This window comes from Delphinapterus leucas, chromosome 16 (assembly GCF_059928025.1).
Source record: "Delphinapterus leucas isolate spDelLeu-1000000601 "Yukka" chromosome 16, BTC_Dleu_Yukka2, whole genome shotgun sequence".
Lineage (NCBI taxonomy): Eukaryota > Metazoa > Chordata > Mammalia > Artiodactyla > Monodontidae > Delphinapterus > Delphinapterus leucas.
The window spans coordinates 86,759,069-86,898,064 of NC_143144.1; the positions used below are offsets into that span (position 1 = coordinate 86,759,069).

The 138,996-nt window shown below is 59.5% G+C and overlaps 3 protein-coding genes across 3 annotated transcripts; all 3 read left to right on the forward strand.

Annotated features, from left to right (window-relative positions):
- Nucleotides 1-17,208: 17,208 nt before the first annotated feature.
- Nucleotides 17,209-36,177, forward strand: ADGRA1 (adhesion G protein-coupled receptor A1). The gene is made up of 3 exons (XM_022568389.2): nt 17,209-17,339; nt 33,873-33,971; nt 34,956-36,177. The coding sequence occupies exons 1-3, from the start codon at nt 17,230-17,232 to the stop codon at nt 36,175-36,177; spliced, it is 1,431 nt and encodes a 476-aa protein (XP_022424097.2). The 5' UTR covers nt 17,209-17,229.
- Nucleotides 36,178-52,704: 16,527 nt separating this feature from the next.
- On the forward strand, nt 52,705-111,141 carry KNDC1 (kinase non-catalytic C-lobe domain containing 1). Its single transcript, XM_089898388.1, has 29 exons — nt 52,705-52,895; nt 59,143-59,341; nt 59,572-59,630; nt 73,517-73,663; nt 73,993-74,110; nt 75,329-76,011; nt 77,895-78,009; nt 78,841-78,912; nt 79,005-79,066; nt 85,727-85,885; nt 86,445-86,522; nt 87,106-87,199; nt 87,818-87,980; nt 88,050-89,162; nt 90,051-90,151; nt 90,917-91,266; nt 98,803-98,896; nt 98,966-99,063; nt 99,248-99,468; nt 101,093-101,206; nt 101,856-102,003; nt 102,077-102,256; nt 102,767-102,973; nt 103,419-103,501; nt 103,715-103,865; nt 106,720-106,842; nt 106,927-106,986; nt 107,753-107,910; nt 108,960-111,141. Exons 1-29 carry the CDS (start codon nt 52,794-52,796, stop codon nt 109,189-109,191), a joined length of 5,484 nt encoding a protein of 1,827 aa, XP_089754514.1. The 5' UTR covers nt 52,705-52,793; the 3' UTR covers nt 109,192-111,141.
- Nucleotides 111,142-114,339: 3,198 nt separating this feature from the next.
- On the forward strand, nt 114,340-115,501 carry UTF1 (undifferentiated embryonic cell transcription factor 1). The gene is made up of 2 exons (XM_022569499.1): nt 114,340-114,895; nt 115,008-115,501. The coding sequence occupies exons 1-2, from the start codon at nt 114,340-114,342 to the stop codon at nt 115,499-115,501; spliced, it is 1,050 nt and encodes a 349-aa protein (XP_022425207.1).
- The last annotated feature ends 23,495 nt before the right edge of the window (nt 115,502-138,996 follow it).

A 138,996-nucleotide genomic window follows, 5' to 3' on the forward strand; every position in this document is an offset into this window, starting at 1 on the left:
AGAAGACACACGTTTGGGGCATTAGAGACCATAAAGGGCGGGGATCCACTGAACCTGGCTCCACGGTCGCTGAAAATTCTAGAAAGCAGGGCCTCCACTCCTGGACAGCAGAGAAGCTCAGGGCACAGGGCAGAAGGTGGCCTGAGGCCCCAGGAGTAAACGAGGGCACGTCCCGAACACTAAGCATGGCACCCATGACTTCGGGGACGCGGACCCGTCCACACGGGTCCCTCTGGGTCCTCCGCGTGGAGGCCGTCGTGATAGGGAACAGGCCTGAGGCTCCTGCAGTGTCAGTGGCCGCGGGCACAGGGCCGGCCGACAGCGCCCTGCTCTCCCCGCCCTGGCTTTGCCCCTCTGACCTGGTGGCCAGCAAGGCAGCCAACAGCCTCGGTTTCCCCATCTCGCAGGTGTGCTGCTCTGCGACGCGTACAGAGCCCGGTCACCGTGCAGGGCTGTGTGAGGGCATCGCCGGGCCGCGTCCCCTCTGTGGGCAGCCCTGCGCCAGCTCCTGGGCACTGGGTAGCCAAGCCCGAGGAAGGGCTGGTGCAGCAGCACTGAGGGTGTCCCAGCTCCCCACTGATGGTCACAAAGCCCGAGGCCCGCAGCCGTGGCTCCCAGGACGGCCTCTTCCTGAGGGACGTCCCGCCTCCAACCCTCACCCAGGCTAACACTGGGATTCGGGGGCCAGCACCCAGGGGGTCAGGATGTAGCAGCCCGACAGGCCTCTCTGTCTGACTTGCCCCCTCGGAGGACCTCCCAAAGCACCCAAGAACCTTCCGTGCACCCCACCCAGCCCCCAGTGCCCCCCAAAGCACCCAGGGACCCTCCATGTGCCCCACCTGGACCCCTGGTGAGTCTGAAGCTTGATTAGCCTTTGCCTTTAGAGCCCGTGGGCCCCAGCCCTGGGCATACAGGGTGGGACTAAGGCCTGGGCTAGGAGGGGCTCCTCCAGGCCACCCCAAGCCAGGCCAGTGCCCCCCAACCCTGCCATCCCTCTGCATTCCTACAGCATCTCCTGTAAGTTCTCCCAGAAGCCACCTCTGGTCCCGGCCCCCACCAGCTCTGAGGCCAGGGCGGGTCCCTATTCTCCGGCCAGGGCACAGGGACAGCGCAGGAGACAGGGCACAGGACAGAGGGACAGCCCCCCACAGGGCCTCTTCCTTGTGCCCTCCTGCCACATAGGCACCTGGGCCCCGTGATGGGTTGTTCACACCTGCCTTTCTGTCACCTCTGGTCTGGGAGCCCCTGACCCGTGTTCACCTGTGCCCCTTCCCCGGACAGTCTGTGGAGGCAGCTGCAGCTGGGCACAAGCCCCGTGGGGACCACCGCAGCCTGGGGGAGTCTGAGCAAAAGGCCCCCCGATCCAGGGAGGGCCTTCCCACCTCCTCCACTGCCCCACTTGTCCAGGATCATCAACCCGGGCCCCCAGGGAGCTCCACGGTGCCCTCCAGCCCTGAGGGAGCCACCCCAGGATGCCAGATGGGCCGGGCCTGGGCGTGAGGGCCTCCACTCAGCTCTGACACCAGTCACTGGGCGACTGGAAAACCCCTTCACCCCTTGGGGTTTCCTGTCCCTCAGCTGAGGTTCAGGACCCATCACAGCGTCCCACAGCGGTGCAACGGGGATGCCGGGAGCGATGCAGACAGGATGCTGGGAATATTGGTGGGATGAGGGCCGGGGGCATGGGAAGGGCCCACCCAGAGGCCTGCTGGCCAGGCAGTGGCCCACACGCCCCGCAGGCAGGGTCCCGCTGTGCGCCATCCTCCTGTCCTCCCTCCTCTCCAAACACGTGCCTTCCTTCCTGTGCCCTGTCATCTCCAGCTCTAACGCCCGGGCTGGGGGCTGGGACCCTGGGCTGGGCAGGGGTGTGCGGGCCTCTTTCTGCATGGCTGAGGCCTGTCTACACTGGCAGGATCACACTGCTGACTCATGCTGGCGTGGACTCGTGGGTTCACCACGGTGTGGCCATATTTGGATTTGAGAATATTTTAATATGAGGACCGTGAAAATTCCTCCAAAATCAATTTCCTTGTCTGTATTTCTGTTCTCAGAGCCCCGGTGGACAGGGGTTCCCGTAATAAAAGAATAACATCGCGCTGTCCTCCTTCTGCCTCTTCAGGGAGACGTTTTGCTGAGAGTTGTCCGATTCTCTTGGAAGAGAAGGCAAAACCGCCGGTTGTCTCTTTAAATCGGCTCTGCGGTGTGATGGGGCCCGCGGTCTGGCTGGGAAGAACCATTCCCACCCTGCAGCAGGGAGCTGGCCGCAGCCATCAGCGCCTCCCCCATCCCCATGGTTACGGCTCCTGCTTCCCGACCGTCCCTGGTCCCTGGCTGTCGCCCGCCCGAGGGAGCAGGCACTCCCCACCGGAGACGGGAAGCCGCCTGCTGAGAACGGCAGTGACTGCCTGCCCCTCCGGCTCTGACACCCTCCCCGGTGCAGAGCTCTGGCCGTCGCCGGGCTGCAGCCTTGCAATCTGTTGATAACTCCACTCACGAGCTCCAGCGCTGCCCCTGGGGTGGAAAACTGCTCCCGGACCCGGGAACTCACCGCCTCTCGCCCACAAGGAAGCGCAGGACCGCTGCCACTCCTGCTGTTTTTGCCAAAATAGGTGAGAAGTTGGGCTGCGTTTCTCCAGGGTCCGCGCGGCAGGTGGGCCCCCGGGCGAGGAGGCAGTGGGACTTGGGGGGGAGGCGAGGTCGGAGCCCGGTGGCCACAGCGTACACTGCCCCGGCCGCTTCCTGGGCATCAGTGCCCACCAGGAGTGAGCAGTTCCTGCTCTTCCAAATGCAGCTTCTCAGCAACTTTGCGTTACACAGACGGCACGGAGCCACCAGATAAACTGATGCGTGTGGGAGACGCCAGCCCATGAGGTCTGGCCACGTCCGGAGCGGAAGCTTCGCCCTCCCAGGTCTGGCTGTCCGTTGGGGGTTATTGGAGTCTCTTGACTTAAACTGACAGACATGCTGTACGTGTCTTCTGCAGCCTGAGGTTGGGCTGAGTGTCTCGCGCTGGGATGGCGAGCGGAGGTTGGTTTTTAAATATGGATAAGGAAGTGCTCCCCGGGGGCACCGTCCCTCTAAGGCTCTGAGGCCCCAGGTCGTCCCCGGAGCCTCTGCCTGACTCCGGTACCTCAAGCCAGACACTCCAACAGGCTGGCTGGGTCGAAGGGAGATGAGATGGGGGCAGACTTCGGAAACAGCTGCTGCCGGCTGCAGCCGGGGGGCTGCCCTGTGGGTGGGGTGCTAGATGCAGGTGGCAGGGAGGACCCCCACCCGCCCTGACCTGCCCTGTCTTCACAGATGGGGGCGGCCTCTCCACCCTCACCCGCCCCATCACGGTCACCCAGGGCTGTACCCCGTGGCCGCTGCCTGGGACCTTGACCTTCTGGAAGGCCATGGAGGCCGGCGGGGAGAACGGTGCGACGTAATCGGCTGTGCGGTTGGCACCACCTCCATCCCCTGCTCACACTTCAGGAACTTCGCTGTGCTCATGGTGAGTACGCGCGGGGGCCGGTGGGGGGGGCGGGCAGGCTGAGGCCGCCACCGCCACTCACGGATCCCCAGGCAGGGAGAGTAAGCTGCCTTGTGGTCAGCCGGGGGTGGTGGGCGCATGCTGGCCCTGCGGCCAGGGGCCCTGGGGGCGGGGCCGGGGCGGGAGGGGGGCCTCGGGCTGCCTGCTCCATTGCTCGTCAGCGGCTGCTCGGCGTAGATCATACTAATTAGTGGCAGACGTGCTGCAGTGTTGAATCACTGAATCAGTGGAAGAGACAGTGTCCCACCACCACCCAGGCTCAACCCGTGACCTGTGAAAACCTCTCTGACCCCGGGCTGGGGCCCTCCCTCTCCCGGCCCCAGGCCCCGCACACGGCCCTCCCGCTGCAACCCTGCCGGCCCCCTTCCCGTCAGAAAGTTGGCCGAATGGCAGGGGATGCGGGTGGGCTTCAGCGGCACGTTCGGCAAGCACAGAGAACGCCTCTCTCACCAGAAAAGGGGGTGCGGCTGGCTGTGTGGGGCTCGGCCTGCAGGCTCGGGGCGCTTCCCTGTGGTTCCTGCTGGTTTGGATTCCGGAAAGGGTGATGCTGAGTAAATAATGCATTGTGCATGCTTGTGAGGGACAGCGGCCGAGCACACGCAGAGAACGCCGATGGCCGAGGACAGCGCGGCCACAGTGGCCGAGGCTAGGACACTGTCAGTGGGTCGTCAGTGCAGACCTGACTCTTCACAAGCAGGGGTGTGTCTGAGTCACTTGCTCATTTTCTTCCTGTTGGATTCAAAATGTCCAAACAAGAGAGATGCTTTTTGCCAAAGGTCGGCATCATCTCGCAGAGCTGCCGTGCCACCTGCCTCTCAGGCGTCTGAGGGTGTGTGCTCCAGGCGCAGCCGGGCCCGCACCTCAGCTCTGAGCCGTCACCTGTTGCCACCACCCCCCAACAAGCCAGGGCCTCCGGGTTGGCCGTGTTTGAAGCTTTGCATCCTCGAATTTATATCCTCATTTGAAAAATGGGTCCTGTCATTGGCAGATGAAGGGGGAAGGGGGGCAGCACCGCCCCGGGGGCGCCACCGCACGTGATCCAGATGCCCCAGCGTCACGCCCCATCTTCGCCTCCGTCTCTGACTCTCCAGCCCTTCTGTGCAAATCTGCAGGGCCGCCCAGGCCGCCCAGCACCCTCCTTCCTTCCTCCAAGTCCATCCACACCCTCCCCCCAGCCCCAGCCAGCTCCACGCCGGCCAGTCCAGGACTCTGGGAACCAGCTGGATTTCCCTTGCCTGGAGAGCTTGGAATCTCAGCAGTTTGTTGGGGTTTTATTGCTAACAAATAACATTTACACCGGAGAGAGCTTCTGAGAGGAACAGAGATGCCAACCTAACGTGTGGTGCTGCAGTTCTGCTGCAAGCACTTTCCTGCCTGTGTCTGGGAGCCTGTGGGTGAGACGCCTGCGGCCCCTGGGGGCTGTGGGGAGGACAGCCAGCGGGGGCAGCTCCGGCCCCGTGCCCCAGGATGCCACGCTCCGGCCACCTGCTCGGGCCTGGCCCTGGCAGTCAGCTGCCCAACCAGCTCCTGAGTGTAACGGCACCGAGGTGTCCTGGAGGCACCTGGAGGTGTCGAGGTGCCCACGACCCCGGTTTGAACCGTGCTGAGCCCTGAGCATCTTCGGGCACCTGTGCCTCCTTCTGAGCGAGTTGCCTGTGTGCCCTTGGCACCAACAGGTTGGTGAACACCCAGGCGCTCCCCTGGGGGCTGAGGGGCTGGGGGACCTGCACCCTGCCGCCTGGTCTCCAGCAGGTAAAGCCCAGGCCCCACACCTGCCCGGCGCTAACCCTCATCAGAGTGTAAAGCAGGACCTGACTGCACGGCTGCCTCTGCGATGGTGCTGTTGATACTCGAATTCAAGAAGGTCCCCAAGCGCGTGCGGCTCTGCCCTCGTGCTCCTCTCTGATCCTCACCGTTAGCGCAGAGAGCAGCGCTCTCCAAGGGAGCAAAGTGACGGGTCTGGAACTGGAGTGGAAACCGTCCAAGCCCGGGCACTCTTTCCTTCCTGAGTGTGGCATCCGGCGGTCCCGCGGGCGGTGCTGGCCCCGCCGCTGCTCTCCGGCCATACCTGTCGCGGGGGATTAGCTGGGAGGCAGGACTGGTGTACATGGCCTCCCCGCAGCCCCTGTGGCCTCAAGTGGGGCCCAGAGGGTGAGCCCACCCGCTCACCGATGTGGTGGCCTGAGTGCCACGGAGACCTGCTCGGCGATGGCTCTTCAGCGTGGCCTGGGCCCAGGAGGCGGCCGCGGTGGCAGCCCCGCTGGCTTCGAGTCGGGGTGACCTTTGCCAGGTCCTGCAGGGCCTGGAGCCGGGACAGGGTGAGAGGCCAGGCCATCCCAAGGGCAGACGCCACGCAGGACGCCCCGGTCCACACAGAAGCACCCGCGTTCCAACAAGAAGGGTGGAAGTAAAGCCCCAGAGAGACCAGGGTGGATGCAGGGCGGGGCCCGGGAAGCCGGTGTATCAGCAGGAGGCGGGAGCCCGCAGGGCGCCCATGGGCTCCCTCTGAGCCCGTGGAACCCGGGCCACACCTGTGGGTGGGTTCCCACTCCGACCCGCCCGCTGCCCGCCTGCGATGCTCCAGCCTCAGAGCTTCAGTGAGTTCCTCCAGTTCGCTGCTTTCGATTCAGTCCAATATTTAAATTTCTAACTCAGAAAACCTGCCTTAGGCTCACAGAGTTTGTCGCCCACCTCAGGCCTCCCCTTACTGTTGACAGTTTTAAGCAAGTAACCCCAGTCCTGAAGGAAAGCCCGTCGTATTTCTCAAGGTCTTTTCTCCAAAGTTCTTCATAATTAGACCAGCCCACGCACCCTCAAAGGAAGATGCTACAAACCACACAAATGCCCAGTCGGGCCAACCTGTGCTCCGAATGCAGAGATGGCTCATCTGCGTCCGCCTCTCCCCCGGGACTCTCTCAGGGAAGGCTGACAGATCAGCAGGGTCGCCACTAAAAAGCAGACGAGGGGCCGCAGGCTCCACAGAGCTCAGTCTTGGTCGGGACAAGCCCAGGTGGAAGGACTTGCCCACCCTAGACCCCTAAAGGCCCAGCCTTGATGCCTGGCCATGCGGGAGGGACACCCGTACACGGTCTGCACCGCGGCCCGGAGAGGTCCATTTGCCGCTTTTGATCAGACAAGCGACCCCTGACCTGACCTCTTCCCTCCTTTCTTCTTGTCTTGCTTAACATCCCGATTTGTTTGATTGCAAAACATACCAAAAAGGACACATCCAACTAAAATCATGATGAGGTGTAAAGGAAAAGGGGAAATACAAACCAGGCACGGGGACTGCCGCCCCAGGACCACTGCTCAGAGCCTGCAGGCTCCATGGGGAAGCAGGAGCCCGGGGTCCCCAGAGGAGACACACTTTAGCTGTAGCTTCCACCGCAGCCCCGCCGGTCGTCCTACAGGCACAGACGTGAGCGGGAATTGCGGGCTTCAGCCCCGCAGCTGGGCGGCTCCCGGCACGCGGTGTGTGGCCACGTCCTCTGGGCATTGCCTTCGCCTCCCCTCTTCCTCCATGGGTTCTCTGGACCTCTCTCCAGCCTCTCTGCTCTGAGGTCAATGCTCCATCCACTGTCGCTGGTCCCCAGAGCACCGCTGGGTCCACGGCCTCTGAGGGACTTGCCCATCCAATGCTGTCTGACCACATACTGGACCATCATAAGGGTTTTGCCCGTGGAACGCTCGCAGAGTAGCTTATTCCAAGAGGAACGTGTACATGTGTGAACTTTAAAATATAAATTCCAGCGCCATTTTGCATTACTTACTTTGAATTTTAAATGTCACCTCTAAAAATGTAGAAAGCACTGTTGATAACTCTGATTTGGAGAAAGGAAGAAAAATAGGAGGCCAAGTGGAATTAAATCTCTGTTCCTCCTAAATCATATACTGTGGATGTAGGTGCTGCGGGCTCGGAGACCCCCCTCACCACTGTGAGAAGCCTCAAAACCGGGCCCTCGGACGAGAGGGAAGGGGTCCAAAAGCAGGTGGCCTCCGGGCTGGTCCAACGACAGGCTGGGCGTCGTCCTCAGGAAATGCCTCTGGGTCTTGAACGGATGCTCTGAGATGTTTTCCTGCTGCAGGAAAACCAGTTCTGGCTCTCACTAGGCTTAACATAAAGGGGGTTTGCGTGTGTGAATAGAAACTGGCAGATAAGATGATTTTGGAGGTAAGCTCTCCACCGCAGGTCCGGGAGCTGCATGGGCTCCCCCGTCGTGGGTCAGATGCACCTGTGGCCCTCGGACCTAGGGCATCAGGCCGTTGCTGTGGACGCTGCATCAGGAAGCATGTGCTTGCTTTGTTCACCCCCCTCCTCCGCCATCCCTCCCCCAACCCCAGAAAGAGTCAGGGGTCTGACCTCAGTCTTTAGGGGCAGCAGTGCAGGTGACAGCACCCAGAAAAGGTGGGGAAGGGGTTTGTAAGCCCCCCAGAGGGGGTGGACCCGCCCCGGGTCCTTCAGCTCCAGGAGAGACACCAGGACACACGGGTCCCGATTGAGTCAGTGAGAGAACCTGACGGGCCAGACCCGGAGCGGCTCTTACCTGTGGACATGAAACCAGTAACAGAGGCCCAGGTGCACTTTTGTGAAGGGTCAGGGGGTCTCAGCCCCGGCTGATGTCACAGGAGGGACACACCATCGTCTCCCATGAAAAGGACGACACACACAGGCCCAGGGACGCCGCCAGTGCCCGGTCAGACCTGAATCCAACACTCCCGGCTGATGACTCTCAATGAAAAGATCATCCAATATCAGGACTTGCCCAGGAAAACCTGCCTTTCCTCGACGTTTGCAGTGAGTTGCATCTGGCAGGAGGCTGGTGCCCGCGGAGCCTGACAAATGCAGAAACACCCTGGGACTACTGGGCCTCATGAGCCCCCTTCCCGCCATCGCCTGACACCAAATGCTTCAGAATTCAGGATGCGTGAGGGCCCCTGGCAGGCGGGACGCTAGTGGGAGCTGAACGCCCCCGGGAAGCAAGAACGGCAGGCTGCTCTCTCTCTCTCGTGAAACATCTATTCTCCACCAGGAGACCATCCTGCCCCTCATCACAGAGGCCCATCCTCGCCCAGACGGAGGCTCCTGGCTGCAGGACAGAGGGCCCAGTAGCCTTCGTGCTCCACTGGGTGTGGTGGGAGCCCTGCCAGGATTTGACCACAGACCCTCCCCTGTGCCAAGCCTTCCCAGGCATCTTGAGTGGGCGGCACCTCCAGGTCTCCCCTGGGGACGTGCAGCCTCTGCGTCCCAGTTACCTCGAGGCTGGCGTCTGTTGGCTGCCTTTCCTCCTGAGCTCGTGGATTTGGGCTGTGAGTGCAGCGTGCATCCTGCTGACACCCTGGGTGTCCAGACGGGAGCTGTTGGTGTTCCGTGCACGTCTACACCTGCGCTTCAGACTTCCTGGCCCGTGGACAGTCAGGACTGCAGCATGAGGGCAGCCGCGGTGTCCGGCCTGCGGTCTGCCAAGCGGCACGGCGCCCTTCCCCGACCGCCTGCTTATTCTGGGCAGGGCGCTATTTCTGGCTTCACTGGACAGCGGGGCCCCTGGGCAGCCAGACGCTGAGGCCCCCTTTGCATCCAGGTCACTCGGTGCCTCTTCCCGGGTCACCAAATTCAATCAGCTGTTGCCACGACAACAGCAACCTCCTCACCAAAGTCCCTGCGTCGGAGCAAAGTCGGGGTGCAGAGGCCCCAGCTGGGCCCAGGGTGGCTCCTCTGAGCACGTCCTCTGGCTGGCCGGGCCTCCAGGAATGTCCACGAGGAGAGAAGCCACCTGAGCCCGGACGCGCTGGCTTCCTGACTCCCGCCGTGACAGGCCAAGGCCTTCTCGGCGTGCCTCTCTGCTCCCCACGACTCCATCCTGGAGGAGCCGCCAGCCACCTCTGCTGTCCTCACAGCCCAGGGAGGCACCAGTTGGAGCTGCTCTGGGCCTGGGGCGGGGCCGTCAGCCATGGACACCCCTGTGGTCTGCGGGAATGGGGCCAGGACGACGGCAGACCCCTAGCTCTGACCACCAGCCCCGTGGTCACAGCTGGCACAGCTCAGGTGGTCCCACAGGGGACACCAGGCAGCCCTCCACAGGCCCAGCTCAGCCTGTGGGCACTGGCCCCCAGCCTGCTCCCCAGAGCCCAGCGTGTCCCCCAGGGCTGTGGGAGCAGAGTAGGCCATTCAGGCTGGGGCGTCGAGCAAGGGCTCCGCCCTCTGACCTGAGCAGTGGGAACCAGAGCACCGCTCGGCTTGTCCCCTGGGGCGGCCGTGACAAAGTCCCGCAGAGCAGGCGGCTTAAACCACAGTCCAGGAGGCTGGACGTCCAAGGTTCAGGCGCCTGCAGGCTGGCTCCTCCTGAGGCCTCTCCTTGCAGTGTAGACAGCCCCTCCCGCCGTGTGCTGGTGCCGGCCCCTTCTTACAGGGACTCTGGTCCCTTTGGTCAGGGCCACCCGGGGACCCTACCCAACCTGAGCCACATCCCTAAAAGCCATCCCCTCCGGATGGTGGGGACAACTCAGTCCACAGCGGGCTTCTCGTGTGACTCGACGACTTGTACCACACGAAGCATCCAGAGCAGGGCTCGGTGCGGGCAGAGGGTCGGAGGTCAGAGGTGGGTGCCGCAGGCTCTAGCCCCTACCTCCCAGCCTGGTGTGCCCCGAGCCCCTCCGGGTCCTCCACCGGCCCTGGGGGTGCCCCTGGCGGGTGTGCCCGGCCTCGCCCTGGGAACGCAGCTCCGACGCAGGGCACTTCCGGGGCTGCTTCGGGGGTTGGCCTCAGAGCCCCAGCGCCTGATGCAGGGGGCCTCGCTTACCTGATGAATAAAAAGACAGAACCTCCCTCAGCTCTGAATGTCCAGCCCGGGGCATTCTGCCCTCAGTCTTACATCCTCCAGGGAAAATGGATATCCTTTGAACCCTGACCTTCAGCCCTTTACCTGGGCTGTGACCAACAGTGAAGGTTGTACACCTGGGGTTCTCGAGCCTGTTCACACCTGCTGCTCTTCCCCCACTGACCTGAGTCACCTCTGGGCAGACTTACTGAAATGATACAAATTCTCCTGGGAGACCACGAAAAGCAGCATTGCAGTGGGTGTGAGGCCCAGAGTGGACTTGGGGGTAATCTGACACGAGCCTCATGGGAGCAAGTTGTGCCGTCATACAAGGGCATTTGACAGAAGCAGGAGCCGGGTGGTCCACCAGCCCCCCCGGGAGGGCGAGGAGTCTGGAGGCCAACAGACAGCACAGCAGGAGGCTGCCCTCGGGGAGCTGGCCGTCAGAGCCCCCAGAGGCGCCCGCAGCTGGTGGGGGGCCCACGAGGCCACACGCCGCCTGCCCTGAGCGCTCCGCAGGTTGGGGGCCCTCCCCTGCCCCAGGCCGACCATTTCTGCTGAGACCTGCGAACCTCCACCCGATCCAGGAAATGCTTCCAGCCCCTCGCCGGGCGGAGGCTGAACCTAGGGACAGCCCGGCCACCTTGGTCACACGGGTGTGCTCCGTGTCCTTTCCAGGATTTGAGGACTGTCCTGTCCCTGCCCCAGTCCCCAGGGGAGTTCCTGCACCCTGTCGTGTACGCCTGCACTGCCGTCATGCTGTTGTGTCTGCTGGCCTCCGCCATCACCTATGTCGTGCACCAGAGGTAAGGCCCACCCTGCCCCTCGCCTTCGAGGGCAAGCTCTCTCTTGCCCTCACGTAGCAAGGAGTCCAGGAAGGTGCTTCACAGGCAGCCGGCCAGCTTGAGGCTGCCCAGTGCCCAGACAGCGCTGGCAGCCGAGGGTGGCCAAGTGCTGGGCGACACCCTCACCTTCCATCCCGGGCCCCCCCGTGCTCATCAATTCAGGTGACACGCGCTCTTTCTCCAATGGCACCGTGTCTGTTCAGGGGCCCCTACAGCCCATGGCCTGAGGAAGTTAGAGTAGCTGCAGAAACTTCAAGCAGCCTTGCCCTCTGCTTTTCATCTACAGGGGAGTCCAACTGGTTTCCTACAGAGCTGGTTTCCTGGCCACGTCTGCCTGGAGGGGCTGGGGCATCACTTGAAGATGCGCTGGGTAATGTGAGGAGGGGTCCCGGCCACCCATCAGGGTCAAGTCCACAATCAAAGTCATGGGCAAAGCCCAGGCCACGGTCATAACCATGGTCATGGGAAGAGGCTTGGGCGTGTCCAAGGCCAGGGTCATGGGAAGAGGCTTGGGCGTGTCCAATGCCAGGGTCAGGGGAAGAGGCTTGGGCGTGTCCAAGGCCAGGGTCAGGGGAAGAGGCTTGGGCGTGTCCAAGGCCAGGGTCATAGGTAGAGGCTTGGGCGTGTCCAAGGCCAGGGTCACAGGTAGAGACTTGGGCATGTCCAAGGCCAGGGCCAGGGGAAGAGGCTTGGGCGTGTCCAAGGCCAGGGTCAGGGGAAGAGGCTTGGGCGTGTCCAAGGCCAGGGTCATAGGTAGAGGCTTGGGCGTGTCCAAGGCCAGGGTCATAGGTAGAGGCTTGGGCGTGTCCAAGGCCAGGGTCATAGGTAGAGGGTTGGGCGTGTCCAAGGCCAGGGTCACAGGTAGAGGCTTGGGCGTGTCCAAGGCCAGGGTCATAGGTAGAGGGTTGGGCGTGTCCAAGGCCAGGGTCACAGGTAGAGGCTTGGGCGTGTCCAAGGCCATGGTCATAGGTAGAGGCCTGGGTGTGTTCAAGGCCACAGAGAAGCTGTGGTCATAATCACAGCTGCAGGCATAGGCTAAGAAATTTCATTTTGTCCATCGCCAGGGCTGGGGACTGGTCATGGGTATGTTCACAGCCACAGGCAGCATCCTATCCAGGTACAGGCCCGGCTACAGGGGATCATGTCAGAGACAGTCAATCACAGCCTCCTCCTAAGGTACAGCCTCTGCTCAGAGAGGGAAGAACTCTGTCTGGGGAACCAGGAGGCGGGACTGGGTTTCTTCCCCATCCTCCCTCTGGGAGACTGGACAAATCATAGAGTCCCAGGGCCTCAAGGTCCTCGTCTGTCCAATGACCAGAGACCTCCCAGTCACAGTATTCCAGGGCGATTTTCCAACAAACCACCCAAGGCCACATGCTAAGGTGGATTCAGCGTGTCCATCCATCTTTCCCCGGCCTGGTCTCTCTGGCGTGCTTTTCCCTGCCCGTCTTCGTCCCGCTCCGAGGTCTTCAGCCCATTCCCCGCGTGGACGGGACGTGGCATTTGGAGAAAAGCGTTCACTTCTACGCTCTGCCCTGAGAGGCCGGTTCCTGACCTGAAATCTCCGTTCCCGCAGCGCCATCCGGATCAGCCGGAAAGGCCGGCACACGCTCCTGAACTTCTGCTTCCACGCGGCCCTGACCTTCTCCGTGTTTGCTGGCGGTATCAGCCGTACCAAGTACCCTGCCCTGTGCCAGACGGTGAGTGCTTTGGGTCGTCATCTTGCTACAAACTCTGAAGTGCTTGTCGACTCTCCTTCCAAAGGGGAAATTCGTGAAAACCGTCTTGTGTGTGAAACCACACTCAAGCGCTCGCTCAGGCTTCTCGTGAAGGGAGCAGTTAAGCATCCAGTGTGCCTACACCTCTCCCGCGTGAGTCTGACCGATTTGCTCGGCATTTGATCATGTCATTTAGTTTATTTTCCAATCGGACCAGTTTTCTCCAAGGCCTATGGTGACATGTTAATGAGACATTCATAGTCCGGGGCTCATCACAGAAACAGGGATGCGACCTGCCTCTCCTGCAGAGACAGGTGGGGTAGGAGCACAGGGGTGGGACCCCCTGCTCCCTCGGCCCAGGTAAGAGTCCATGGATGTAGGTGAGAGAGTGCCATCGCTGGTGGGTCGCCGGGTTTTCGGGGACATGGAAGAGACACGCGGGCCCCACCCTCCAAGTGAGACTCAGCGGTCTTGTGCTGGGGAGGTCTGGCCCTCTCAGGTGAAAGGGGAGCACAGAGAAGACACAGAGGGGTCTTCTTCCCACCCCACAGCCCCTCCTGACCTTCCTTAAAAGGGGGGAAAGGGACTTCCCTGGCAGTCCAGTGGTTAAGACTCCGCACTTCCACTGCAGGGGGCCCAGGTTTGATCCCTGGTCAGGGAACTAAGATCCCACCTGCCACACAGCGCGGCCAAAAGAAGGCGGGATGGGTAGTACGAACTACCCTCCGGTCCTGACAGAGCCCAGAAAGAGGCCCTTCCGTCAACTGTGAGTCAAGGACAGAAGGCCCAGGTGCCTTTGCAACTGGATATCGAGGCCCCTCGTGCTCTCCCCCTCCAGCCTCTCACCAGCCCGCCTACTCCTGGCCTCAGCTCAGCCCAGTGGACAGTGCCCTCCAGGCGGGCAGACCCCTCCAGGTGGGCAGACCCCTCCAGCACCCAGGCGGGGGCCAGGTGGGGCTTCCCCATGGACCACAGGGCATCTCACCAAGGATTCATTTGGTGTGTGTCCATCTGCTTGGACCACGTGGAGGGAGCGTCTCTGCCGGCACCCACCAGGACGTCACATGCACCCCTCGCAGCCTTGGTTGTGTGAATTCAACAACAGTTTATTGACAGCCGTGAGGGCTGCTGCAGCCCAGTTACCTGGCCTCCACGCCCCCTGTCCACACGAAAAATGACTCGTCCTCCTGCACAGACGGCGGCAGCTGGGCGGCTCCTGGGTGTCAGGGGCAAGAGGCTGCTCCCACAGGGGCACCTTGGGGAGGAGTCAGGCTGTGAGCTCCCCCCCCGATCCTTGGGGAGGAGTCAGGCTGTGAGCTCCCCCCCGATGCCCTCCCCCCTGCAAACAGGGTGCCAGACCCATGAGACAGGACCCGGGGGCCCTGTGGCCCAGTCTCCCCACGCTCCTCTACACGGAAGAGAGGTCACTTTTCCGCAAATCCATGTTAGGGCCAACCATCCCATTGGGAAGACGATTCTGCCACCTGTTCCTGGACCCCAGCAGAAAAGTCACCAGCACATCCCTGAAAACCATGCAGAGGGGCAGACACGCTTCCGGAAGCCTCTCGATAGCGTGGAAACACCCCCTGGGAGAGCCCCGGGAAATCCAATTTACCGTCCGCCTGTGAACACCTCCTGAGACGTGGAGCCGTCTGGAAGCAGTGATATGGATTGTTATCTTTATTCCACACTTTGCCACCAACGTTCCGCACGCCGGGACCCTGCAGTGGGAGCCCTGGGACCTGGCGGTGCAGCCAGCCCCTCAGGTCATCACGGCCCTTACAGGCCTGGGAGCCCCGCCTCCCCCAACAGGGAGCCCACCCCAAGACTGCCAGCCCAGACAGAGGCTCTGGGGGCCAGGCGTCCTCGTGGCAGCCGAGGCCTGGCTGGTGCAGCCGGGTGGACCCCGAAGTGTGTGGTGGATGGGGGCGGACAGGCCTGGGGGGTCTGGAGAGGCAGGATCTGCAGAGGTCCTGCTGGTGTGAGACACGCTCGGTCCCCTCGTAGTGACAACCTCATGGCCCTGTCGGGGAGCAACCTCGGTTCTGGAGTCCGTGCTGGCCTGGCTTCCCGACCACGTTTCCAGAAGGAATCAGGAACTCGCTTTCTCTCACAGACGAGCAGTAGGCCAGGTCTGGGGCAGTGAGAACAAGATTCCAGCAGGACAGCCGGCCGCACGCAGGCTGAACATCACCCACCGAGCGCCCAGAGGAGAGAGAGCAGGTGCGGGGCTGGGTGGCCACAGCCATGGGGCCGTCACTCGCTGGAGGAGAGAGAGCCCAGGGGACATGGCCCAGGACCAGGACGGTTGGAAGGTGTGAAGGTTGACATTCTGTGTCGAGCCGAACGGCCATGGTGCAAACATCTTTTTGGTCAAACCTCTTTCTGCGCCCGTCTGTGAGCGTGTTTCTGCGTGAGGTGAACATTCGAGCCGTGGCCGGAGGAAAGCAGACTGTCCTCCCCAACACTGGCCTCATCCAGTCCACGCGGGCCTGGACAGAAGAGAAGTCTGAGTAAGAGAGACCCCTGTGTGTCCTGGGGCTGGGACCTCAGTCTCTCTCCTTTGGATCCGGGCTCAGACCGAAACCGCACAGTCGGCTGTCCCGCCAGCTGCAAATTCTGGGTGTCTCAGCCTCCGTGATCACACAAGCCGAGTTATTAGCATAAATGTGGATTTGCTCCGGCCGGCGGCCAGCCTGCCCTCTCCGCGACAGCGACAGCTCACCACCACCCGAGGCCTGACACAGACCCTGCAGCCAACCCTCCTCATCCAGGTGTCACAGAGAAATGTGTTACAGAGACATGAGGAACGAGAGTGGCTCAGGATGGCTGGAGGGAACAGACGGTTGTTATGGCGACGAAACCATGGCTGCGAGCCTCACTGAAGGGCTCCCTGACATCATGGGCATGGGCGGCCGCCGCGGGCCCCACTAATCCCTGTGCGTCAGCGCCAGCCCTGGGTCCGGAAGCACGGGCGGTGGCCAGCATGGCAGAGGGGCCGTCTGGACGCCAGGGTAACGACCCTGCGACCACTCCACGTGTCCAGCCTGAAGCTGGTGTCTGGCAGACGGAGTCCTGCCATTTACACCTTCTCATCACCCACAAACTTTCACAGTCCGGGCGACGCTCGGGACAGACGGGTGAAGGGCAGACCTGGCTCTGCTGCCTCCCTGCCCCCACTCTGGGTTCCGGGTCCTCTTCCCGGCCTGGGACCAGCTCCAGAGGCCGAGGGTGGCGTTCCTTCTAAGGACGTGTCTCTGACTGTTTCTACTCACACGTGACGAGAGCCACTCTGCTGTCCTGCAGTCAAGGGCCAGGCCCACATGGTCCCCTTTCCTCCTGTTTCTGGTGCGGGGAGTTCTAGCCCCTCAGGTCCTCATGCCTCCTCTCGGCCAGGCTGGGGTGAGGCCATGAGCTCAAGGCCCCAGGCGCACACGGCCCCACCACGAGGCCCAAGTCAGGCGGAGGGAAAGGCTGGGCTCTCCCCGCTGCAGGGAGCCATCTGAAACCGTAAACACAGCCCAGGGAGTTTCCCACCACCCCACGGCGTTCTCACCCATTATTACGGAGCCTTCTCATAAGTAAACACTGAACCCTGGAGTTGATAAATCATTATAATGGTGCGATGTTACCTTTATTCCCAGAATCTCTGTATCCCTTAAACGTTGACATCCTTACAATTACAGCCATGTTTTACTTGTCATTGCGAAATGTCAGGTTATTACTTCAAAGGTAACTCATTTTACAGATCGGATGGAGATGACGGGGTGTGGAATACGTAATCAGCTAAGGCAGGTTATTGCCATAGTAATGAGCGACTCCGACTGGCAGGGAGTGAACTCAGCCTCTGACCCCAAAGCGCTGTATCTCACCCGCGAGCCGCAAACACCGGAATCCCGGGAGACCCCGCTGCGCCGTCGCCCCTCCCTTCCTTTGGTGGGCGCCGCTGGGGCTGAGCCATGCCAACCACACAGACGTGTGCACCCGGCCCACGTGCGGGAGGATGTGCTCGCCACTAGGACCGTGCCCAGGGTGTCGCTCACACACCTCCCTGCAGGATGGCCATGCTGACCGTTCAAGGGTCCTGGCAGCCCACGCGACTCCCTTGAGCTCCAGCCCCTGTGAAGTGTGGCATCTGCCCCGAGGACCCCAGTGCCCCCTGCCAGTCCCACTTCCTGTCACCACCTCCTGAGGATGCAAGGGGGAGGGGCTCGGACTTGGGGGAACGTGCGCTGGCGGAGGCAGGGCTGTGGGGGGTTGGCTCACTCGCTCTCTCCCCCCAGGTGGGCATCGTGCTGCATTACTCCACACTCTCCACCATGCTGTGGATTGGAGTGGCCGCCAGGAACATCTACAAGCAGGTGACCAAGAAGGCCCCGCTGTGCCCGGGGGCAGACCAGCCACCGCACCCCAAGCAGCCCTTGCTCAGGTACTGAGTGCACCTGGCCGCCCCACCACCAGGCTCCAAGAGACCCCGGCCCTGGGGCTCTTGGCCACAAGGGCACTTGGGGCCTGAGGATGATCCGATGGCACAGGTGGCCAGGGGCAGGGTGGGGCTCCGGTGCTGGGGTGACTGCCCTCTGGTGCTGCTGAGTTCCCACGGGGAGAACCCCAGCACCCATGTTGGGTGGGCGCGGGGAGAGATGGCTCCGTGGTGGGTCCGTGGCCTGGTCTTGGCTTTGGTTTATTCACGGGTCTCAGAGAGCTAAGAGGGGGGCCTGGTCTCAAGGTGACTGCGAGGCTCGGCCACGAGTTCGGAGGCCCCCTCCAGCCAGTTGTCCCCGTTGCCTCCTTGGGCCGCGCAGGCTCGAGGTGGACGTGGTCGGAGCAGGCCTGGGGCCGATGGGAGCCCAGACCCCCTGCCAGCATCTGAGCCAGGGAGACGCTGTGGCACCAGCCTGCCGGGGCCACGGCAGGAGTGCATCTCATTTCACGCCAAGGAGCGATCTCGGCTCCTTTAGGCAAGGACATACCTGCCCCGGCACTGGGCAGCCATCTGTGCCAATCACTGTTTTGCTGGGCTCTGCCCTTCAATTTTCTGAGCCAAGACTGAACCCAAATCGGCCGTCGGCAAGAGCCAGGCTCAGATCGGCCTACGTGGCCCTGAGCCTGGGCACCAGCTGCCCAAAGCCATCCGGCTGCCACCATCTCCAGGACGTCACCTGAGCTCGGAGAGCATAAGCCTTGGCTGCCCACTGAGCTTCCCCAGGGTGCCCACTGGTGGTGATGTGCAGCTCGGCCAGAGGTCGCCCTGGACACTGGGGCTGGGGGGGGAGGGGGACCCTTGGCGTTTGGGAGCCTTTTGCCTGGGATTCCTGAGACGATCCCAGCCAGGTGGTCCCTGGGAAAGGCAGCTGCTGCCGCTGTGAGGTTGCGGCCCACGCGGGGGGCACCAGGGACACCCGGCCCCTCGGACCGAGCTCTGTCTGGCTTTGCATTTGGAGGGATGTGGACCAGCGCTCAGTAAGCCCACAGACCGGCAGAGCGGCCATTCTGAGGCAGATTAAAAAGCGCCCTGTGTTATTTAAGTGGATAGCGACCCCCTGCAACACCACCCCGTCCCCACCCCCAGGCTTCCGACACTGTTTGATTTTCAGGTGGAGCAGACGCGTTGCCATGTGGCAACCAGGGGCAGTGGCGCTTTCACAGTGACTTCGGCCAGGGAAGCGGGATTTTAACATCTCGTCTCCTGCCAGGGAGGCCCCAGGTCCCCTGGGTTTAAAAATCACTCTCAAAATGCATTTGTGGGTCTGAAAGTGATTGAAGCGCTGCCTGGTTGCTTGAAGACTGGGGTGGAGCTGTGGAGCTCGCTCTGTTTTTCTTTGACAGCTTCAAAATGCACGTGACCCGGCTGGGCACCCAGCACCGCGGGGCTCCGTGACCTGGGGCCTGGGGTGGGGACTGCCCCAGCCGCACTGTCACACCCGCAGGTCACTCGGGGAAACTGGCCGCTCCTGGTGCTGGCCGGAGGCCACTGCCACACCCCCGCCCCAGCGTCCATTTCCTTTAGTACGAAGGGCCTTGACACTGGGGCGTCCACGTAGCGCTGTGACCCCAGTAGCTCCCTCGGTTACCGGCCTGCCTGTCGCCACCCCGTCCCGGCACGCACGCACATCCGCCACGGGTGCAGATGTCGGAGGGCGGGGGCGTCTGCTTCCGGCTCCCCCCATCACCAGCACAGTCTGCTCTCTCGGCCCGGCCTGGCCGGGGGCTGGCGGCGAATGTGATGGGCCTGGGCCTTCTCCAGAGAGACCAGAGGCTGATCGTGGGGACCCCAAAGGCTGAGGGGAGCCGTCAGGGACCAGAGACTTTCGTCCCAGGCCCCCAGGGCTCACATTCTGCCCTCCACGCTCCAGACCCTGCAGCTTCTGCCCTCAGCCTCCTCAACCAGAAGCACCCTCACCAGTGGGGACCTTCCAACCGGCCCCGCAACAGGCGTCCTTTTACTGCATCCTTGACCCCACTCCCAAGACTGGAAAGTCGCCTGGGCTTTACCAACAGCAACAGGAAGTTAGCTCCTGGGACTCCCTGAGAGGGAAGCGCCCCAAAAGGCCACGTGCTGCCAGGGCGTGCTGCGTAAGCTGTGAGAACAGAGCGCACCATGTCTTGCTGGACCCTCGGGGAGGGCTGGGCGGCACGGGCAGTGGCCAGAGACCCTGTGTCCTCCCAGCCCGGCTCTGCAGTTTTCCACTGAGAAATAAAAAGAAAACAGTTGTGAAATCCCACACAAATATTAAAATAGTTTTCTCCATTTCTGCAAAAATGGCCATTGGACTTTGGATAGAGATTGCATTGAATCTGGAGAGCACGTTAAGCTGTGTTACCATTTTACCATTATTAGCAGCATCCAATCTGTAAACGCAGGATATCTTTCCATTCTTCTTTCATTCCTCCCGGGAATGTTTTACGGTTTTCAGTGCACATATCGTGTGCTCTGTGGTTGAATTTTTCCCTAAGTATTTTTTTATGCTATTGTAAATGGGATTGTTTCCTTAGCTTTATATTCAGGCTGTTCATTGCGTATGTACAGAAATACAACTGATTCCTTGTGTTGATCTTGTGTCCTGCAACTTGGCTGAAATTGCTTACTAGCTCCAGCAACTTTCCGTGGATCCTTTGGGGTCTTATCTACCTCATGTTATCTGCATGGAGGGAGTATTACTTCTTTGTTTCCAATTTGAGTGCTTTTCTTTCTTTTCTTGCCTAATCACTCTGGCTAGGACTTCCAGGACTGTGTTAGTCCTCTCTCTTTTTCTCTTAGTCTAGCTAATAGTTAGCCAGTTTTGTCAATCTTTTTGAAGAACTAACTTTGATCTCATCCATTTTCTCTATTTTTTAATTTTTCTTTTTTGAAATAGGCGACATTTGTTGAGCACATACTCTGTCACGCTCTATGCTAAAGGGCAGGCACGTGTTTTACGATTATTCACAGTTTGTTTAGAACAGAAAATGTGTCTGACGTAAAGTAAGTTTAATAATACCTCATAGTTTACACAGTACTTTCACACACATTAGAGGGAGCATGACTATTTCTATTTTACAAAATAAGGAAACTGAGGCATAAAGAGATTCGAGAGTTGTCCCAGTTCATACATCAGCAGCTAATTAGTGATCGCCTCTATTGTATTTATCTCTGCTCTAGTGTCTATTATTCCCTTCCTTCTGCTGATTTGAATTCAGTTTGCTCTTCTTTGTCCCACTTCCTTACAGTATAAAGTCAGATTCCTGATTTGAGATCTTTCTGTTTTGACTCTAGAACTTATGGCTATGAATTTCCCTCTGGGCAATGCTTTTGCTGATCCCAGAGGTTGTGGTGTGTTGTGGGGTTTATTCATTCATCTCAAGGTCTTTTCTGATTGTCCTTGTGATTTTCTCTTCTACCCACTGGTTATTTATGAATGTGTTGTTTATTTTCCACAGATCATTCAGTTTTCAGGGGGTGGGGTGAATCTCTCTAGAATTGTGCTGAAAGTCTTAGAGACAGCTGAGTGAGGGAATTCCAGATTGACTGAAGGGCCACGTGGCTGAGGGGAGAGAACTTGACTCCAATGATGGGAAACATACTATTTCATTCCTTCCGGTGTTTGGAAAGCTCTGAGGTCAGGGTCAGGAGCCGGGGAGGGCCTGGGGTGGAGGTGGGTTACTTTGCAGGTTCTGCTGGGGGGCTGCATGGCCAGGTTAGCTGTCTGCTTTCTCTATGTGAGGAATGGAATGGGTGTGGAGTGTGGGCTCTAGGGGAGCACCTCGATTCAGGCCCCGGGCCAGGCCCAAGGGTCACCGAGCAGAGTCAAGGCCTTTATGGGTCTCTCATGGCTGTGAGCTGAGTGTGAATTGGGTCCCTGGCCCGTCAGTCCTGCCTCAGGGCTTCTTGCTGGGGTATCACCACTTGGAACAAAAGGGTGTACATTTAGACAAGGAGGTCCTACCCCTCAGCTTTGGGGGTGGGAGTCTGGGGATGGGCCAGACTCAGAGCCTCAGCTGGGCCCAGGATGTCAGCACCAGGACCTTCTGGTTTTCTTGGGGTGGGGGTGGGGGGTAGGCCTTGGGGAACCAGCACATGGGCAGCGCAGGAAGCATTGTGAAGGGCTAGGGGGAAAGCGGAGGTGGGAAAGAACAGCAGGAGGTGAGAGAGGACCATATGCCCCACAGGGGAGCTGCCCAGTGAGGGGGCAGGACTGGAGCATGGACCCGGCCAGGAGCCCAGTCCAGCTCCCAAGGGCCCACCCAGCCCAGCCTCCACCACCAGGCCCCCTGATCCAGGACACAGCGCTGCGCACCCATGACAGGGTCTCCTCACACCAAGATGCCTGGAGGGACTCAAGGCAGAGCTCCCCACTCCAGCCACCACCGCCCAGTGTCCATGCAGCCCTGGTGCAGCCTTCGGTCCCCAAGGTGCCAATGCTGTTTCTCAGAGGTCCCAACACAACTAATGTGTCCACGAGGGACACAAAACCACACCCACACTCCTGTGTGTCCACATGGACCCGAGCACACACCCAGCACCCTGGTGTGTCCACATGGACCCAAGCCCACACCCAGCGCCCTGGTGTGTCCATGTGGACCTGAGCCCACGCCCAGCGCCCTGGTGTGTCCGTGTGGACCTGAGCCCACACCCAGTGCCCTGGGGTGTCCACATGGACCTGAGCGCATGCCCAGCACCACCACACACAGCAGGCGGCTCAGTAAGGCACTGGCACCATCACCCCCACGCCAGTGTCAGGAAGCTGGACGTTGCTCCATGTTGTTCTCATCCCCTCCCCACGTCAGGAGGAGCCCCTGTGTTCCCAGGCTCCCCTCCTCTGTCACCCTGGCCCCCCTCAGCCACTGTACTCCCTTCAGACTGCTCTCCGTCCCCCAGGCCTCCCACCCTCAGTGCCCTTCCGTCCAACCCCCATCCCTCCAGAGTCCCCTCCTAACGTGGAAGCACGCAGGGCCCCGACGCCACTGATGCCGGTCCCCAGCCTGAGCCCCCGCCTTCCCCCAGCAGCCCCTGCTAGGACGCCTGCTTCCACCATGTGGTGATGGCCCCTCCCCACGCCTGCCACTCCCTTTGCTCCTGCAGGACCGTATCCCTGGATCCCACAGAATGCTGTTGGCAGCCATCCCAGTACATCTAACAGGGGCTTTGCTGTGTCCTCCCCCTGGACTGAGGGAAAGGACTGCCTCTGCCCCTTTGTTTCCTCTGAACCAGGCTCACAGCTCTTCCTCATTAAATGTCGAAACCACATGCAGATAAATGATAGTGATTCAGTAAATATTTTTTAATTTGGCCTTGAATGCATAACCTCAGTGCTAATCTGAGCTGGGCTCTGGAGGAAAGCAGTCTGATCAAAACTCTGTTCTGACGTGAGGACCAGAGGCTCAGCTATCATCACAGGACTCCCGGGGTCCCCCCCTCCACTGCTCAGCATGGAGGTGGTGGCTGCTTGGCTGTGGTTCCACAGAGGGACCCACACGGGGCCGCAGTGGGAGGAGACCCTTCAAGCTGAGTCTGGGAGAATCTGCACAGGCTAGCACGCTGGGGAGGGGTTTCTGGGAATGTAGACGCTGGGTGAGGGGTGATAAAGCACAGCTCCGGGAAGAAACGCAGACGAGGCCTCGAAGGGGGCTCGTTGTACTCACAGAGGGGGCCACAGAGCCACGCCAGGCACACAAGGCACAGCCAAGGTGCTCGACCCAGAGGTGCGGACCTGGCTGGGGCCCGGGGTGCACTGGGGCACTGGCACCGGGGAATTCCACTGGGTGGTCTGAAAGCAAAACCAAGCAGCAGGAACAGGCAGAAGACCGAGTCCAGGGCTGGGTCTGCCACGCGGGCTCAGCTGGTCGGGGTGTGATTTGCAGCGTGTGGCTGAGAAGGTGCTGAAGCTCCAAGCAAGAAGCCAGGTGGAGGATTCTTCGCACGGGAGCGTCCTCCAGGAGCAGAATGCACGCAGGGTTCTGCCCAGGGAAGCCGGCTGCGGGCACATTCAGATCTGCCCTGGGGACCGGCTGCACAGGCGCCCCTGCAGCCTGAGCGCCACAGCTGGTGACCTCCAGACCTGCCATTGGCACAAGTGTCCGGGCCGACCCGGCACATGGAACACCCTCATCAGTCAGTGATATGGGGAACCACCAAGACCCCAGTCCCCAGCCGCCAGCCTTGGGGAGCAGAGCCGGCCTGCTGGTCAGCACTTCCGAGTGTCAGTGGGGAGGAGAGGGAGAAAGCTGGGGAGGGAGAGCCTGGCTGAGAGACACAAACAGAGAAAATGAGGCAGGTGTCCACGCTGAGGGCCAGGGGGCCATGGCTCGGCCACTGCTGAGAGGCCACCACCATGAGGAGGGCTCGGCACCCAAACTTCACGACTGTTTGTCTCTTTAGCCTTGTTCAGGCCCTTCTCTGTCCACGTCTCTACCTTCCCTGCCTGTGTCATCCCCACGGAAGGTGCCGCGTGTAACCTGGTGATCGTGAGTCTCCAAACCCAGCCGCTCGTGGGCCGTTCAGCCAGCACCGGGGGAGCCACTGGAACAGCTGTGCAGGGCACCGTCCGCAGCCTCTGTGGATGGATGGGCGGCCAAGGCCCCTCCGCCAGGGTCTCTGGGTGGACAGACCTCTCCACCTCTCCCGCTCCCTTAGCCTCAGTCCATTCGGGTGACGAAAACAAAACTCCACAGGCCGGCGGCTTAAACAACAGACACTTGTTTCCCACGGTCTGGAGGCCAGCCGTCCAGCACAAAGGCACCAGCAGCTTCGGTGTCTCGTGAGGACCAGCTTCCTGGCTCCTAGGTGTCCGTCTTCTCGCTGTGACCCGACATGGCAGAAGGGGCTGGGAGCTCTCTGGGGTCTCTCATACGGCGCTAATCCCATTTGTGAGGGCTCCACTCGCATGACCAAGGCCCCTCCTAATACCACCACTTGGGTTTAGGATTTCAACATGGGAACGGGGGACATTCAGTCCACAGCAGTCGGCCAAAGAGAGTCGACCTCACAATCAAACGAAGCTTCTTGCTGTGGTTTTACTGAAGCTCGGGGGCTAATTCCCAATTCAGCTGCATGTAATTACATCCTAATTTTGCAATCTGTTCTGCCCTTAGTGCACCTAGGTAGTTTCCTATTACTTAAGGTCAGCTGGTGGTTTTCTTATCTGGAAACTGCAGTTGGCGCTGGTGCTGAGGTGCCTACACCCTGGATGACAGGCGCCTGCAGTTCGTCCATTAGCCCACATGCAGTCGGCCCCGACCCTGGACGGTCCTGCCTGGTGGAGGGATAGTTCCCTGGGGCTCTCTCTGCCAGGAACCCCTTCTCGCAGCAGTGATTAAAGACGGCCAGGGGCTTGGGACATGCTCGGCAAGCGCTGGGCCAGCCGGAACCACACAACCCCCCGGCACGGCCACGGGGGCAGAGGGCTCCGGGGCCGTCGGTGAACCAAGCAGGACCCTCCAAGCCTGACCCCCGGGGCCCCGTGAGGCCACACCTGGGATCACGTCCTGGCTCACAGACCCGGCCCAGGAACACAGGGCTCCTTCTAGGTGAAAGCAACCACGCGGCCCCACATGCTGGCACATCACTGAGAGAATCATGGCAATTGGGGTGCGGTTTCATGCTGGTCATCGTAAAGTGCCCTGGCTACATGTTAAACGCAGGGCACACTCTGAACAGGAGATGGTCTTGGAGCATCTGCATGGCATAGTCAGGGCTTGGACAGGCGTACCTCACTGTGTGGCCTTGAGGCCTTCAGCCACCAGCTTTTCTCCAGGCCTCAGATCATCAAGGATTATCATCTTCCTGTCCACCACGGTCAGTGCAAGCTGGACGTGAGGGTCTGCATCTCAGAGGCACATCGGTGGCTCTAAAAGCCACATACCTGGGCAATGGATGTGGACACCTCTCTCCCCTGAGCTGAAATCATCAACCTGACCTCTCGCGTTTCAGAAGTCCTGAGCAACACAAGGAGCGCTAACTGCACCAGGAGATGACGGACACCGGGTCTGAAGGGCGGTGCCTGGGCAGGTTCACAGGTCATCCTCACTCCAGCTTCCACCCCGCCCCCCCCAACTGCATCTCCCTGGCTCAAGGATACAGGGAGGGCCTGGCAGCAGTGACCCCCGTGAGAGTCGTTCATATCCGCTCTTCATGTCAGCGCGTCTCGTCCACAAAGACCCAGGCTCCACGAGGGCGCGGACCAGCCAGGGTCTGTCGGCTGACGGCGGTTCCTCAGGCTGTCCTGGGGGAGGGTGCCTTTAGCACGTCTGGCGCCGGACAGTGGACCGACTGTCCAGCGGGGCGAGGGGGACTCATGGCCCTCACCCCGCGGTCAGGACCCTCATCACAGCCTGACGCGGCTTCTCCCAGGTCCTTTCTGGGAGCTCCTTCACCCACTGGTCCCTTCTGGTGGCCGAGCCGCAGAGGGAGAAACTGGCCTCTGCTGGCCTCCATCCTCTCTTGTGGCCCTTTGGACTCTCGGGGAAGCGTTGCTCCCCCTTGACCTGGAAAGAGGGTCCTCCGCTCAGCTCAGCTAACACAGGAAGGGCACTGGGGAGGCCGCGGGGATTTCAAAGTCAGGTTTCCCTGCAGTCCTGGAGGCTTGCGGATTACTAGCCTAAAAGCGGAAAGAGGGGACTCGTAAACAAAAGCCCATTTAAAATACTGAAGCTCAAGTAGATGGGACCTGCGCTGCTGAAGCCAGAAACCCCAGTGGCCTGAGCTCACTGTGTGCCCGTCACTGACACCACACCCTCGAGGGCAGCTGGGCCTGCCTGGAGCTGGGGACAGGCACATGCAGGGGCTCCTCACCCAGCCCCACAGCTGCCCGCCCAGGACCCGAGCGGCTTCGGCAGGGACAGCGCCCTCCATCTGGGCCCTGCGCCGGCTGTCCAGCGTTCTCTGTCCCGGGAGCTGGTTTATTCTGACTGACGCGGGCTCCAGCCAGGCGAGTGTGCAGGGCAGGGCCCAGGCTCAGCTCAGAGGACAGGACGGGGGACAGTCAGGGGCCCGGGCAGGCAGGTGGCAGGGTCAGAGCCGCCGGAGCCCACACTGTCCAGGCTCTGTGGCACCCCAGGCTCAGGGAGAGGGCTGGTCCTTTCACTTTCTTTTCCTTTTTTTTTAACTTTTTTTTTTTTTTTTTGAGAAATAGAACATTTACACCCCAAATAAGTCTAAAGTATCAGCACAGGTTTATGACATTTTCGTGTGCCCTTCAGGGGCCGCGGAAACCTCAGCCGTGCCCACGCCCAGCCCCCTCTCTGTCCTCACTCATGACTTCTATTGCCTTTTTTAACAGTTTTACCACCCCTAAACACCAGTTTTGTCTGCACTGACTTTGAGCCGTATCCACATGGAATCGCTCATTTCATATTTTTATCTGGTTTTTCACCGCATAGCGTGTTTTTCAGACCCGTCTCTGTAACTGTGTCACCATGTGGCCGTGTGATGTGGACAAATGACCAGCTCTCCTGTAGTCACGCTGCTCCTGGTGGCGCCGGAGGGGGGGTGTGACCCCACCAAACCCCTCAGCCCTTGCCCCTTTCCCTGGGGGGGACCTCTTGGGGGTCCCATCTGCCGTCCCCTGCTGAGCACCCAGCCTCCTCCCATCCTCCCTCTAGGCCGTGCGTCCGTCCATCCGTCTGTCCTTTGCCGTAGGACAGCGCACACCCCCTGCATCACCTGGGGCTGCTGGCGTTACAAACGGCTGTCCCGACTCCTACCAGCTGGAAAGCACCTTCTGAAGCAGGAGTCTGGGGCATGAATGCTGCGTCCGGTTAACAAACCCGTCCTTCTCTACAGGTGCCTCGTACACTTAGCTCTGTGATTCCACTGCCACTTACACTCCTGACTTCCGCCCAGGACGGGAATTTCTGGGCGGTGTAAGCTGGGGGACCAGGTTCGTTTCCTGCTCCTGTTGGAAAACATCACCACAAATTCAGGGGCTTAAAACTACACAGATTTATCATCACAGCCCTGGGGTCAGATGTCTTAACCAGCCCCCCTGGGCTAAATCCACGTGTGGACAGGGCTGGCCCTTCCAGACGCTCCAGGGTCGAATCCGTTTTCGTGCTTTTGCTCGCTTCTAGTGGTGGCTGCACCCTCGGCTCGCGGCCCCTCCAGCGCTGGGGTCACGACCTCACGGAGAGGCTGCGGCTGTACTGGAGTTGGCTGGTTGGGGTGGGGAGTGGAGGCTGCTGCAGGAAGGTCCATGCGGGGCTGGGGAGCCGGGGCAGGTGGGGGCGGAGCATCCCCACCGCAGAGCATCCCCACCGCAGAGCATCCCCACCGCAGAGCATCCCCACCGCCGAGCGCCCGGCAGCCGCAGCGAGAAAAGCCGCCCTGGCCGAGGGGCCGGAGGCGGCCTCCAGCGCCCTCTGCTGACCGAGCCTGCACGGCGCCCCGCGACCTGTACTCGGTATGGCCCCCTGGCATGTGGGGACTTGGAGCCTGAACAGCCCAGGCAAAGGCCGGGCGAAGCTCCCTGCAGAGGAAGAGGCGCCCGGGGGCTGGAGGGGGCCTGGCCGGAGGCAGCAGAGAGGCCGTGACCGCTCACCCTGCAGGACTCCAGGGCCAGGGCACAGGCTGGCTCCGGCTGCAGCCTCGCCGTGGGGGAGAGGGCGGTGCCAGCTGCGTGGACCCCGACTGTACACCGCGGGCGGGGCAGAGCCAACCTACTGGCTCCAGGGCCCCGGCTGCCTCTCGGCCTCCAGGGAAGAGAGAGGCGTCGGCAGCACTGAATTGACCCAGGCTGAGACCCGCAGCAGGGTCTCTGGGCAAGCTGTCCCCCCGCTGGCTGTGGCTTAGCCATGTTGCCGGTTTCTCCATCCACCCAGACACCAGAGAAGAGACCACCCTGGGCCCCCCGCTGCAGGGCTTCTCGGGGGCTCCCTGAGCCATGGGGCCGCGGGGGGCGGTGCAGGCTTGAGCAGGGGTCCCTTCCATGCGTGTCACATCCCGTGGGGCCGCCTGCCGATGCACCTCATCGTGTGCTCAAGGTGTCTCCTGATCCAACCCCGGGTTTCTCTCCGAGCAGCCCCGTCAGCAGTGGGAGCAGAGCGGCTGCAACACGGGGGCGTGGAGGCCTGCAGGCCAGACCCCTTTGCTGCGTGGCTGGAGCAGGACCCTCAGGCCGGGTCCCCAAGCACTCGCTCCCCTGGGAAGATTTCCCCAGCTCACTGAGGCAGTCGCGCCATCGTCCCTGCAGTTTTATCTGGCCCGGCCGCTGCCCCACCTCGCGCTGAGCTGGAATCCCGGAGGCTGGCTCACTGCGCCTGCAGGGTGTGCAGGCGCAGCTCCTTTCCCTCGGCCCCTCCACGCAGGCGGCAGCACCCCCAGCCTCTGGCCCTCAGGCTGCCCTCACTCAGGCGTCGGGCCGCACTGGCCTGCGACAGCATCCTGCGAATCTGGCCAGTTTCTGGGCGCGTCGCTTCCCTTTTCCTTCTGCTCTGGGCTGGCCACGCGGGCCGCGTGCTCACTCCTGGAGCCCCAGGGAAGGCACTCAGAGCTCATGCCCTGAGGGGCCTGGACGAGTGCAGGGGCCTGCCCCACCATGCCCGCTTTCACCTACAAATAGTGGACATCCTACGAGAACAGAGACTCGGCACCACTCTTCAGAGGAACGTGCTGTGCTGGCAGCAGCTCGAGGGGAACGGGGTGGGCGAGGCCCCCGCCTTCATGGAGAACATGCAGGTGACCCGGGCGTGCAGGGAACAAAGCAGACAGCGTGGCAGGCACAGAGGAGGTGAGCCTGGAGCCGCAGGACGGATGGAGCAGCGGGAGGGCCCGGGGTCCTGGCAGAGACAGAAAGGGGAGGCCCAGGCAGGAGTGAGCCTGGAGGGGCTGCAGGCAGCGATGGGGGTGTGGCCCACGGAGGTGCTTGGAGGGGCCCAGTCACCTGTCACTGGCCGTCATCAGGCCGAAAGTGCTGCTGCGCTGGCCCCGCCTCCCAGAAAGAGCCCTGGCAGATTCTCTTCAAGTGCGGAGCCCCCAGCCTCACCCCAGGAAGGGAGGCCCTGGTGGAGGGGCCGTGCTCAGCTGTTCTCTCCATGGGGAGACCCCTAGCCAGCCCGGATGGGACAGAGCCAAGTGTCCCTGTCCACTGTCAGGCTTCCCTCCGGGACCACACGGTCCTGATGCTGGGGCTTCGTAGTCTATCCTGCAGTCCGTGTTGTTTTCAGGATGGCCTTCGATAGTCCAGACCCTTTACATTTCCATATAAATTTTAGAATAAATTATCCACTTAAAAGAAAGAATCTGCTGGGATTCTGGTTTGATGTCATTGTAAACAGCATTTTTATCTTCCAATGGTTTCCTGCTCGTGTACAGAGTATAACTGATTTTTTGTGTGATAAGCTCGTAACCTCTAAACGCTCTCGTTAGTCCCAGCAGTTGTCTTGGAGACGCCACAGCATCTTTCAGGTATCGAGTCAGGTCACCTGCAAACAGAACCGTACTTCCTTCATTCTCACTGGTGCCTTTACTTCTTTGCTGCCTCCTCAGGGTGCCGGGGTGCCCAGGACAGGGTTCGCAGGGGCTGGGGGGAGGGGCACCTTGTCTGTTCCCGATCTTGGGAACCTCCACCATCTCACCGTCAAGGATGACACCGGCTACCAGTTTTCATAGACGCCTCCCAGTAGGTTGAGGAGATTCATCGATTCCTAGTTTGCTGAGATTTTTTTACGATGAATGCATCTTAAATTTTCTAAAATGTTTTTGCTACACCTATTAAGCAATCACATGGCTTCTCCTTGAGTTTATATGATGAACTGCATTGATCGATGTTTATGAATAACAGGCTCATTCGCATTTCTGTGATCATTCTTACTTGATCATGATGCTTTGTCCTTTTCATAAAGTCCTAGATTTCATTTGCTGACACACTGTTGGAGATGTTTGTGTCTGTGCTCGTGAGGGTTGCTGTGTGTAATCAACTCTTTTTTAAATGTCTCCATCTGAGCTGGGTATCAGCTCATGCTGGCCTCATAAATTGAGTCCGGAGGTGTCCCCTGCTCCTTTATTTTCCGGAAGAGCCCATATCAGATTGGTGTCCTCTCTTCCTCAGATGTGTGTTCTGATTCACTGGGGACACTCGCAGAGCCTGGAGTTTCTCTGCGAGATGTTTGTGGTTATTGAAGTCAGTGCTCTCACTTGAAAGAGAGTATCCAGATTTTCTAATGCTTCTCCTTTCAGTTTTGGTAGCTTGTATTTTTCTCCAGGAATTTATCCATTTCATCTCAGTTGCTAATAGCTGGCGTGCAGTTGTTTACAATATATGCGCATTTTCTCAATGCCTGTGGGTGGACGATTGTTTACAGCATATGCGCATTTTCTCAGTGCCTGTGGGTGGACGATGCTGGCCCCTCTTTCCTGATGCTGCCAATTTGTGCTCTCTCTCTTTACCCCGATCAATCCACCTATGAGTGTATCGTTTTGTTGACTTTTTTTTTTCCGGAAATCAATTTTGGCATGATAATTTTCACTATTTTTTGTGGGGTTTTTTTTCATTTATTTCTGTCCCTGTTTTTGTCATCTTCTTCCTCCTGGTTACTTTGAGTCTGCTTTGCTCTTTTGTTTTTCTGCCCAGTTGAGGTGGAATCTTCGGTCACTGAACTTTAGACCTTTCTTTTTTTCCTCATAGAAATACTCACGGCTGAGTGTCCCTCTAAGCCCTGCATCCCAGAAATATTATACTGCATTTTTTCTCATTCTGATTAAAATATTTTCTAAATTCCCTTATGATTTCTTCTTTGATCCACGAATTATTTAGAAGCATGTCATTTCATTTTTCAGATATTTGTGGTTTTCCTAGTTAGTTTATTGCTATTAGTTTCTAACTTAATCTCACTTTGATCAGAGAATAAACTGTAGGATTTCGATACTTTTACGCTTATCAGCACTTGTTTTACGGAGCATCACGTCACCTGCGATGGTAAATGGTGTGCACTTGAAAAGAGTGAGTGCTATGCAATTACTGGGTGTGATGTTCTAGAAAGAGCAATTAGGGAAAAGATTAATGTTCTTGTTCAGATCTTCTATTTCTTTACTAATTTTTTGCCTACTTGTTCTAGCAATTGCTAAGAGAAGGGAATTCAACACATCAGCTATGACTTTGGAATTGTTTGTTTCTCCCTTTAACTTTGCCCATGTTTGCTTCACATGTTTTGAATCTTCCCTTTGGCTCCCACGCATTTACAGTTGAATGTCTTCCTGTGAACTCACGTTGACATCGTTATGAAATGCCTCTCTTTCTCTCTTCTCTTAAAAGTTTATTTTGTCTGGTATTAATGCAGTCACGCCGGCCTTCTTGGACTCAGTTAGTGTGGATAGCTATTTCCATCCATTCATTTTCAACTTCTCTGTGTCTTTTTACTTAAAATGTCTCCTCCTATTGTAGACAGTATACACCGGGTCTTGCCTTTTTGCTGTTGTTAATCGATTCTGATTATCTCTGGCTTTGACCTAGAATGTTTATTCCATTAAAATTTAATGAGAGTTTTGATTTGGTCTCCATTTCATTATTTGTTTTCTGTTTTTGCTTCTTTTTTCTCTTTTTTTTTCTGTCCTCCCTTTTCCTTTTTTATTTTCTTCTCTGAGTATTTTAATATTTTGTAACTTTTCATTTTAGTGTATCTATTAACTTTTTGCCTATTAGCTGTTCATGGTTGCTTTAGGGATTAAAATCCACAGCCTTTCCACAGTCTTTTTAGTTTGACACTTACACTATTTCATGTAAAATACATTAAAAACTTGGCAACTGCATGGGACCATCTCTCCTCCCACCCTCTTTATGCTACAGACACTATAGATGGTGCCCCTACCTATACTGTAAACTCCTCAAGGCAGTGTTAAAATTCTTTCTTTAAACACCAATATATATTTTAAAGAAATTAGGAGGAAACAAAACCTTTTATATTTACCCAGATGTTCAGTATTTCTGATGACCTTCACTCCTCCAAGCTTCTGTCTGGTAGAGCATCCTATCATCCTGAAGGAGTTTATTTGGCGTTTATTTAACTGCAGGTCAGGGGACAACGAATGTTTTATTTTTGTTAGAATGTGTCTTTCTTTCTCCTTCGTTCTGGAGGACGTGCCCTCTGGATACAGAATTCCGGGAGGAAAAGAGTCTGCAGCCGTCACCGGGTGTGACCATGTGCAGGGTCACCACTTCCACCCGCAGGCCTGGAGTCCGTGCCACTCCCCTCGCTGGGGACCTGGTGCCTCCCGTCATCCACTTCCACCCGCGGGCCTGGAGTCCGTGTCACCCCCTCGCTGGGGACCTGGTGCCTCCCGTCATCCACTTCCACCCGCGGGCCTGGAGGCCGTGCCACCCCCTCGCTGAGGACCTGGTGCCTCCCGTCATCCACTTCCACCCACGGGCCTGGAGGCCGTGCCACTCCCCTCGCTGGGGACCTGGTGCCTCCCGTCATCCACTTCCACCCGCGGGCCTGGAGGCCGTGTCACCCCCTCGCTGGGGACCTGGTGCCTCCCATTGATTTGGGCATTTGTGGCGTCCTGTGAATGACACCCTCTTATGGGGAATCGCCCCGAGCTGGCCCCTTGCTCTCCCCACCAGAGGCACCACCCATCGCCGTGTGTGACAACCAGCACGCTCCATGGCCAGGTGCCCGTGGCACGGGTGCTTGGCAGTCCCCAGCCCTCGCGCTCCCCAGGATACCGCTCCAACACTCTTGGGTGGAGCTGTTGGCTGCGGCCCCACAGATGGGACAGTCAGCTCAAGGGGGGCGGGGGGGCAGGCAACTCCCTTCCAGGCGAACCCCTGTCCTCCCAGGGAGGGGTCAAATGCCAGAACTTGGCCCCAAGCAGCTGAGAAACTGGGCTGCCAGGCAGCACACAAAGGCACGAGGAACGGCCCCTGTGAGCTTCTCACCCTGAGGTTATTAGGCCAACTGGCCTGAGCACTCACGGCTAGTCGCTGACGCCAGCCACCTGCTGGAACAGGCGTTACCTGGGCTCGGGCCGAGAGGCCCCAGCGCCGGCGGCATGAGCAGCTCCGCCTGAAGGGGGCCAGGCGGCTGACTGTAGTGTCCACCGCAGCCCCGTACTGTCCCCCATGGAGCATGCAGCCCCCTCCACCCTGTCCACTGTGGTCCCCCCTCCACTCAGGGGCTTCACGTTCTCCCCGTTATTTCTGCCGCGTGAACCAGGGCACCACATGTCCCCAGATGCACGTGCTGGGCCCAGCCAGGGTCACCTCTGCACAGGTGTAGCAGCGGGGGGGAGGGACACATGGAGGAGACGTGGGGCGACCCAGGGGGTGGGGGGATGTGGGGGAACGTGGGGGGCAATGCAGGGGGTGGGGAATGTGGGGTGCAGGGTTCGTGGGGGAGGGGGCGCGGGGGAGGCCAGGTCGGGTAGGGCGCTGGAAGCGGCTCCGCCACCAGGGTGGACAGCTGCTCGGCCAGGACGCCCGAGGAAGGCGAAGGGGGGCTGCCCTGGGGCTGCAGGGGGACTTGGAGCACAGTGAGCGGCCCCCTCCCGCAGGTTCTACCTCATCAGCGGAGGGGCCCCTTTCGTCATCTGCGGCATCACGGCCGCCGCGAACATCAGGAACTACGGGATGGAGGACGAGGACGCCGCGTAGTGAGTACCCGGCGCCGCGCGGTGGGGGCGGCGTGGCCCTGCCCAGGAGCGCCGTCCTCCCCACACGCGGGCTTCCCTGCCTCCCATCCCCCACCCCCCGTCCCCCACTCCCGTCCCCCCGGCACCGTGGGCTGGAAGGAGGGGTGGAGGGGGGTGCCCGCGGCAACAGTGCCGCCGCGCCCAGGACTGCAGAGCATGGACCCGGCTGAGCGTAGGAGCTGAGACAGACCCCGCCCCGTCGGCGCCCCGCCCGCCGACCCCCTCGCTCTCGGCGCCCCCGCCCTAGCTCTGCCGCCTCCAGCGCCCCCCGCGGCCGGCAGGTGGGCTGGGGCCCTCGGCCTCGCTGGCCCTGCCCAGGCCGCTCCCGCCGTAAGGCCACTGGTCGGTTGCACCCGGCAGTGGCTACTGTGGGCTTCTCAGGCTCCGGGGCTGCAGGGTCCCCACTGGGCTCTCCCCAAAGCCGCCCCCCCTGCCCTCCTGGGGAGGCCGGTCTGGCCCCCTCGCTCACAGGAGCCAGCGCCAGCCCCGCGTCGCAGCACAGCCCCCACCTGACCCTCGGCGCTGGAACCATGCCCCCACCCTCACACTCCTCCCCCAGTTGCCCCCCCAGGGCAAAGCCCCGCAGGACACGCAGGCCCTGTTCCCCCGGGGCTCACCCCTTCCTGGGCCTGGCACTGCGGCCCCACCAGGCCCGGATGAAGCTGGGAGGAAAGGCAGCTGCCCGAGAAAAGCAGCAGCACCAGAGAGGCGGCCCGAGGCTCGGAGCCCTGGCCTTGCTGCCGCCTGCAGGCCACCACCACCGCCGGCACCCCCAAATTCCCACCACGCTGTCTGGTGGCGGCAGGAGGGGCGGCCCTGTCCCGATTTCATGTGTCTCCTTCTCTCACGATTGCCCTTCCGCGAGCTCAGGGAAGCGGTGACCCCTGGTCCCACCCGCTGCCCTGCCTGGTGCGACCCCCTCGCTGACTTGCTTTCCTCCCACAGCTGCTGGATGGCCTGGGAGCCCAGCCTGGGCGCCTTCTACGGGCCCGCGACCTTCATCGCCCTGGTCACCTGCGTGTACTTCCTCGGCACCTACATCCAGCTGCAGCGCCACCCAGAGCGCAGGTACGAGCTCAGGGAGCGTGCAGAGGAGTGGCAGCGGCTGGCAGGGTCAGAGGCCGGCCAGAGCCCCGGGGCCCCACGGGCCACGCCGCCCGCCCGCGATGCCCTGCTCACCTCGCTGCTGCAGAACGAGCACTCGTTCAAGGCCCAGCTGCGGGCCGCCGCCTTCACGCTGTTCCTGTTCGTGGCCACGTGGACCTTCGGGGCGCTGGCCGTGTCCCAGGGCCACTTTCTGCACACGATCTTCAGTTGCCTGTACGGCGCCTTCTGCGTGACCCTGGGGCTCTTCGTGCTCATCCACCACTGCGCCAAGCGGGAAGATGTGTGGCACTGCTGGTGGTCCTGCTGCCCCTCCCGTGGGGACCCCCACGCTGCGAAGCTCGGCGCCCGCCCCATGCTCGACGCCAACGGGGATGTGATGAGCCACGCAGCCTGCCTGCAGGACTCACCGCGTCCCGGCAAGACGCTGGGCTTCGGCCACCCGCCAGCCGGCCACTGCAAGATGACAGACCTGCAGGCCACCCAAAGCCACGTCAGCTGCCTGTCACCAGCCACACCCTGCTGTGCCAAGATGCAGTGCGAGCAGTTGATGGAGGACGCAGCCCACGTCCACGTGCACGAGGAGGACGCCTTCGGGCATGACCCGCACCGGCACAGGTGCATCCAGGGCAGAACTAAGCCTCACTACTTCAGCCGGCACCGGGAAGCCACGGCCGAGCGGGAGTACGCCTACCACATCCCGTCCAGCCTGGACGGCAGCCCCCATAGCTCGCGCACGGACAGCCCCGCCAGCTCGCTCGAGGGCCCAGTGGGGCCACACTCGCTGGCCTGCTGTGCCCAGGGTGACCCCTTCCCCTTGGTCAGCCAGCCCGAGGGCGGCGACGCCAGCCCCGTGCTCTATGGCTGTCCCCCACGGCCCGGCGGGGAGGCAGCCCACGGCCCGGCCCACTTGGAGATGCTCCGGAGGACACAGTCCCTGCCCTTTGGCGGCCCCAGCCAGAACGGGCTGGTTAAGGGTGATGCACGGGACGCTGCACCCTTTGGCTCTGACAGCACGGGTAACATCCGCACGGGGCCCTGGAGGAACGAGACGACCGTGTAGCAGGCGGGGCTCTGTCACCGTCGCCCACACGGCCTGGACGTGCTTCAGAGCAGAGCCAGGCCCTCGGCCACATGAGGTGGGCAGGGGATCACCACGTGACCCAGCCTTGGCGGCACCGCCACTGACCCCTTCGTTGGAGGACATAAGCGGGAAGACGCTTTGGGCTACGTCGGCCTCCACAAGCCCCAAAGGCAGCCGGGAGGTCCACGTCCACAGTCACCTGCTTTCATCCCGTAGTGCCCAGTCCCCGGCAGCCCAGAGCAGAAGCCCACCCTCAGTGCCCAGCGTGTATCCCATCTGCCCCGCCACCTGCCTTGCTAGGCCTGGCCGCGGCAGGTGGCGCCCCCTATATTTCCTAGTGTTTAATGTGTGTTTTCTGTTTAGGTTTGTTCTTCGGGACCAGCAGGCAGCCTGCCTGTCAGTCCAGAGCACTCTGGGCAGCTGCCCCAGGCCCCTCCAGTCTCAGGGGGACTCGAGTCAGCACCTCTGCCCAGTGCCGGCTCCACCTTCACCCCCGCCCCACAGGCCTCAGAGCATCACAGACGCTGGGGCAGCAGCCGTACTCTGGGAGCACAAGGGCAGCGGGACTGTCGGTGACCCTAGGCTTTCCACGGGCCAGTGGGGTCTCTGAGGGGCCTGTGCCTTTGGAAATGCCCACACGCCCTTTAATGTAGACTCAACTTCCGAAGCCAGGCGCTGTCAGGGCTGGGTCCCGCCCACACCATGAACGTTTGGGAACAATAAAGTCCCCTGCCACAAAAAGAGAGGGTCTGGCATTTCCATGAACATCTGGGCACAAAGCCATGACTCAGAGGACAGATGTCGGTGACAGATATCCTTCTGTGACAGCAAGTGGCACGTCCCATGGGAAGGGGTCCACGGGTCCCCGTGGAGAAGCTGAGACACCCAAAGGGATGTGTATGTGGGCCTCTGCAGTCTTTGCTCCCTCCCTCCATCCCCCGGGGTCTGTAACACATGTGCACCCACACACACGTGCACGTGTTGGTGCATGTACCACATACATGTGTGAACGTGCCGCGTGCATGCACATGTGCATCACGTGCACGGTACATCATACCTGCACAAGAGTGCACACACATGCACTGCACACAGCATACGTCACACATGCCACCCGTGCACACACGTCTACTGCGCACAGACATGCACACAACACGTTACGCGCACACAGGATAGAGTGTTTTCCAGCCGTCCGAGCGCCGAGCTCTCCTTGCCCTGTGCAGCCTCATCACCAGGACTTGTCAGCGTCTGTGTCTTGGGCGGGGACTCCAGCAGGAGCAGATCCTTCCTCACACCCACCTGGGTTGGGGGGGTGTCCCGTGTCCCAGGCGAGATGCCCAGTATCTGAGCACAGGAGCCCCACTTCCTGGAATTCCTGTAAACCTAACAGTGACGTTGTAACAGACCAAGGTGGCCGGTACCTGCCCCGAGCCCCATATATCCTCACACGTCGACCAGACGGGCAACCGATGACCACTGGGTGGCTCCTGTCTCCACCGCCGACCAGCCTGCTTGCCCGCTCCTGCGGCTGACAGGACCAGCACCCTGGGGCTGTGCTGGGCACATGCTGCAGGTGCAGAACCGTTGACGAAATACAGTGTTGTCCTTGTTGGCACTTTGGGAGGCTGGTTCATAGCATCCACAAGCATCTCTCTCCCTATAGGGGGGCAGGCCCACTGTGGTGCCCGGGGCTGGGAGAGGCCGGAGAGCCACAAGGCTGCCCTTTCCGGCCCCTCCAGAGGGCGTCCCCCATCCTTCCTGACCCGGTGCCCCTGACAGACCAGAGAGAGCAGCTCATCATTCAGACCAAAGAGATTCGACCTTAAATATTAAACATCGTGTGTTTCAATATTGGTTCAGCCTCCTGAGTCCACTTGGAGACAGGGTTGTGACACCTTCCGTTTGCAGGTAATGTTTTCCAGGAATAAAAATCCACGGCACGACCGCATCTGGGAGCGCCCCACGCGGACGATGCCTCCAAAAGGATGCAGGGCAGGAGGTCACAGCCACAGCCCATCATCTGAGGTCTAACGCTGTGTGTCACCCCTTCCTTTTTGCTATGTATGTGCATACACGCGGGGTGTGTGTGTATGTGAGAGTGTGCTTCCTGCGTGTGTGGGGGGGAGTGTGCCCATGTGCTGAGTGCACTGTGCATTCTGTGTTCAAGTTGGTTTGTGCACATGTGTGAGTGTGTGCATGTCACACATTAGTCTGTCACGTGTGTGTGCATTGTGGGTGCACGTGCAAGGGTGGGACTGTGCTGTGTTGAGTTGGGTGGGTGGGTGCCTTGTGAGTGTGCATGCGTGTGTGTAGTGTGAGAGCACGTGACAGTGCACACGTGTGAGCGCTTACGTGTGCGTGTGCATTGTGTTTGGGTCACATGGCTGCGTAGAGGTGTGAGTGTGCATGCGTGTGTGTAGTGTGAGAGCACGTGACAGTGCGCACGTGTGAGCGCTTACGTGTGCGTGTGCATTGTGTTTGGGTCACATGGCTGCGTAGAGGTGTGAGTGTGGGGACGAGTGTGCGTGTGTGAGCATGTGGGTGCCTGAGCTGTACGTGTGAGCGCAGGAGGAGCACACGTGTGTGTGCGTGTGTGTACATGCCCTTCACAGAGAGCCCCCTGGCTGCTGTGGGCTCCTGTCTGACTACCAGGGTGCAGGCCTGGCGGCCTCACAGGGTCACTGTGACAGCCTCAGCCAGCCCGGAGGACTCGGGGAACTTGGCAGCCCTCTCCTGAGTGGTTCAGCCGGGGACGCGTTACAGTCCCTCCTGAGCGCTGGTGTGGCGTCATCTGCTGGGGACCTGGAAAGCGCTCAACCGCGGGTCTGGCCAGCACTGCTGTCTGCAGGGAGCGTTGGTGCTCAGTTAAGGGCACCTCCACCGACCCCCTCCCCGATTTCTCCAAGAAGCCCCTTGAGCCACCTCTGAGCAAGCCACCCCTGGGAGCCCCTCCGGGTCTGTGGCGTTACCTCAGCTGGGTCTGCAGGAAGGGGCTGGACCAGAATTTGGTGGGGGGGGGCACCCACTCTGTCTCTCATCCTGCTGGCCCTCTGGGCTCTTTAAGGCGCAGACAGTCGAGGAGAGCCTTGGGGCCCAGGAGCGGCCTCTGGGGGGTGGGGTCACAGGGCATGAATCACGGCTGCAAAGGCAGCTGTCCAGGGGCTGGCGCATCGTGCTGGGCCTCCTGGGGGGCTGGGGTGGCAGCAGCAGTGTTCGCCGCTTCGGGAGGCCTGTCCTCTGCCAAGCTGGGGACGTTGGCAGGAGTGGCTCGCTCTCAGCTCCTGGGGCCCTGGGCAGGGGCGCAGCCAGCCATGCGAACGGCCACACGCAGACGTGGTCATTGCAGCAGGGCCACATCTGCCCTACGGGCACCCAGGTTGCCCCTGTAGTCCTGCCACCCGCCCCGAGACCCGCGGTGTTGCCCAGGTGGGGAGGGGGGACTGGCGGGCCTCAGGCATTGGTGTCACCAGCAGCTGGACACAGGCTGACCGGCCAAGATTGGCCTGAGTCCAGGGCAGCAGGTGTGCATGTTCTGCCCCTGAGGATGGCCGCCAACCCTGCCCTGGCTTGCACACCCCCGGGTTCGTCTCTGAGCTGAGGCTTCAGCAGCAGCTTTTACTACATGATTGATTATCAAACAGGCCCCTCGGGGCATAAAGTTGCCTGTTGGATCCAACATCAAAGAACATTCTGGGGCCTGCAAGCTGGGGAGGGGTTACCTCTGGTCCTGATAGAGGCCAGCTCTGCATCCTCCCAAAAGGTGGGACAGAGGGACAGGGTAAGAGCCCTGTGAGGACACAGGGAGCAGTGCTGCGGCAGCCATGCCAGCTGCAGGGTGGAGGGCGTGGCCCTGGTGGGCGCGGCCCTGGTGGGCGCCTGGGGAGGCCAGTGGGGGAGGAGAGCAAAAAGGCCACGTTGGAAGGTCTTGAGGACCAAATCGGAGAGCTTCGGCCATTCAGGAGGACAGGCGTGGTAGGAAGGGGCACACGGGAGACCCCTTGGCACGAGTGAGAAGGGCTCCCCCAGACATGACCCAGGGCCCTGTGCGGCCACTTCTGGGAGGTGGGCATCCCCTCACGGCAGGCGGCTCAGCCTGCAGGCGTGGGGCTGGTGGCAGGACGGCTCCGCGGGCCCCACTCCGGTGGGCTGGGAGGGAGGGGTTGTTGGTTGGGGCCGGAGTGCACGTGGCCAAGTCCCATGGCCCACTGGCCACCTGCCTGGGCCTCCCATGAACCGCAGAGCCGGCGCCCTGAGCACAGACTTGCCACCCAAGGGACAGTCCTCCAAGGGCACCGGACAGCAGATCCAAAGGCGCTGGCCTGGCGTCGGAGGTGGACCAGAAACCCTGGTGCCCAGGAGGGAGGGTGGCTGGGAGGCATGGGGGACAGGGCTCTCTGGATCCCCCCACCGGGTCACGGCTCCACCGTCCTCTCCGCTGCCCTCACATCCAGCCTCCTGGGCACCACACGCCAGCGGCCTCGGCTCTGCTCTTTCCTGCTTGGAGGCCCATGCGGGCACTGGCCACGGACGGCCTCCCCCTCGCCCAGGGGGACCCGGGCCCTCCCGCCGCCCTGGGTGGGTGCACTGAGAGTGACGCTGGCTTACGTCCACTCCCTGTGCACGGACATCGAGGCTTGCCTGTCCCTGGCAGCAGGTTACTTCCCACACACACAGCTCTGGCAACACCCCCGGGTGGCCCCTTTCAGGGATAACCCGGCAACTCAGACGCGTGTTACCGGGGTCCTGGAGCGCAGGTCCCTCCCAGGAGCCGGTGTCCGTGGCCTGGTCCCAGGGTCGAGTCTCAGTCACTCAGATCCAGGAGAAATGTGTCTGTGTTGGGGCAAGTCTGGGGCCGAGGACAGACGATCCGCATCTCTTACGAAAGCCCGTGAGACTGAAACGCCGTCTCTGGGGTGCACGGACCTGCGTGGCGCCGCTGGCCACCAGGGAGGCCTCCCCCCCCCACCGAGGGTGGAGAGGGGGCCGCAGGGCTGAGCTCGGGGCGGGGGGAGCAGGGGGCAGCAGGGGATGGACATGGTGGGAGCAGGGGGCTGGGGCCGCAGTAGATGCAAGAAGTAAGATTTGGGAAGGAGGTCCCAGGTCATGGGGGCCGACTGGACGTGGAGTTGGGGTCTCAGGTGGGAGACCAGGGCCGTGTGGTCAGTCAGGGTGGGGCAGGCACAGGCCTCAGCGGTGCTCCGGCGGAGAAACCGGGGGGCAGAACAGCCCAGGAGTCAGTGGCTCAGCAGCCCTGGGGACGGTGGGCGGGGTCCCTGCACAGGCCACAGCCTCAGAGGGCAGGGGAGGCCGCAGACACACACAGGTACACGGGTGCACTCGGACGCACCCACAGGCTCTGCGCAGGGACGTGCCCAGATAAGCACACGCGTGTCCTCACACACACAGGAGTGAAAGGAAGCACATGAGAGACATGCCGGCCTGTGTACACACACATGTGCACACTCAGGCTTCTTTCACCCCAGCCCTCTCCCCCCAGAAGCAGGTCCTGTTCCCCACCCGGGTTCTTCTTTTTTTTTTTTTTTTCTGTACGCGTGCCTCTCACTGTTGTGGCCTCTCCCGTTGCGGAGCACAGGCTCAGGACGCGCAGGCTCAGTGGCCATGGCTCATGGGCCCAGCCGCTCTGCGGCATGTGGGATCTTCCCGGACCGGGGCACGAACCCACGTCCCCTGCATCCGCAGGCGGACTCCCAACCACTGCGCCACCAGGGAAGCCCCCACCCGGGTTCTTGGCCTTCCCCAATCAATTGAAATTGATCAGAGGCCAGACAAGAAATTCAGGCAAGGCTGTACTGGGGCCCCTGCTGTGGCAGTGGGGAGTGAGAACAAACAACAGGCTCCCTTGCTTGCTGGCTCCCTGGTGGGCGGGGAAGAGAGGGCGCGAGCTGGCTCCTTATATGGGGTGAGGGTAGGAGCGTGTCCAGGGGCCAGGCCGGAAGGGTGGCGCCCGTGGTCTGTCCACCCCTTAGGTGATGTTGTGTGCAGGGAGCAGGGGCAGTGCCCTGCTTTTGCTCCAGGCTCTTCGAAAGTGGAAGGTGGGCTTTTTGGTCTCTTTGTGTCTTTTGGGTCCAGAATTTGTGCCAACTGCGCATGCACACAGTTATTTTTATTTTTTTTAATTTTATGTATTTATGTATTTTTAAAATATTTATTTTTTTAATTTACTTTGGCTGCTCCGGGTCTTAGTTGCGACACGCAGGATCTTTTTTTAGTTGAGGCATGCGGGCTTCTTCTTTGTGGCATTCAGACTCTTAGTTGCAGCAAATATGCGGGATCTAGTTCCCCGACCAGGGATCGAACCCAGGCTCCCTGCATTGGGAGTGTGGAGTCTTACCCACTAGACCCCCAGGGAAGTCCCCACGCAGGTCTTTTTAATCCCGCAGTTTCTTTGTATTTTGTTGCTCCGGGAGACGTGTGTCCAGGTGCAGGTGCGCAGCGCTGCCACAAACGGTCCCAGGTCCCAGCCTTTCTCAGTCCCACTGAGGCTCTGACCTCCCTCCCACCTGGCCTGGCAGCCCCTGTCTGCTGTGAGCCCTTCCTCTCTGGGAACCCTGGGAAAGGAGCCCAGGTCCCTCCAGGGGGTCCCCAGCCGTGCCTCCAGGGGCCCCAATATCCCAGAGGTTGAGTGGAAAGTGGGTGGCAGGATCTTTTCGTGCCCCCATGGGGAGGCAATGGGACACCAAGAACTTCCCTCCATGGAACCTGGGCTGCTGGGGAGCCGATGCACATCCTACAGACCCTCCAGTCTGCAAGGACTGGTCCCTGGAGACCCAGCAGAAAAGACAGTCTGGGAGCTGGGCCCTGCCCTCGGGGGCTGACACCCCAGCTCGCCACACGGGCTATGAGATGCGTGGTCACAAATAAGGAGCAGACTGTCGCCGGCCCCAGGAGCCAGGAACAGACCCTCGGGGCCCCTGCGTGGGGGGTTCCTGAGGAAACACACGTGCGTGAGGGATACCAGGGCCCCCAAAACAGCTGGTGCCGTGCAGCTTCTACACACGTCACCCCATGCCAACGTCTCCAAACGGGGGTGGGGAGGGGGGAGGCAGACCGCCCCCACCGCCAGGTGGTCGCAGTGCAGCTGGGGCTTGGCTGATGAACAGCGGGCTCCGTGTGGCCTGCGGGCAGCCAGTCTGTGCCATCGCCGCTGCAGGATGGATCCTGGACAAATGTTGGGGGGCCCGCAAAGGCAGGAGGACCCCCGTGGCTGGTCAGACGCTGAGACTGCTTCTCAGGAGCATCGGCAGAGGAAGGGGAGGCCTGGGGACCAGGGCACAGGGCACAGTGCTTGAAGGGTCTGGGTGGGGGCCGGGAGCCCAGAGTCCCGGGGGGCGAGACTGCGGGGTCCGGCGGGAAGCACAGGCCGGAAGCTGTCAGCTCCTCGAGGGGTCGGGCGGGTGAGATGCTCAGAGCAAGATTTAAGGGGCCCGAAAACTCAGTAATAAAGCAAGTAATGTTGTGACACAATATTTTAAAAAACCAAAATTGATACCAAAAAATCCACGGTGACCGGCATCAAAATCTTAAATGGAGACAGAATCAGTGTTACTGGTGGTCCCCCAGTGGCCCCAGTGTGGGTGTCGGGGATGCTGAACTGACACACAACTCAGAGGAGAGTCCACGCCCAGCATCTGCCGGGTCCTCACCAGAGCCAGCGACCAAGGCCATTACAGGGCACAGGGATAGAACAGCCCAAAACCAGGTGAAGAAATGAGCCCAAACCAGGCAAAGCGGGCAGAGAGGTGCTGGACATGCCAGAATCAATTTGCAGACAGAGCAGCAGCCACCTTATCTCTCGTGCTGGAGACACACAGGCTATAAAAGTGGAAACGCTGAAGCTTGAGATGGGGCAGCCGAAGTGCCCGTCATCCTTGCCCCACGGCCGGGCCAAGAGGTCCAGGACTGCGAAGTGCCCGTCATCCTTGCCCCACGGCCGGGCCAAGAGGTCCAGGAGTGTGCACCTCACTTCACAGTTTACAAAGAGCTGCCACCTCTGAGCTGGGGCAGGGGGCGAGGCCCTGGGGGAGGAGGGGGCCCACGGCGGGTGTACAGTCCCTTCAGCCCCGCGGCGCTGGGTCCAGGAACCCTTGCAGGGTGCAGGGAAGTCGGGGTTCACAGCAGACGGCGGCGCTACCCGTGGCAGTGCTCCCGCCCACAACCTGCCAGCAGCTCACAGCGACAGGATGTGGTCAGAACCCCCACCTCCCCTCATCTTGTCCTCCCCACACTCCCAACTCAGCACCACCCGGGGAAAGCGAGCTCCCAGCCTCCTTCAGGGCACAGCTGGGAGCCTCCACCCACAGCCTCCGCTCCCACCTGCCCTCCGCTCACTGCCAAACCCAAGTGCCCAAGCGGGCCCGGCCAGGTGCCTTTCACACGTCACCCGTCAAATGCTCACATCCAGCCTCGTGAGCAGGCTCAGAGAGGTGGAGCAAATTGCCCAGCGTCACACAGTCAGGAAGGGCAGAGCCACAGCATCCGTGACCAGCTCCCCCGGCGGCTCCAGGGAAGCAGCGCAGAGGCCACGTTCACCGGGCCCCAGCCTGCCTCCTGCACTGCACCAGATGAGGGGCAGATGGGGGTCGTCCATCAGCCAGGGACCCTCCGTCTTCACACAACAAGCCAGTGGCAGGCTCGGCTGTCTGTCTGCAGCCCACAACCCACGTCTCTTCCCCGCTTGGTCCACGTCCTCACAGCTTGAGAGCAGTTGGGAAGTTCTGGGGATGCTGGTAGCCTCTGTGTGGGCTGGGAACCCAGAGCGGGTCGGGGGGGGCCCTTCGGAGCCACCTTCGCAGGAGGATGTGGAGGGGCCCCTCCTGAACCAGGGAAGTGGCATCGATGGATGGATGGAGCTCTCCAGGTGAAGCCTCCTTCAAGGCCTCAGACTGAGCTCATAGGATAAAGATGATGGACAAGTAAAGAAACAATTCTCTCATTTCCTACAAATGCTCCAAAAACTGTGGCAGGTAAGTGCAAATGCCTGGGAGGAGCACCTTCTGGAATGTCCGTGAACACGTGGAATTCGCTCCATGAGCTGCATGGAAACATCCTTCACAGAAAGTGTTGGCCTCGGGTTCCTGGGGAGAGCAACCCCCTGCCCGCAGAGATGCATCATAAGAGGAGGGTCACAGCCAGCAGGGCTTGCAAGCCCCACCCAGGGAAGAGCCAACCGGGGTTTGGGGATGAAGGATAGAACTGAACACCTGGTAAAAAACGAAAAAGCCCATTCAAAAGTCAGACGGTGAGAAACACTGACGGGTGGTGGCCGAGGGACCCCTGAGAAGGCCTAGGAGTTCAGCCCGTGTCCCCAGCTCCGTGGAAAAGTCTCCAAAGCTGTGTCCTGCAGAGACTTTGGGAAGAGGATGCTGGGAAGAGGCAGGGCATCCCCAAAGGGAAGAAACCTCAGGGAGTTTGGAGCAAAGGGGAGACAGAGACCCAGGACAACAGGTAACTCCTGTGCCCTGCTCCCCCTGTGGCCCAACGGTCCTTGGGTTCAGTATGTCAAGCAACAGATAAAAGAGGAGAAATATAACCGTGTATCTGAGTCTCAAATCTTTTCACCTTTTCTTGAGAAACGTACCCCACTGAAGTGAATTAAAGGGAGTTTCCGCTATTTTTCAAGAAACGTAAGACATCACCATCCAGGAAAGATGGTGGCATTTCAACATTTTGCTTACAGGGACCCACGGTATTAAACCAATTCTGATTTTCATACATAGGGCTAAGAGCCAATAAGCTCCACGTCTTGGCAATGTCTTGTTTAAACTGGGTTTAATTGAATTTATTCTGGAATTTTGTTTTTAAAGATCAACATTTGCTTTATGAAGGATCAGTGCTAGTCTAGGGGCCAAGAAAGTCTCAGCCGGCCCTGCCTGTCAAACGAACGGACCCCCTTCACATTACAAAGGGACTATTGCCCCTCCACTGGGGGCAGGGGTACCAATCACAGCAAAAACCCTTTCTGAAATTGGTTCCATGAACAGAAACAAAGGAAAAGAATGCTAGTGCCCGTGAGAGGCGTTGCTATACTTACAGACCCAGGACGGGTGCGCCCACCTCAGGGAAGGGCTAAGCCTTTGCCGGGACCCTCCGAACTTACCCGAAATCCATGCCAAGCTTTTCATTACAGAGAATCCAGAGCAGTGGAGGGAGCGGAAGAGATGCCTCAGGCGCCCCCACCTCCGGCATCACGGGGCGGCAGTCAGGACTCCGCCCTCGAAGGACCACAGCGTGAGGGCAGCAGGACCGAGATGCAGGAGATGATGTGTCACAGTTGGGTGGATTTGCTCCCAGACTACAAAATTAGTCTACCTTAGACGTTAGCACACTCACGGAATAAAGGAGAAGATCAAACCATCACCTTAATCGACACAGAAAAAGCATTTGATACAATTCAACATCTATTTGTGATTTTAAAAGAACATTTGGCAAATTAGCAATAGAAGGGAACTTCATTAACCTACAAAAACCTACAGCAAAATTATCCCTGACGGTGAAGAAGCAAAGCCCAGCTGCTCACCTTGGGAACTCAGCCAAGAGGACCGTCTCACCACGTCTGCTCGGCGCTGCTGCTCGGCGCTGCGCTAGGGTCCCATGGGGCAGTGAGGGCAGGGAGAGGCGTGGTGAGGATGAGAAATGGAGAAGCGGGACTTATTCCCAGCGAGTGTGATTGCTCCCACAGCAAATCTAAGTCCGTGTCCAGGTCAGAACCACTCAGTTAGTGGTTAGCACATTGCTGGACACAACGTCATCGGACAAAAGCCAATTTGAAACTGATTCACTTCGCTATACAGCAGAAACTAACACAACGTTGTAAACCAACTATACTCCCATAAAAATTAATTTTTTAAAAAGAGCCCATTTGACTCCTGTAGGCCAGCACTAAACAGGAAACAAAAATTCTACAAAGATACAATTTACGATAGTACCAAAATACGCCCAATATTCATGATAAATACAATAAAAGAAACGCAAGTCCTCCTCACAGAAAACCACAAAGGATTATCAAGAGACAGGAAGGGAGCCTGATTCTAAGGGGAAAGACCCACACTCGGGGTTAGAACGCTTGCTGCTTCTCAGGCTCGTGTGCAAGCACACGCCACACCACGCCACTCACACCCAACAGGGTCGTGACGGCTCGCAGCAGGCGGGCTCTCACGGGGCCAAGAAGAGCCCAGACGTTCTTGGAGGAAAAGGAGGAGGAGGGGGCGGGGGGGTGGGAGACTCGGAGCATGGGGACTTCTGCAAGGCTGAGCACAGACCAATGGACAGACTCACACATGTGCACACTCGGTGTCTTTCCGGCAGACTGAGGCCGGTCAATGGACGCACGTGTGGACTTGAACACGAGCATCACCTCTGACCCGGCAAGAACACGTGCAGGTGCACAACGTGAGCAAAATACGTGCCAGGTGACACCCCAGACCTAGAGTATGTCTGGACGCCCAGACATCTGTCAGTGGTGGATTCGTGCATCTAACATCACTCAGCAAAAGCAATGAGCAGATTCCCGCTCCCAGGACAGCTCTGAGTGAGAGAAGCCAGACAAAAAAAGAAAACGCACACAGTGTGATTCCATTTATACAAATTACCAAAAAAGAAAAAAATGAGCAAAACTAAACTATTTCTTTAACGACATATGCTTAGTGGTAAAACTATATGAAAAAAGAGAGTAGAGGAGTCTCTTCTGCAAGGGCAGGACAGTGACTGCCCTCGGGGTGCAGGGGGTGGATTGGGGGGACATTGCCTGCTACTCTGTCTGATAGATCAGGAGGGTGCCCCTCTCTCCCTGGATGTCCTGATTTGCAATTTACAATAAGTTTCCCAGCGGCCCTTCTCTGGCACCCCCAGGACCTGCCCTCCACGGGCTGTGACTCCCCCTTGCTTGGGGCTGGCTCCCCCAGGGGCTGGCAGCTTTATCTTTGGCCCAACAGAAGGCAGGCTCACTGCCGTCACCTGATGCCGGACAGGTGTCCACACCGGAGCCAAGGAGCTGCGAGGTGGAGCCCCAGCCCTCCAGCCCAGCTCTGAGCTCTGGGGCCAAGACGCCACCTGGGTGTTCGCAGGGGCAGCAAAGACCAGCGGTGTGGTGGGGGCATGGGACATAACGGCCAGGGTGAGAGAGACGGGCGGTTTAGCCCAGGGAGCTCGCATGTGACGGCATCAGAATCACACGGTGTTGGGGGGGAAGGGTTAGAGACGCAGCTTCCTGACCAGGGTCCCCCCGTCACTCTGCCCACCTCTGATGGGGGCCCTGCCAGCTCCATCCATGAGGGGACCCCAGTCTCTCTCAAGCTCCCCAGGTGTGAGAAATTGCATCTGGGGTCTTTGAATGCTCCCAGTCGGGCATGTTCCCTAGCAGGACAGCTGGACCGGCGACCTTTGTGGGTAGCGACCTCACCCCATCCGCCACACTGTGAAGCACTGCAGCACGCTTCGAGAGGTGAGGAACTTGGCCCGGGGCGTGGGCAGCGCGTGCCGGGAGATACGAGCCCGGTTTGCGCCCCCTCCTGGGAACCGTGAGCTCCCTCACGCGCTGAGCCCGTGACTCGGCTGCACATTTGCGTGACTAAGGACATGGAGGCGGCCGATCCACACGACATCCGTGAGTAAAAGGAACTGGTCTGGACCTGTGGGCGGTGCAGCCGCGCCACTCACTTCCACAGAGAGCGTGTGCACGGGAAGCAGGTGCTGGAAGGCATGAGGGGCACGAGGGTCCTTGGGGACAGTACCTTCAGGAGGGGCTTCCACGCCTGGGGGCAGGGCTGTTAGATCCTGGGGCCCAGACCTCTGGGGAGGGTGCCCCATGGGTGCTGGGGTCCCTGGGGTACCCCATTCCGCCCCCCCTGCCCGGGAAGAGGAGTGGGGCAGGGGCTGCCCTCAGCTGTTCAGGGAGGTGGCAGCACGGGGACGAGCCAGAGCGTGCAGAGACCAAGTGACAGACACGGAGTGACGGCCACCAAGTGACAGGACGGCACAGGCTGCCCCAGCAGCAGGTGGGCGGTCTAGGTCCTGTCGCCAGGAGGAACATGGTCAGAATATTTCGATACTGTAAAATGAATCTCATGGTCACTGGAAACAAAAATGTTAAAAATTTTTACTTAATAAGTATTCAATTTATTAAAACTTACATGCATTTTTGTTGCAAAGTATTATGGAGAATCTACAGAAATTTTCAAGCATAAAAATATATCACAGTAGGATAAAATTCTGGCTGAAGTTAGATAACAATAACGAGTTTAAGGAAAATGTTATGATGAAGATTTCCGACTATGAAAAAAAATGTTTATGTGTTTTTTTCTAAATGATTGATAGTGGGTATCAAAACCACTTTGGTTTTTAGGTCCTTGGATATATTTACAGGAGTGACTAACAGCTTTATTTCAAAATGTCAATAATTATACCACGCCAGAAATTACATTCTTCGCAATTACTTACATTTCTTAATTTTTCAAAAATGTAGATGTCGACTTCAAAATGTACACGTGGTGTGACAGCTTCTCAAAATCTTTCAGGGAAAACAGGAGCTTTGAAAACCCATCCTGCACCACTCCCTCCCACCCCACATTCGGCCTGATCTACTGACAGCCGCTGACTGCACCGCGGAAGCCAGGAGAGAGCGTGCCTGGGGACACGTGTGGCGAGGGCCCAGCCTAGCCTGGAGTACAGCCTCCCTGGTCACTGAGGGCGGCCGGGGGAGGGCTGAGGCCTGAGGCTCGGGGGTGGGCAGGGAGGGCGCTTGGGCTAGGACCTGCTTGGAGACAGAGGGAGGGTCTTGGAGGAGATGGGGGTGGAGGAGAGTGAGTCGACGGGTCAGGGAAGAGCAGTGAGGAGACGGGACTCCGCCTGGTCGCGGCCTTGGCCGTGGAGCTGACCGTGCGTCCAGGAAGCCTCTGCAGGATTCTGGCAGCACCTAAGAGTCCCAGGAAGCAGACTTGCTCACTGGGCATGTGCTGGACGTGCGGGTGGTGGGGAGAGGCTGGTGCAGAGGCCGGGGTGAGCGGCCCTCACGGCAGTTTGCTCGTGAGGACTCAGCCTGTTTGGAGCTGAGCTTCAAATTAGCTTTGAGTGGCGCCCAGGACTGCCTGGACGTCCTTGTCCCATTTGCTCTGGGAAGGTTGGGGGTGCCTGATCTAGACTTGGTCTGATCTCGAAAGTAATGTCACAGTCATGTACCAACACTGACGAGCACCCACCACGCCCGAGGCACCAGGACACAGGGTGCCACGCCCTTCCAGGGAGCAGAGCTTGCCATAAACGCGGGCAAGTGTGCAAACACACAGTGAGACTCACAACACACCCAGCAGAAGCTTCCGGTCACTCCACTGAACAAAGAAGACCAGTGACCACAAACACTTTGGGGAAGCAGGCGGGTAGAAGAAGGAAGGGCAATGCGGCCCCTGCCAGGTGCCTCCCTAGGGCTCCCGCCGGCCCCTCCCCACTGGCCCAGGCCCCCTGGTCCCTGCTTGACCGAGGAGATGGGACACGCCCACTAAGTGCTTTGAGGCTGTAACAGCCAAAGCTGACTCAGCCGGCATCTATAGCCCATTTGTTCTGTATTTTACCCAAATTGGATGCACCTTTTCCCAAAGTAGACAATGCCATTAGGCCCGGAACCATTGGCGATGACACTGCTCCTTCAGTCAAGGGGTTTGCATGCCACCCCCCAATTCAGTCCTCAGCCCAGACCCCGGGCCCGGTTGCAGGGAGACCTGAGAACCAGGTGATAAAGTTGGCATCTTCCCTTTGGGCCCACAACAGCTGAGACCCCCGGAGGGTGTTTAGGCTGGATGGCGGGTGAGGGGTGTCAAGGCCACACGCAGGCTTCAACAGCCTTCGACGCCAGCCTGGGACAGAGGGAAGGGGCAGCCCCCCGCCCCTGCAGCACAGGGACCCTGCAGGCAGGGCGCTCGGTTCCGTGGACGCAGGGTCCGAGTACAGGATGCAGCTGGAGCCCCAGGGCTCTGGAGCAGGGCCTGCCTCCCTCTGAGACCGGGTGGTGCCCACCGACAGCCCAGGCACTCATCCTGAGACGGATCTTCTCCAACTGCTGCTGTCCTCACCTACCCACCAGCCCGCCCTGGCTACTGCTCCCAGCTCCCAGACAGCCAGACCCACTTCTCTCAGGTGCCTTGGGTGGGCTGTACACAGTGGGGCTGCCGGCACCCCGGCCGCCAGACTGAGGCCTCGCTGCCCACGTTTCTCCCCTGACCGGGTGCTCCTCGCCCACCTGGGGTCACATCACAGGGCCCCCGGGGCCACGAGACCTGAGCCGGGATAGAATTAGTCCCCTGCATCCTCGGACCTGGCAGGCCCTGCCGCGAGTCAGCTTCCTTCGCCGAGGAGCATTTACACTGTGGCTGCTGTAAGCCTGGCCGCAGTGCCCACCGTCTTGTGGGAGCTCTGACCCCCTGCTCTGCGCCAGGGGAGGGGGCCCACCCGTCACCCTCCTGCAGAAGACGTGGAGGCTGTGCTGTCTGGCTCTTTGCTTCACTGTGAGGGGGCACCCTCCCTGGATCTCTGCCAGGCGGGGGTAGGGGTGTCCTGCTCTCTGCCCAGCCACAGGCCCTGGCTTGGGGCAAGGCTCGTCCCTGTGCTGAGGAAACCCGGTGAAGGGGTTAGTCACGAACCAGCAGGACTGCCAAACTGAGGGAGAGCTTGTCTGTTCTTTTGGTTCCCTTTCCACACCGAGGAGGCAGGCTGGCAAGGTCTGGATGAAGCTCTAATTATTGGTCCCCCATCCATGGGACCCTAACTCAAGAAAGGGGCAGGCCAGACCCCAACCGCTCAGACGGGTCTACTCCCTGGACTCTACCCCATTCCGCCCCCCCTGCCCGGCCCCCCCAGCCCTGCCTGGCCCTCCTGGGCACCTCTGCAGCCGCCCCTCCCCACCTCCCCGCGTGGACTGCGGCAGCCCCGCCCCTACCGGCGGGGGCAGGGAGCGAGGGTGACAGGGCGGAGGGCGGCCCAGCCGCCCGGCACTCTCCACGGGCTGGGCCGCGGCCCTCCATCCGTGCGCCCACAGAGCCCGCGGCTGCCCGCGACGCACCGCTCAGGAACACCGGCCACAAGGCTGGCCGCGCCCCCAAACGGTGCCTACCGCGCACAGGCCTCCACCCCTCCCCACCCCCCCGCAGTGCATCCCCCAGGAGAGCGGCCAACGTCCCCGAGGGCCAAAGTCCCCAGAACGCCCTCGGAAGCCCCAGGCGCCCCCAATTGCCCGGCAAAGTGAGCACGGCCCTGCGACCGCCCCGACCCCCAGTCCCGCGCCCAGGTGCCCCCACCCCCGTCCCCGCTCTGGTGACACTGCGGCAGCGCGCGGGCGGGGCGCACCGGGGGCGGGGCCGGCGTGGGCCGCGGCGGGCGGCGCGGGGGGCGTTACCATGGCGGCCCTGCGCGCGTAGCCTTCCCGGCTCGCAGAGCCAGAGCCTGTGCGCGGAGCCGGAGGCCGGGGCGCCAAGGCTGCTGGGGGGCGAGGCCAGGCGGGGGGCGCCGGCCTCGCGTAGATCTCGGGCGGCGGGTGCGCGCGGCGGCTCAGGCAGTGAGTGAGAGAGTACGGCGCCGCCGGCGGCGCACGGAGGATGCAGGCCATGGACCCTGCTGCGGCCGATTTTTACCAGGAGGACGGCAAAGACTTAGACTTCTACGACTTCGAGCCGCTCCCCACTCTGCCGGAGGACGAGGTGAGCCCCCGACCCGCGCTGGGACCCCCACCGTTCCCCACGGAGGGGTTCGCGGAGAGTTCCCCAGGCCCCCTGCCCCCGGGCCAGGTTCTGACAGCGGGGGGATACCAAAGCCCTTCTCACCAGCAGCACCAGCCTTCAACGTTTTCCCCCAGAGGGTACAGGACCGGGGGATGCTACCTGGGACAGCAGCGGGTGGGCTGTCACTGAAGAAGTTGGCGCCCTGCGGGGGTGGGCTCCGGATTACAGATGTCGGGGGGATGAGCGTGGGGGGCGCTTAGCGGCAGGGCCCGAGCACTGTATTCCTCCTTGCGGAGACCCTAGGAGGTCAGCGGAAGGCGCCAGCAGCAGAGCCCGGTCAGGCCAGACTGCTCAGGAGCTGGGGGCGGGGGAGGCCTCCATGACTGAGGGCTGATTCCTGCTCATAGAGGACAAAAGTGGCCTTCAGTCAGGAGCCCAAGTCCTGAGCCCCCAGCCAGGGTGCAGAGGGGCCAGGGTCTCTGTCACATGGGGCTTCTGGCCATTAACTGGGCCACTCTGCCCGCGACTCTGTCAGAGACGCCTCCGCACCCGCCTGGGTTTGCCCCTGTAGCTCTGGCTTCCCCGTAGTGCCCCACAGACCGCGGGTTGGGGTCAAATGAATAAACTCCGTGGCCCTTGAACAAGCCAGTCCCCGCCACACGAGAGGTGGCCCCCAGAGGACACAGCTGCTCCCAAGAAGACCCTCTAGTCTCCCAAGGCTGGGGGTCTGTGCAGATGCCCTCCTAGCCCCTAGCAGGTACAGGCACCCATCCGTGGGGTCTGCTGGCGCTGTTGCAGTGTTGCCCTCTAAATGACAAGACCCTCCACGTGCCCATCTGGCCAGGCCCACCAGCGAGACAGACCCGGCCAGCCCCTCCTGGGCTAGAGGGGGTTCATAACAGCTAAAGCTGCGGTCTCCAGGTCCCTCGCCCTCAGCTGGCCCCTGCCCACTTCCCCAGCAGAGCTGGTTCTGAGGACAGAGGGGCTCATGCCCTAGAAGCAGTCTTTCTGGTGGCAGAGTCCCGAGGCAGTGCCCCGGGTTGGGGGGGTGTGCTGCCTCAACACCCCCCCCACCCCCGTGGCCTGGATTCGGCGTGAGAGAAGGCTGCGGAGAGGAAAGGCAAGGGAATAAAGAACCGTGTGGATATCTCCGTGGCTTTGATGGAGCAAGAAAGGGTGCTCCCAGCCGTCAGCCTTCAAACGCTCCCCCCGGGAGGACGCATTTCCAAAGTGTCTGTTGGGAGACTCACGTCCCCCCAGATCACTCTCCAGGGCAGACGCACAGTATGTGCTTCTCCACGTGGGGCCTCTGCACTGGCTGCCCCCCACTTCCAGGGCCTCCTCCGTGCCTGGCACACCGAGCCGGTGACTGATGCCAAATAAACAGGACAGGCAGAGCCGGGATTTGGACCCAAAGCCTCAATCCTGAGCCCACCGTCTGTCCTGCGGCCGTGCCCTGTGGCCTCCTCCTGGTAACAGTGTCCCCAGCGCCCCTCGGGGCTGGAGCGGCCCCCAGCCGTGCACAGTGCATGGGGCCGGGGGTCCCCATCACCCTGTGGCCGTCACCTCCAGGTGAAGTGGGACGCCGCCTTTGTAGTAGCATCCAGCCGGGAAGCTCGGGGCTCCTCAAACTCCTCGCACCCTCCCTGGCGAGAGAGGCATTGCCTTTGGGTGTGTTCTCGTGAAACAGGAGGAATGTCCCTGATTCCTGCACACGTTGGGTGCGGTTGGTGTTGAAGGTTTTAAATCCCCGCCAGGGACATGTGACCGCCTGGTACAGCGTTGTGTAGTCAGGTTGTATCCGAAAAGCCATCCTGCGTGAGAGGGAGGAGGGCCATGCGGAGGAGCCCCCGGAGGGAACCGTGGCCAAGGACAGCGGGCAGCTTCCAGGGAGGGACGGTGGGTGCCAGACCCAGGACTGTACAAGCCACATGAGACACAGGCATTTGCTGGTTATACAGCTAATTATATCAACTGACCACGGTGAGCTCAGGAAATAGAACCCTGTGGACCCCACCCCACAGGAGCCCCTGGAACGTCCATGCCCTGTTGTGACCCCAGAGAAAATCCAAATTGCTGGTGGACACATGAGAAAATGTTTGACTTCATTATTATCAGGCAACACAAAATACACCCGCTGCGAAAACCTTCCCACAAGCGCCAGGTTGGCGAGAACCAGAATGCTGGACGGTGGCCCGAGCTGGCGGGGAACGGGTAGCGGCCCTGCCCCTCTGCCAGGGTGTAGGGGGGATGGAGTGGACCAGCCTCTTTGGAAAACAGTTTGGCATCCGATAGTGGGTGGGGATGCCTGCACTTGTGTCCCAGCAACTTCAGTCTGGGCACCTGCCCCAGAGACACATGACCCATGGGCGACGCATGAGCACGAGAACTCAGGGCCAGAGACCACCCGGGGGGCGTGCTGAGGGGGCCGGCACCGCCCAGCAAGGTCCTGGAGGTCACTGCCCGCCGGTCCCTGGCCACCTGCAGGCAGCACCACTGCATCGGTACAAGCTAAGGCCGGGGTGTGGATCCGGCAGACCCCAGGGCATCGGAAGGCAGGCAGTGCCACTGGCCTGCAGGGTCCTTCGGGGGGCAGGGCATCTGCCAAGCCCCAGACTCCCCCAAGGGGTAATGAGTCCAGCGGGGCATCTCCCCAGCATCTGTGGGCCGGGAGCTGGGCTGGGCCTGGGGATCTGAAAGCAGGTGGGGAGCATTTGAAATGCAGAATGACCCCTGGGTCCTGCGGCCCCACGTGGCCCTGGCTCGCAGTCTGTGTCTGCGGGGCAGGAGCTCCCGCATGGCTGGCGTGTTGCCGTCACTGGACAGCAGCCCGTGGCAGGAAACCAGCACTGCCCTGTAGGACCCAGACTGGCGACGGGCTGCCTTGGGAAGCCGCGTCCTCTTGCCTCCCAAGCCCCCCTCCCAGCCAGGATGGGGGTTGAGTCTGTGCCCACACAATTGCAAGGGGGGCCCTCTTTCCTGCCCTGGGTGGTCTCCCCCTCAGATCTCCCCCCAGAGCCCACCCAGGCAGCGCCTTGCTGGGCAGTAGTGAGGGGTGAGGTGCGAGCTCCAGTAGGCTTTCTGGGTCTGCCCGGAAGGCTGGCTCTATACCCAGGAGATGGAGCTGGCCGGCAATGACCAGGTCAGGCCACATGGGCAGTGGCAGGAGGGAAGTCTCCCCAAGCCTGCCACATCCCCTGGTGGGTGCCCAGAGGCGAGGCTGGAGCACAGGCGTCTGGAGGAGCCTCGCTGGCTTTTCTGTGTGTAGCACGTCACTCCGCACACACACACACACACACACACACACACACACACACACACACAAAAAGTCTGTCTCGGCCTGTGAAGCCCCTGCTAGCCTCCAGGCACCGTCCACTTGAGTGTGGATCGGGGCCTCATGGCGTGAGGCTGAGGGCCCATGGGGTAATGAGCTGCCCCTCTGGGAAGAGCACAGGCTCCCATCTATCAGGGCTGGAATTTTGGGGCGGGTGGTGGACTGAGGGGTCCTAAATGGCCAACACCTGCTTCCCGGTCTCTCCATCTCCTTGTCTTTGGCCCATTAGCCAAGGCGGCCCAGCACCCCCGCCTGCCCTACTTGGGCCGTGGATTCAGGCAAGGAAGGGTCATTCTTCCTGCCTGGGCCAGAGCAGGATGGACCAGGGGGGTGGGCTGCGGGTCCCAGAGGGAGGTGACCGTGAGCACAGTGTCCGGGATCCGTCATCATGTGGCAAGACCTGCCCTGGGTGTGTTGGGAGCCTGCAGCGTCCCTCGGTGCTGTCCTGGAACTTGCTTCAGCTGAATCCCACCTTCCCGTTGTAACAGTGGGGTTTCAGAGGAGCTAAGACCAGTGAATGGAGGCATTAGCCACACGGAAGCAGTGACTCAGGACCCATGGAAGTTACCCCATAGAGTCACGCAGAGAGTCCCCCCAGCAGGAGCTCCCCCCAGTAGGTGCTTTCCCCAGCGGGTGCTCCCCGTGAATGGGTGCAGGTCTCCAGCTTCCCCGAGGAGCTTCCACCTCACCAGGTCATCTTTCCGCTGGGCAGGGGCAGCAGAGGCCTGGGCCTGAGCAGGAAGCCGTGCCATGGTTCTGCCCTGGGCTCCCAGCTCCTGGCTGCACAGCTGCGTGCCAACAGCCAGTGGAGAGTCAGCGAGGCCGCTGTAGGGGGACTGGCTCACTCACCCTCCTAAATAACCAAGCCACGGGGTCCTCAGGCTGTTCACTGTGCAGGCGTCTGTGTGTACGTGTGCGTGTGTGTGCACACGGTGCCCAGGTGTCTCTCTAACCAGGCCTCGCGGGCATCCCTGGGAGCCTCGGGCTCTCCTGAGTCGTGGGGGTCCTGGGTGGGGCAGAGAGGCCCCCAGGTGGAGCAAACCCGGGGAACCAGCCGGGAGATTTGGAAGCTGAGATTTCTGGTTCACGAGCCTCTCAGCCGCCCCAGTCTAATCGTGTGCTCTGCTTTCTGCTATGCCCCGTCCACCCTCCTCCCACGGTCGGTACAACACGGGAGCCCAGCAAGGGCTCTCTGCTCTCAGAGCTGCCTTTTCCTCATCCATCTTAACCACCCCCCCCCCAAGAGAAAGAGTTGGGAGGGCCCAGGAGGATGTCATTGAGCCCCTCCCTGAACTGAGAAGGAACAGACGTGGGATGAGCCTAGTCACACGGGAGGACCTGCCGCATCCCCCTCCTGTAGCCCCCCCCCCCCGCCGCCCCGCATACCACACGCTGCTTGGCCAGACACACACACGGCGGCTCCTCACACTGCTGCTTTCTTTCTGGGTTTAAACCCTTCATCTCCTTTGCTGTGGTCAAGGCCCCCGTGCAGTACAGGTGGGAGAATTTCAAGGGCAGGAGATGGTAGGCTCCTTTTAGGACCCAGCAGCTTGGCTACACGTGAGAACATCCTGTGTGCTGGAAGGATGGAGCAAGGAGGCTGGAGGGAGAGCTAGGTAGGGGGGCGGAAGCAGGGGCACCTCTCTTCTGTAGCACCCCCAACTCACCCCAACCCTCCAACCCAACTCACCCCGACCTCCACCCCCAACTCACCCCGACCTCCACCCCCAACTCACCCCGACCCTCCTCCCTCTCACCCCGACCTCCACCCCCATCTCACCCCGACCTCCACCCCCAACTCACCCCGACCCTCCACCCACACCTCTCCCTGAGTCTCCGCCCTGCCCTCTGAGTCGGGTGTCCAGGACCTTTCCTGACCCTCCGGCCTGCTCCCCCAGGCCCCAGCTCCCAGCCTGGCTCCCTCAGTCCCCTCCCCTCCTTAGGCTGGTGGTGCGTGAACACGCAAATACCCGGAGCTAACCAGGGTGCCAAACAATGGCCCAGAAAAGGGCTGTGAGGTACAGGGTGTCTGATGTGTGAGCCTGTGTATTGTGTGCACCCATTGATGAATATGTTTGTGCATATGTGACTCACGTGAATACATGTGGGCACGTGTGTGGATGTGTGGGTTTTGCATGCCTGTGCATCAAAGTTAGTAAATGTGTGAGAGCTGTGTGCATGCTGGCGTGGGTCCGTCTGTGCACACACACTTGACAGATTGTGTTAGCACGCTCTGTGCACACACGTGTGTGTGAGTGAGTGTGGGTGGCACAACCACAGCTGAGTCAGACCAGGAGGTGGAGCCCGCTGTGTGGGCGCCTCAGAGTCTAGCTGTGCAGGAGCCAGGCGACTGTGTCCTCCACGTGCACCGCCCGGGGCCGTTGTCCAGGCGGCTCTGCAGCCGCGGTGTCATGAGCATGTTCTTGCGTGTCCCGTGACTGTCGTAGGCTCACGTCACGTTCATGGGCTGGCGGCTCCCCGCGCACGGCTGTGCCTTCGTGGCAACAGCTCCATCTTCCCTCACCTGCTCGCAAGCTGGAAAGGTGAGGCTCCCTGCGTGCCCACCGAGGTCTGTGTGCTGAGCCCGTGGGGCCGGGCCAACGGCGGGGGGCCGCACAGTCGGGCGAAGGGCAGACTGCAAACACCTGCTCCAGCGCCAGCTGATGGTACAGCACATGCTCTGCGGCTCCTGACGTCCGGGAACCGTGGCATGTCGTCTGGTGGGGTTTTTTAAGACATTGCCGAAAACCTCGTTCCCGACATAGAATGAAACGTTGCGGCGTGGCGTCTGCTTCCCGGGAGCTGTCTGGACGTTGGGGGCTGCGGGGGCCTGTCGGCAGGCCCGCGGCCCCTCTGCCGGCGCCCGCAGCTCAGCCCAGGCCTGTCTTGCAGGAGAACGTGTCCCTGGCCGACATCCTCTCCCTGCGGGACAGCGGTCTCAGCGAGCGGGAGGCCTGGGCCGTGTGCCTGGAGTGCAGCCTGTCCATGAGGAGCGTCGCGCACTCGGCCATCTTCCAGACCCTGTGCATCACGCCCGACACCCTGGCCTTCAACACCAGCGGGAATGTGTGCTTCATGGAGCAGCTCAGCGGTGAGGCCTGGGCGGGCACCCGCAGGGGAACGTGAGCGCAGAGTCCAGCGGACGCGGGCCCTCCCGGGGCCGATGGTCCGGGAGCCGGGTTTCCATGGTAACCTGCTGGTACCCCCGCCCCTCCCCACCGTTGTGAGGCTCGGGATGCGCTGGTTCTCGCAGCTCCCCGTCCCGGGAGAGCCTGGAGGCCTGTCTCCCCAGTGACCCGGCGCCTTATCTTCCCTTCCCAGACGACCCTGAGGGAGCCTTTGTCCCCCCGGAGTTCGATGTGACTGGGAACACCTTTGAGGTAAGTGGCAGCAGGTGGGCCAGTGCCCGGCCCCCCTCCTACCGTCACCTGGCGGCAGTGAGCGCCTGCGGTCGGCGCGCCCACCTCTGTCCCCTCAGGTCCCCAGCGACTTGGCCGCAGCGATAGCCCGCGTCCGGCCACACGCTTCTCACTACAGCGCGTAGCATGTTGTCTGAGTGCGAATTTACTATATTTAAGATGCTAAAAGTGCCTGAAATTACCGGTGGTGACTGACGGGGGTCACAGCTCCTCTGAGGGACTGGCAGGGGCAGCTCACGGCCCCAGAGAATCACCCACGAGAGTGAGAGGCAGCCACGCCTAGGACAAGGCCAAGGTCACCGAGGCCTCCGGGGCCCCTGGGCACCACCAGTGCAGCGAGGTGGGCAGGGGACCTAGAGAAGGGAGGGGGCCCGCTCATGCTGCTTTCACTTTCTAAAAAGAGTCTCCTGCTGTGTCTTAGCTTCTGGAACTTCCTTTTATGTGATTTCCCTAGACTCTTCCACACTGGGTGTCATGGCCTTCGTGGGGGGAGGCCTGGTGGGGTCAGCGCTGCTCCCCGTGGCCTCCGTGTGTCCAGTGAGAGCTCCCAGCGGGCTGGCGGGGTCGCTTGCAGAGCAGGGCAACTCTTTCCTGCGGGGCTGCCTGAGGTGCGCTCCCACCACCGCCCAGAGACCCCTCACACCCCCTCCTGCGGGATCGGTTCCGCTGGGATTGCCAGGGGTTGCGTTCCTGTCGGTCAGGTGGTGGGGTGGGGACCCCCTCTGTGGGAGAGCCCATTTCCATCCAGTTGCTCAGCTTTTCTCCCTGTATTTTCGTCCGTTTTGTCAGGACTGCAAATGCCATGTCCACCGTGTGTCTCACTTCCTTGAAGGCAGCGGTTCTCAAACTTTTTGGTTCTTGGAACCCTTTACACTCCTAAAAATCACTGAGTGCCCAAAGAGCTTTGTTTGTGTGAGTTATATCTGCCAGTACTCACTGTATTACAGGCTAAAACGGAGAAATGCATGAAAAGTCTACCTATTAATTAATTCAGTGACAACCGTAAACCCATTGCATGGTAGCACATATAAAATACTTCCGTGAGAAATGACAGTATCCCCTCCAAAAACACAGTGAGGAGAGTGGCATCGCTTTACGTGTTTGTAAATCTCTTGAATGCCCGGCTCAGCAGAGGCCTGGGTTCTCACAGCCACGTCTGCGTCCAGTCTGCTGTGACAGCACAGGCCCGCGGCCCTGGCAGCCTCCACGGCCTGTTGCTGGGAAATTGTTTGGCCTCTGGAACCCCGCTTTGAGAAAAGCTGCCTGAAGCCCTCCCCTGATGGAAAAAAATGTTTCTCATTTCTAATATAGTCCAATTATTGGTGTTTTCTTTCGCTGTGTTTTTTTGTGCCTTAAGAAACCTTGCCAGCCACAAGATCCAACGGGTATTTACTGACATTTTCTACCAAGAGTTTTAAAGTTTTGTTCTTCATATTTAATCCGCCTGAGGCTGATTTCTTTTTAATATTTATTTATTTATTTGGCTGCAGCAGGTCTTTTAGTTGCAGGATCTTTAGTTGCAGCATGTGGGATCTAGTTCCCTAAGCAGGGATCGAATCAAACCCGGGCCCCCGGCATTGGGAGCGTGGAGTCTTAACCACTGGACCTGCAGGCAGTCCTGAGGTGGATTTGTAATGTATGTGAGGCAGGGACCCAGGTTCCTTGTTTTATGTGGATATAACCAGTGCATGTGAGGCAGGGACCCAGGTTCCTTGTTTTTATGTGGACATAACCGGTGCTCCCAGCATTGGGAGCGTGGAGTCTTAACCACTGGACCTGCAGGCAGTCCCGAGGTGGATTTGTAATGTATGTGAGGCAGGGACCCAGGTGCATTGTTTTATGTGGATGTAACCGGTGTATGTGAGGCAGGGACCCAGGTTCATTGTTTTTATGTGGATATAACCGTTGCTCCCAGTTGTTAGTTGGTTGGCCCCGGTGCACGTCACCTAAGCCATATACACCCCAGTTTCAGACAAAAATGGGTCTGCTTCCCGGGCCTCTGCCCTAGTCCATGGCGGTCTGCCCACCGCTGCACTGAAGCTGCATTTATTGACCACAGCTCCGCCACGAGCCCAGCATCTCACAGCGAACGTGCCCGGTCCCTGTTCTTTTCAGAAGCGTTCTGACTATGCTTAGCTCTTTATTCTTCCACATCAATTTGAGAATTAGTATCAAGTTCCAGGAAAAGCTCTGTTGGCATTTTGACTAGAATGGCTCTGAATGTGTGGATGAGTTTGGGGAGAATTCATGCGCCTATGGTATGTTATACGTGTTATACCTCTCCATTTATTTAGCTCTCAGGTACCGTCTCAGTAACGTTTGAAAGCCTTTATTGTAAGTTTTACTTGGACGCCCTTTACTAGTTTATCCTCAGGAATGAGATATTTTCTGACTCTATTCTAAATGGTGGTCATCTTTCTAATCACAGTTTTTTGCTTTTGGGGCAAGTCTACAGAAATGCAGTTTGCTTTACCATCTTAATCGTACATCAGCCATCTTGGTAAATTCTTTTATTCTTCCTGCTAACTTACAGTCTTTTAGCTTCTCACTTAACTGATCAGATCGCCAGCAGAAGGTGGTAGGCAGTGTTGATACCACTGTCCAAGGGCTTTTGCTGCCAGGTTCCCCTTCCAAGTGTCCTGAGCGGGCCTGGAGCATTGCCGTGACGGGGTCAGTGATGTCTCCACGATTCTAAGAGAGTCTTTCCACCTCCCCACCCTGGATGACATTTGCAGCGGCCCCCTGAAGTCCCCAGTGTGCCAGAGGGATGGAATTCTATCAGGAAACGCTTCTGCATACTTTGAAATGATCATTAAGATGTTAATATCTCCCTTTTTTATTTTCTAGCATTAAATCAACCTTTCCTGCTTAGAGAAACCTAAGCTGGCTGTGTCCTATTTTTTCTTTACGCCGTTGCATTTGATTGACTAATGCCTGCTTTGGGTCTCTGTGTATTTTTCTCGAGTGGACTGGTAGTTTTCCATTCTGTTGATGTTTTTTGTTTGTTTGTTTGTTTTGCGGTTCGCGGGCCTCTCAGTGTTGCGGCCTCTTCCGTTGCGGAGCACAGGCTCCGGACACGCAGGCTCAGCGGCCATGGCTCACAGGCCCAGCCGCAACGCAGCATATGGGATCTTCCCAGGCCGGGGCACGAACCCGTGTCCCCTTCATCGGCAGGCGTACTCCCAACCACTGCACCACCAGGGAAGCCCTCTGTTGACGTTTTTGACTCGTGTGAGCCCTCAGGACTATGCTGGCTGTATGTAAGTGCCCCCGCTTCCTTTGCCGTGTAATAGTTTATGTAAGAATGGGATGGTCTGTTCCTTCAAAGTCTGGTCAAACTTACTTATGAAGCCATCTGTTTCCTTGGAGCAAAGATTTTTAATTGCTGCTCTATTTTTAATAATTATAGGATTTATCTGTTTGTATTTCTTATTGAGTCAGCTTCTTGGTAAACCATATGTTTCTAAAAATTTACCCATTGTTACCTGTGTTTTTAAAGTTGCAGGTGAGGTCCTTTCTGAATCACTGCGTCATCGTAGGTGCCCTGTTCCACTCCTTGGATAATTTATTTGTACTTTCTCTTGCCAGCCTTGCCGAGGGGGTGGGGTTATATATTTTCTTAGTTTTGTCAACAGACATAATCAATAACAATTCATAACAGGAAAGGAAGGAGTGTTATGTGAGCCAAACTGAGGACTACAGCCTGAGAGACACAGGTTCAAGAGGCACTTGAACCATGTTCCGCAGGCTACAAAATGGGGAAGGCTTGTAAAGGCCAAATCCACAGAATTCCTGAAGTTGTTTGTCAGGAATCAGGATTGGAGCTGCAAGAAGTAAGGGTGCTGGCTCAGCACGATTGGCTGGGGTCTGAAATGGTAGCGTAGTTACCAGGAGAGACTTGAGACCTAAGGCTGTGGGTGGCCGCTGCTGGCAAATACTGTTTTGAGAGCGGCCAGTGGCGTCATTGAGTCTGATAGGGTCCCGAACTCAAGTTCTCAGGGATGCAGGAATGTGTCTAAAACCACATCCACAGCAGCCACCCCGGCTCCATCCTGGATGCCTGAACCACAGTTACTCCATTTTGATTTTTAAATATATCCTTTTCTTTAACGTTAAAGCAGTTGCACAATGTGTGTTCAGCAGGCCTTAAGACAGGCTGCTCTAGATGAATGGATGGAGAAGATGAGATATATATGCATATGTGATATATGTATATATGTGATACACACACACACACAATGGAATACTACTCAGCCATAAAAAAGAATAAAATAATGTCCTTTGCAGCAACATGGATGGACCTAGAGATTATCATGCTAAATGAAGTACATCAGAAAGAGAAAGACAAATACTATATGATATCACTTATATGTGAAATCTAAAATATGACACAAATGAACTTTACAAAACAGAAACAGACACACAGACATAGAAAACAGACTTGGGGTTGCCAAAGGGGAGGCGGGTAAGGGAGGGGTGGATTGGGTTTGGGATTAACAGATGCAAACTATTATATACAGGATGGATAAACAACAAGGTCCTACTGTAGAGCACAGGGAGCTATATTCAATATCCTGTGATAAACCATCATGGAAAGAATACGAGAAAGAATATACATATGTATAACTGAGTCTCTTTGCTGTACAGCAGACATTAACACGACAATATAAATCAACTGTACTTCAATAAAATACAACTTTTAGAAAGACAGGCTGCACGCGAGTGCGGCTAACACAGCAGCAGCGAGCACACAATGATTTGCCCCCAGAAGGACTTGCTGGGCCTCCCCTCTGCACCAGTCAAGTCCACCACCTTCCAGAAGCCTTCCCAACCAGTGGATCCCGTGGGGATTTCTCACTCTCTGATGTCCCGTAGCCCTGATCTCCTTAGCAGCCCTTCGTGTAGTGGGTGCTGAGTGAATGTCAATAATGAGTGTCATTACTGTTATTAATATTATTAAATGACGGTTATTCCCTTTGCCCTCCTGGAGCACAGGGACATGTATCTTAAAACAAAACAAAACAAAAAAAAGACGGGCTGCTCTGACCAGCACAAAGTTCAAGCCAAATCACATACGAGCCAAAGCGACTTCCCCAAACCTCCATACGTGGAAGTTTCTTCCAACAGCTTTTCAAAGAGCCCACCTTGTATGGTGTGAGGTCTCCTGTCCTGTCTTGGTTTCTTCTTCTCCATCAATTCTGCTCTTATGTTCCAGTCTCTTTCTTCTTTTACTTGTTTCGAGTTTAGTGAGTTTTCCTAACTTGAGTTGGACACACAGCTAATCAGTCTGAGCTTTTCTTCTTTCCTAATATTAGGGTCAACACCTAAAGCTAAGAATTTCCCTCCGAACACGAGTTTTGCCACTCGGCATATGCGGTATCATTCACTTCTAGGTGTTTCTTTATTTTGTTAAAAAAAGACTTTTTGATGTGGACCATTTTTAAAGTCTTTATTGAATTTGTTACAATATTGCTTCTGTTTTATGTTTTGGTTTTTTCGCTGCGAGGCATGTGGGATCCTAGCTCCCAACCAGGGATCAAACCCACACCCGCTGTGTTGGAAGGCGAAGTCTTAACCACTGGACCACCAGGGAAGTCCCTCTACGTGTTTCTTTATTTCCATTGGGATTTCTTCTGAAAGAATGGGTTGGGTTTTTCTTATTTTTTATTGTGATACAGGCAGACCTCACTTTATTGTGTTTTGCAGATACTGCATTTTTTACAAACTGAAGGTTTGTGGCCGCCCTGCCTTGAGCACGTCTGTCGGTGCTGTTTTCCCAGCTGCATTTGTTCACTTCGTATCTCGTCACGTTTGGGGACTTTTCACGATATGTCAAGCGTTATAATTATTAGCTTTGTCCTGGTTGTCCGTGATCCGCCATCCGTGATCCGTGATCTTTAACGTTGCTATCGTGATTGTTCCGCAGCGCAGTTCACTGACCGACGCGGTGTGCGTTCTCACTGCTCCACTCACTGCCCTCCCCAGTCCCTTCCTTGGCCTCCCTGATCCTCGAGACACAACAGTATTGAAATCAGGCCAATCAGTAACCCTGCAATGGCCTCTAAGGGTTCAGGTGAAAGGCAGAGCCACAGGTCCCTCCCCGCGCGTTGGGCCATTCGGGTCTTCTGTCGCTTTGTCGCTTTTCCTCTTTTGCCGAGTTGTCTGCTCCTTACTCTGAGGTGTAGACGGCACTGTACCCCTCCCTTTGCAGAGAAAGCGAGTCCAGCAACGGAAGGGAGCTGCCATCCACTCTCCAAGTGACAGAGCTCCCTGGGTGGAGGGGCTTTCCCGGGGCAGGGACCCCACCTGCTGCAGGGTGTAGGGACAGGCAGGCCCACGACAGGGAGGGAGGAGTGATGGTGGTCCACGCTCAGGGGGCAGGGAGAGACTGTCCTTAGCGGTAGGGAAAGGGGGCTCCCCCTTCCTTTTTAATGCTTCCTGTCCCCGGAATCTTCCTATCATGACGATTTTTCTTCTCTGAGTCGCCGTAATTCCTAGCGGGTGGTTGGTGACTTTCCCTGTTGCTCCTCCCATGGGGCAAGCAGGTCCTTCTCGCCTCACACCTGTGTCAGCACAGGCGCCCCGATCCCGGTGTTGGCACCGCCCATGATTCTGGGGTCCCCGCTCGGTGTTCAGATGGCAGCAGAGCAGGTGGGATCCTGCCTCATGGGCCGTGGTCCACGGGGGCACGGACTTGATGCGAGTACGGTTCACAGGATCACCACTAGGGGGCTTCCAAGACAGGAATTAAAGGCGGAAAGACCTCGAGGGCCAAAAACGCTGGTGCTGGCCAGTGTGTAGTGGACAGTGTCATCTGACAGCCAATGAGAAGTTTGTTTGCTGAGTTATTTTCAAACTAAAAGAGATGGATGGATAGATGAAGGTGGACAGAGACAGAAAGATATAGATACAGATACAAAGAAAAGTAGGAAGGAAGGGAGGGAGGGAGGAAAAGTAAATGTGGGTGGCAGATGGAGAGGGGATGGACAGATGGATGGATGGATGCACGTGTGGGAGGGTAGACGGGCACCAGTGTTCCTGGAGGGACGACAGGGCGTGGACGGCAGGAGCAGGTACCCTGGGCAGAGCCACGTCTCACCCTCAGGGCTGTGACTTGCTGGGGACCTCACTGCTGCGGCCTAGCCTGGGCTAGTAGGATCTGCCTTTCCTTCCACCCGCAGCACCCAGCAGGGCTCCCAAACCAAGGCGTCTGCCTGAGTCTGTGCAGCAGCTTGACCTACTTTTGGCCCCTTCAGGAAGCCCTGGGTGCTGGCCCCGTGGGGACCCAGATGGAGGCCCTGGGTGCGGAGGGCGAGGTCAGCGTGTGAGGTGGGGAGCGGGCTGCCGTCCACCTGGGGACCAGGGCGGGGGTGCCGGTGTCTCCCGTGAGAGGCTGGCGGCGGCCCAGGGGCCCGGCCTCGTGCACAGGGAGAGCGGACAGACTCCAGGCCATCAGGGTGGGCACCAGCCGTGTTCACAGGGCCCCGAGCGGGTAGCCGGCCACCCTCCTGAGCAGGCTGGCGTTGTCTGTAGGTGACGAGATTGTGGGCCTGAGAGGTCAGGGGCTTCAGTGGGAAATGGTAGAATAAAAGACTGCAGAGGTCAGCGGAAGGCAAGGTACATCCCCCAAAGTACGTAGCTTTCCTTTGTGTTGGTAGTTACCAGTTCGAGAGGAAATGGAAAATGTCCCACGTATAACAGCCACGACCACAGAGAGCCCGGGAGTGAACATGGCAGGAAGGGTTGAAAGTGCACAGCAAGCCAGTTTTCTAAAGATGAAAAAACAAGGCACGAGAAAATGAGGAGATGGACCCTGTCCCGACACTAAGTATTTTTTCCAGCTTTACTGCAACAAAACTGACATTCAATGTTGTGTAAGTTCAGGGCCTACAGCCTAATGATTTGATACACTTAACATATTTCAAAACTATTTCCCCGTAGGGTTAGTCAACACCTAACACCTCCACCACTAATTACCATTCGTTTTGGTGGTGAGAACGTTAAAGGTCTACTCTCTTAGGAACTTTGAAGTACACAGTACAGTATTGTTGACTGGAGCCACCGGGCTGTGCATTAGATGCCAAGAACGTATTCGTCTTATAACTGGAAGTTTGTGCCCTTTGACCAGTGTCTTCTCATTCCCTGCCGCCCACAGGCCCCTGGCAACCTCCATTCTACTCTCTGTTTCTATGAGTTCAGTTTTTTAGATTCTGCGTGTAAGTGAGATCATACAGTATGTCTTTCTCTGTCTGACTTATTTCACTTAGCATAATGCCCTCAACGACCATCCTTGTTTCTTGCAGCTGAATAATATTCCATTGTGTATATAGACCACATTCTCTTTATCCATTCACCCAAAGACACGTAGATTGTTTCCATGTCTTGGCTTTTGTGAATAATGCTGCAGTGAACATGGGGCTGCAGATATCTCTTCGAGAGCCTGATTTCATTTCCTTTGGACATACACACAGAAGTGGGATTGCTGGATCATATGGTGGTTCTATTTTTATTTTTTTGAGGAACCTCCACGTTGTTTTCCACAGTGACCGCACCAATTTACATTCCCACCAGCAGTGCACAAGGGTTCCCTTTTCTCCACATTCTCACCAACACTTGTTATCTCTTGTCTTTTTGATAACAGCCATTCTAACAGGTGTGAGATGACAGCTCATTTTAATTTTGATTTGCATTTCCCTGATGATTAGTGACGTTGAGCAACTTTTCATGTACCAGTTAGTTATTTGTATGTCTTCCTGGGAAAATGTTTATTCAGTTGCTCTGCCCATTTTTTTAAAATAGCATCTTTTTTAAAAAAATTATTTATTTATTTGGCTGTGCCGGGTCTTAGTTGCAGCACACGGGATCTTTAGTTGCAGCATGCGGGATCTTTTAGTTGTGGCATGCGAAATCTTAGTCGCAGCACGTAGGATCTGACCATTAGGAGCATGGAGTCTTAGCCACTGGGCCACCAGGGAAATCTCCCTCTGCCCATTTTTTTTTTTTAAATAAATTTATTTATTTACTTATTTTTGGCTGCATTGGGTCTTCGCTGCTGCACACGGGCTTTCTCTAGCTGTGGCGAGTGGGGGCTACTCTTCGTTGCGGTGCGTGGGCTTCTCGCTGTGGTGGCTTCTCTTGTTGCAGAGCACGGGCTTTAGGCTCACGGGCTCAGTAGTTGCGGCACGTGGGCTTAGTTGCTCTGCAGCATGTGGGATCTTCCCAGACCAGGGCTCAAACCAGTGTCCCCTGCATTGGCAGGTGGATTCTTAACCACTGCGCCACCAGGGAAGTCCCTCTGCCCATTTTTTAATCAGATTATTTTGTTGCTCTTGAGTTGTGTGAGTTCTTTATCTACTTCAGATATTAACCCCCTATGAACCACCTATGAGGTAAATGGTTTGCAAATATTTTCTCCCATAGGTTGCCTTTTCACGTTGTTAATTGTTTCTTATGCAGAAGCTTTTTAGTTTGATGTAGTTCCATTTATTTGTTTTTTCTTTTGGTGCTTGTGCTTGTGGTGTTATGTCCAAAAAAATCATTGCCAAGACCAATGTCAGGGAGCTTTCCCCCTATGTTTTCTTCTATGATTTCTATGGTTTTCAGGTCTTATGTTTAATTCTTTAATCCATTATGAGTTAGTTTTTGTGTGTGGTGTAACATACAGGTCCGGTTTCATTCTTTTGCATGTGGCTGTCCAGTTTTCCCAATATCATTTATTGTAGACACTGCCCTTTCGCAGTAAGGGTTCTTTGCTCCCTTGTCAAATACTAGTTGACTGTATAGGCGTGGTTTTATTTCTGGGCTCTCAGTTCTGTTCCATGTGATGGTTTTTATGCCAGTACCATACTGGTTTGATTACTAGAGCTGTGTAATACACACACCAGGAAGTGTGATGCCTCCAGCTTTGCTCTTTCTCAGGATTGCTTTGGCTATTTGCAGTCTTTTGTGGTTCCATACAAACTTTTTGATTTTTTTTTTCTACTTCTATGAAAATGCCATAGGAATATTGATAGAAATTGCATTCAGTCTATAGATGGCTTTGGGTAGGATGGACATTTTAACAATATTAATCCTTCTGATCCATGAACACAGGATATCATTCCAGTTATTTGTGTCTTCAGCTTCTTTCATCAAAGTCTTATTCTTTGCAATATACAGATCTTTCACCTACTTGGTTATATTTATTCCTAAATATTTTATTGTTTTTCCTAAATATTCTATTGTTTTTGATGCTATTGTGAGTGTGATTATTTTCTTTATTTCTTTTTTAGATATTTCATTGTTAGTGTATAAAAATGTAACTGATTTATGCATGCTGATTTTGTATCCTGAAATTTTACTGAATTTGTTGTTACTAAAAGATTTTTGGTGGCATCTAAGATTTTCTATATATAAGATCATATCATGTGCAAATAGAGACAATTTTATTTCTTCCCTTCTAGTTTGGTTGCCTTTTATTTATTTTTCTTGCCTAATTGCTCTGGCTAGAACTTCCAGTGTGCTGAAAAGGAATGATGAGAGTGGGCATCCTTGTCTTGTTCTGATCTTAAAGGAAAAGATTTCAACCTTTCACCATTGAGTATGATATTAGCTGTGAGCTTGTAATATGTTGCCTTTGTTATGTTGAGGTACATCCCTTCTATACCCAGTTCATTGAGAGTTTTTACCATGAAAGGATGCTGAATTTTGCCAAATGCTTTTTTCTGCTTCTGTTGAGATGATCATATGATTTTTATGTTTTATTCTATTAATATGGTGACTCACAGTTACTGATTTGTGTATATTGACCCATTTTTCATCTTAGGGACAAATCCCCCTTGACCATGGTATATGATCCTTTTAATTACTTTTGAATTTAGTTTGCTAATACTTTGTTGAGGATTTTCACATCTATATTCATCAGGGATATTGGTCTATAGTTTTCTTGTACTGTTCTTATCTGGTTTTGATGTCAGGGTAATGCTGGCCTCATAAAATGAGTTTGGGAGTGTTCCCTCTTCTTCAATTTTTGGAAGAATTTAGGAAGGATTGGTATTAATTCTTTAAATAAATGTTAGTAGAATTCACCAGTGAAATCATCTAGTCCTGGGCTTTTCTTTGTTGGGAGGTTTTTGATTACTGATTCGATCTCCTTACTAGTAATAGTTTGTTCAGATTATCTATTTCTTCGTGATTCAGTTTTGGTAGGTTGTAGGTTTCTAGGAATTCATCTATTTTTTTCTAGGCTATCCAAGTTGTTGGCATATAAATAGTGGTCTCTTATGATCCTTTGTGTTTCTGTGGTATCAGGTGTAATGTCTCGTCCCTTATTTCTGATTTTATTTATTTGAGTCCTCTCTTTTTTTCCCTAGTTAGTCTAGCTAAAGGATCCACAACCAGGACAGAGGTTTGTCTGCCTCTCACCTGACACACAGCTGGGCAAGACTCCTGCCAGGTCCCTTGGCATATGTTGCTGGATCCCACAGCTCCCACAAAGGAAATTTTGTCCGCAGATGGATGCCAAATTGTTGTTGAGGGGGATACAATCTAGGGACAGCCATCTTGCTGGCATCCAAGTATTTCATCTGGTATGACGTCGGTCCTTCCCAAATTCTGCCACGTCAGTGCTGTTACAATAAAATTCTAACCTTTTGGTTTTTTTTTTTTTTAATGGGAATGGGGGAACCTATATATATCTTTTTTTAAACCTGACAAATGTGAAAATAATCAAACATTTTTGGGAAAGAAATGGAGGACCATTTGTCCACCAGGTATGAAAATGCACTCTGGGGAATTCCCTGGCAGTCCAGTGGTTAAGGCTTGGCGCTTTCACTCCGATCCCAAGTTGGGGAACTAAGGTCCCACAAGCCACACGGCTCAGCAAAACAGAAAGAAAGAAAGAAAGAAAGAAAGAAAGAAAGAAAAAGAAAATGCACTCTGAAGCCACCATAATTAAAATAGTACAGTAGCACAGTCTGGACAGAGGGAGAGATACAGAGTAAGAGGAGGGGAGGCCAGCCGAGCCTGGAGCCCCGGGGAGCTGAGGGCAGCAGGACGAGGGTTCAGGGTGGACAGAGGGTGGGCTCTTCTTTAACAGTGTGGGAGATGGAGGTGGCTCTCCATCAGGAAGGAGCCAAAACCAGATCCCTGCAGCGTGCCAGCTCACAGGTACAATCCACAGGGATTAGAGCTAGATGCTTTCAAATTATAGAAGTATTGGAAAAAGCAGAAGTAAGCTGTTTTTATTGTCGTGGGCTAGGGAAGGTCCTCTTAAGAAGGCAATAAAAAAATTATCCAGTTTCACAAATTAAACATTAGAATTTTTGAATGTCAAAAGACACATGAAAAAGTTGAAACATAAGTGACAGAATATACGTGTGACACACAGACCAGGGATCAGCCCCTTCGTGTGCCAAGAGTGCACTCAAAACAGGCAACAGCTCAGCAGACAAATTAGCAAAGTCCACGAATGGGCATAAAGAGGAAAATTTTAAACAGTGAATAGAGTTGAACAGATGCTTGGTCTCATTCACGGTCACAGAAACGCAGGTTAGCCCGAGACACTGAGCTTGGGGAAGCTGCAGAGGCCGCGAGCTGGAAGGGGGAGGCGGTCTGACCCACACACGCACGCACAGACGCACGCACACGGCTGGGCCGGTGACTCACAAGGGAAGCTCCTCAGCAGCTCCGAAAACTGCAAATGGAACGGATGTAGCCCAGACTGTAGCCCCACTTGCGGGGCCTGAGGCCTCGTGAACACACTGTGGATGCACAGAGACGTCCACGTGAGGACGGCCACTGCAGCGCTGGTCACAACAGCAAAACACAGGAACTGCCCTGAGTGGCGAGGGGCGGACCCCCACGGGCCCAGCTCCTGAGACAGACGCTGGCAGGGAGGTGGGTCAGGAGGGCGTGTCTCAGCCAGGCGGCCAGTGGAAACCAGACAGCCCTAGAAAAACAGCAGGAGCCGGTGGTCCCAGACTTCCCCACTGACCAGGAAGGTGGGGTCTGAGGGTCATGTGAGGAGGCAGGGCAAGACGTCCCTGACAGGACCCCACCACTCAGCCATGCTGAGGCTGGCCCTGGCTAGGTGTTGACCCTGGACCAGAGTGGGCCCAGGGCTGGAGGTGGGGGATTCACTGGTTGGGGTGGGGAGAGCACCGGGGCAGGGAGGTGGGGAGAGCCGGCCTCTGGGGGCCCGGCCTCTACTCCTGAGCTGTGTGACCCACCTCTCTGGAGTCACATGGCCCAGGGCCCCCACCAGCTCCTCCTGGCCCAGCTGTGTGGCCCCGGGCAGGTTCCTGAACCTCTCTGGTCTCAGCTTCCTGTGAGTGAAGCGGGGATGATGAAGCCCCACGTGCATGGTCCTGAGATGAGGCGAGAAGCCCAGATGGTGTCGGAGGACACCTGGCCGCAGGGGTCGGCAGCCCCTCCAGGACCCGAGGGCTGAGGCCTGCCCTGTGAGCCTGTCCCAGTGGGCATGGGGTGAAGAGCCCCACTCTCACAGGGGAAAACCCTGACTTCCAAACTGCAAGAAACCTGCCTTTCCTCCTCCTCAAATCGGTTTTTGAAGCATACACTTGAAAAAGAAAAGGCTGGCCCTTTGAAGACAGGGCCTGTGCCAGGCGAGGGCCTGTGCCGGGGAGGTGGGCTGGGGCTGGTGGCGCGGGGCCGGCACAGACCCCAGGCCCGGGAGCATGGGGGTGGCCCGGGGCCAGGAGAATCGCCGCGCTGGGGGCAAGGGAGGCGGCCCTGTAAAGCGCAGGTGCTCCTGGCCCAGAGGAGCAGCGGCTGCCTGGGGACAGGTGCTGCCCGGGAGGCTGCGAGGCCCTGCCCCACGCCCAGTGGGCTCTCTGGTGCTGCCGCAGGCCCACATCTACTCTCTGGGGGCCACGCTGAAGGCAGCCCTCGACTATGTGACGGACCCCGAGCCCCAGCCCAGGCTGAGCCGGGAGCTGGAAGCGCTGCTGGGCCAGATGCAGGCCGAGGACCCCCGGGACCGGCCCGACCTGCAGGTAGGCGCGAAGGCAGCCCCCACTTCCCCCAGGCGCGGCCCTGCGCCCCACGCGCCCCCAGCCAGCGCGCACGCACAGCCAGCGCGCACACGCGGGCCCCCACCCGCCCATCACCTGGGCTCCTTACTTCTTTACTCTGCATTTTTGCGATGAACAGCATGCATTATAACCATCACGGGCAGGACAGAATCCACTGGTTTCACGAAGCAGATTCTGTCCCACGGGGATCATGTAGCTCAGGACGCCCCGCTTCGTGATCCCGGCGCCTTGAGCGGCGGCGAGGGGGCGACGGGGGCTGGGGCGGGGCTGAGCGCTGGCTCCGGTCACAGAGCATCATCGCACTGTGCGAGGAGAAGATGCAGCTCACGTCCTCCTGCCGCCTGTGCCAGAGCCTCTCGGCTGCCGGGAGGAGGGTGCTCTCCATCGAGTCCTTCGGGGCGTTTCAAGGTAAGCACACAGGTGGACGAGCCTGCACACACGCCCAGGCATGTGCACGCCCTCACACGTGCACACATGGGTGTGCACAAGCATTAACACGATCACGTACACACACGTTCGCACCAGCGTACTCACCGTGTAAGCCACCCACGCTGACATGCACACGGATGCAGACAGATCACATGTGCTCCCACAGCACACATGGAAACATACAAGCATGTGCAAACTCGGACACACCTATTTAGACTATTAACTCACACAGCGAGCACACCCCCAGTTTCCCACACGCACCAACACGTCTGCAAGCGTGCACACACACGCTCTGACCCACAATTGGAGGTGAGAGGCAGGTCATATGGGAAGTGACTGCCCTCAGGACTGGTCACCTCTGTCCTCTTCTGTGGGCGTTGGGGACATGGACACAGCACCGCCAGTCTGGTGGCCACTTACTTCCTGGCCACACAAGCTGTTGCTGAAGCATCTGGGATTTTCATGGCTCACAAGGCATAATCTTGGGTGGCATTTTGAACAAATAACAACGTCTGCTCTGCGCTGTGCTCGCAGCAGGGAGCCTGGAGGGTCCTGAGGGGAGGTGTGGAGCCTCTGGGGGTGGCAGGGCCCCTCCCCCAGCCAAGCGAGCGGCATTTCCCACCACGTTGGCATTTGTGACACTGCAGCACCAGGCCCGCTGGCAGCTCTAACATCGGGGAGGGCGTTAACACTGAGAGCAGAGGCTCCGCTGAGGGGGCTGCAGGCCACTGGGAGGGGAGGGCGTGTGTCTCTAGAGGGGTTCACACAGACACGTGTGTGGAAGATTGTACGTCAGGACGAGCTGGGGCTGCTGCCAGATTTAATTTATTCCTTTGGGGAGTATCACTTGTGTAACCGTAATAGCAAAACCATGTGCTTTTTGGATGAGCTAATTAGACAGGCCTTAGGAAACCCCTTCGGGAAGCTCACCCTGGATGGGGTGGCGGGGGGACCGAGAGCCTCCGGAGACTCATTACTTAGCCAAGATGGTGTGATTAAGGAAGCAGATGAGGACGCTTCTGGGCCAGTCCTGAGGGAAGGGGTGGGGGGCCTAGGAGGCCCCGTGCTCTCTGTGATGGGTGGGGGTCCAGGGGTCCTGCAGGAGTGGGTGCCTTGGTGGCCGTGAGCGTGGGGATTGCAGGGGAGGTCCATCCTGGCTGTGGCCCTCGGCTGTAATCACGTCTTGCTTTTGCCCAGATGTCAGTGAGATCACCTGGAGGGCGAGACTGGCTCCAAAAAGTGTGGGGCCCAAGAGGCAGCCAGGGGACCGCTCGGCGGACCCAGCGGCCCTGCCTGCCCTGGAGGGCCAGCCCCCGAGCCCCGCCGGAGAAAGCCTGGAGCACCCGGGGACCCCGCCCTCCAAGGCTCTGCTGTCAGCCCCTGCGAAAAACGGAGAAAGCCCGGGCCAGGAGGGGCTGGCCCCCGAGAGGCTGGCCTGCCTCCTCCTGGATGCCCAGCGGCCCCTGGGGGACCCGGACAGAGGCTTCCTGGAGAGGAGCCGCCTGAGGAAGGTGCAGACGCTGCCCCGGCTCCTGCCCTGCAGCCCCGAGGCCGGCGCCCTCTGCCTGTCGCTGACCAGCACGAAAACCCAGCCACGGGCACCAGAATTCTTCCCTCCAGACCCCAGGAAGACCTTTCCGGAGGGGAAAAATGGCCTTACCAGCTCCCAGGCACAGCCCGAATCCAGTCTGTGGCCGGAGCGAGACGCCGAGCTCCGGCGCGTTGGGGACAGGGGGGCGCGTGGCCGGGGCCCCGCGGAGGAAAGCCCCCCGCCCGGTTCCAAGGGCCCTCGCGATGCCGGCAGAGACCCAGGGACTCCCGAGCCTGATGACGGGACTGCGGACAGAGCCGGGGAGCCGGGCGGAGCAGCCCTGGAGCAGGTGGGTGACCGTGGCCCGCGTGGCCCGGGAGGGGCCTGCGTGCACACGCACCGCGCACGCGCTCCCTCCGCAGGCGCGGGCTCTTGAGCACGAAGTAAGTCGCTCCCCTAAGGTGGGTGCCTGTGAGCATCTTGGGACGAAGTCACCTGGGGTTCGGTGTGTCTGTGCAGCAGTGCTGACTCCACCAGCTTCATTCCCACCATGCTTTGCTGACCCAGAGGTCAAAGGGGAGGGCAGACTCTGAGTTACATTTTTATTCATATCCTGATAAGCACCTGAGGGTAATTTACTTGAAAAATATGGTTACTTTAAAATGAAAGCCCATCCTGGAGACCCCAGTGCGTTAACACATGCTCGATGCCCACGTGCTGTCTGCTCAGCCCAAACCATCTCCACTGGCCTCCCCATGTCCACCTACCCGACCACACTCATGTACCCAGAGTGCCCAGGCACCGAAGTGAAAACCTCAGGCCTGAGCCCAGGGCTCTGCTCACCTTCAAATGCCCACCAGCCTCACAGACAGCCACCTCCCGGATGGGTAAACTGAGGCTGGGGGCCGCCATGAGGAGGGTGGGCGGTCGCTGAAGCGCAGACCTGATTGGGAGCCCAGCCATGGTCTTAACCACCAGGCTTCCCTGCCCCGAAGACTCAAGGGATCAGGGCCCACCAGACCTCGGCCCCCAAACAGGTCACAGCCTGTCAGGTGTCAGGGCTGGTCCAGAGTCGGGGACCCAGATCTCCTCTAGAGAGCACGTCCTGGGTGCAAAGCTGGCTGCTCCAACCCCACATGTAGCAGGAGGCTTGGGGGGCCCTGTGCCCCAGAACCTGGGCCCCTGGCCAGGCACAGGCTGGATGAGGCAGGCAGTGAAGTCTCAGGACCGAGGCAGCTACATCCTGGGCAGAGAGGGGGGTCCAGGAGGGGTGAAGACACTGTCTCTGGAACCTTCCTCTGAACATGCACTTCTGTGTCCAAGCGGGCAGTTGTACTCCCAGCTCTTCCCGTGGCCGCAAAGCAGAGAACTCCCTTCCAGCTGAACTCATTCTTCTGACTCTGGGACTTTAATCTGTGGGGGGGCAGTATGAGGGAAGGGGAACCCATAACATAAAGTTTACCATCTTAACCATTTCAAGTGTACAGGGCAGTGGCATTAGGCACATTCACACTGCAATCATGACCATCGTCCATCCCCGGAACGTTGTCATCACCCCAGACTGAAGCTATGTCCGCAGTAAACACTTACCCGCCATCCCTGCCCCGGCCCTGACAACCGCTCATCTACTTTCTGTCTCTACGGGTGTGACTGCTCTCAGTCTTTGATAGAAGAGAAATCATACAATGTTTGTCCCTTTTTGACTAGCTTACCTCACGGACCACAGTGTCCTCAGGCTTCATCTATGTTGTAGCTGTGTCAGAATTCCCTTCCTTTTCAAGGCTGAATAGTATCCATCTTATGGATGGACCATGTAATGCTTATCCATCCATCCACCAATGGCGCTTGGGTTGCTTCCACATGTTAGCTCTCGTGAATCATGCTGATTTGAACATGGGTGTGCAAATACGTCTTCAAGACCCTGCTTTTAAGTGGAATTGCTGGGTCAGATGGTAATTCTACGTCTGATTCTTTGAGGAGCCTCTGTGCTGTTTTCCACGTCATTGCACCGTTTTACGATCCCACCTGCCGTGCACAGGGGCTGGTTTCTCCACGTGCACCCCCAGCACCTGTTGTGCTGACGTGGGGACTCTCCCAGCCCGTCATGCCAGGAGTGCATTGTGTGGGGCAAACCCCACATGTTTGAGGTGGTCCCTGCCCTGTCGTCTTCCTCCATGCATCCCTCTGAGGTGCCCACACACTGAATGTGGCTCCTCCCCCCGCCCCCCTCAGGGCGTCTCCCTGCAGGACCTCCTGTCTAAGCTGGGCCGGCCCTTCAAGGAGTACGAGCTCTGGGCTCTGTCCCACGCATGCCTCAGCACCCTGCGGACGCACGGCCAGCACCCAGGTGACGCCCTCCCATGGGTCCTCGTCCAGCCCGCCGACCCCCAGCACGTCCGGGCCAGGACCCAGGGCCACACGTGGCCTCTGTCGCCCGTGTGGGCTGTGTGGACAGCCTGGGGCTGGGTGGCAGTGTCCATCCTGTGAGCCGGGGGTAGCCTGGGGGTATCTACTCTGGTCTCAGGACCAAGGGGGTCAGAGGGCAGCTTCAAACATGGGCCTCCTCCTGCTGAGGCGGGGCGGAAGCTGTGCGGTGGCCCTGGGCCACACCCTCTCAGCAGGGGCGACGCTGTCCCCAAGGAGACGAAGGTTGGCTGGGGCGGGGGGGGGGGGCTGGTGGTGGTCCTCGGACGTTAGACTCATTTGTGACCCCTGAAGCTCAGCCCTACCAGGCAGAGGGACCAGTCTCCGGCCCCACGGTGGTCCTAGCAGGGCAGGGACGCTGCTCTCTGGCCTCCCTCGGGTCCTGTGAGCCTCAGGCCTGTGGGTACGAAGCGCCGGCACCCAGCCTCCCCCGGGACCCCTCCCAGGGCCGCGCTCGGCGGGTGGGTCACGTCCCTCTGTCCCCCTCCTCTTCCCGCAGCTCCTGTGCCCCAGGGCTGGCTCAGATGGCCCTTCCGTGGCCTGTCGCCCAGGCTTCTGGGAAGGGGAGCCAGCACTTGGCCCCTGTGCTGTGTCCAGCTAGGGCCCCAGCGTCCCCGCACTCCCTGGGTGGCTTGGGAGCCCGTGGGGTGGCTGAGAGAGGGGGCTGCCCCACGACTGTGGCTCTGCCAGCCCTGAGGGGGATCAGGTCCCCCAGTGAGTCTACAGCCGCCCTGACGCTCGCCTTCCCTTGCAGCCTACCTGTGTCTGGACTCCGTGCTGGTGGCCGAGGATGGAACTGTGCTTTTTGGGCCACCTCCCGCCAGCGGTGCGTAAGTGGGCCCCCCCGGGGGGCTGTGCTCTGGTTCCGACAGCCAAGGCTGAAGGAAAGCTCAGTGGGTTTGGGGTTTTCTGTCTCAGGTGCTTACAACTCGTTCTTTCTGGCTCCCGAGGTCGCAGAGCAAAAGCTGACGACTGAAAAGGTACCTGGGCCCTCCCCACCCCTTCCCGTGGCCCCCTGCCTCGCTCCGTGGTGCCCACGCCCTCCGTCCAGAGAGCCTGAGGGGGGAGGGGGTGGGGAGAGGATGGGCCCAGCATCAGGACTCAGCAGGGTCAAGGCGACCCCCCCCAACGCAGCCCCCGCGTCCAGAGCCCGGCTCTGCAGGGGCCTCCCGGAGGGTGACAGGGGTGTCATCTGAGCCTGGACTTCAGCTCCGGGCAGTGCTCACAAGACCCCACAGCTGAACTTTCAGGGATGTTTGCCAGATGCTTGTCAAACACACCTGTTATTAAAAATTCAATTGTACAGACTTAAAATCAAGTAAATTATATTCAGAACCAAGGTAGAACTTCCGCTTTCGGGAACGTGGGGGAGACGTAAGTTCCCTGCCCCCCAACAAAGCACGCCGTTCTGAAAGCTGGCGTGTGAGGACAGAAAGGCCAGGGCCCTGGGCCCCGGGGAGCGACGGTCCTAAGAGTCCCGGGTGTCCTTCCTGCCTCACACGTGGAGGATGAGGAAGCACATCTGGGAAACACCAGCGGACACAGCAGAAGCCCACTGGAAGCCCGCATGCTGGAGCTGGAGCAGCAGGACAAAGGGAGGGCGGCCCGCCCAGGCCAGGTGCTGTCGGAAAAGGCTGAGCATCCAGCCTGTGACGAGGACCCCTGTGCATCAGTGAGACCTGCCCCTCCCGGGGTGGGAGTGTAAGTCAGAGGAGGCCTCAGGAAGAGTTGGGACTTTCACCATCACCCAGTGGTAACGAGGCAACCTCCCCTCAAAAAAAAAAAGAATCGCTAAAAATGAAATACTTAGATGTAAGTCTAACAAAGCATGTACAGGACTCGTATGCTGAAAACTAAAAAAGAGGTAAAGTCCCAACTCAGTAATCTAAGCACCCACCTCAAAAGAAGAGTGAAATAGACCCAAAGCAGAAAGAAGGAAACAGTGAAGCTGAGAGCAGGACTCAGTGAAATGAAAACAGAAAAACAGTAGAGAAAACCAGTGAAATGAAGGGCTGGCTCCTGGAAGAGACGAATAATATTAACAAACTTCTAGCAAAACTGACAAAGCAAAAAGAGAAGGAAGACACAAATTGCCGATGTCAGGAATGACTCAGGGGACATCCCTGCAGACCCTGCAGACATCAAAAGGATAATGGAATACCACAGACAACTCCCCACACATAAAATTCAATGACTTAGATGAAATGGACCAATCTTTAAAAAATATAAACTACAACTCACCCAAGATGAAATAGACCTTTGAATAGCTCCATAACTGTTGAGGAGATTGAATTTGTAATTTTTTTTTTTTTGCGGTACATGGGCCTCTCACTGTTGTGGCCTCTCCCGTTGCGGAGCACAGGCTCCGGACGCGCAGGCTCAGTGGCCATGGCTCACAGGCCCAGCCGCTCCGTGGCATGTGGGATCTTCCCGGACCGGGGCACGAACCCGCGTCCCCTGCATCGGCAGGCAGACTCTCAACCACTGCGTCACCAGGGAAGCCCTGAATTTGTAATTCTTAAACTCTCAAAAATAAACCTCTAGGCCAAGATGTTTTCACTAGGGTGGTATACCAAATGTTTAAAGAAGAATTAATACCAATTCTACACAGTCTTTTCCAGAAAACAGAAGTGAACACTTCCCAATCCATTTGATGAAGCCTAATATTACCCTGATACCAAAACCAGTCAAAGATAGTACAAAAAATATGTATATAGGTCAATATCCCTCATGAATATAAAGGCAAAAATCCTAAACAAAATATATGCAAATAGAATTCACTAAGATATAAAAACAATTATATACCATAAACAAGTGGGGGTTATTCCAGGGACATAAGGCTGGTTCAGTATTTGAAAACCAATCAGTGTAGTCCAACATATTAACCAGCTAAAGAAGAAAAATCCCATGATCACATTCACTGATGCAGAAAAAGCATTTGACAAAATTTAACACCCATCTATTAAAAAAAAAAAAACTCAGAAAAATAGAAGAAACTTCCTCAACTTAATAAAGATCATCTACCAAAAAAACTGTTCAGTTAACATCATACTTAGTGGAAAGACTAAATGCTTTCCCCCTAAGATCAAGAACAAAGCAAGGATGCCCACTCTCACCACCCTATTCAACATTGTACTGGAAGTTCTAGCCACTACAATAAGGCAAGAAAAGCAGGTAAAAAGCATAAAGGCCAGGAAGGAAGAAATAATACTGTTTGCAGACGACATAACTGTCGACATAGAAAATTCCAAGCAATTCCAAAGAATCTCAAAAAAAGCCTCCCAGAACTTAGAATTGAGTTTTGAAAGGTCACAGGATATAAGATAAACATTCAAAAATCAATTGTATTTCTATATACTAGAAATGAACATGTGGACACCAAAATTAAAAACACAGTACATTTACAATCACTCCCCCAAAAATGAAATACTTAGATGTGAATCTAACAAAGCACGTACAGAATTTATATGCTAAAGACCACAAAAGGCTGCTGAAAAAAATATATCAAAGAAAATCTTTGGAATGGAGGGCTAGGCAAAGAGCTTTTAGACTTGACACCAAAAGCACTATCCATAAAGTTTTCCACAAAAGGAAAAATGGATAAATTGAACTTCATCAAAATTTAAAACTGGCCAAGTGGCATTTATTCCATGTATGGATGGCTGGCTCAACAATTGAGAGTCAATGTAATACATCACATGGACTAAAGAAGAAAAATCATAACAATAGATGCTAAGCTTTTGACAAAATTTAGCACCCATTCATAATAAAAACTCTCAGCAAACTAGGAATAGAGGGAAATTTCCTCAACTTGATAAAGAATATCTACAAAAAAGCCAACAGGTAGCATAAGTAATGGTGAGAAACTAGATGCTTTCCCCCTAAGATTGGGAAAAAGGCAAGAATGTCTCCTCTCATCACTCCTATTCAACATCGTACTGCAAGTCCTAGCTAATGCAATAAGACAAGAAAAGAAAAGAAAATGGATGTAGATTGAGAAGGAAGAAATAAGACTGTCTTTGTTTACAGGTGACATGATTGCCTAAGTAGGAAATCCCAAAGAATCAACAGAAACCTCCTGGAACTAATAAGCAGTTGTAGCAAGATTGCAGATAGAAGATTAAAATACAAATGTCAATTGCTCTCCTGTTTACCAGCAATGAACAATTGGAATTTGAAATTAAAAATACAATACCAGGGCTTCCCTGGTGGCGCAGTGGTTAAGAATCCGCCTGCCAATGTAGGGGATATGGGTTCGAGCCCTGGTCCTGGAAGATCCCACATGCAGTGGAGCAACTAAGCCCATGTGCCACAACTACTGAGCCTGCACTCTAGAGCCCGCGAGCCACAACTACTGAGCCCATGTGCTATAACTACTGAAGCCCGCATGCCTAGAGCCTGTGCTCTGCAACAAGAGGAGCCACCGCAATGAGAAGCCCATGCACCACAACGAAGAGTAGCCCCCGCTCACTGCAACTAGAGAAAGCCTGCACACAGCAACGAAGACCCAATGCATCCAAAAATAAATAGATAAATAAATTTTTAAAAATAATAAAAAGTAAAAAAACAAAAAACAATACCAGGGACTTCCCTCCTGGTCCAGTTCTAAAGAATCCGCCTTCCAATGCAGGGGACACAAGTTCGATCCCTGGTCGGGGAACTAAGATCCCATATACCCCGGGGCAACTAATCCCGCACGCCACAACTACTAAGCTCGCACGCCTCAACTAGAGACTGCATGCTGCAAACTACAGAGCCCACGTGCCCTGGAGCCTGTGCGCCACAACTAGAGAGAAAAAACCAGCACACCACAACTAGCAAGAAGCCCACGCACAGAAATGAAAGATCCCGCGTGCCACAACTAAGACCAGACACAGCCATTTAAAAAATGATTAATTATTTTTTTAAAATACCATTTACATTAGCCCCCAAAAAATTCCTTATGTATAAAATTTAAGAAAATGTGTATAAGATTCATATGAGGAAAACTGTAAAATTCTGATGAAAGAAACCGAAAATGATCTAAATAAATGGAGAGATAGTCCATGTTCATGGATTGGAAGACTCAATATTATTAAGATGTCAGTTCTTCCCAATTTGATCTATAGATTCAATGCAATTTCAGTGAAAATCCCAGCAAGTTATTTTGTTGATATCAACGAACTGATTCTTAGGTTTTTATGTAGAGGCAAAAGACCCAGCATAGCCAACACAATATTGAAGGAGAAGAACAAAGTCAGAGGACTGACACTACCCAGTTCTAAAACTTACTGTAAGCCACAGTAATCAAGTGTGGTTTCGGCAAAAGAAAAGACAAAAAATAAATGGAACAAAGTAGCCCAGAAATAAACCCACACAAATACAATTAACTGGTCTTTGACAGAGGAGCAAAGGCAATCGTTGGAGAAAGGACGGTCTGCTCAACAAGTGGTGCTGTAACAACGGGACATCCACAGGCCAAAAAAAACCTTTACACAGACCTTGTTGCACTTTCATAAAAATTAACTCAAAATGGAACATAGGCCTAAAAGTAAATTCAAAGCTATAAAACTTCTAGAAAATAACATAGGAGAAAATCTAGGCAGTGAGTCTTCAGATACCACACCAAAAGCATGATCTATGAAAGAAACCCTCGATGTTAGATTTCATTCAAATTAAATGCTTGATTTTAATGCTGTGCTCTGTAAAAGACACAGCTAAGAGAATGAGAAGACAAGCCACAGATGGGAGAACTATTTGCAAAACACGTATCTGATAAGGGACTTGTATCCCAAATATGCCAAAAGCTCTCAGAAGTGAACAGTAAGAAAACAAATAACCCAATTAAAAAGTGGGCAAAAGATCTGAACAGACACCTCACCAGAGAAGGTATCAGATGGCAAGTAAGCACGTGAAGGTATTCCATTTCATACGGCATTCGGGAAACGCAACTTAAAACCATGAGCTACCACTACACACTTACTAGAAAGGCTAAAGTCCAAAACCCTGACAGTACCAAATGCTAGCGAGGGTGTGGAGTGACAGGAACCCTCATCCACTGCCAAGGGGGATGCAAGATGGTGCAGCCCTTAGGAAGACAGTTTGCTGGTTTCCTACAAAACTAAACATGCAACGATCATACAACCCAGAAATTGCACTCATAAGACATTTTTCCTGGAGAAATGAAACTTATGTTCACACAAAGTCCTGGACACGAATGTCTATGGCAATTTTATTTGCAGTAGCTACAGCCTGGAAACAACTCAGATGTCTTTCAGCGGGTGGCACGTCCACACCGCAGAGCGGCAGCAGCGGTGAGGGGAACGGAGTGTTGACGAGGCGACCACCAGTTGCTGGGGCTGAGAGAGAAAGGCGCCCCGAAAGGCCGCATGTCGTATGACTCCATTTATATGAAATGATGAAATTAAGAAATGGAGAAGAGATGAGTAGTTGCCAGCGGCTAAGTTGGGAGGGGACAGGCCGGATCCTGGTGATGGAAATGTCCTGCATCTCCCGGCGTCCACGCCAGGGAGCAGGTTGTGATACCACACTACAGCCTTGTAAGATGTCACTGCGGTGGGGAGCTGGGTGAAAGGTACATGGGGTCCCGCTGGATTATCTCCTACAACTCTATGTGAATCTACAGTTATCTCAAAGTAAAAAGCTTAATTTTTTTAAAGGTTGATAAATACTCAAAACTAAGAATTTCCTAATGATTTGCTATAGTTGACTGTTATCTGTGCTCCTGGGCAGGAGCCCTATAGGAAGGGGGCTCCCCCATCTCTCCCCCTGCCCGGCTCACTGGCACCACCTTGGCAGCTTGCAGCTGGCCACACGGGAGTCTTCACACCGTGGAAATCAGCAAATGCTGAACTCAGGGCTTGATTCGTTGTTTTGTCAATTGACTAGACTTGACGTAATGGAGGAAACATGAACAACACAATTAAACTGAAAAGTGTGTCAGGTCTGTACAAAAGCTCTGGGAAATACTCCTTTGGGGATTCAGCCACTGTTACCTGACTCAGCACAGATGTCAGCTGTGTCTCTGGTTTCACTTTCTCTTACTTTTCGAGAGAAACGAAGGTATCGGCCACGTGTACATCGGAACCACGTGTTGGTCACAGGTCGGCTGCAGATACAAGAGTAGAGGGTAAAAATCGGGGAAAGCATTCAGGGAGAAGCAATTGACTCTATGGAGCTCACGGAGAAGAGCGTCGCCCTTTTCATTATTATTTTCCAGTGCATGCGACACACCCTTTTCATCAGCAGATTTTAGAATAAACCTCTTTGTGTGCCAAGAGGCCTGGGTTGCTCAGAGAGCCTGTCCTTAGCCATTCAACAGCATAGCACGGTTTCTGGGGGACTCCTGGCCTCGGGCTCCCTGAGGTGCCACCTTTGCCCTCGTGGAGAGAGAGCTGGGAAGGTCCAGCCGGGGCCCCAGGTTGTCCTGGTCACACTGAGACTTAAAGCCCTGTGGGTACTTGTTAACCATGCAGATTCCCAGGCCAGGCCCCCGGGTTCTGGCTCAGGGTCTGCGGTGGGGCCTCCAGGTTCTGCGGAAGCTCCCAGCCCTGGGGGACGGTGCCTGGGTGCGCCCTTGGCGGGGCCCGAGCGGGGGCAGGTCTGCTGAGCCAGCCGGCCGTCTCTCCTCCTCCACCCAGGCGTCTGTGTACTGCGTGGCCGCGATCCTGTGGACAGCAGCCAAGTTCAGCATCCCCCGAGACCACAAACTGGCCCTGCCACGCAGGCTCAAGACGCTCCTCCTGCACATGGCCAGACGCAGCGCCCAGGAGCGGCCGTCCGCGGCTGAGGCCATCGAGGTAACTGTGCCGCGGGGGGGCCCCAGCTCAAGGTCCAGGGCCCGGGACACGGGTTCTTGTTTCTGGGGCAGGTCAGTGCTGTTGGACAGGGAAGGACATGGCTTCATTTGTGGACGGGCGGTGAGGGGTCTCTGCTGCTCAATGCCGGCCTTCCCCCCAGATGGTCCTGTGTCTCCAGTGCATCCACCAGCCGGAGAGTGGCTGGGGATGTCCTGGACCCGAGCGCTGACCCCTGACCCCCTGCAGCGCGTCCCCCACATGCCCGACTTGCCCGCACTCCTCCGAGGGTCCTCCAGGCTGGGTCAGGGGGAGCCCCGTCGTTCCGTGGCTTCCCAGCTCAGGATAGCCAGGAAGGACAGCTAGAGACTCTGAATTTCATCCCAGGCCCCTGAGGCTGGGGTGCATGTGGCTCTAACCAAGAAGGGGTGCCACGGGGTCCTCCTGGAGAGAAGCCCCCGGGCCGCCTGGCTGCCACTGCACACTCCAATGGGCTCCGCTGAGGGAGTGAAGCGGGCCGGTGCCCCAGGCGTGCTGGACGCTGGCCTGTGCTTGCTTTCAGACCTGCAGCGGTTACCTCCTGCACAGAGGTATGGACAGCAGAAAGATCCTAGCCCACCTGAGGGCATCGACCTGCACGGTAAGCTGGGCACCACGGAGACCCCGCAGGCCCTTTATCCTACCCTGGGGCCGCAGAGGTGAGGCTCCTTGCTCTTCCGTGTTTACTGAATAGATGCATGGAGACTCTAGGGCGGAAGGCAGGTCACCCTTCATCCTCCCGACGTGACTTTCCTTGGCTCCTTCACCGCGAATAAGCCCACAGAGCAGCCCCTCCCGCAGGCCCACACCCTGGTCTCTGTTGACCCCTGGCACATGCGGGCGGGGGCGCACCCTGGGGGTCCCGCCGGGGGACACTCAGTGCCTGTCGGCGTCCTGCTGTGCTGACCGGCCGGGGCCCCGTCGGGCAGTGACAGGGTCCCTCGGATGCAGACAGGAGCACACAGCAACTTTGGGGAGTGTGGGTTTTGGCGGTCTTCCCATGCCCCGGAAACCCACCGGAACCCTGCTGCACTGGGCAGCCCCATGCCCCAGGGGCTCCCGCTCCAGAGAAACAGGCCTGCGCGTCAGCACAGGTGGCGGGCTCGCGCCGCGGGGGTCTGCTCTGCACCCCCGGGGCCTTGCGCCCGTCTCAACCGGGAGCTCTCCGTGTCCTTCTGCCCCAGGTTTGCCAGGAGGAAGAGACCATCGGTCTGCAAAACGCCTTCTTGGTGACTGAACTGAGCCCCAGCACAGCAGCTGCGCCCAGGCCCGGCTCAGGTGGGCCCTGGGACCGGCCTGTCTCCACCGCCCCTGCCCTGCAGGCCCCTCGCCCCGCACCGCGCCCCCGCTGCCATCCCCCCAGAGGCTGCCTCCAGGAATCCAGCCCCAAGTGGACGCCACCTCCGGACATGGCCGAGACCGCAGGCAGCGTGCCCGCAGCTGGCCCCCGGCTGCCCTGCTCTGGGCTCCCGCCGGCCCCTCTGGCCCCGGCCTCTCAGGCCTCGCTCGGGTCAGCCCTCCCGTCTCACCAGCAGCCAGAGCAGGCGACTCGCCTCCACCCCCGCAGCCCGCACTGATGACCCAGCTCTTGTCTTGCCCTGTCTGCGCCTCAGTGGCACCTACGAAGACCCTTCCCCACGGGCCCGTCCAAGCTTCCGGTCTGTGGCTGGGTCTTCTGGCCTTTTCCGTCACTCCAGCCCCCCACCGAGCACCGCACCCCCTCCCTGCCTGCTCGGGGCAGCCCTGGACTCCAGGCCCCTCCCTCAGGCCTCTCCCTGGAGTCTCCCTTCCTCCCAGTGCCCCTGAGGCTTCCTGGGCCCTTCAAGTCAGCACCCCACTAAGGCCGGCACCCACTAAGGCCGGCACCCACCCTGCTCACCCCATGTTTGTCTCCAGGCTTCCTGCAGATCAGCAGTGACAGCAGGCTGGTGGCCGTGCAGGGGCCAGTGCCCAGTCAACCCTCCTGCCTCCAAGGGGCCACGTTGCTGCCAGAGGCGTTCGCCTCCCCGGCCACTCACTTCAGGCCCATCGTCCTCGCTGCCAATGCTGGTGTCGCCAGGTGAGTGTCCCCACCCAGGGGCTGCCGGGCTGCCGGGCCCCCTGAACACTCTCTCCTCTCTGCTCGCAGGGACACGCTCGCCCTGACCTCGGGGCCGGCTGAGGGGCCTGAGGAGAGGAGAGGCCGGCTGGACGGGGAGGGTGATGGGAAGCAGGCGCCTGAGGCCCATGGAGCGGCCACGGGCCTGAAGACGCCTGACCGACCAGCACCCGGTTCCCCAGAGCCCCTCAGAGAGTCGGCGCCAAGAGACTCAGCCCAGGGCTGCCCCAGCCCCCCAGCCCCTGCCCCGGCCAGCCCGCTGGAAGGGGCTTCACTGGTGATGCCCAAATCCCCGGCCCCGCCCACGACAACACAGATGCCACCCCCGGAGCGAGGGCCGAAGGAACCCATCCCAACTGCAGCTGCTTGTGGAGGCCTCGAGCCCCGCCTCCCCGGGCCCACCGCAGCCCCCCACAGTCCTTGCCACCCAGCCAAGCCGCCCAGGGGCAGGGCCACCCAGGTCCCAGGCCAGGAGCCCGAGGGCCCCCCGTCAGCCCTGCGGAGCCCCTCGCCGGTCACAGGGAGTCCCGACGGCCCCGGGGGAGCCCCCGTCAGGGAGTGGGATGACCAGGCCCCAGAAGGTCACCCGGAGTGGCCCTACCCAGCAGACCACAAGCCCTGTCCGTCCAGTGCGGATGCCTCGCCCCTCTCACAGGGGACAGCCTGCCCATCGCTGCAGGAGGCCACACGCCTCATTCAGGAAGAGTTTGCCTTTGACGGCTACCTGGACCACGGGCTGGAGGCTCTGATCATGGGTACCACGGGGCCACGGGGACCCAAGGACCAGGGACAGGCCCGGGGGGAGCCGTGTGCTAGGGGAGGTCACCACAGGAGGGTCCCCCATCCTCCCGTCTCTGCACAAAGGGCAGAGCCCCCAGGGGCTGGCCGGCAGAGGAAGCCAGCTGCACCCCGCCCCCCCGCCAGTTCCCGAGGCCAGGGGAACCCAGAAAAGCACTCATACATTTTAACTCACCCCCGTGGTTTTCTTGCGAACTCAGGGGAGTATATTTACGCCTTGAAAGACCTCACCTATGCCACTTTCTGTGGGGCCATATCGGAGAAGTTCTGTGACCTCTACTGGGGGGAGAGGTTGCTGCAGAATCTTTTCAGAGTGGTGAACGGGAGGACGTCACCCTCCGAGAAGTAAGAGCCCCTCCTCGCGGCCTCCCCACCCCCGCTGTGCCCCTGAGGGCCGTCCTCCTGCCCGGCGTCCCACTCATCGCCCTCCCCAGAGCGACCACCTGCTGGGCCCCTCTTTCCTGGCCCGAGGCCCACTCTGCTTCCAAAGCTCTCCCTTCAGGCAAGCGTTCCTCTTGGCAGGAGGGGGGCTTGTGGGGTCACAGGGCGCAGAAGGCACGTCCGCCTCCCTGGGACCAGCTCAGGAGGCAGAGCAACGGAGCCCGGAGGCCGGGTTTGGCTGCGGGGAGGCCCCTGCAGGGACCAGCGTCTGCCCCCCCACTCCCGTCCAGCTCCCCTCCTGGCGGTAGAAGATGAAGTGACAGCTCAGGAGGGAGGGGGGCAGGCACCTTCCCTCTCCTGCCCCTTCCCCCAGCCCTCTTGGGCCCCACCCTTCACAGGATGCGCCCGGGGCGCCTCAGTGCCAGGCCTGGCCCAGCCCCTCCCAAGGGCTGCAGAGGGCCATGTTGCAGGGTGGGCGGGACCTGTGCCTGGAGTGGTCCAGCGCCCTGACGCCCTGACGCCCGAGCTCACGGCAGCCCCGTCCCCGCCCCCTCCTGGTCCCCAGAACCCCATCCAGAGGCGGCGCACACCCTGCTCTCCACCCCAGGCAAGCCCCACATTTTCACATCACTGGGGGAGCCGTCGAAGGACCCCAAGAGGCGGACGCCCAGAAAGTCGTCTGCTAAAGGGCCCGTGTCTGTGACATCTGTGGCCTGTGGCCAGGCCGTCCTGGAGGTCTGGGGGGGGGGGGGCTCGGTCACCAACACCCCCGCTTCGCTCCCAGGGGAAGCCTCTAGTAAGCCTGTGGGAGGGTCCCAGGGGTGCCTGCAGTGTCCTCCGTTCTGATGGCAGCACTTCCGAGGAGGCTGGGCCACAGCCCGAGAGCAGCGGTGGGACCAGCGCTCCGAGCACATGCTCACCGTCCAGCAAAAGGCCTTCACATCTCGGAGCGGGTGAGACAGAGGGCTGTGGGTTGAGACCCTCCACAGCTGGGTCTTCTCCACCCTTGGGGCCAGGTTACCCTGTGTCTCTCCAGGGCCCCAAGGGCAGGGCCCGTCCTCCTCTGGGGGGTCTGTACTGCGAAGGGGGGCATTCTCCCCAGGCCACCAGGTGGGCAGCAAGGGCAAGGGCTGGGGCCAGCAGCATGGTGATGGGGGGCTCTGCATTCTTTCTTGGAAACGTGCCATTTAAAGACCCCGAGGCGTATCTTCCTAGATCCATAGCCAGGACTCCCTGATAACTGAAAACTTTGTAATTTCTCCAAATCTGGTCCGAGTGGGACTTGGCTTTGGGGACCATGTCCTTTAGGTTGTGTGACTACAGTCACACACAGGATGGCAGTGAGAGCCCCCCATACCGTGTGCACGCTCGGGAAACTGGAAAGCAAAATGGAGATGCCCAGAGAACAGCTCATGACCAGCTGGGACCCTTGGTTCCTAGGGGACTCTCTGCTTTGTCTGTTTACGGACAGTTCAAAGTTCCCTCGGGTCTCTGCCACAACTCTGCCCTGCATGGCAGCCCATTTGGGAGGGGACCGAGGGACCCTGACCCTGAGGACCCTTTGCGGCTCCTCTGGAGCGGAGGTGGGGCCACCTGGCCATCCCGAGGGGCCTCCTGCCCCCTGCTAGGGACCTGTCGCCTCTCTGCAATCAGGGTCGGATTCTTCCCCGGGAGCCCACGTTGCCGCGTGTGACCCGCCCCCGCCTTCCTCTGTCCAGGGAAGGAGAAGCCGAGCGTGGACTCAGACGAGCTCTCGCGGAGCAACTTTGAGGTGGGGTTTCGGCCTCAGAAGTCGGTAGCAGCTGGGAGGGAGCAGCCCCAGGCAGGAGAGGCCCGGCAGCAGGTCGGGGGCCTGGCTGGGGGCTCTGAGGCAGTGGCACGGCTAGCCCAGCCCCCGGAGGGCAGCCCGTCCGTGAGCCCAGGCCCAGGCGGCTTGCAGAGCTGCAGCCCCGGCTGGTGCAGCGCCTTCTACGAGGCCGACTGCTTCAGCGCCGACGTGCACTGCTACGCGAAGGAGCTGGCGAGGCAGAAGGCCGCCGGGTGCCCCGCCGCCAATGCCCAGAGCCCGGTGAGTCCTGGGCTCCTGTCCACCGCTGGAAGGGAGGATGCTCGGCCCCAGGGCGCCGTGGGGCGTGAGGACGGGTTCACGCTGGAGCTCCCGGTACCTCGGGTGACAGAAGGGCCCCCGTGTCTCCCAGCCCTGGTGCCCGTCGGTCACCAGCAGCCACCACGCTGGCCTGGGCCCCTGCCTGCGTGCCCCCCGGGGATGTGCTCATCTGCATGCGCCCCCGCCGTCGGGGAAGGAAATGGCTTTTGCCTCTGTTTTGGCTCCTTGGCCACCAGGGGACATGTGGCAGGAGGTTGCCTCACGCTGGCGACCACAGTTGGGTTTGGGCATCAAGGTCAGCCCTCGGGCAGCACCACAAGATGAAAAGCAGCACAGAAGCACCTGGCCCGTGGCGGTCAACTCGGGCCAGGCCCCAGGGGCGTCTCTGGTGGGCAGCGCACTCTGCGTGCCGCCCCGGCTCAGGGGCAGCCTGGGCTCCTCCCGGGTCAGCAGGGCGAGGGGACGCCCTAGGCTGGAGAGTGTCCGGGCCTGGCCAGCCCGTGTGCAGGGCAGCCCCACAGAGTTCTGCACCCAAGGTTGCTGCCCGTGCCGTTGGGGGTCTGCCCCCCAGTGACCAGGAGCCCTGACCTGGGCTGCAGCCCCACTCCTGAGTGGCCAAGAACTCAGGCCTGACCTGGGCTGCATCCTTCCCCCCGTGGCCAGGGGCTCCCACTTGGGCCACAGCCACACGGGGCCCGGGCCCCAGGGTAGCAGACGGGAGGGGGCTGTCAGCGGCCTGGCGCCCACTCCTGCCCCCACCGTCACCACCTGCGGCCTCCGAGCCGTGAGCCCCGGGAGCTGCATCTCCCCTCATCTCAGCACCGTCCGAACCGTCTCGCTTGGTTCCTCAGTCACTCAGTCCCAGGCTGGAAAGAGACCTGCGTGCCTCGGGCCTGGAGCACCGGGCACGGGCCTGTGTGCTTGGGAGTCGTGCTGCGCCCTCCGGGTTTCCTTAAAGCCGGGCCCCGAATGTGCTTGGCGTCGTGCACTGGGGGAGTGGGGGGGCTGCAAGGACTCAGGCCTCCCATGGGGACTGGTGAGGACAGCTGGCACGGCAGACGTCCACCAGACACCCTGGCCCACCAGTGCGGTATCCAGGTTGGGGAAGCCCGATGCCTCTGTGTCAGAGTCCAGAGCTCTGACAAGGAGAGGGTGGCCCCCGGCCCCCTTACCGACCCATGAGCCCCGGTCTCCTTCCTCCCACTTCAGTGCCCTTTCTTTGCTGTGCATTTGTGCACAGTGCAGCTCACTCGGGGTTACTAAGTGTCGTGGTCCCCGTCCCCAGCGGCCTTCCACAGACAGTGCCAGTGTGGCAGGGTGCCACTGCTCCGCCTGCCGTCACAGAGGAGGAGGCGCGGGGGGCAGGGGGGGGCGGTTAAGGGACTCGCAAGGCTGATGAGAGGCCAGAGTGCAGCATCAGCGACGGGGCAGCGCTCACGACAACCCCGAAACAAATGCAGGCCTCGTAACCGAGTATGGAGCAGGTCCTCCCAAAATGGAGCCGCTCTGACACTGAAGGCTCCTGAGGGGCCTGGGGCCTCGGCTGCCATGAAGGGGTCTTAAAATAGAGCTCCTGGTTCTGTCAGCTGAGAGAGCCTGGAAGCAGTGACACCCCAGCAGCAGTGGGTACACCTAGTGCCCGGTTCTTGGTTTCTAATACTGTTCTCAGTCAAAGGAGCCAGGGCTCCTTGGAGAAGTAGCTGATCTTGGGACTGGAACAAAAAAAAAAAAAAAAAAAAAAATGGAGCCGGGAGCATCTCTGGTGCCGGAAAGTAAGGAAATGATCAAGACAATGAAGAGGGTGTGTCAGCCGTCACAGGGGCCACGGCGGGAGCGGCGGGAGCTGTAAAAGCAAGAACACAGCACTGGACTCTGGCTCACAGCGTGGGGCGTCCGTGCATCCACGCGTCCGTGCGTCCACGTGTCCACGCCGATGCGGACGGCCGAATGAAAGAGGGAGACACGGCCCTGTTTACATAGAGGAAATCCCACCTAAAAATTCATACAGGATCCCAAGTGGACCCCAACAGCCAAAATAATCGTGAAAAGGAACGAAGCTGGAGGAGTCACACTTCTGATTTCAAAACTTATTGCAAAGCTACTGTAACCAAAGCAGTGTGGGACAGGCACAGAGACAGACGTATAGACCAGTGAAATAGAATAGAGAGCCCAAGAATAAACTATCACACATATAAGGGTGCCGTGACCATTCGACAAGGAAGGACAGTCTTTTCAATAAATGATGCTGGGAAAGCCGGATAACCCATGCAAAACACCGAACCAGGACCTGCACCTTACACCATATACAAAAATTAACTAAAAACCCAAAGACCCAAACGTGAGAGCTAAAACTCTAAAACTCTTTGAAGAAAACATAAGGGAAAGCTTCATGACGTTGGGTTTAGCAATGCTTTCTTGGATATGATGCCAAAAGCACAGGCAACAAAAGTAAAACACAAATTGGCTTCAAAGTTAAAGCCCTCTGTGCATCAAAGGACTCCATCAACAGAGTGAAAAGGCAGCCTATGGAATGGAAGAAAATACTTGTAAACCATCTATCTGATAAGAGGCTAATATCAAGAATATTTGAAGAACTGATGAACTCAACAATAACAAAACAAACAACTTGATTAAAACACGAGTGAAGGACTTGAATAGATTTGTACAAAGAAAATATACGAATGGCCAAAAAACACATGAAAAGATGCTCAACGCCATTGGTCATCAGGGAAAAGCAAATCAGAACCGCAATGAGCTACCACTTTACACCAATTAGGAAGGCTATTGGGCTTCTCTGGTGGCGCAGTGGTTGAGCATCCGCCTGCCGATGCAGGGGACACGGGTTCGTGCCCCGGTCCGGGAAGATCCCACGTGCCGTGGAGCGGCTGGGCCCGTGAGCCATGGCCGCTGAGCCTGCGCGTCCGGAGCCTGTGCTCTGCAACGGGAGAGGCTACAACAGTGAGAGGCCTGCGTACCGCAAAAAAAAAAAAAAAAAAAAAAAAAAAGGGATGGCTATTAATAAAAGATTTTCTTAAAAAGCACAAAACAACAGCCATCGGTGAGGATTTGGAGAAATCAGAATCTCTGTGCACGTTGGTGGGAATGTAAAATAGTGCAGCCACTGTGGGAAACAGTGTGGCAATGCCTCAAAAAATTTAAACATAGAATTCCCACGTAAGCCCAAAAGAATTGAAAGCAGGGACTCAAATAGGTATTTGTGCACCTCTGTTCATAGCAGCGTTATTCACAACAGCCAAAAGGTGTTAACACCCCAAGTGTGCATGAATGGAAGAATGGATTAGCAATGTGCCGTCCATCCACACCAAGGGTATCGTTCAGCCTTAAAGCAGAAGGAAACTCCAGCGCTTGCTGCAGCATCAACAGACCTCAAGGACATTATTCTAAGGGAAATAAGCCAGTTCAAAAGGACAAGTACTACACGATTCCACTTACAGGAGGTCCCTGGAATAGTCAGAGTCATCCAGGGGCTGGGGAGCTGGTGCTTAATGGGGACAGAGCTTCAGTCTGGGAAGATGAAAAACGTCCGGAGACAGTGGTGGCGATGGCTGCACAACGATGTGAATGAATGTACCTGATGCCACTGAGCTGCACAATGAGGAATGGTTCAAATGGTAAATTTTATGTATATTTTGTCACAATTAAGAAATTTCAAAATAAAAAAATTTTTAATGAGTCGGGAACAAAAAAGTAGGGAGGGGTGAGCACTGGGGACTTGAGGGTGAAACGAACTTGCAGATGTCACTGGAGCTGAATCGAAATAGGGAAGGGACGCTGGGGGTCCCCGATCCCTGGTGGGCTTCCTGTGCCGCCCCCAACTCCGAGCCCAGGTGTCCACAGCGTCCCACCAGAAGCACTGTGGTGTCACCCTGACCTCAGCTGGACCACAAGATGGGACCCCTGCTGACCAGGGCTGGCAAGTGGCAGGGCTGGGAGCCCACATACCCCCGGAGCAGCCACCAGCCCCAGGGAGGACGGGGCCCCTTCAGAGGCAGCTCCACGCAGACTTGCCCACAGCCTCCTCTCGACAGTGCTGAGCAGGGTGGGGGGCTGGTCCCTGTACGGGTCATGTCCTGTGACATCAATAGTTACAGCCTCTGGCATCACAGGTCACAACCTCTGATGTCACAGGTCACGCTCGCTGGCAGCATCACGTCCTTGTGGACCCCTGTGGACAGGCACGACCATCAGCCTGTGTCGTGTTCAGGGCCGTGGAGGGTGGTGCCAGTGGGGCCACTGTGCAGGTGCCTGGTTAGGGCCGAGGGGCCTGTCCTCGATCCCATGCTATCCTGGGGTGGCTGCTCCCTGGAGGGAGACGTGCCCACAGGTGAGCCCCGGGTGCACGTCGATCGTCCTTGAAGGTGGACGCTGAGACCAGCTCAGGTCCCAGATCTGCTGGGCCAGCTTCTGTTCTTACTTGCTCGTGATCCCGTGGTTGGGACAAGGCTCCCAAACTGGGTCCCACCATCACTCTGCGGGCGGCTTACGTGGGGGACAATCTGGAGGGGGTGACGTGGGCTGGGAAACGCCGGAGGGTGTCCAGTGACCATGTTTCTCCCTTTCTCCTGCTCACCTGGGAAGGCGTGTCTCCTGGAACCTGAGTGCATGCAGGTGAGTGCTCTGTGCCCTCCCCTGCATCGCGGGTGGGTTGGGTGACCCCGGCCACAGTTCCACTCTCTTTGAGACCCACTGTGTCTCTTTCAAACAGGGGCCTCAGGAAAACACAAAAGGCATAAAACAGCTAGTGGACATGTTTCACATTTGCTGCCCAAAAAGAGAGTGCGCGTACAACAGGCCAGGCGCTGGGGTGGGCGGGGCAGCTGGAGGGCAAGCGGGTGACTCCTCCCATCACTGACCACACAGCAGCGTCTGTCCACCCAGCACTGCCGTGCGTGTGGGCGCAGCCATGGCCCTGGCCATGATTTTGTGTGTCCAGCACTGTGGGCATCCCCCAGGCCAAGGGAGCCAGTCTGAGCACCCAGCTCGCCTTGTAGCTAACACAGGCTTTGCTCCCAGCGTTTAGGTGGATGGCACTGATGTTGGTTCTTTCCTCTTTCTGTTTCTGACGTCTCGTCTTCCAACTTCCTTCTATTGTTTTGTTTACTTCTTCATATTTGTCCGCCTCAGGGCCACATTAAGTCCAGTAGCCGCTGGGCCCAAGCTGTGCCTCAGATCATCCTCATTTGTTTGTCCAGTGAACTGATGCTCTTTTAATTCTATGAGAACAACCCTTGGTCGGGTTAGGCCGGGAGGAAATACCTAAACCAAACTGATTCTGAGTATTTCATTTAGACCTACCAGTCTGCCTCGGCCTGGGGGCCACGCCTGCCTGTGGGCCTGCTGGGCTGTGGCCATGAGGGTGACACCAGCTAACACCAACCGCCCTGTGAATCTTGGTTCGTGTAGATTTATCCTTAAAATCAGTCAAAACGGTCCTTTTCTGAGAGTCAGTCTGCAGTTCAGTGATGAGAGAAGTGGCCCTGACAGACTTCACGCTTTATAAACCAAGGTGATGGAGGCACTGACAGCAGCCCCCGCTATGCCCACAAGCCCCTGCTGGGGAGTTTTCTCAAGTCAGCATCTGGGCAGCGGCCCGGGTGTGAAGGGCTGGACCTGAGCTGTGCCCTGGAACACAGGCCGGGGTCCCCGCCACCGTCCTCGGGAAGCCAGGGCCACCACGTAGCAGGCATGGGGGAGGGGGTACCGTGCAGACCCGTGGGCCTCGCCGAGACAATGCCGGACAGCAGAGGGTGATGGCACGGGGCCACCTCGCCTACTGCCGAGCCCCGAGGCACGGCCCCTGCCCCCCAGCTGCCCTGGCCTGGAGGCGCCCCCCCACCCCGTGGGGCTGCCTACGACCGTAGTTAAAATACTAGCACGTGGACAAGGACAACCACGTGGACCACCGGTTTTCAGTGAAACCACCAGACAGAAGGGATTCGGGTGTTTAAGTAAAAGTGCCACAGAACTGTTCAGAAATAGACGCTCTCGACAAAGCTAAGTCCATCGCTGTAGGATGATGGGATGCGGGAACCTTGTCTGGACTGCGTGTGATCAGACTCACCAGAATGAATGCCCAGATGCTCGGCTGTCAGGGTAGAGCTTCTCCAAGCACGGCAGACTCAGGACCTGGGGGGGTCACCTTGACCCTTGTGTTAACAGCAAGTGGCCTCCCCAGGGGTCTGAGCGAGCCCCTGGCCTCTGCCCCCAGCCCAGCCCCTCTCTGTGGCCTGTCCTCCTCAAGGTCCCAGCAGAAGACCCACCAGAACCCAGGGGCCAGCTCACAGGGACCCCCAAGGCTTCCCAGAACCCACTCCTGCCCCAGAATCATGGGCTCCTCTCCCACCCCTGAAGGGGGCAGTCCGGCCCCCAGGGCTTCCCTCCCCCCATGTGAGAGGAGAACATGCAGATCCTGCAGTAAGGGGCTGGGACCCGTCGTGCTGGGCACGCGAAGCAGAACTGGGGCGCCCTCGGCTCCCCTGCAGCCTGCAAGTCTTGGTCTCGCTTCCCTTGTGGAGACCTGGCCTGGCTGAAGCCCCCGCTGTCTTTGGGTTTCTGGACAGAAGCACCAAGTGGGCAGCGGGGGCTCAAGGGGGCCTACACAGTGGGCTCAGGGGTGGGACGGTCTTGATGGGTCAAGTGGGGTCTGCGACGCTGGGCGTGTCCAAACCTCATGTTCAAAGCAGGGCGGCCGAGCGCATGGGGGGCTCGGGAGGCACCATGGCCCACAGGGGTAGACTCGGGCTGCACCGCAACGGGGGTACTGAGAGGCAGAGGCCAAGCATGGGGTGGAGACCTCAGGGGGTGTGCCTGGGACCACAGAGAGGCCTCAGGACCACTCGTGCCCGTGAGGACAGCCACCGCCTGCTGCGTGGACCTGCCCTGAAGACCCCACCGGAGGCCAGTCTCCAGGGCCAGAGAAAGCACAGGAGGCGTGGACCTAGAACCCCCGGCCCCCAACAGTGGGCGTGCTGCCTGCATATCTCACTGGAAGGCAGGCCCTCCGTGGCCCGGACCCACTGGCAGTGGACGCGCCCCACCCCGCTCTGTCCACCTTTCCTCCTGGGCGGCTGGTGGGGGCAGGCCACCTGGGGGTGTTAGGAGAGGCTGACACCATTGCCTCACACATTTGGCCTCGTCTTTTAAGCGAGTCCATCGCATCTGGTTCTTCCCAATTAGTTTACTGAGACATTTGCTAACCTGTCTGGATGTCCGGTTCCATCGACCAGACGCAGATATCCCTTCTCTCGCCCGACGGCCAGCCTCGGGGTCCTGCGTGCAAACCTGCCTCCCCTGAACTACCGAGGGGCGGGCACCTGGGGCGCAAACCTGCCTCCCCTGAACTACCGAGGGGCGGGCACCTGGGGCGCAAACCTGCCTCCCCTGAACTACCGAGGGGCGGGCACCTGGGGCGCAAACCTGCCTCCCCTGAACTACCGAGGGGCAGGCACCTGGGGCGCATGGCTCTTTCCTCTCCAGGAGCTGGAGCAGCAGCTCGTGATAGAGAAGAGAAACTTCCGGAAAACCCTTAAGTTCTACCAGAAGCTCTTACAGAAGGAGAAGCGGAACAAAGGTAGCCTCGCTGGACGTGGGCCGGGGCCGGGGTTGGGGGCCGCTTTGGGCTGACTCTGCCCGCCCTCAGGCTCCGAGGTGAAGACCATGTTGTCCAAACTGAAAGGGCAGCTGGAAGAGATGAGGTCCAAGGTGCAGTTCCTCGGGCTGGTCAAGAAGTACCTACAGGCAAGGCCCCCGCTCCCCTCCCTCCAGAGGCCTGACACTCACAGGGCTCCTCCCGCTAAAACCTTGGAAATCGGTCCCTGTGAAAACATATCCCCCCCCACCACGAGAGGCCACCCCGCCCCCCGGGTCAGGGGCGGGGTGACCTGGCAGCAGGTCAACCCGACAGTGCTGACTCGCGCCCCAGGTCATGTACGCGGAGCGGTGGGGCCTGGAGCCCTGTGCCCTGCCCGTGATCGTGAACATCGCGGCCGCCCCCTGCGACACACTGGACTTCAGCCCCCTGGATGAGTCTTCTTCCCTCATCTTCTACAACGCCAGCAAGCGCCCGCGTGGCGGCCAGCAGAGGAAGGCCCGCGTCCTGCAGGCTGGCACACCGCTGGGGCTCATGGCCTACCTCTATTCCAGGTGCAGCAGGGAGGGAGGGCCTCTCTGAGCCCCCCAGGCCTTCGGAGACAAAAGCAGGGAGGAAACAAATAGGCCCCGAGGTGCGGGACGGGGGTGAAAGAAGTGAGAACTCTCGCCTGCCCTCATCTGAGACGGGTTTGCACTTTTTTTATCTAGAAAGTTCCCTTTAAGTCACCTTGTGTTGGCTCCCACTGGCCTCTAGGTCCTTGGCTGAGTGGCTTCAGAGCCACGGGCCCTACTGGACCCGCATCTGTGGACCTGGGCGTCTGGGTCAGGTGTGCAGGGGGCGCTTTGAAGGAGAGCCCAGGAATGCGGCCGCTGTGACTAACAGCCCGGTGGGCTTCTGAATCTGAACGCAGCCGGGAGCCTCAGGGGCACCTGGACCCCATCCGCTTTCCTAAGTCAGACACCCCATAGTTAACGTTGGGCTCCCCGGGGCTGTGGTGAGGTTGGCCCCAGCCAGCTCTCTGCAGCGTTTCTGGGCATCAGCGGGGCTTAGGCTCACGGGATCCCCTAATAATGCAGGTGCGCGGGCTCACCTACCGCAGGAAGGGCCAGGCCCCTCCGTCCAGGGTCACAGGGGCCCCTGGGCCACACCCAACCCTGCCATCCCTGCGTCTGTCCCGCCAGCTCCACCTGGTTGTCAGGCACAGGGCGGCCTCCTCCAGGACCCGGCCCCCATCAGGGCTGGGTACAGACGTCCTCCCAGACGATGGTGGAGGCCTCACCCCAGTGTTGACTTTTAGGGACTCATGACACCACGTCGGAGCCCCTGGGGTCTTTGGGCTGGAGGCTGTGGTGACCTCAGACTGCTGGCTCTTGGCAGCCAGTGGGGAGCGGGGACCCTCCCGGGGCAGCTGACTCTCCCTGCTCCCCGGCCCGTTCCCCCGAGGTGGGCTGACTGGGGCTCCTGCTGGCGGGGCCCCAGGCTGCCCCTCAGACTCCGGCCTCTTCTGCAACGTGGGATGTCACACGCCGCCACAAGCACTGTGCTTTCCAAGAGACGAGAGCGCGCGCGTGCGTGCGCACCGGTATCACAGGGCGTGCTGCGCGTCCTGTGTGAGCACAGCATCTCCGAGGGGGCGTGGGCTCATCCCTGCACACCCCGTGGGCGTCCCCTCTGCGGGATGCTGAACCCGGGCTGCCTAGTCTCCAGCCTGAGCCAGGCTGCAATGTCCCAGGCAGAGGCTCCCTCGTTCCTGGACCCCCACCTCTTTCTCGCTCCCCTGGCTCCCTGGTGCACCCAGAGGTGGGGGACCCTCCCCAAGGGGCGAGGACCCTCCCGCCCTCAGCTGCCTGTTTCCTAACCCAGTGATTTCCGGCTGGGGCTGGGCCACTGCTCCGGCTCAGCTTTCTGAATCGTTTCTAAAAGAAGACAGTGAGGGCCTTAAAAACGGATGTTACCAAAGTCCTCAGACTCGCAACATCCAGGAATTTCTAACGTGACCACTGCTCCCCCACTCCTTACTTCTGAGCGGCGCTCCTGCTGGCCGGCCTCCCTCCTGGCAAGGGGCTCACGCGCACACACGCCCGTGTGCACACACGCCCGTGTGCGCGCACCCCGGGACCGCGGGGCTGGGGGAGCCAGGCCGTGTCCTGGCGGCTGACTGCCCCCTCCCCACAGCGACGCCTTCCTGGAGGGCTACGTGCAGCAGTTCCTGTACACCTTCCGGTACTTCTGCAGCCCCCACGACTTCCTGCACTTCCTGCTGGACCGCATCAGCAGCACCTTGTCCAGGTAAACGCCAACCCTGACAAGGATGAAGCCAGAGCCAGAGCCCCCGGGAAGGCCCAGGCGAGGGCAAAGAAGGGGAGCGGGGCGCAGACGGGCCGCGGGAAAGGGGCAGGAGTGTCAGGAGGGGCCGGCGGCTGGGGAGGGGGAGACGGAGGGCGGGGGCTGGGACACGTGGGAAGACGGTGAGCGCCAGGCCCGTGGGCTGGGGGAGGGCAGCTGGGGGGCAGGGAGGGTCCCGCGGGCCTCAGCCGGCAGGTAGGGTCAACAAGGGAAGGGGTGGTGGGCAGTGCTGGACGCGCTCTGGCCCTCTGAGCTGGCCTGTCCTCGCCCCCCAGACTCCGCACAAGCCCAGGCCAGGAGCCCTGGGAGGGGAGGGACTCACGGGAGACCCCAGCCCCCTGCTTCCCCACACGCAGAGCAGGGCTCCCGCCCTGCCTCTCGGGACACCTTCCAGCCCCTGGGTGCCATCTGCGAGGGTGGCAGGGGCTCCAGGACGGGCACCAGGTGGGCGGGCTCGGTGGGGCTGAAGTGCCACAAAGACAGAGCCACGCTCAGACCCCAGCACTCAGACCCCCACGCACCCACCGGCTTGGGTGCGACGCCAGGCGGGAGCGGGGTGACCTGCGTGGCTCAGGCCTCCATCTGTCCCCAGGGCCCACCAGGATCCCACCTCCACCTCCTCCAAGATCTACAGGCGCAGCTTCTGCCTCCTGCAGGCCTGGCTGGAGGACTGCTTCGCCGTGGACTTCAGGAGGGACGCTGGGCTCCTGGGGAGGCTCCAGGACTACCTCGCCTCCCAGGTGAGGGCGCGGCTCGGGGAGCGGGGCCACCGCCCCTCTGGAGCAGCGGGCGACCCCGCGTGCTTCTGCCCAGATCCTGCCCTTGGACGGCTCCGCAGAGCCCCTGTTGAGCCTCCTGGAGGTGGGCACCGAGCGGCGGGCTGAGGGCACCCCACGCAGCACAGACCTGCAGGACCCCAAGGAGGCGGGGGACACCGCCAGGCCCCTCAACGCCCTGTGGAAGAGGCTCTCAGAGGACGGCGTCTCCCGGAAGGTGCGGCCTTTCCCGGGGAGCTGGCGTGGGAACACCGCCTACGCAGGCACACACACTCTTGTGCTCATGTGCACACACACACGTGCCCTGGTACACACAGACACGGACAGGCACACATGCACAAACGTGCACGCGCCCCCCCGTGTTGCCGGTCCTGGGCACCAGCCCTCTGGGCCTGGCACTTCCTGCCCCCTGGCCCTGGACAAGGACAGCAGAGGGCCAGCCAGGGGCTCAGAGCACCCCGCCTCCCTGACTCTGGGGCCAAGGCGGGGCCGGGACATGGCCTGGTACGGGAGCAGGGTTGAGGGAACCTCACTGTGATGCGTGCAGACAGCCCCATCCATGAAATGACCAGGACAGGCGTCCTCGACCCAGCACGGCTGCGGGCGGGAGGGATTTGCCATGTGGCTCTAGCTGAGCCAGGCTGCGAGGTCCTGGGCCTGGGCCCACCCCCCGACCCTGCCCTAACCTGGAGGGGACCCTCCGGGGCTTGGTCTTCCTGCCCTGCAGAGCTTCCCCTGGCGGCTATCCCGGGGCAACGGGCTGGCGCTGCCCCACCACAAGGAGCGCCAGTACAGCATCGCATCCGCCCTGCCCAAGCCCTGCTTCTTCGAGGACTTCTATGGCCCCTATGCCAGGGCCAGCGAGAAAGGGCCCTACTTCCTGACCGAGTACAGCACCCACCAGCTCTTCAGCCAGCTGACGCTGTTGCAGCAGGTGAGGGCGGGGGCTGACGCTGCGGCAGCGGGTAAGGGAGTGGGCGCTGAAGGCCCTCAGCAAGAGAGCGCCAGGTGCATAGGCCCCACGAGGTCCCACAGGGCGCGCACACACACACACACACACACACACACACACACCCCGCGTGCTGGAGGGCGCCCGGCCCTGCAGGGCCGGGCGGGGAGCCACATGTGCTAGGCCCTCCCTCCTGGAACTGGGCGCCCAGCCCCCAGCTGCCCCTTCCCAGGCCCCCAGGCATCCTGGGTCCCCATCACTTGGCAGGTGACAGCAGGGACAGGAACCCAGCGACCCCTCCCCCACCCCCCCACTGTTGTCTGGGTGGCCGTGCAGAGTCCCTGGGGGCCCAGCCCTGTGACTCCAGGTGCCCCCCCGTCCCCCCTCAGGCCCCGGCGCTGCCTGACCTTTGCGTCCTTGTCCCTGGCAGGAGTTGTTTCACAAGTGCCACCCCGTCCACTTCTTAAACTCTCGGGCCCTGGGCGTCACGGACAAAAGTGTGGCTGTCCCCAAGTGAGTGTCCAGCGTGGCTGTCAGAAGTCTGGGATGCAGGGCTGGCCGGAGGATCTTGGGGCCTCACCCAAGCGTCTCCTGGACACGCCCAGCGCAAGGGCAACGCCTGCGGTGCTCGGCTGGACCCCCGCCTCGCAGGGCCCGTCCCGCCAGCCTCCTGGGCCGGGCGCCACGCCGGGGCCTGGCTGGGACGTGCGCCTGCGTCTCTTGCAGAGCCAGCTCCTCTGGGTCTCTGTCAGCCGAAACCTGCAGCTTATTTCTGCCCAACTACGTCCAGGACACGTACCTGTTACAGCTTCTGAGAAGCGCAGACGACGTCAGCACCTGGGTGGCCGCCGAAATCGTGACCAGCCACACCTCCAAGGTCGGTGCCCTCAGCTCTGGCCCCAGCACAGAGTCGGGGCTGCTGGCAGCAAGGGCACCTCCCTGGGAGACCCCCTCTGCTGGGGGTGCACGGGGGCTCCAGGCCCACCCAGGCCTGTCCCCGCGGCGCGGACACGCAGACCTCACACAGGCACACCGCCGCTCACAGCTGGACGCGGCGTCACACACACACTAACGCAGCCCCCGCGTGCTCCCACACTCCTCCTGCCTCGGTCGTGACCCAGGGCTGGGAACTGGCCGGCTGGCCTGAGCTCTCATGGCCACTGTCACAACAGCACGGGTGCATGTGTGTCCTCGGCCAGTTTGTGGAACAAATGAAACACTGGTCAGTGGTCCCATCAAGGTGAGGCTCCTCTGGGTCCCACAGGCCTCGGCCTGGACCGACCCACCTGCTTCAGGGCCAGCACCTCCCTCAGGTCCCACCCAGGCAGGAGGGGCAGCGGGTGGGCCTAGTGCCCCAGAGTGTGCCCAGCAAGCACATTGCTGCCAAGGCCTCGGACGTCCTTCCGCCGGAGGCCAGACGCAGGCGGGGGTCACAGGGTCCTGCCTGTAGGACGTGACCACGTGGAAGAACCGGTGGGGACCACAGGGCTCCTGCTATGTCACACGGCCCCTTCCCGCGGGTGCACGCCCACCACCTCCCAGGCCCAAAGCATCAGCTCCCGGGGCATGAGCCGCTGGAGTGGGCTGAGCACGAAGGGGGAGCTCGGGGTGGGGGACCCTGTTCTGTCCCAGGAGCTGCCCCAGAGCCCACCGTGGCCACCAACTCCCCAAGAGATGGTGAAGCCCGGACGTGCCCGTTCCGGCAGTAGGAGCCTCTGCGCTGTGTCTTTCCTTTTCTAGTTTCCTCTGTGTCCCCCAAGCCCCTAGGGGCAACCCCAAGGCCCATGAACAAATGCCGAGTTTTCCACTCTTTCCCCTTTTCGGGAGAATTTTCTTTAAGGGTTTAGCAGCTGACAGACTGACCCGTCCTCACTTCTGCCAGGATGTGGCCTGGCCCCCTCCCCCACCCGGTTTGTTCCAATCCACGACGTTATCATGAGAGACATCAAAGTGCAGCTTCCGATCAGGGGCATCACACGAGGCCTGGGTGCTCGGGCTTCCTAGGGGACCTTGGCTACCAGGGAGTCCTCACCCCAGAGCCTCTGCAGCTGCCCCACCCACAGGTCACCACAAAGGGGCGCGAGCGTCCCCAGGCCGCAGGACGGAACAGTCTTCAGACCCACCTGGGATGCACCCGAGGTCAGCGCCTGGCGGGAAGGAACCACTGTTGCAGTGACCAAACTCTCCCCATTGCGTGAACGGCTCCCCCGTCCCTGTGAGCAGAGGTCGGAGGGAGGACTGTTCACGGGGCAGTTCCGCCTCAGCAGGGACAGGACAGCGCAGGGACCGAGGGGAGAAAGTGCCCGGAGTCCTCAGGGAGCCACGTGGGCACCTTCGGCAAACACGCTGATCAAGTTCTGACATGCTGTTCCACATATTGGGCGTCCCTCACTATGCTGTCGGCACAACCCGGAGACTGACTTCTACATTCGTAAACTCTGCTCTCAGAAAAATTTGTCAAAACTCAAATTTTGAGCCGGAGAATGTAACGGAAGATTAGTAAAAGCCCTCAGTAGTAACAGTGCATTCCTTCCAGATGACATCCCGGGGTGGCGGGGGGCGGGGCGAGACAGTGGAAACACAAGGTCAAGGAGGAAAGGAAACAAAGTTTCTCACCTTCAAGAAAAGCTTCCCTTTTTGTAGATGAATAATGGTGGGACCTGGCTTCATCAGACAGGTGTAAAAGTGACGGAACACGACAGCCAAGAGAAGGAAGCAACCTCACATCCGTCGATGCACGAATGGATGAGCAACGTGGTGCATCACCCACCCTGTGAAAATATTCAGCCCTATGAGGGAACCAGATGGGGACACAGGCCACGACGGCTGAGCCTGGAGGGCGGGACGCCGGTCACAAGAGCAGACCCACTGTGTGACCTGACCTGACCGGTACGAGGCTCAGCAGTGAGAGGACAGCTCTGCCTGGACGGGCTGGAAATCGCCTACTTCGCATCCATCTGAACCTGTGAAGAAAATAATGAGGTGTCAACGTAAGAAGCAGGAGCGGGTAGATGTTTTTCAAGATCCTTTAAGAGGCACTCGAGCCAGACAGCTGGGAGGCAACGGTGCTGAGTGACCCCCAGGGCCCGTCCTGTGACCCAGACAAGGGTCAAGCCCAGGAGAAGGGTGTCTGGTTGCGACCCGCAGGCGATGTTCCCACCTGAAGGATGTCCCTGGCCGTGGCGACAGTCCACAGGGTGAGGCAGCTCTGAAATGAGGGGTCAGCTGAATTCTCCAGAACCTTCTGGAAGTTGCTGGAACTGTGTAAAATCCACGCGCTAACTGTGGGGCCGTGAGCCAGGCCCCTCAGGTCTGCTTGGAGAGGAGAATCCCACTGGGGTAGCAGGGGCTGCTGTGGGGTGTTCCCATCAAATCCGGTGAATCTGCCCTGCCGACCAGCGGCCCCCGAGGCGCTGCAACCCCGTCCCGTCGTGGACTCGGCTGGGCGGACGACAAGCTGAAATCGGCTCCCCATTTGCCTCTGGACACCTCAGCTCCATCTCCCCGAGCGGGGGTGCCCTTCCCGCTCCCCCCATTTGTCCTGAGCAGAGATTTGTCCCGGGAGAGAAGTGAGATGGACTTTGCACACCTTTGTGCCTTGGTTTTCTGGGCCCCCGACACCCTCCCCTGCACGGAGGTGGGCGCACCGCCCTGCACCCTGACGCTGGCCCCTGTGCCCCGGTCCCTCGTCTGAGACGGAGGACGCTGAGCGTCTTGTTCTCTGGTTTCAGCTGCAGGTGAACCTGCTCTCCAAATTTCTGCTGATCGCGAAGTCTTGCTACGAGCAGAGGAACTTCGCAACAGCCATGCAGATCCTGGGCGGCCTGGAGCACCCGGCCGTGCGACAGTCCCCTGTGAGTCACCCGGGGGGGCCCAGCTGCAGCCACGCAGTGGGCACAGACAGGGCTGTAGGAGTTTCACCTGTGCTTTTATTTTAGGCCTGGAGAATTCTACCCGCAAAGATAGCAGAGGTCATGGAGGAGCTGAAAGCCGTGGAGGTACCCCTTTGCGTGAGCTCCTGGGCAGCTCACGTCCCGGGGGAGGGGGGGATCGCCCGGCAGATCCTGCATCGTGGCACCCACCTCACAGACCCCCCATCATCTCCCCTGGGGCCTCAGCCGCTCACCTGGGCAGAGGTGGCAGGGTTGCTCCAGGGCCGTGATTCCAGCCTGGGGTGCAGGTGCCCTGAGGCCCTGCCTGAGCTTGGCCGACCTACCTGCCTCCTGGCTGCCCCTCATGAGATCCTAAACGAGGACACACCCTCTGGATGAGGGGCATTTCCCAGACTGAGGAGGCGGGAGCGGCCTGCAGCCGGCCCCAGACACAGCGCGCGCCGGTGGGGGGACTGTTGTGTGTCCTCGGTTGCCACCACACCCAGGGGTCTCTGCGGCCGGCCAGCCAGGCTCCCAGTCTAATTTGGGCAGTGGGGTCACCTGGCTCTTTTCTGGAGAGGAATTTGCCACCAGCAGCAGGAAGCGCACGGCTTTCTGGTGGGGGTCAGTGTTCCTTCTGTGTCCGCAAGCTTTAGACACCTGGACTCTCCCCAGCCCAAGAGCCAAGGTACACTTCGGACTGGCTGATAAACCGGGGTGCCGCAGCGCCCTGGACTGGCTGATAACTCGGGGTGCCGTAGCCCCCGTGCAGCAGGAACACAGGCGCCAGCTGGGACTGGCCGGGCTGAGCCGGCCCCTGCTGGGCACCTGGGCTGACCTCTCACCTGTCCGTCCCCCCCACCCCCCGCCCACGCCCCTGGCTGGGCCCCAGGTCTTCCTGAAGAGCGACAGCCTGTGTCTGATGGAAGGACGGCGCTTCAGGGCCCAGCCCACCCTGCCCTCGGCCCACCTCCTGGCCATGCACATCCAGCAGCTGGAGACAGGGGGCTTCACCATGACCAACGGGGCCCACAGGTGGAGCAAGCTCAGGTGAGGGGCCCACAGGTAAAACAAACCAGGTGAGGGATCCACAGGTGAATAAGCCAGGTGAAGGGCCCACAGTTGCAACAAGCCAGGTGGGGGACCCAACAGCTAGAACAAGCCAGGTAAGGGGCCCAAAGGTGAGCAAGCCAAGTGAGGGGGCCCACAGGTGAAACGAACCAGGTGAGGGGCCCACAGGTGAGCAAGCCAGGTGAGGGGCCGCCCCCATCTCTCCTGTTCCTCTGAGACCTGGGCCGCCTTGCCCCTCACGCAGCCCTCACCCCAGCCCAGGCCTCCACACCCGCTCCCCTGGGTGGCCTCCAGCCACCTCCTTCTCCACAGACAAGGGGTAAACGATTCGCACAGTCCAGCGTCCACGGCCCCAAACGCGGCCCCAAGGTTGCCGTGACCTCCCTTCCTACTGGGAGATCCAGGTGCACCCAGAACGCCACCTCTGTGCGACCACCCTCCCTGGCCCCCCGAGCCACATCTGCCCTCTCTCCCTGCCTCTGCTGTCCCCCTTGGGGCCCCTCCGTAGAGCTGTCCGGAGGATTCATAGTCAGTCCCCACCGTTCAACTGCCCGGCACACCTGCGGACCCACCTGGGAGGAGCAGACTGGGGGGCTGTTGGTGGCGACCCCCACCACGACCCTGCCAGGGACTCAGACACTCCCAGCCAAAGGCGATCGTGGCTCCTTTTGGCCTCGGAAGCCCACCCTGGGACCGGCCGCTCCTTAGGAGCTCCAGGCCCACGTCCCCCCGCAGCGCCCCAGGCCCGCACTGCCCTTCAGGACAGTGCCACCCTGTCTCCAGGGAGGCCCTCCCCCCACGACCTCTCACCCCACTCTATCCTCTCCCCCCACTTCATCATCCACACGGCAGTCAGGTGGAGACCGGTCAGGCCTCCTCAGGGTCCAGGGCGGACTGGTCCCTCTGAGTCTGGACTTTGATGCGGCCTGGTTGGGACAGTGCCTGACAGCAGGCTGGGAACCCACCGGCTACAGACACTGCCCCCGTGACTTGTGCAAACTCACGTTTCGTTTCTTCCCCCAACAAAGAAACATCGCCAAGGTGGCGAGCCAGGTCCACGCGTTCCAGGAGAACCCCTACACGTTCGCCCCCGACCCCAAGCTGCAGTCCCACCTCAGGCAGAGAATCGCCCGATTCAGCGGGGCGGACATCTCCATTCTGGCCGAGGACAGCAGGGCTGGCGCCCACCAGGTGGCCAGCGAAAAGCACTCCAAGAAGATTCAGGACAAGCTGCGGAGAATGAAAGCCACGTTCCAATAGCGCAGGACAGCGGGCTGGGTGTGCAGTCCACACCGAGGACAGACCTGGGGTGGAAGGGGCCGTGCCTGCTGTGTCAGACAGGGACCCCCACGGCCCAGGAGGGGCACCGGGGCGGGAGCACGGGCTCAGACCCAGACCCGAGAGATGGCGCCAGGAGAGGCTGAGGAGGGTTTCTAAGGGAATTTTAAATTTAAATTTAAAGATTTAAAATTTAAACCAAAATAGGATAAGTAAGCTCCCCAGGAGCCGAATACCCATTTATATTTCTCAAAGATAAACAGCTTTCACCCAATTCTCTGGCCATTCAGCCCCAGAAACCCCGCACCCCAGCACCCAGCTCAGGCTTTAAACCCAGGCACCCACTGAGTAGTGTTCCCACGAGTCTGGTGTATGTCTGCCCAACAACGAAGGGCCAGGACTGACCTCTGACCCCCCTGCCAACCACAGATTCCAGGGGGGTTCTGAAACCTTCTCTTGGGGCCCCTGAGGCTCCCCGGGGTCCCAAGCCCCACCCTGGGCTTCCTCCCTGCCGGACCTCCCCCTCCTCCAGCCCCAACCCCTGGCTGCTCACCCAGGCCCAGGTGCGGGTGTCAGAGCCTCGCAGCCCTTCCTGCCAAGAGGCCCGGCCTTGCCTCCGTCCCAGCCCGGCCTCCTGCTGCTGGAGAGTGCCTCATGGCTCCACACTGGCAGCTCCCAAGTGCCCCGTGGCCCCTGTGCCCACTGCCCCACCACCGAGAGCACTTCCTGGTGGGGCAGGTACACCTGGGCCGAGGCTCTGCTTCCAAAGCATGCAGGACTCAGACAGCCGCTCCAAAGCAGAGACACAGCCTCAGGGGCCCTGAGAGCTTCCCTCTGCCCTACCTGGGGGCCTGGGGGCTGTAGAGCCATGGCCGGGTCCCCCCCTTCTTCAGCAGCCATGCATGTGATGCACACACCCACGCCTAGCTCCTGAGGCTGGCCGTCACCAGCGCTTTCTGACGAGGAAATGAAGTCTGCTGCCTCGGTGGTACCAAGCTCTTCCCCAGGGCTGTTTCCAAACTGCGCTCGGCCAGGGGCATGGGACCAGGACAGCACGTCACACCTCCACAGCAGGGAGGCCAGAGCCCTGGCACCATCCCAGGCACCGTTTTTACGTTGCAAATCGCTGCAAGACCCAAGACTGTTCTTTTAAGTTTTAGAATTAGTGATTCTTTAGCGCAGCCAGCTCATGGTATTTCTAGGAGAGCCACTACCTGTGATAAAACACTGTTGTCAAGATGTGTTTTCCCACATATATTCATTTGCAACATCTACGTCCCGCTTTCGTGAGAGGCACTCCTGGCCCTGCAAACATGGCTTTTATATGAGAATTTGGTTCTGCAAATCAACTCCTACATTTTCAGGATTTGAATTCAACAAAGCGCCACAAAGCCTGAAATGAAGTTAGCATCCAATGCAAATAAACATTCCAACTGTAACGGTTTATCTGGGGGAGCGGCCAGGCTTCGGCTCCAGCACGACTGTCTGCATGTCGCCCTCACGCGTGGTTTACGTTTCTAAATAAAGTCGTTTCTACCAAGACGGCCTTCGCGGGTTCCTGGTGTTTACCTGCTTCGTGGGTCAGTGTGGCTTCTTCGAGCCAGGCGAAGACGTCTTCAGGGCTGCTCGTGAAGGCGGGAGGGGACGAGGGACCGAGGAGGCTCATGCCACCGTGATGTCCTCCGATGGTGTGCAGAGGGCCAAACCCCACCACCCGGGGCCCGTGAGCAGGCAGACACCCCGCTGCCCGGGACGTACCTGCCGCTGGAGGAGGAGACAGCCAACCTCCCACAGTCGCTGACCTGCCGAGGCCTCTGGGCACCACGGCCCGCGCCTGTCTGCCACAAGCCCTGCCCATCCTGGCGTCTGGCCACCCAGACCTCGTCCGCAGCCCACGGGCCAAGCAGCAGGCTCAGCCTCACCGGGGGCAGGCTGGGGCGTTCCCAGGGCTTGGTCACCACCGAAGGGTCCCAGTGGAAGAGCCGAGGGTTGGTGGACACCAACAAAGACGGGGAGATGCTGGGGTCGTGTTACTGTGGACAGGAGCTGCCGTGGTCATGTGGCTCTGGAGTCTGGGCCGGGGCGGGGGGTCCTCAGCCACCTTAGAACCACTAGACCCTGGTCCCTCTTCCTCCCGAGACACGACTAAAGCACCAGGAAGACCGGCTCTCCCTTCGCTACATCGGCTCTTATCACATCAACACGTTTTTCTGAGAACTGCCAGCCAGCTCCCCAGCCAGCAACCCCCAACCCCATGCAGCTCCTCCTACGCTGAATGGAGCCCAGCCCTGTGCACCCAGGCTCTGGGGAAGCCCCCGCCACAAACGGGGTGCCACTCCCCCGCGCCCAGGAGGCTGCGATCAAGCCCGAGGCAGCCCCCGGGCCGGCACCAGCACCCGCCACCCGGAGAAGGCCAGTAGGGCCCCGGCAGCCAGGCCATCACCTGGGACACGGGCTTGGAGTGGCCGGTGGTGCTGGGGTAAGTGGCCGAGGGGCTGGCTGAGTGCCGGCCACACCCCTCCCTGCGGCTTGTGTCCTTCCGCCTGCTGTCTGACACCCGCTGCAAGGACGGCGGGACTTCTCCTGGGACAGGACGGCTTGAGCTGCCACTCCCCTGCAGCCGCATCTCCTCACTGCCTCTCCTGCTCCCCAGGGGGTGGACCTCAGTGACCATGGGAAATGCTGTTCTGAAGGGAGACTGAGCTGAAGACAAAAGAACTGCAGTGAGGACCGCACCCCGGTTGGGAGCAGCTTCTCAGGCACCAGGCCAGCCCTCCGAGGCTCCTCTGCGCACTCGCTGTGGGGTGGGACGCGAGTAGACAGTTGGAGACGAGGGCACCAGACCTCCTACCATCCAAGAAAGGATCTCACGGAGCCCAAGGTGCGAGGCGGTCAGGGACCCGAGATACAGGTTGTGTGCAATCCACTTCCCAGCTGTCACCGCAGAGTCTGTCACAGCTTCGCTGATGTGTCGGGGGATGGCTCTCTGCGATGGAGCTGTCTTGAGCCTGCAGGATGTTTCGTGGCATCTCTGATCTCTACCCTCTAGATGCCAGCAGCACCGCCCCCTGCCCCCAGCTGTGACAACCAACAACTGTCCAGACATCGCCAAATGTCCCCTGGGGAGCAAAACTGCCCCCAGAGCCACGGGCCCAGAAGCAGTGACGCCCCAATAGCAGCAGCTGCATCCGGTGCCCAAATCTTGGTTTCCAGATGCCATTCAAGCCTCCGAGAAAAGGAAATGGCTGACTGCAGGGCTTGAGTGGGGAAAGTACCAGATGAGCCAGGAGCTCGGAAGTGCTACAAGCGGTCTTGGGGGTGGGAGGGTAGATCACATCAAAAGGACACGGGACAAAAGGGAAAGAGCTGTGAAGACTCCCCACAGCCAGAGCTGGGCTGTCTGAGCCCCCACGTACGACAGTGATGGGCAGTGACCCAGGAACAGGACAAAGGTCCATGAGTCCACACTGGAGTAAACGGACAACTGAATGAATAAATAAACGGGAGGAAATGGGAGAAATCCAAAGTGTGGAGGTGTGGTTTGTTACCCCCTCGAGTGTGGGCGGCAGGGGACCTGGTGACCAGCCCCCACTGCAGGGCAGGACAGGAAGAGGGTGACCTGACAGTGGGGAGAGGCAGGCACCACCTTAACCGGAGATGGGGCTCAGCATCATGGCCCCAAGTCTGCCGACGTCATGCATCCTAACACGAACTAATAAGATGGCACATCACCTCTTGGGTCTCGTCCCAGAACCCAGAACCCCACTCTAATCATGAGAAGACAGCAGACAAACCCAAATTGAGGGACACACCACAAAACACCTGACCCGTCTCCTCAAACTGTCAAGGACGTGGAAAACAAGACTTAGAAACAGCCACGGCCCAGGGGAGACTGAAGGGACAGGATGACTAAATGCAGCTCAGCGCAGGGATGGGATCCTGGGACAGAAAAGGGGCATCAGTAGAAAACCAGGCACAACCCAGTAAGTCTGCGGTTTCGTCAACGCTAACTTCTTAGCTCTGCCAAAGTTCCACGGACAAGTAAGATGTTAGGGACTCTGTGCTGTCTGTGCCACTCGGACACAGAATTATCCCAACTAAGGAGCTTTACAAAACTACTGTAGCCAGTATACAGAAATACAATTGACTTTTGCTTATTTTTGTATTCAATGACCTTGCTAAGCTCATTTATTAATTCTAATAATGTGCTTGTAGGTTTTGTACTTTCCACATATACAAACATCTCACTTGCAAGTGGCGGCTGCTTTCCTTCTTCCTTTGCTATCTCTATACTCCTTTTTCTTGTCTTATTGCTCTGGCTATGACTTATAGAATAAGGTTGAGCAGAAGCCATAACGTTGGGCACCCTTGTCTCATTCCTAATCTCTCAGGGGGGTAGAGGCTCAATACTCTGTATCAACCACAATGTTAACTGTAGCCATTCTTTATCAGAATAAAGAAGTTTCTTTCTGTGAAGTGTGCGTGTGAATTATGACACTACGTCTGACCACTGGCCTGGCTCTTTATCAGATCCAGCAGAAAGCTGTCAGCAGGCAGTGATGAACTCTACCTCCTGCACAGACTAAGAGCACACAAGGAAGAGGGGCGGGGTGCAGACCCAGAACACAATTACGGTTACAAACAACATCTAGGGTGCACCAGAGGAAAAAGGAGAAGGCGCGAGGGAGCCTCTGGAACTGGAAGGTTCCATGGCTTCATCTGCGCAGTGGTGAAAGGTCATGGCACATGCGTAATGACGAATCAAACATTGCGCACCCAAATGCACGTAGCCATCTTTGTTTGTACCTCAACTGAGAAGGTTAAGAAGTACAAACGGCGGTTGGGAAGGTTCTTCCCCGCTGGGCGGGCGGGGGCAGAACTTTGCTCCAGGCGCTCAGGGCCTAGAGGCCCAAAGACTGGCCGGGAGACCCAGGCGCCGGAGCAGGCAAGTTGAACTTAGCGCGCGCAGAGGCGGGGCGGGGCGGGGCGGAGCGGTGGGAGGGCCGCCTAGACCCGGCTGGGCTCCGGCGCCCGCTCCTACCGAAGGCGGACGCGCAGGGCCCACCGAGCGCGTGTGCGCGGCTTCTCCCGGGCCTCGGCCCCGACCCCCGCGCGCCCGCCGGCCCCGGGATGCTGCTCCGGCCCCGGCGGCCGCCCCCGCCCGCGCCGCCGTCCCCCGCCAGCCCGGACTCCGAGCAGCGGCTGGCGGGGGGCGTCCCCGGGACCCCGCCCGGGAGGCCCGTCTCGCCCGGCGCGCTGGCGGCGCCCGCGCCCCCCGGGTCGCCCGCATCCCCCGGGTCACCCGTATCCCCGGGCTCGGCGCAGCGCACGCCCTGGAGCGCGCGCGAGACGGAGCTGCTGCTAGGCACGCTGCTGCAGCCGGCCGTGTGGCGAGCGCTGTTGCTAGACCGCCGCCAGGCGCTGCCCACCTACCGCCGCGTGTCGGCCGCGCTGGCCCGCCAGCAGGTGCGGCGCACGCCCGCGCAGTGCCGCCGCCGCTACAAGTTCCTCAAGGACAAGGTCCGCGACGCGCACGGTCAGCCGCCCGGGCCCTTCGACGCGCAGATCCGCCAGCTCATGGGGCTGCTGGGCGACAGCGGGCGCAGACGCGGCCGCCGCCGCTCCCCCGGGCCCGGGCGCCCCCCGCGCGGCCGCCGGCCAGCCCCCGCCGCGCCCGCTGAGCCGGGTAGGTGGGCTGGGGTGGGGGAGGGGCGGGGCGCCTCGGACCCGGGGAAGTGGACTGCGGGCCGGGGGGAGGGGCGGGCGCGCCTCACGCGACCACCCGCTCTGCGTTCCAGGCGCCCCACCGCTGCCCGCCGCCCGAGAACCCGACGCGGACCCCGCCTGGACGCTCAGGTTCAGCCCGTCCCCGCCCAAGTCTGCGGACGCGCCCCGCGCCCCCGGCTCCCCGACGGCCGTTTCCACATTTACCCCCGCGCCCGGCCGCCCCGAGGACCCCGAGCCCTTCCGCGCCCCCGCCTCGCCGCCGCCGCCGCCGCCGTCGTCCCCCGGCCCCACCCGGGAAGATCCCAACTCGCCGCCTGGTCGCCCGGAGGACCACGTGCCCCCGCAGCCCGCGCCGCCGTCGCTGAACGCCGCCCTTCTGCAGACCCTGGGGCACCTGGGCGACATCGTGTCCATCCTGGGCCCGCTGCGTGACCAGCTGCTGACCCTGAACCAGCACGTGGAACAGCTGCGCGGCTCCTTCGACCAGACCGTGTCCCTGGCCGTGGGCTTCATCCTGGGCAGCGCCGCCGCCGAGCGAGGCGTCCTGGCCGACCCGCGCCAGTGAGGCCCGGCCGCCGCGGTCCTCTCTGCAGGGCCGCCCCTCGGCCCTGACCCCTCCTGCGGCCCTCCCCCGCCCCTAACCTAGGTATGGGTTAAATAAAAAGATTGTTTTTTCCGACTTAATCCTGTGAGTGTGTGCGGGCCCCGCACTGAATAGGAATGTAGGGCTGGAGGTCAGGGCGAGGTTAAAATGGCCTCGGGATCCCGGGGAGGGGCCAGGAGGGCTGGGGTGGGCTGGGTCCCCCTTGGGATGCTGCCTGGTCCTACCTACCCTGGCAGGCCAGTCTCCAGTGGGGAGGGGGCTGTGGGCACGTGGAACCCGAGGTCGGGGCCCTCACTGCACGCCAGCTTCTCCACGTCTCCTGACCCTGCCCCCGGGACTTCCCACCCTGCAGACCAGCCATGGTGGGTGAGCCCGGCCGGGCGGGGAGGAGGAGGAGGGAGGGTCCAGGGAAATGGCGACGGCCGGGCTCAGCGGAGCCGGTGGGGGGAGGTATGATCAGTCTCCAGCGCCCACCGCCTGCCGCCCAGGGAAGAGTCTGAGGCTCTTGGCTGAGTTGGGTCAGGGAAAGAGGTGCGGGGCAGGGGGGCAGGAGAGCTAACGCACGCCCAGGGAAGGTGCTCCTTTCGTCGCCAAGGAGGTGACTGGGTGGGGGGCAGCTGGACCTGGGGGTCTGAGATCTTCGACCTTGGCTGAGGCCCGGGTCCTTGCAGTTTCAAGAGGACTTTATCAAAATCGCCCCAGGAGCATTTTCCAAATAGTAACTGAGGGCCCCACCCCGGGCCGGTGGATCAGACCCAGTGGGGACAGGGCGGGGCCGGAGGTGCTCACAGCCGGTGGGAAGGAGGAAGTGGCCCGAGGGGCTGGCCAGCATAACAATGCAGGCTCCGGCTGAATGCGGGGCAGCTTCTCGGCGACTAGGGGCTCATTCAGAGACTTAAGTGATCGCTCTGGGCCACAAAGGTAAAAGAGGGAAGGGTGTCCCCATGGCCCTACGGTCCTTGCCCTCTGGCATCAGCCCCTCCCCCAGCCCTTTCCTGGAGCCGTCTTCCAGGAGGCCCCAGTAGGGCCCTCTGCCTGCAGGGACCCCGGGCAGACCAAGGCTGCGCCTATCCTTCAGCCGCGTACTGATGGCAGGGCCTGGGGGCTCCGTGTGAAAATCCCAGATCTTCATTTAAGACACACTGGCCTCTGCTCCACGAGGCTGTTTGTGCCCTGGTCCCTGTGAGTCCGGAAGCCACCAAAAACCTGGGGTGGGCTGATTCGAGTTTGTAAACACCCCTCCCACCCCCACACGCCCCCGGAAGGCAAGAGCCACGGGCTGGCGGGGTCTGAGCCTTGGGACACATCCCAGCAAATATGCCAATCCCCCAGGGGTGGGGACGATGTCAGCCGGGACCCTCTGCTCTGGAGAAAGGCTGTTCGGGGGCTTGAAATCTGTGTAAGTCTCCGAGTCTGAGATATTTGGGAGCACCAAGGAGAACCCATCTGCCTTACTGCCCACGTTGCCTGGGGCCCCGGACGCCACATCCCATGGCTTTCTCCTTGGGGCTCTATGTTGCAGTAGTGACTCTGAACACCCCTACCCCGGGCATCGCTAACGTCTTCCGGCCTGGTGAGGGGAGAGAGCGTGTCTCACCCCAACTCCTTGGCTAGTGGCTTTAGTTTTAAACTTCAGCCATTCCTGATGCGTGGAAATTCTCAAATCCCTTCTTCTGGCCCTGCCATGACTCCCTTTGGCTGTGGCTCTCTCGTGGGCCTGTGGGGTGAGGTGTGTCCCTGTCCCGCTCTGTGACACGTGTGTCTTAAGCCGGGCATCCTGGGTTTGGCTCTGCACCTGTGCGGTGGACACACCCCAGTGGGATGGTGTCCCGGCCATGAGAACATCTCTCCCTGTGCCAGACCCCAAGTGCAGGGCAGCGACCCAGCAGGGTCTCCTAGGACCAGTCCTCAGGTTAGTGCCCATCTCGTCTCATCAGTGGCCCCTTGGCTAGCAGATTCACCCTTTTTATTTTATTGTGGTAAAATACACATAACATTAAGTTTACTATCTTACCCATTTCAAGAGTGCAGCTCAATGGCATTAGGTATATTCACATTTTTTGTGCAGCTGTCACCACCGTCAGCTCCAGAACTTCATCTTCCCAAACCGAATCATTAAACACTAACTCTGCAGCCCCCTCTCCCAGCCCCTGGCACCCAGCACCTACTTTCTGTCTCTGTGGATTAAACTGCTGTAGGGACCTCATGTAAGTGGGATCAGACATTATTTGTCTCTCTGTGTCTGGCTTATTTCACCTAGAATAATGTCCACCAGGTTCATCCAAGTCACAGCATATTGCAGAATTTCCTTCCTTTTTAAGACTGAATGATCTTCCATTGACTGGATGGACCACAGTTTGCTTCTCCATTGATCTGTTGGTGGACACTTAGGTTGCTTCCACGTTTTAGCTATTGTGAATAATGCTGCCATGAATAGGGGTGTGCAAATATCTCTTCAAGACCCTGCTTTCAGTTCTTTTGGGTTTATATCCAGAAGTGGAATTAATGGATCACATGGTAGTTCCATCTTTAGTTTTGAGGGGAAACCTCCATACTGTTTTCCAGCCGCTGCCCCATTTTACATTCCCACCAACAGTGCACAAGTGTTCCAATTTCTCCACATCCTCGTCCACACTTCTGTTTTGATTTTGTTTTTTATCTCGGCCATCCTAGCGAGTGTGTCGCAGCACGTGGAATCATAGCAGTGCTGCAGGTACCAGCTGATGCTCGCCTGTCCAGCTGCTTGGTGGACCCATCTAGCTGGTATTTCCACCAGCTGTTCCCTGTGTTCGTACCACGTGAATTCAACTGCACGCCCGTTCTGTCCTGCGGTGCACTGAGCCCCGTGAACAGGGTACCTGTGCCCCCACTAGCTCGGATGACCTCCAGCAGTGACCGTGGGTCCTCCGCTCCCTGCCATGGGGCCCTGCCCCCCCACAGCTTCAGGGCCCTGGGGCTGGCTCTGCTTTTTCCCTTTACCTCACGTCCTCTTAGTGCTGCCCTGTTGTGTGTGCAGGACCAGCCCTGGGCCCTCATCCTGTCGGCCCCCGTAACTCAGGGTGGTAGCCAAGGCTCGCTCCTGGGGCCGGTTTTGTTTCCGTGTGGGCAGCCAGTAGGCTGGAATCCAGTTCCCGCCTCATTCAGCGCCCTCTTCCTTCCACCCAAATTCCGTTTCCTCCCAGGCTGGGGCCAGAGAGAATTCGTTTTCACAGCATGTTCATCCGTCAAGGATCAGGGCTGTAGGGACCTAGAAAAGCAGCTATTTCCAATGAGCGATACATTGGTTATAAGGGAACACGTAATGTTAGATGTATTTTCCCCAAAGAGGCATTTAACCCTGTCAGCTTGGGGGCTTCTTTACCCCCGGATAGGGCTACACTCTTTATCTCTAATTAGTTCTGCTACCTGTGCTCCCTCCCATGTCCAGACTGTCCCTAAATTTTTTTTTTTTTAATACTTGCAGAATGAACTTTATTTATTTACTTATTTATTTATGGCTGTGTTGGGTCTTCGTTTCTGTGCGAGGGCTTTCTCTAGCTGTGGCAAGCGGGGGCCACTCTTCATCACGGTGAGCGGGCCTCTCACTATCGCGGCCTCTCTTGTTGCGGAGCACAGGCTGCAGACGCGCAGGCTCAGTAATTGTGGCTCACGGGCCCAGTTGCTCCGCGTTATGTGGGATCTTCCCAGACCAGGGCTCGAACCCGTGTCCCCTTGGCAGGCAGATTCTCAACCACTGCGCCACCAGGGAAGCCCTGTCCCTAAAAATTTAACTGAAGTAAGTTTCCTGTACAACCTCATGTTTCAGAATTGCCCGGCTTCTTGATTCTTGTTGTTCGTCTTCCAAATTAGTCTCTTCTGTACCTGTTCCTCTAATCGCACCATCTATACAACGCTCCACTGTCAAAGAGCTTGGTATTCGGAACAGTCTCAAACCGGGGAGTCTGTGGGGTGCTTGGACTCGGGGGCAGGCTTTGAATCCGCATCATTTTTCAAGTCAGTGCAGATGGGGCCTGAGGATATCGATCTACTGTTTTTGCAAAGAAGAAATCCCTAAGATTTGGTAAATGTACGTTTCTGTGATTTATAGTGAGATAAGGATGGCTCCCTCTAGTATTTCCTCCATGCTTTTTTTTTTTTCTTTCTTTTTTTGGCGGTACGCAGGCCTCTCACTGTTGTGGCCTCTCCCGTTGCGGAGCACAGGCTCCAGACGCGCAGGCTCAGCGGCCATGGCTCACGGGCCCAGCTGCTCCGCGGCATGTGGGATCTTCCCGGACAGGGGCACGAACCTGTGTCCCCTGCATCGGCAGGCGGACTCTCAACCACTGTGCCACCAGGGAAGCCCTCCTCCATGCTTTTGGTCTGCCTAATTACCCCCTTCTCTTACAGGACATCAACCCTGTCTGTGATTTCTTCCCCACTTTTGTGCCCCCTGGGCAACTGTGCCAACAGGCACAATAGCAATGTTTCCCTCTCATCCTGGTTCTGCTGCTAAACTTATTTGTCTGCCAAAAACCACACTGCTCTGTGTTATGGACTGAATGTGTCCCCAAATTCCTATGTTGAAATCAACCCCCAGTGTGGAGGTGTTGGTGGGGTGGGGGGCGCGGTGAGGGTGTTGGGAGGTGATTATGTCATGAGGGTGGGGCCTCATAGTTGGAATTAGTGCCTTTGTAAGAAATGAAATGAGAGAGCTTGCTTTCGGTCCTGCTCCCTGCCAGGCGAGACCACAGCAAGCAAGCAGCCAGCATTTGCTGCTGAAGCCCCCAGTCTGTGGTGTTCTGTCACAGCAGCCAGAGCAGACAGGACACCACTGCCAGTCTACACACGTGCATTCAGGGTTCAGTGCTGCGTCTGTTCCAACATGCTGCCATCTGCCCAGCCCTCCTGCCCACGTGCTGGTTGGCCTCTCCCAGAACTGTCCTCACTTACAATCTGCAGTTTTTAAACAGACAACGGCTACTCCAGGTGGGGCTTTCCTCCCCCTCACCTGGCCCAGATCCAGGCCCTGCGGCGTCCCCGGCATGGACCCTGTGTGTGACCCGTCCTGGTCCTCTTCCCGGGCCTCACAGTGGGATGCAGCCCCTGCCCAGCCTCCATCAGCGGTCAGTGGGGAGTCTCTGGGGCCCATCTCTGTTGGCTGTTTCTCCATGTGAGAGCCACTGTCCTTTCTGGTCCAGTTTCTCTGCCCATCGTGGGTCTAACCCAGTTCCTTTCCCTTCAGGACCCCCGTGGGCATCCCCTTCCTGCCTTCATTTTCTGAGTGCTTGGCTCTGATCCGTTCCTTCAAGGGCCCTCCTGGCCTCCAAGAAAGGTCAGATTCCTGGCTGATGGGTGGTAAGTCTTACTCTTCACTGTGTCAACTGGGCCATGATTAATCCGCCTGCATTTTATGGTTCTGTCTTCTACCAGATGTTTCACTAACATTTGTCACCACACCCACACCATTCTCTCCCAAAAGCCCGCCTTTGTCAACAGAGCAGAAGGTCCCGTGTCCCTCGCCAGGCTGCCACCTGCCCTCCCCACCGTGTCGGAGTCACCACAGCTTTTAGAGCGCTGCACTACTTCTCCCCATCCTGTCTGTGACCCCTGACCCCACGTGACTCAGCCCTGCTCACGCGCAGCTCTGTGGATCAGCCTGTCCCATTTCGTGTCATCACAGATGGCGTTAGTCACCGTGGCTGCCGCCGTCTGCAATGTCTGTCATCTTTGTCACCAGAATCTCCCATAAGGGGGTCCTTTCCTGAAGACCCCCGGGGTCAGTGCCCTCACCATGTGCATAAGCAGGTGCTTGTCTGCCTCGTCTTGGTTCATTGCTGTTTCTAATAACAGCACCAAGCAAAAGAACTCTCTGGGGTGATGGGAATGTTCTAGAACAACACTGTCCAATTCGACAGCCACCAGCCACATGTGGTCACTGAGCTCCTGAAACATGGCCAGTGCAACAGAGGAACTGAATTTTTTTTAATAGATATTTATTTATTTTTCTTTATTTTGGCTGCGCCAGGTCTTAGTTGCAGCATGCATGTGGGATCAAGTTCTCCAGCCAGGGATCGAACCCGGGCCCCCTGCATTGGGAGCACAGAGTCTTACCCACTGGACCACCAGGGAAGTCCTGGAACTTAATTTTTTAATCTAAATTAATTTATGTCGCCACATATGCCTCAGAGTTCCACATTCAGTCCTTATGTATAATTCTGTTTTATTCTAGTGCCATTGGTTTCAGCTTCCTATCTTCAGAATCTCACCTTGAAATTTACATTTATCAGCAGCAAAATCCCATTCCTTTCACCAAAGACAAAGCCCTGGAGTCAACAGGGTCACCACAGGCCCCTTTCTGAGTCTCAGACTTACGGCGGACTTACCAAATGCAGCCTGAACCCGCCCCCTTACCACTCCGACCCCCTGTCTCTGGGGGACAGATGCAAGACCACAGGGCCAGGCTGCGGGCAGTGACATTCAGTCTGTCTTCTTTCGGAGGACCTTGCCCGCACGAGGCCACACCCCAGCGTGGCCCAGCGCCTCCTGCCAGAGGTCTTCCCGGGACCAGAGGATGGCGGAGCCCCCACCTGCCAAGGGAGACATGATGGGAATCAGCCGGTGCTGGGATCGCTTCTGAGGCAGCTGACCAGAGCAGGGAAGGTGAGGCCTGGCGAGGGGTGGGGGGCGGTGAGCAGAGGGGGCTGCAGAGGGGAGGGTGTGAGCAGAGGGGGCTGCAGCCCCCATACTCTCTACAGCACCAGCCTCAGGGCTGTGGTTTTGAGGACGGGAGGTGAGGGCTGGGGGGTGGGAGGTGCACCCTGCCTCTGCCTGTCCACTCGGCCTGCCCTGCTGCAGCCTCTGAGGGCAGGATGGAGGGGGGCAGGGGGAGGCAAGGTCCAGGGCTGAGGTTCCTTGGGCAGCAGCAGGAAGCTCTCCTACCTGGCCCCCTAGGAAGGAAGGGGCATAGGGGAGGCACCCACCCGCCCGACAGGAAGACCCAGACAGATGTGATGGGGTCCCATGAGCAGCCCCTTCCCAAACTAGGGGAGGGCGTGCGGGGCTCTACCTCATCACACCTGCAACCCGGGGATCGGACACCACCCACCCACCGGGTGCTCTCCCAGACTACCGTCCAGCTGGGGTAGGGTCATGCCCACCACGCCCCCACACTCACACCTCTGTTCTCGCCACCGGAAGCACAAACTCGCCCTCTGGGCTTCAACGAGGGAGGTTAGGGGAGGGGCGTGGCGACAGGGATGGGGCCGACCTGCGAGGGAGGGGGAGGGGGGACAGCCGTGGCCCTGGCTCTCTGAGATCCTCGCGAGACCACGGGGCGTTGGAGAGAGATGGGACAGAAGAGCAGTGATGCGGTCACACAGGACCAGCCTCACCTCTTGGTGGGGGTGGGCGTGGACAAGGGGTCTTGGGAGGGGCGTGGCCTCCCTCGGCGTGGTCGTCCCCGCTGTCGGTGGTGGTGGCCTGGACTAGTCAAGGCCGTGATGGCGAGAAGCCGGCGGGTCTAAGGATTTAGGCAACTGAACCCCCAGGACCAGGTGCCAGGACGCAGGGCTGGGGCTGCTGGAAGAGCCCGTTTGCAAGGGGGGGAGTTGACTTTGGTCGCGGGTTGGGTCGGGCCGCAGGGCCTCCGAGTGTAGACGGGACTCGAGAACGCTGGGCGGCCGCTCACCGCTCGCCTCCACCAGCCCGCACTACCTGGCGCAGCAGGGACGCGACTCTCCGTGGCGCGCATGCGCGGGATTCGGTACGAGGCCGGCTGCCTGGAGCCAAGGCCACGCCTCCGCCTGATCACCGGGTCTCCGAGGAAGGCAGCAGCGGGGTTGCAGAGGGGCAGCAAAGCCGGGAGGTGGGTCCCAGAGCCAGGAGAGGGGCAGGGCCTAGCACCCCCGGACGCTGCTCCCAAGCCAAGGGAGGAAGCTGAGGCCAGACGTGGGTTACACAGCTGTCACTGGAGCAGCCAGGGTTAGAGGGAGGGGAGACCCCAGGGGACACGAGGCAGCCAGGTCGGGAGAGAGCGGGCCTGTGCCCGCGGCAGTGCTGAAGGAAGAGAGGGGCCACCCCAGGCAGTAGCCGGGAGCTGGCGGGGGACTCGGGGCGGGGGGCAGTCTGACCTGCGGAGTTGAGGTCACCTTAGGACTCAGGAACGGGAGCTTCAGGTAGGGGCTGGGGAAAGTCGAGGTGGCAGGGCCATTAGAGGAGGGTCCCGGATTAGGGAGGGGGTCGCCCAGCAGAACTGGGTGGTGGGCGCGGAGGATGGTGTTCGTGTGGGGACAAAAGACCGAGGGGCCGGCCCTGAAAGATTAGAAAGGAAGAGATGCTAAAACGGGTTTGAAAGGCGTGGTACCTGTTAATGCCTGACATTTCATAAATCACCGCTTTTGAGCACAAAATGCAGTAATTCCCAACAAATGTTCCCTATTACCTAGAGGGTGCCTGTCCCGCGCGTTCTGTGCAACTGCAGCAGTCGTGGGGCTGGGGTTTACTTCTCTTTGCCGCGCTGGGGAGGCACCGCCCCGCCTCCACCCGGAGGGGCTCCGCGTACCCGCCCCCCAGGCCCCCCAGCTCGGCCGCTGTCGCCGGTAGCGGAGCAGACACTGTCGCGGCGGCACTTAGAAGCCTGCCCCCGGGCGTCCTTGGAGCAGCCCTGGGGACACGCGATTTCCAGGACACCGTGCAGTAATCTCACAAGACACCCCGCGCGACACACGGCGAGTGAGTTAAATCCCCAGCCTCACCCCTCAGGGTCCGGTGACCGAACTGGGCTGGCCCGGGGGCGGGAGGAAGACGCGGGGTCCGCGACCCCGGCTCCTCCCCGGTGTGCCCGGCTCCCACCTCACCGACCCCTCCCCAGACGGAGGGGCTCGAGGGCGGGGTTGGGGTGTTAATCCCAACGTGAAGCCCGTGGGGCCTTTGATGTCCGCGGGGCGGGCTCGGGGGCGGCCTCGGTGCCCCGCCCAAACTGGCGCCGGCGCCCCTGGGAGTCCAGGCTGCGGGCTCGACCCGACCGCTCTGAAGCCCTGCGGCGGGCTGGGGGCCGAGTTCGGCCGCCGGGGGCGCCGCGCCGACTCAGAGCCCGCGCTCCGGGGGGCGCAGCTCCCGCCGGCGGGTCCGCGCAGCAGCGCCCTGCGGTCGTCTACAACGCGCCACGTGTCCGTCTGCCTGGCGGCGGGGAGGAGACAGACGCGGTCCGGCCAAGGTTAGAGGAGAGGTCCCGCTGACCCCGCCGCCACCCCACGGAGCACGGGCGCCCCAGAACTCGCCGCCCCCTTCCCCGAGGCCAGCTTGGGGCCAGGGGCGCAGACGGGGCCAGTGAGTAGTGAGGCGCTGGCGGCACAGGGGACTCGGACAGGGTGACTGTCCCTAGGCTAGCCCGTGCGGCCTGGGCTTCTCAGTCCGCAGGAACCCTGCGCCCTCCTGGCTACCACGGGGTGGAGCCAGGCAGCAGCACAGCGGAGCCCGAAGCGGTCGGGGACCCACAGCGGAGCACGGTGGCTCGCCTGTCCTTCCTGCTCGGTTCCTCCTGGGAGCCAGACGTGGAGTCATCCACGTCCTGAGCCAGCAGACCCCCTTTCTTCCTGTCACCCGAATCTGGAGACAGCTCCTATGGCACCAGAGTGAAACCCAGCAGAGGCTCTGGGCAGGGGCTGGGGGGTGGAGAGAGAGAAGGGCCAGCGGAGCCCGAGGGACCCTCTCTGACCAGCCCCTCCCCACCCTGTCTGGCTAGATGCCTGCCCACATTCCTACCAAGCAGGACAGCAGGCTGCAGCAGACACCCTGTCCAAGCCCACCCTGTTGCTGGGAGTAGTGATGTGGACCCCTGACCCCCTCGGTGTGCACACCTGTCACCTCTGGCACTGCAGACCCTCGGGGGCAAGTTGGACAGAGGAGATAGCTCGGCACTCCACAGGACAGGCTCCCAGCCGGGGTGCTGGGTGGGAAGGGGCCGTCCTCGCCTTCCTGCAGCCCAGGCCAGCCGGGTGGGGGTGGGGGGGGGGAGATGAAAGGCTGTAACAGGTCCTCAGTTACCACCTCTCCCTTCACCGGGGAAACAGATCCGCCCCTCCCCCAGACATCTTGAAGCCGGAGGAGGTGTGAATGGCCTCCTTTGTGCCTCTGAATTGAAGGCAATTAGGTGCTACTTATCTGTGGGGGGCATTTGGGTCCTCTTTGCAAACCCACCTCCCACCCACCCCGCTCCTCCTGAGCTTATAAGTGCAGCCCAGCCCTGCCAAGACTGAGGCGGACCCTGTGCTCATCCTGGCCCTCCGGCGCGGCCGGGGCACCCCGTTCCCAGCCCCCACCGTCTGTCCAGAGGCGGATCCTGAGTGCGGCCGCACCACCCAACAAAGCCTCCCTCCTCCGCCTTTCCTGGTGCCTGCGAGCCAGCCTCCAGCTTTGGCTCAGGGGACCGGCTCTCCCAGAGAAGCTGTGCGGGGCCAGCGCACACCGCCAGGCCCGCCAAAGTCTCCCGGGGGAGCCTGTCTGCCCCAGCCCGGGTGTGCAGCAGAGGGGACCACCCCCAGACCGTGGGCAAGGAGGAGGTGAAGTCCTCAGGAGTGTGCGCCAGGGACGCCCACACCTGGTAGGTGTGGGGATTGGGGGACCTCCCTTCCCAGGCTGGGAAGGGAGCCGGGGAGGTTTCTGGAGCAGGGTCACACATCTGTGTACTCCGGCCACAGGTGGGGCATTCTTTGCAAGGCTGGGGCTTGCGGGTTGTGCCGGACCCCTCCGGCCGGTGAACCCTTCTCGGAAGCAGAAACCACAGTGGCGGTCTTCCCTGCTCAGACCCCTTGGAACTTCTCTTCCCCCGCCCCCGCCCTGGAGGGGCTGCCCCCACCCTCTCTGAGCCAGGATGCCCACCTTAGCACTCGGTACACATGGCCTTCAAGCTCTAAGTCCTTGGGGCCCACCTCTGCAAGAGGGTCACAGGTAAGTGCGTCTTGCAGGTCACGAACCTGCTCAGTTCGGAGGGCTCACCATGGCTCCTCCTGCAAAGCCGGGTGCCTTCGTTCGGCATCTGGACTGCGGCCTGTTCGCCGGCCACCTGGAGTCCTGCAGGGCTGCTCAGGGACAGCACGGCCCGGAGCCCACTGTGCTGCTGTCCTCGTGCGCTTCCCGTGGTTTCCAAACTTGACGGAACGCTTTGTCGTTGGCGGAGGGGGCTTTCTTAGTCTGTCTTTTAGTCTTTGTGACTTAATCACTGCTCTTAGGTCTCAAGTCCTACGTGGCCAAAAGTGGGGCTGGTATTATCTGTAAGTTTGCATTTTTTAAAAAGTTTTAATAATGACCATGGACACATCTTCACCTCATGGGTGTTCTTAGTGCTGCCCTATCTCATAATTAGAAATCAGAGAACAAACCTGCAGGAGACAGAGCCTGGGTACACGGGGAGTCCACGGGAGGGCTTCCCCAGACTGCAGGCCTTTGCCGAGGGTGGGCTCCGCCAGCCCCCATTGCACCCCCCGCCCCGTGAGTCATAGTTCCTTGTCTGCGGGTGAAAGAAACTGGTTTCTGGAAGGGAGCATTGGGCAGCGGTGAGGGGCCGGTGTCAGGACTGCTGTCCACTCCATCGTCCTCTTCGACATCCACGCCTCTGGACCCCCTCCACACTCAAGCTGAAGGCGAGGAGGAGTGTCGCCTTGGCCCAGCGGGAGGCTGGAGGGCGGGCTGCTCTCCTGAGGCCCCGCCGCCAGCACCATCCGCGGTCACAGCTGGTGGCATCTCCCGGGGGGGGGGCCTGTCCCCCCCAGGCAACATTTTCAGCCACACGGACTGGGTGCCCTCCCGTCCTCTCTCAGGGCTGAGCCAGGAGGCAGAGGGCGCTCGGACTCCCCGTGTGCGCACAGCCTCCACGGCGGAGCAGGTCAGCGCCCTGCTGTGCTCCTTCCGGCACCGCTGCTACCGGTGCCCTCTGCTGGCCCGGGAGATGCAGCTGTCCGAAGTGCAGGCGAGGGGGGTGGCCCGTCGTTGCCCTGCTCACCTGGTTTCAGAATCGCCGCGTGAAACACAAACGCCATCTGCAGGACTCGCAGCTGAGCGCGCCCTTCCCCACAGCACTCCGTGCGCCCCTGGCGCTCTGACCCCCCACCCTCTGCCCTGGGCTGTGTGCGGCCTGCAACTGCTGTGCCCATGGGCATCCTTGCCTGGGCCCCCAGCTCTGGCCCAGCCTCTGGGCTCCTTCTGGGGTCCCTGACGAGCGGAACCAGCCTCCCTGGCTTCCGCGTGGGCCTCGTGCGGCAGGCAGCCCCCCAGACGCCGGGAGCCCGGTGCACACGCTGAGCCCAGCTTTGCCCTGGGGAGCCTGGCACGTATGCGCCCCGCCGGAGACCCGGGATGTCTTTTAAGGATGTGTGGCTGCCCAGAAGCCCGCAGCTGAGGCCTGTCAGACACTGGGCCTCCGTGCAGAGCTGTGTCTGGCATCTACCTGCAGAGACGCGGTGATCCCCTGCGTGGGCCTGAGGCCGGTGGCACCTGGAACCTTCCGGCCTTAGGACTGTGGAGGGTTTACAGTCGAAGGCGTTTCAGAGCCACTTCATACCTGAAAGTTGCCGAAGGGTTGGTCTAGGAAGTGATGGGTCAGCAAACAGTCAAAGGCCCAAGGGGACTGTTGCTCCGGGCTCTTATGCCCTCACACACGGGGGTCACGTTACCCTTCGTTGGGGGTAACTTACTCAATAGAAGGCTTCCAGTTAGGGTAAACGAAGTCGAACTCTTACGCTATGTGCTTCCAGGCTTTGTGCATGAAAATGGAAACCGGCAGGATTGGGAGGAAGTGAACGTGCTTCTCACCTTTTGGTGTTTGAATTCCACGTTAACCATGACCCCAAAGCTGGAAACGGGAAAGGAACTGACGGTGAGCGCGTGTGAGCCAGGGACTGCCCCATGTGCTGCCCTGCGCCTCCCTTTGCTGAGGAAGGACCCACGCAGCGTCTGGCCTGCGCCCCCTGAGCTGTCCTCTGTCCTCGCCTGCAGGGCTGTGCCCCCGCAGCAGGAGAGAGAGGGCCCCTCCCTGCCCGAGGCGCGCCTGGAAGCCGCCTCACCACTGGAGGAAAGAGCCGGGGGTGCAGACTTTCCGGAGGGTTCTGACACGGCACTCAAAGGGTGTCTGCGCCGCATGGGTGACAGTGGGCAAGCCGGGGCGTGGGGGTGATGCCCGGATACCGCGGTGAAGGGCCAGTTCAGAGAGGACCTGGGTATTCAGTACAGGATCACTTCGTATTCATTACAGGAGTGCTTTGGGGGAGAGTAGGAGGGATTGAGAAAGAGGCAGGTGATCGGGGAAGGGCAGCGGGGCACAGCTGGGTGGGTGAGGGTGCGCCCTGGGGCCTGCCAGGCAGGAAGGCAACGAGGGGCAGATACCCTGAGACCTCCTGCTCGCTGTGGAGGGTGGGTTCCGAGCAGAAAGCCTCCGTGCAAGAAGCAGAAGCCTGGGTGTCGGAGGATAGAGCCAGGCCAGTGTGGGGGCAGCTGCCGAAGGCCACTTGGAGCCTTTGGGATTTTGGCCGAGTTCCGCAGCAGTGCGGTGTGGGCCCTGTTACCGCATAGCGGTTGTGGCTTTCTTTCCAGAGGTGGGGCTTTTACAGCTGTGTGGAGCCTCTTGTTCAGGGTTTCCTGTGGGTCGGGATTCGCTTAAACAGGTACAGGTTCGTGTGGTTTCAGCTGTTCTAACCTTTGGTTCAGAAAAGCCTAAGCCTCTGCCTGGATTCTCTCTCGACCCTAAAATCTTAGCCAGAGTCTAGCTTGTCTCGTTCCTTCCAAGCTACCCAGTGGTTCAGGGGAAGCTGAGCGATCCTCAACGTCTGTGTCCCGTGATGTGTGTGTGTGCGCCTCTTGTGTGTGCGCCTCTGTGTCTGTGTGTGTGTCCCGTGATGTGTGTGTGTCTCTGTGTCTGTGTATGTCCCTGTGTCTGTGTGTCTTTTGCCTGAGTGCTGTCGCCCCCGCTCCCAGGGCTTTGGGTGTCACTTGTCTGCATCCTCCACCCACTTCTGGGCAGCGGTGCCCCCTTACCTGGTGCTCTCTAACCCACGGTTGTCATGACCAGCAGTGACTGGTGGGACCAGGCTTCCCAAGCCCTGCTTCCGTCCTGCTGCTCAGACAGGTGCGTTAGAGCCTCACCCGCTGGCAGGGACTGGGCAGAACAGTCTAAATCCCAGTTTAGGGAAACGGGGACTTTGCAGTGGACACTGGCTGGGGCAGCCGGCCTTGAGCAGGAACCGGGTGGAAACGGGAGAGCCCACGGCTCTGCCAGGTCCACCTCCTCTGGTTTGGGAGCCAGACCTGGTGACAGTCTGCAGGGCCTCATGCCTGAAACTTACATACAGAGGGTGCCAAATCCACACGATAAGGTACATAGGCCAAAATATTCACAGCGGAACCGGCTGGCGGGGTCTACGGGCTGTCTGTCTTGCTCTAAACTTTTCTGTCTGCAGTTGTCATAGGAGGTGCTGGGCGGGGCTGCTTGGGTGTCGGCCCCTCCCCTTCCCAGGGCCAGGCGCATCCCTCCGCCCTCCCCCGCCAGTTCTGAGCCACCCAGTTCTTGGCGCCCAGGCAGTGACGCCTGGTTGTGGGTCAAGAATGGGTCCTCTCAGCCAGGCCACCCGCACAGGCCCCATAGCAGAGGGGCTTGCAGAACAGACGCGGCACTGCCAAGCCCCCTTAAGGGTGTGGGAGCACCTCCCCCCCATGACCGCACAGATTCTCGGTCCTCCTCCCGCTTCAGTGGCCCCTGGTGGCAGAGGACCTGCCATATCCAAGACCATTGCTGTCCAGGGGTCAGGACCACCAGGGCCGCACGGCGGGGCTCCTGGCCACCAGGTGGGAGCACAAGCCTCCCGGGGCGGCAGGACAACCCAGGCCTCTGCAGCTGGAGGGCTCTGTGTTGCCCCCTTCCGAGGCCGGTAAGATCCTCATTCCCAGCTGTGGTGGTGATTGCAAGAGACAAGGGGACAGGTGGAGGGAAACCCCTCCCCAGGGAAGCCATGCTGAGCTTTGTGGGGTAGGATCATTCACCCAGTGCCTCTGTGAGCCCCACCCCACCATTTACGGGGCAGGGGCCCCTGCGACTGGCGGCCTGTAGGGGCGTCACCTGGCTTTTCCAAGGGCTGCCTGGCCCCAGGCTGTTCTCTGTGCCCCTCAGCTGAACCAGAGCTGATACAGGACACACTGGCCTGCTCTGCTCGACCTCCTGGTGGGGGCTCCTGGCCCATCTCCCTGCCAAGGGAGCTGCCCACAAGGGACCCCACCCTGCGGCTGGGGCAAGTCAGGGACCAGGGGGAGGGTATGCGCGGCCAGCTGCAGTGACTGAAGCGTTTCCCTCCCTGGGCCCAGGGGCCATACCCTGCAGCTGCTGACAGGCGGATAATGGTAGAGAGCAAGGCAGAGCCACTGGCTGCCTGGATCCAGCCGTGCCTGCAACCCACCTCTCTCCCCATCACAGGAAACAGGTGTCTGGACCCGGCCACTGTTCCTCATGCACTCAGGGTATTGTATATACCTGCTTCCCTTCAATACTCTCAATGGTCCAGGGGGAGCCTCACCAGCAGCGCCAGCCCCCAGCCCCCTGGTGACGATGCACCAGACGGAGAGTGGCACTGTGGGGGCTCTCCGTTCGCTGGGCTGATCAGCCGATAAGATAAGCCTGAGCGTCACTGTTGAAGCTCTCAGTTCACTGGGCTCCCTCTGTCCCTTTTCCTGCTGCAGGATGTTAAGGCCAACAGGCTCCAGAGCCAGGGAGTTCCCACCTGGACCAGCGAGCCGGCGCCCCAGGCAGTGCTGGGGAGCAGGCTGTGCACACTCCAGCCCTGGGAGTCCTGGCCCGCCCACCTGGCGCCGCCAGGCCCAGGGAGTGTCCTGCCCCCGTGACCCTGGTTATCAGAAAGCCCCCCACCCCACTGCCCGCCCCCCCAGCTGATGTGTCTAGGAGTCGTTTCATTCCCTCATGTTGACGTATTTTTTATCAGGTTCTCTCAAGACCACTCATTCTTACTGATGTGCCCCCCCTGCCCCCACCAGCATGGACGAGAAGAAACACGACGGAGGGAGCTTTGCTTTCAGCGCTTCAACGGTCAAAGCTTTTCCACACTGAACTTTACAAGAAGTCACCTTTATTGACATTTCCGAAGGGAAAATACACTCACACTCGTTACAAGTGTGATGAAGGTGGAGAGAGCATCCCTGCGGCAGCCCCCGCTGACGCCCTCCCCCCGCCCCGCTTCTCTGCACATCCGAGCCCCCTGGTCCCAGACCCAGACCCCGCAGTGGTCCCAAACGGGCTGCCCCCGCTCCTGTTCCGGCACCTTCTATAACTTTTCAGGGCAGCCCCAGTGACAGTCACCTTGGAGCAGGGGTCTGCTCAGCCCCTCTCCCACGCGCCTGCAGGGGCAGGGCCTGGACCACGCCGTCCGCAGCTCTAGGGCACGCACGGAAGCAAAGGTTACCCGATCTTCTTGTCCTAGGACGGGCGACCCCTCCCTCTCCCTGCCCCCACCGCCCCCCATACATCATCCTGATGGAAGAGGGCAAGAACCCCCTGGCCCCGTCATCCGGATCCATCCCCGATCCAGCGTGCAGGACGTGGAAGCAGGTCCAGAGGCAGGTGCGTGGCGGGGAATGGGCTCTGCAGCGCGGCAGGACCTCGGCGCCCCATTTTCCCATGCCCTACACCTCTTTAGGCCAGACCCTCAAAGAAGTATATGCATAGGAAAAAGGAACAGCGAGCAGCGTGGCCGGCACGGGCGTGGGTCCAGGAGGGTCCGACCTGGGTCAGGTGAGGCGCGGGGACAAGCTGCGGGCTCGGCTGGGCAGCTGCAGGCGTCCTGTGGGTGCGAGTGAGCGGGATGGGCTGGTGGGCTGAGGCGGAGGCAGCGAGGCTGGCCGGGTCTTACCTGGTCAGCCTCGGGTCCGCAGTCTCTGCGGGCGAGCAGGGCCGGGAGTGAGGAGGAGAGCCGCTTGCTGATTGCGGGCTCTGCCGCTGCGGCCGCCGGGCGCCCCTTTATGCGAGGCGGAGACCTTGGCGGGCAGCACCCGGAGCAGCGGCCATCACGTGCGGTCACGGGCTGCTCTGTGCCAAGGACCCCGCCCGCCCCCGCACCTGTGAGATTGGGGCACAAAGACCCGCTCTGAGCAGAGCGCCCAGCCTCGGCATGCGGGCGGTGAGGCCCACGGAGCCGGGGGCTGCTGGCCAGGACCTGGGACCGGGCCAGCCCTGGCCGGCAGCCTCCTCCGGACCTTATCTCCCCACGAGCCTCTGCTTGCGTCACGGCCCAGAACACACAGGGGAGAGAGAGCCTCCAGGGAGGTGGCACCTCTCCCCTCCCCTCCCGGCCTCCCAGCCTCCTGCCCTGGCCACGGAGCCCCAGGACCCCTGCCTCAGGAGGCCGCCTGGGACTGGGGCTGCCCGGAGTCCAGAGGATCCGGTGGGGGAGCTCTGCCTGGCCGCACACCCGCCCGCCGTGTGCTCAGCTCTGCCCCAGGGCCCCAGGCTGTCTGGAAAAGGGCAGGGGCTCTGTAGTCTTGGGGGGACACTGTAGGGACAGGCGAGGGAGCAGCACCCAGGGGACAGCTGATCGAAGACCCAGGGCTTCTCACACAGACACACACAGGTGCGCCACCCCTTTCCCAGGCCCAGGGGCCACAGGAGGGCAGCTCAGCCTCCCACTGTGTGTGGGCGTGGACGCAGTCAGTACCTGCTGGGGGGGCAGCTGGCTCCACACGGGCAAGTGTCCCCACTCTGCTCACGAACATTCCTGACCAGCGGGGAACGGCAGAAGTGGTGGCCTGAGTCTGAAACTGACTGGCCATCACGTCCCCCACCTGTCCCCTGGGTCCCAGGGGCCCCTCCTGTGCAGCACCCAGCCTCTGCTCCCCCTCCACCCCTGGGGTGGTCCGCGCCTCCAGGACCAGGGACAGTCCCCCTCGCTGCCTAAGGGTCCAGACAGGCGACCCCACCCTGCCCTCACTTTGCCCCGAGACCAGCTCTGGTGTGTCTGTGTGTCTGTGCATGCATGTGTGGTGCGTGTGCAGCAGCCCCTCGGGCTCTCAGCCGACCAGTGGAGCCTCGGGACTGTTGCATCAAACCCCAACTGAGGGGCGGGCTCCTGGATGGGCAAAGGCAGGCGGAGGGCACAGGTGGACATGTGAGGGAAGCCAGGTGAGAGAGCGACCACCCATGCCTGTGGACGTGCCAGTCCCTCCTGACACACGCCCACCGTGGCCTGGACCCGTCCTGGCCGAGCAGTGTGGCTGAGAATCTGCAGACCCTGGGCTGCGTGCAAGCGGTGGGCACCGCTGCTGGGAGACACTCCGCAGTCCAGGGCCTCTGGGGGCCGTGCAGCCTGCCAGTGGGCGCAGGGTCAGAAGACGCCAGTGAGCAGTTGCTCACGGCTCTCCTGGGCGGGGGGAGGGGCCTCGGTAGAGGAAGGCACCCCTCCCCCCGCTCCGGGAGCTCCGAGGCCGATGGGGGCCGTCTGCCGAGTCTCAGGCTGATGGGTGAAGCCCCACCTCGAGTGGTGGCTCTGGGACCATCTGCTCTGGCCCCTGTTCTCTGGAGAACCACTTGGGGTCCTGCTCCCCCACCCCGGGGCTGCCTCCGTCCGGAGCCTCCATCGCCCTTGACCCTCCCCCCTCGAAGCTGCCTCCCTCGGCTCTGGGGAAAGAAACACTTGCACCCTTGACCTTGGGCTCCTCAGGTGGGTGGGCGATGGGCTTGCAGGAGAGAAGGTGAGAGGCAGATTGACAGAGACAGAGACAGGGAGTTGGAGGGGGGATGGGTGCGGGAGGCCCTGCTGCTCTAAAGCACCTCGGAGGCCTTCCCTTGTCTTAATCTTACCGTCCTGATTATAAAATCAATGCCTGCTAATTACAGACCACTGTTTGCATCCACAAAGGCATAAAGAGAAGCGGGGCAGGGACAGCAGCCTGAGTCTTGTGGCCCCTGCCCAGCGTCTCCAGTGTGTGGACCCCGAGCCATCTGCCGCTGTGCCGCTGGCCCTGCTCCCGTCACCCCCTTCGGCCCCTACTTCCACTTTCTCTCCGGCAGTGGGGGTAGCTGCCCCTCTACCAGCAGGAGCCCGGGGGGCTTGGGTGGGAGGTCAGCTGGGGTGAGGGGGCTGGACCCACTGTCTGTGTTTCCCCAAGGGTGGCAGGGAGTAGACTGTGTGTCCAGGAGCCCCCCTCAGGCTGCCACGTAGAGCTAGGCACAGGGAGGGGGCGGCTGAGGGGCTGGGCCTGCCTTCCACGGCAGGTTTCAGTCCATCCAGCCCACCTGGACCCCTGGAGGGCCCAGACCCTTGGGGTCTCAGCCCCTGGAGGGCTTGCTCTGTGGCTTCTGAAGGTGAAGGAGGGGACTCGGGGCCAGCTTCCTGCACGGCCGAGGGCAGGAAGGCCCCAGCCAGAGGGCGCTGAGGCCGCTCGCTGCCCAGCAGGTGCATCCCAAGTGCTCGCCTTGCCTCGAGGCGCTGTGTGGCCCCTCAGGGCTTTCAGGGGGACCCAAGCCCAGAGCAGGAACCCAGGCCCCCGGGCTGCCCCTTCCTGCGCTCTGGCTGCAGACCCGTCCAGGGCCCACCCCCCCGCCCCGACGTCAGACTTTTGTAGGAGCCGAGTGGAGCAATGCATGCCAGGTCCAGCCCCCTCCCTAAGTGGTGAGGACGGTCCCCCCAGGGCAGACACAGCAGCTGGATTCCAGGGCGGCTGGACAAGGGACACAGGGTCCTGCCCCTCACTTCTGCCGCTGCTGGCCGGACCCCACTGCGGGAAGCCTTCCTGTTTGCCCGCTCTGGCGTCCACACAACCTCGGGCACAGCATCGTGGTCCCTGTCACCTGGGGCAGGGCCCCCTGCTGGGTCCAGCCAAACCCTGGGTGCAGAGGCACCACAAGCGGCCCCTGGAACACAAAACATGCTGGGCCCAGCCTGCCGTTTGCCCACAAGACAAAGTATCCTTGCCGGCCCTGGAGGACGTGCTTGGCATGGAATTGACTGGTGATAAGGGGTGTCCTTCAGGACTGCTCACTCCCTCCCGTTGCTCCATTCCTGGGGGGGGGGTCCCCACAGCTGTCTGCTAGCTCAAGCCGAAGTTTCCAGCCACCAGGAGGTAGGCTACATTAACCCTTGGTGGGTTCCCAGAGAGGGTGGCCTGTGGAACAGAGAGACCTCGGCCTCTGCCCTGTACCCCAAGCTGTCCTGCACCCCAATCCTGCCCTGTGCCCCAACCTGCTCTATACCACAAATCCTGCCCTATGCCCCAACCTGACCTGCATTCCCTGGGTTATTATCCGCTGGCGCTCCCCACCCCAAGGGGCAGGCAAGGCAGGGTCAGCAGCCCCTCCCCAGGGTGCGGCTGAGGCCTGGTTGCAGCTCACACGTGCTGTGCAGGCCGCCTCTCCTGGCCTCAGTTTCCCCACCCATCAAAGGAGGCTCTGAAAATGGCCACCCCGTCCGGAGACAGCAGGTTGAAGCGGTGTCCGCCCTGTGATGTGGCAATTCCACTCCCCGGTGTCTGTCCACCTAAGAGGGACTGCCCCAGACAGACTGGAACAGCAGTGTCCTCAGACCGGAAACCTCTCCAAAGCCCCTCGAAGAGCAGGGGGTGCAAATCCCGGCGGCCTGAGGTCCTTGTGGTGGAGAACACATGGTAACATGGGGAGCGTGGCCACAGGGAGAATTACGCGTTGTTGGTCAGAAACTGGACTTTAACTGGGTGCCCTGGATTTTTATTTGCTCAATCTGGTGTCTCTACACCCTGTTTGTGGAGAGGACGTGGGCCTGGAGAGGTGGGGGGATGGGAAACCAGGTCCGGGCCGAGACTCCTGTGGCTCCCGGGGGCCTCCTGGGCTCGGGGCTTCTGGCGCTGAGAGCCTGAGCCCGGCCCGGTTGGGAGGCCCGTGCGGCCAGCGTGACCGCGATCAGAGGCCCCGGTGGCCCTGGGTACCTGTGGGAAGCCCCTGTGGGCGCTGGGTCCCCAGGCGGGACCCATGCGTGGGCCAGGCTGGGCCTGGAGGCTCAGAGGAAGGGCCGGGATGGAAGACAAGGAGTTAAGCCTGGACCCGGGCCCCCCCCAGCCTCCTGTCGGAGTTTCAAGGTTGTGTCTGAGCAACTCCCTTGCTGGGGAGATAATCTCGGCTTCTGGTTATTTTCTCTCCCCTCTCCGGGGCGGATCCGGAACACTTGCCCGGCCATGGGAACAGCCCTCCGCCCTTCAAGGCCGCGGCATAGACGGCTCTTCCCAGGGCACCCTTGGCCTTCCCAGGACCCCCAACCCAAGGGAGGACTGGGGCCGCCTTTTCCAGACTGCTGACCTGACAGCCCCACCCCCGGCCACCGGCCCAGAGCCTGGGCCGCTGGGCTTGTCACACAGGCTCGCACGCACACTCAGCCCTGCCCACCGGCCCTGGGCCCGGACCCCAGGCTCGGCCCAGGTCCCCAGCCCCCGGCCCCCACACGGTCACTGCTGTCCATGACCCAGGGGCCGGGGGTCTCTTTCTCACGGGGCTGGGCCCACAGGTTTGGGGAGGGACCTGTCACCTTCAGGCTGCCCCCCTCGGTGGCTGCTGCCCGTGGCGGTCTCCCGGGCCCCCAGCTGGCTGACCCACAGGCAGACAGCGCTCCTCAGGCCAGCTCAGCGTCCCTGACCCAAGGCCCCTCTGGGTCCCCGCAGGTACCAAGGGCCCCTTAGTAGAGGCCTGGGGGTCAGTGAGGGGTGGGGAGCGCTGCGGGAGAGGGCACAGCCTGAGACTGGGCACCTCCTGCTTCCCTCAGCGCTGGCCCCCGCGGCTGAGGAGGAAACCGAGGCCCAGACAGCGGGGGAGCCTCGCTTCCCAAGGACAAGGGCAGCCTAAGCTGGAACCAACATCCTCTCGGCTCCAGGCGCCTCCCAGGGGCCCCTTCCCACAATCCTGGATGGAGAAGCCGCTGGGCTGGGCCGGGCGGGTGGGAGCCCCCAGCTGAGCCGCCCCCGTGGACTCGCTGCCCCTGACCTGGGAGGGGGCTGGGCTGGGGCTGACCTATCTTAGCTGCCAGGCTAAGGGCCACACTTGGGGGGGGCGTCCCGAGACCCCCTGCTTCAGGCAGCCGTGGGTCACAGAGGAGCGCCCAGCCCGGAAGGTCAGAGCCGGGGCCACAGGCGGTGGGAATAGAGGGGGAGCCCCGGGGGCTGAGTGTGCATGCACATATGTGTGAGCACGTGTGTGAGGACCTGTGGGTTTGGGGCTGTGACCTCGCAGTGGTGAAGGGGCTGCGGGGGCCGGTGAGGAATGCTTGGTCTCTCCCAGGGCCTGGCCTGTGAGGGTGGGCTTTCCTCTGGGAGCCCAGAGAGGGCTCGACACCCACCGGCCAGCTGCCCAGTGTGGCTGCACCCAGTGAGCCGGGTGGGCGGCATGCTGTCATCCGGGGCCAGGGGTCTGGGGGGGGCGGTGGCAGCCCAGGTGACTGGCAGTAAAGGTGTCCAGACATGCCACACCCCCACCCAGCCCTGCACAGCCCTCTGCCCACCCTCCTTGGCCTGCGGACATGCCCTCTGCCTGGATGGCCACTCAGCTGTGTTGACGGGTGGAGTGGGGGGGTCACAGAGGGCAGGTACCACTTCATCGCACCATGTGGCCTGTTACACTGCGGGAACAAAGACACACACCCCCAGAACACCTGGGGGGCGGCAGTGGGATCAGAGCCTGGGGTCCTCACGCCTCCCCTGGGGTGAGGCCAGGGCTGCTCTGGTCCCTGGACTCCCAACAACCCTCTCCTGGACGGTCCCATTTTCGCAGGTGGGTGAGGCCCAGCAGGGCTGAAGGCCAAGAGATGGACCAGGCCCTCGGCCACCCCGCTGGCTGGTTCTGAGGGAGCTTCTCTCTTTTAACAAGTGTGTCCTTTTCAGGGTCTATGAGGGGACGGGGCAACAAGGACGGATGTCAGGCGTACGTGGGGCGCAGCAGCAGGCCTGTCTCTCTCAGGCGAGCTTGTTAGAGCCATTCTCATTTTTTTCCAATTACAGAACAACATGTTGCTATGACTGTCAACAATACAGAAGTGACCATTCTGCCACCCGGGGGCCATCGCTGTGAATCGTGTGGGTTTCCGCCAGCCTGTTCTCTGGGCATCTTTTTATCACTTTCTACGCGTGAGCCAGGTCCCTTCCAGGGCAGCTTCCCCCACCTCCTCCCGCAATCCTGTGGCAGCGGCGGGGCCGCCAGAGGGGCCTGGAGCCCCAGGCCTGTGGGTGCTGAGGGCCTGGTGGCCCTCGGGGCAGCGGCCATTGTCCCAACATGCTCACGCGTCCTTTCCTGCGTCTTCTCCGTGCCTTCATTTCTAATCTCAGTCGATTGCAATCTGCTCTGCTTAATTTACTACCTGAATTTAATCACAACCTTGAGCTAAACAAACTCTGTGTTCTGGCTGAACCTCTAAGTTAGTTTTATGGAAGCTCCCCGTCACCAGTTCACTTCTCATACGTTTTGTGTGTCTAGGGTGTTT

What these genes read in the sequence shown, in the direction of transcription:
- UTF1 (XM_022569499.1), top strand. Translation starts at nt 114,340, where the DNA reads ATGCTGCTCCGGCCCCGGCGGCCGCCCCCGCCCGCGCCGCCGTCCCCC. An exon ending in CGCCGCGCCCGCTGAGCCGG is followed by an intron (nt 114,896 to 115,007) that starts GTAGGTGGGCTG and finishes TCTGCGTTCCAG; the next exon opens with GCGCCCCACCGCTGCCCGCC.
- KNDC1 (XM_089898388.1), top strand. Translation starts at nt 52,794, where the DNA reads ATGCAGGCCATGGACCCTGCTGCGGCCGATTTTTACCAGGAGGACGGC. An exon ending in GTCCTTCGGGGCGTTTCAAG is followed by an intron (nt 74,111 to 75,328) that starts GTAAGCACACAG and finishes GCTTTTGCCCAG; the next exon opens with ATGTCAGTGAGATCACCTGG. An exon ending in AGGAGCTGAAAGCCGTGGAG is followed by an intron (nt 106,987 to 107,752) that starts GTACCCCTTTGC and finishes GCTGGGCCCCAG; the next exon opens with GTCTTCCTGAAGAGCGACAG.
- ADGRA1 (XM_022568389.2), top strand. Translation starts at nt 17,230, where the DNA reads ATGCTGTGGATTGGAGTGGCCGCCAGGAACATCTACAAGCAGGTGACC. An exon ending in CCCAAGCAGCCCTTGCTCAG is followed by an intron (nt 17,340 to 33,872) that starts GTACTGAGTGCA and finishes CCCCTCCCGCAG; the next exon opens with GTTCTACCTCATCAGCGGAG. An exon ending in GAGGACGAGGACGCCGCGTA is followed by an intron (nt 33,972 to 34,955) that starts GTGAGTACCCGG and finishes TTCCTCCCACAG; the next exon opens with CTGCTGGATGGCCTGGGAGC.